The following is a 138,629-nucleotide window of genomic DNA, read 5'->3' as shown; positions in this document are numbered from 1 at the left end:
TTTCAATGTTATAAAGTCCATTTAGAAGGCTGTGGTTTTTCAGAAGACATTAAAAAATGGATACATGGCACAATCCGAGCTCTTTTCATTCTAATTCTGCGTTAAAGTGACATGCTGGACTCTAGCTGTTATTCCATTCCTAGAAACTGATAGCACTAGAAGTCAGCCATGCCAAGGTGCCGACTGGACGGATTTTAACTGTGAATGGTAGAAATGCACAAGCGAGGCCCAGACGGAGACACGCGTGTGCTGCTGTGTCTGCAGATGGGAGTGATTAGAGCTGGGTGGAAACACTGAGGTAATGGTATGCTGCGAAGACAAACTCTTTGACCAGGCTGCACGATGGAAAGTGAGAGGAGGGGAGGGGGGGTGGTGGAGGGAGTCAGCTGCTGTGGTCTGAGCTGTGCTGATGACAAGTGCAGGCCTCTCCGAACCTGGAGCTTGTGGAGCCTCAAGGCTAAAATGGAGAGAAGTTCCTCAACAAGTCATCACCGAAAAAGACTCTATAGTAATGATGATGATGATCACAATGATTGCCAGTTATATTATTGTAATTATTGACTTATTGTGATATATTATAGCCTGGGTAGGGAAAACTGCTCAGTAGCAGAGAGGCAATATATATGTGTATATATGTATAATAACCGTAATTTTGAAGCACACCTTGGACACAAACAGGAAGTCATGATTGTTTCTTCGTTTTCAGGAATTCTGCAGCAGAGTCTGCTAATTGAACCGAGAGCCGGTCTCCCTCAACCTGCTCGTGGCGTCTGCAGTTTCGGCTTTCACCATCGGAGCGGCGCTGTCTGGCCTCGCCGTGTGCTGGATCATGGCCCACAAGCCTGCCAACCGTCGCCATGGCAACTCCTCTCAGTCCCCATCCAGCGGCGCGAAAGGGGTTTGCTGAGTAACGGCGGCGGGATGGGGGGCTCGGTGCTGAGCGTCACCCGGCAGGGAGGCGGGGAGCGCCCCTGCACGCAGAGCGGGGAGACCCTGTTCGTCATGCCCAACGGCTGGGTGAAGTCCGGAGAGCTCGACCCGGGTTTCCTGCCCACCCCCGAGCACACGCCGCAGCAAAAGCGCAGAGGCCTGCGGTTGTCCGACTCCAACCGGAGGTGGGACACCAGCCAGACCTACCTGGGGGGGGGCTCTGTGGGTCTGGGCTCGCCCTGCCGCATGCCGCCCTCCGTCTACCTGACCACCAGACTCTTCCAGCAGGGGGCGGAGGGAGGCACGGCGGCGACAGCCGGGGAAACGACACCCCACGCCAGCACTACGTCTGCCTGAGCAAGCAGGAAAAAGGCGGGAGGGGGACGCCGAAAGCCCCTCTCAGGAAATCTGCCGGAGAGTACGTCTACCCCATGACCCCGCAGGACTCCCCGAGCGTCGGAGGGTGGTGTCCGCGCCCAGCGCGCCCGTGGAGTACAGCGAGCCCATGCCTTTGCGCTGGCCGGCCCCAGAGGGCTACATCCTCAGCAGCCACGGCATGGTCCCCGTCCCGCTGCCCCCGCCCTCCATGCCCGCCCACAGCAGCCAGGCGTACGTGTCCCAGCAGCACACCCCCGGGCTGAGCAGGGCTCTGCTGCGGGGGGCCCTGGAGCGGGGAGAGCTGGGCGAGCTGGTGGATCTCAGCCAGCTCATGACGAAGAAGAACTGCAATGACAGGACTCAGCCCGGCCAGTGACTGCCGAGGACATGAAGGGGACAGAAATCTGTCCACGCTTGGAGCTCTTCGTTTGATTCACACAGATCTCTCCATCCTCTCATTCTGTCTCTTCCTTACGCTCGTCTGGTCTCTTTTCCCCACATCTCTTATTGGATTGTCATTTTACCCCCCGATCCTCTCTGTCAGTCTCTCAGGCAACCCTTCTTTCACCCCATGATGGGCCTTACCTTATGACTGGCTGCTGGGTCTGCCATTCATATCCCAGCTCACACTAATTGGTCAGATGGACTGAGGTTGTTGCTGTGTCTGCATTGCAGAGTTGCCTCTCTCTCTCTCTCTCTCTCTCTCTCTCTCTCTCGCTGTCTCTCTCACTCGCTCCACCCCTGCTCTCTGGCAGCAGGAAGAGGAAAGAATGGGGATAGAGGAGAGAGATAGACAGAAAGAAGACAGTATGGGAGGCAGAGAGGATGAGGATTGAGACAGAGATGGACATGGCACTTAAAGACTGCCTCCACTGTGCAGATGACTGCAGAGCAGTCAAATACCCCTGCAGGAGTGGGATGACTTTTTTTTTCTCTTCTGCTCTCTCTCTCTCTATCTCTTGGATGAAATTAACGAGACTGCCAACCAACTGTTCCGTGCTATATCACTGGCGTTGGCCTGATTGGCCGACGAGGTACTGAAGTAAAATTTTGAACACTGTAAAAACTATGTGAAGCTCTGGGTGAGTCATAACACAGGAACTGAAGACTTCGAAACGGGACGGACGAGATGACGCAAAGTCCTTCTCCCTCTTGCTTTCCCCCTCGTCCCCTCCCCCCCTCCCCCCCGTGCTGCACACATGCGGCGCGAGCATACATGGACTTGTGCAGGTGGGTATTTAGTATTCTGTGTACCCGAGAAGCATGACTTGCGTGCCAAATCCTCTAACCTTCTGATAGGAATATGGGACCATAACTCACATCTTTGGAGAGCAGAGTGCAGGACTGAAATGTCAGCACTATTCCTGCCAACCGCATGCACTCTGTAGTGACAGCACCTCAGCTGTCCATCGCTCTACCCCTTTCCTCCCTTCCACTCTATGTACTCTGTAATGACCATAATTCCACAAGGACATCGGGCGGGATTGCGCCGCAGCGCAGCGCTGAACGGAAATCAGAGCTGGAGAAAGTGAAGGAAGAGAGGAAACGAAAGAAAGAAGAAAGGCGTTTTAGAAATATAGAGTTAACTCACTGCAATATGTGAACACCCCGTCCTTCACGGTCACCTTAGGGTGGACACACACACACACACAGGCACCACACCACACATCACAACACACATTCATTAGTTGTACATTACAGCACTGAGTCCAATTTCACTGGGGAAGGGTTCCCTGTACGCTCACAGTAGGTCAAGGTCCCACAGGCATGATAAAGAGCAAAGTGACAGTTACAGTGGTTATGATTGAAACCGCCGGCTTAACTCAGAACCAATAGGGGTAATAGAAACTTCCCAGCAGGCAGATGAAACGATATATCCAGGCCATCAAATTGTCCAGCAACATGAAGTGGTCAATATTAGGATCAACAACCACATGGTCTCGGTGCACTTCCAGTAGGAGATAGACGTCATAAAAATACAGTCAGAACAATAAAGAAGGAAACACAGAGCAAATATAGAGTTGATGATGCGAGCTGCATCAAAACAATGACGATCTGTAACGGCGGAATGTCTAGCTTTGATTTTCACTCCCAAGCTGTGAGCCAACAAGAGAATGGCCGAGTTCGAGCTGACCCCCGTTCTGAGCACAATATATGGTTTGTATGTACATAGTGAAATTAATTTAGACAAAAACGATAATGTAAGACACGCAGTAAATCCTGAAACACACGCAGACTAATCTAACTTTTATCATGCCGCTGTAATCTCTTTTTGGTCAGTGTTTTCCACGTCATCACTAAGTCTTTTTTTTGTAAACGTGCCAAACTCACCTGATGAATGATCATTGATGCCTGAACACCGAAGCAAAAAAGAAAAAAAGAGAAAAAAAGAAAGAAAGAAAGAAAAAGAAAAACTTTGTTTGGAAGTGCCATGAGGATCATTTCAGTCAGCAGTGCACCTTTCTCCGTGTACTGGGGGATGTTGAAGAACTCACTTATTGCAGTATACTTGTGATATGTTTGCCTTTTGACCTTACAAGCTGAATGTTGAAGTTGTTTTTATTTTGGGATGTTGGCTTGTACTGTTGATTTTTTTCTTGTTGTTGTTGTTGTTGTCTCCAGCTCCCTTTGTTGATCTGGATGCGCTGTTGCTGAATGCTAACCAACACTATTTGAGGAACAGGCCTTTAACTACTTAAACACATATTGCCATATTCTGTAAATATGTAAGAATGAAGATAGGACAGTTTGCCATGCCCTTTATGAGTACGCTGTTTAAACGGATTTACCCATACCATGACATGAACTGTGTTTTTTTTTCCCACAAGAGCTCACATGTAATGATTACAACATTTAAGTAGTTCATAAGCAAACCTTCAAATGGACTGAAGTGAAATGAGGAACACTGGTGTAACGCATTTAGTGTAATATTTGCGCGGATTATGGAGGTTTAGTCCTTGTCCTGTAGTCTAGTGAGTGTCTGTCTGTCATCGCCAACCAACTGCCATACTGGAGGATCTTGAAAATGTTCGTCAGCATCCTGAGAGAACGAATGTACGCATTTCTTTTTCTTTCTTTTTGTTTATTTGTGGCCATTATAATGTGCAGTAATAAGGAAAAGCACAAAAGTCGGTTTTTTCTTTTTATTTGTTTTCAAAGGAGCTGTATTGTATTATTTGTGAATATTGTAAATAATCACCCTGAATGTATTTGTGTATCAGTTTTGGTTTTGGGTACGGGGGAATCATCCGTGTTCTTCTGAGACAGGACTGTGTGTGAAGTGTGAGGCTGTTTTTCGGTGACAATGCTGTGAATAAGATGTATGTACAGTATTTACGTGACTTTGGCTGAAGACAAAAGTTCGGCTGTTTTCCTTCCTGTTATTAGAGTAGTCGCGGGCCTGATCTCAGCCGGAGCTGAGCCTTCTCATTTGACTGATGCCTGCGGAGTTTTTTGCAGTTGCTAAGCTACTGCTGATATAATAACCATCAATCTTTGGAGTACTGCTATTAATGGCATTATATAATTGACTGCTAATGCTGTCGCGTATGGCTCTAAATGCATCTGAATAAATGCATTATCATTACACATGTATGTACACACATCCGCGCAACATTCACGCACGTCGCCCGTCATTACTGCAGTTTGGTTTATTTCTATGAGACACGTTTGTCTTCAGACCATAGGCTGAAGTTTCAAAGCAGGCACGTTCAGAGAGGATGTGGATCATTATCCAGGCATGTTTTCTTTTTCTTTCCACGAGAGGGAGCTGGACACTGGCCTCGACTGTCACTTCGAGGGAATGCAGCAGCACATGCTCCCATAGGGGCTTTCCAGTTAAGTGACATTGTCTGTCTGTTCTGCTAAACGCAGACAAATCGCTGTTTTGCTTCAAAGCTTTAGGGAGCTCTTGTCTTTGCTTCGATATGAGACTGGTGCGTCAAAACAGAAACCAGTTCAGCCGGAAATGAAGCAGAAAAAAACAAACAGTTTCATCGGGTTGCAGCGAGACATGTACAACAAGTATTTATAACTCGAAACACACCCACACATATATACATATCACTGAAGCAGCTGAAGCACTAATATAGCAACTTAGTAACTGTCTGAAGTCAACACGGACGATCACCTACAATGTCTGTCTGTTGTATAAATGTTTTAGCCATTTTGAGGCACTCAAATCAAGCAGAATAACATTAACCTGTTGAACATGGTCAGACACTTAAGAAATGTGGAGATTTCAGATTGTTGAACATTCACGGTTGGCACTGCGAGTCATGTGTGACACTGACTGCTCAACTGTCAACTATAAACTTGTTAAATGAACATAAAGACGCTTCAAATTTATATTTCACATTAAAAACAAGGTTGCTTTACAGAAAAACATTTCAACAGTAAAAAAACAAAAGCAAACTCTGAGTTTGGCTTGAAACATAAAATATCAACCTGTTCACAATGAAATGAATTCATGTTCTTTACAGTTTCTAAAAGTTCAGGTTTGGAGCTGCACTTCACCCAGTTGTGACCTTGAACTGGATCCTGCTCCTCTGACCCGACTTGCATGGATGGAAGATTATGAGTAACCTTTTTAATAACAAGTAATAGCTGATAGAAGTCAAAGCAGCAGTTTGTGGAGGCGATCCATTCAGAGACAACTTAAAAATACATGTTCAGGTATATATGTATATTCCAGTCTTCAGGTGTACTACATTGAAAGTGATTAACAAGAAAGCAACATGGATAGGTGTGTAGCAGATGATGAAAACAATCATGTTGCTGTGACAATGCCACTGGTGCTTTTCAGGTCTTTTCCTTTCTTTTGCAAAATACAGATGATCCGACTGGAACAAAACACAACAACCACAATGGAACGAAGAAACCAAAAACTACAAGAAGCAAAACAAACTTGAAACTAAGTGGACGATCTTACACCTGTCAAAACATGCCCACAGGTTCTTGGGATAATTCTCCTCTCGGAAAACAACACACATGATCAATAGAACAACCCCAGAGGACTAAACACACAACGAAAGCCGCCTCTTTCTTCCTCTTCCATAAGTCTGGCCTTCACTGGGAACCTGACAGCCAGGTAGCGCTGCACACTGAGGCCGTCGTGGTCCCAATGCTGGCATACATGTTTGGCGAAGTGTAGATAAATGAGGAAAAGTACACAGTCTGGTCTTTGGCAGGCAGAAGAAGGAGTCATAGATCCTGAAGGGAAGGAAGATCACCAAGAGGGAGTCGGCTATGGCCAGGTTCAACATGTAGATGTGTGTGTCTGTCCAAGACTTCCGTTTGCCAATGAAGGCCCACAGAGCAGCTGAATTGACGAGAAAACCCAAGAGAAACACAACACTGTAACCCAAACCATGAAGCTTGTTGTCTGCACAATCACTGCTGTTGGTACAGGTATTGTCGGTATTCATTCTGAGCTGTATCTGGACGACGTGTCCCTGTATGAGAATAAGAAATACACAGTGATGTTAGTCATATTTTGAATAGATGAACCTGCTAAAAGAAGCTTCAATACATTTCTAAATTAACAGTTTTCAGGCATGTACAGAATGAAATACTATCTGAGGGCCCTGATGTACATTCATACAGGTCTACATGGTGGAGAATAGGTGTGTCTCCTCGCAGTAACAGTATCAGTTTGAGCCATTATTTATCTGAGTACTCCAGTTTTCTCAGGATGCAGTAAAGACCCGTCAAGGATGAGCCCAATTGGATAAAAAGGTTTAGAACATGGATGGATGGATGTAGCTTTGCATAGAGACGTCCAGTGCTGGCAGCAGCATTCGTTATGAGCTGAGTCAGGTAGTAGCTTTAACGATAAAGAAGCTTCTGTTCAGAAGTCCCAAATGTTGTCTCTCAAATCAAACTAACTGAGACTGAAAAACACAATAAAAGAAATGCATGTTGTGACAACAGAAATTAAGATTCTCATAAGATTCCCCAGAGATGGAGAGGGGACTTGTGAGTATTATTAAAGCAGAAGTTGAAAATATGTAAGAACAATCCAACTTCGCCAGGTCAAGATTTAACCAAACATCACACCTTTACATTATTAAACTACTGCTAAAACTACTTGGAAGATTATTCACTGAAAAGTTTTAGCAAATCACAAATCTGACACTTGGAAAAAAAAAATTAACAGCCTAACGCCATGACTTTTACATGTGTGTTGCTCAGAAAAACACATCACACAAAAGTTTTCTTCTCTGTCTTGAGCTGACTTAGTGAAGACAGTTTGTATGAAATCTTCTTTGCATTTTAGTTCAGTTGAGACTATGGCTGCGACTGACAAAAAAGAGAGTGGACAGACATATCTGAGCAAAACACTGGCGAGTGGAAGACTCCTACTTTAATAATATTTCCATTTGGAAATAAAATTTAGAAAAGAATTTTTAGGGTTTTCACTGTTTGACCTTGTGGCCCAAAGAAAATTGGTCAACAACCCACTTTGGGCCCATAATTTAGATTCGGAAAGCTTTAAGCAATCCTGTTTGATTCATCTCATAGAAATAAAAAAACAAGTGTCTCAGACTTTCTTTCCAGATGACCCCCATGGGAGCGATCAGGGTTACAGCCAGGTGACGTCAGCCAGCAACAAATGAGATCCAAGCAACAATGAAAAACAGAAACGGCAGCAAAACAAGAATTCTCTTTTGCCCAGATGACAGACACAGTCAAGCTGCAGAATCATACAAAAATATGAAAACTCCTGTCGACTTCTAACTAATAAGAAAAGGAACTTACCACGTGGATTCAGTTTTGTTGAATAACCTCACTCGTCTGTTATAACATGAACTTGTTGCTTGTATGTTCTTGTTGGATGTGGTCTTGTAATTTTCCACTTGTGAAGAGTTTCCCCTCTTTTTGGATCACACGTCTCTGTGCGGTTGAATATGCAGCATCGGTCAGGTAGGCCGGGGAAGTGGGTAACTGAAAGCGTCGTCAGGAAGCCACAGCAAGTGTTCGGTCAGAGACGAACATGAGAAAATAAACAGTTAGCATCTACTTTACTCATCATGAGGCCCACAAATTCTTCATCCTGTTGAATAAGAGTTTAAATGATGACAGAAACCTTCTATCAGTCAATCATCAATCAATTTATTTTGTATAGCCCAGTATCACAACAACAGTTGCCTCAGAGGGCTTCAAGATGTTACATTGGTTGGTAAAAATAAAAACAGTTAACAGGCATAATGTTATATGTCAAATTCTATCAAATATCGAAAAACATCTAGTAATTCAATGAAAATGAATAGATATTTAGTTCAAATTTAGATTCATGAAGTTACTGTCCATGCATACCAACAGCCTCACTTTAATTGCACATAATAACTATTTGCTGTGGAGATCTGGTTGAGTTATGGTTTAAAGATCATCTTCACCTATCATCATGATTATCTTTAGCCATCGCTCAGTGGGCTTCAGAGAATGCATATACAGGTGCAACACGCGGCCCGCAGACCACCCGTGGCAATGATACATGAAATGACAAGTGTGAATTTAATATTTAAGAAATAAAGACTTGATTCTGTTAGGGTTTTGTTGCATTGACCTACAGAGCTGCTCTCACATCGGGCCGCTCCAGCAGTCACAGGTAACCCGTCAGCTGTGGGATTCAAACCTGCAAACTCCTGCTCGAACACCACTGTGTTTCATTTGATTAATTTCCAAAATGAACTTTTTTGTTCAAATTACTGTAATGAAACAACAATACTCCACACAACTTAAAATATATCCACCACTTATTTCAGCTTCATCCTTGACTCTCCTTTTTTTTACTTCATGTTAGGAGCTCAAATCATTACAACTTTGTGGACATGTCTGATTGGATATTTCAGCTCATAAGGCCATTAATTATTTTCACTGCATATAAGAGTGAGAATAGTGACAATTATTCTCAAATTTAAGATTTCAAATTGGAAGATTCAAGATTGTAAATGCTAGTATGAATTGTGGTTGGTTTTTATTTATTGAATGATGTTACAGTCTTATTTGCATAATACTAATCTTGAAAAGAGTACAATAGAAAAAAAATGAAATATTGGCCTTGTGTATCATTTAAAAAAAAAAAAAGATGAGAAGACTCAGAGAATTCACTGTTTTACTGCAGGTTGGATGTACCAAGTTTTTTAAAGAAACAACTTACAAGTACAAAGCTCATAATTGCAGCATGGCTGATGTGTTCTAAATGAAGATGAGTTCTTAACAATTTCAAACTGTCCAATGTTTCCAAAATCATATTCCTTATTTGCAATTGTTCCTTCTTTAGATCTCAAGAGACCAAACGCTTTCGCAGAACCACATCCAGAGCGAGCAAGAAGAAGAAGAAAAAAGCACATGAAATCTGTGGAGCAACACTTTAGAAATTAAAACTCGTCCTAAAAAAAAATGATCACAAATTCAGTTTTGACAGACAACATCATGTCCTTTCTGAAAAAAACCCTTTCAACAGAAAGTAATAGCTGATGGAATCAAAGCAGCAGTTTGTGGAGGCGATCCATTCAGAGACAAGTAAAAATACATGTGCAGGTATATATTTACATTCCCACTTTTCAAGTTTATGATTAAAAAAATTAACAAGAAAAGCAACATGGATAGGTGTGTAGCAGATGATGAAAACAATCATGTTTGCTGTTACAATGTTTACAATGTTTCTCTTTTCGTCCGTTTTGTCATCTGCTTTTGCCAGAACACAGATGATCCGACTGGAACAAAACACAACAACCAACAACGGAATGAAGAAACCAAAAACTACAAGAAGCAAAACAAACTTGAGACTCAGTGGTTGATCTTTACACCTGTCAAAGCATGTCCACAGCCTCTCGGGATAGTTTTCCTCTCGGAAAACAACACACATGATCAATAAAACAACCCAGAGGACTAAACACACAACAAAAGCCGCCTCTTTCTTCCTCTTCCATAGTCTGGCCTGCATTGGGAACCTGACAGCCAGGTAGCGCTGCACACTGATTGCCGTCGTGGTCCCAATGCTGGCATACATGTTGGTGAAGTGTAGAAGAATGAGGAAAGTACACAGTCCGGTCTTTGGCAGGCAGAAGAAGGAGTCATAGATCCTGAAGGGAAGGAAGATCACCAAGAGGGAGTCGGCTATGGCCAGGTTCAACATGTAGATGTGTGTGTCTGTCCAAGACTTCCGTTTGCCAATGAAGGCCCACAGAGCAGCTGCATTGACGAGAAAACCCAGGAGAAACACAACGCTGTAACCCAAACCCTGAAGCACGTCTGCACAATCACTGCTGTTGGTGTTGTTGGGACAACAGTTGACGTTATTCATTCTGAACTGTATCTGGAAGACGTGTCCCTGTATGAGAATAAGAAATACATAGTTATTCAAGCCAGACCGATGTAGACACCCTGACACCCACACAGACACACACACACACACACACACACTCACACTCCACGTGCAAAAGACTGCACTATTTAAGTAAACAGAAGTTTGCAGCACTTGCTTAATCGCTGCAAGATATTCAATGAAAAGTATTGGCCACATCCTGTGGTGTAAGAAATCAATGTTCATCTTCAAAACAACAGTTGAACAGTCACTATTATGGGACTCCGATCACACAGGCTCAGCGAGGCCGAGAAAACACATGAGCGCTTTACTTGACTCACACACGACAAATCGAAACCTACACGTATCATTTTATATGATCCTCCAAACTTAACTTGCTTTTCTTAAAGTGGTTTGTTATAATGAGCAAATGCACACATTTTGAATTCTTCCCTTCAGCTTTTATCATTTCAGCGTAGCAAACAAGCCTCTCACTCCCTAGGGGAGATCAGAGCCATGGCCAAGTGACAACAGCCAGTAAAATACTGGTTGCAAACAACACTGAAGAATCGAAAAACTGCAACAAGCTGACAAGTTTCTACCATGAATGCACATTCACAGGGTTCAATTTTGTGTCCTATTGTTGAAATTTGTCAGAACAAAGCATTAGTCTACATACCTCGCGCAGTAGATTCCGCCGGCAGCAGCATCAGAGGGTCTATCTTGTAGATGCATAGTTCACATTTGCACCATTTCCTCTCTTTGTGGGACATCTGGCTGTCGCTAAGCACGTAGTGTCATCTATTTAGGCCTGCCAAAAAAGTACAGCAACCACAAAACCCAGCAGCGTTCCTCTTTCGGTGCACTGTCACATGTCCAAAGCCATTCTACAGAAACATAAATGTCTGTATTTTTCCATTTCTGTCCGATTGCAATTAACAATTGCTGTCTTTTACATTTTGTTGATAGGAACTAATTTCTTTACACCTTCCCAAACAAAATCAAGCAACTCGGCAGGAATAACGAGGGGAAAAAAAACATGCACTGTAATGGTGGTGGGAGCAGAGGGTTCAGAGCTCCATTGATTAAAAAAAAAATCAAAGCGTCTATTTGTTAGTTGCAAACTCCATTACTGTTTAACTCCAGTGTGACTGTAAAGAAAAAAGGGTCGCTGTTCTGTTGTTGTTGGCTTTAAGAGACTACAAAAAACTTGAGGAGCAACTAACACACTGAAACATATTTTCCAAGCTTTTACCTGGAAAATATGTGCCATTGTGTCTGTCTGAAACCACTTCTTCTTTCTTTTTTTTTTTTTCTTGTCAAGCAAAAACAAGAAAGAATGTCTCTGAGAATCTGAAACAGCCTCAGACTGACTGGAGTAAACATGTTTATGAAAAGAAAGCTGTCTGGATTCAGTGAGGAAGATAATAGAGAAAGACTGAGAAATTATCAAAACCTTCTTCTTCACCTTCATGTGGCCCTGGCTGACCTGCTTTGTGAGTTGTTTTGCCAGCAGAATGTTTCTCAATCACACAAAACATGAAGCCTGGACACGAGCCAGCCAAGCCGCCGCTCACAGCAGAGTTTGGATAATAACCGCTGGGCTGATGATGACATTTAATTAAAACGTGGAGCCGCACTGCTCTCCGTAGAATATGTTTGCTTTGTATTTTGTCACAGTAATTGTGTGCTACGGTAAATGTGCGCCGCTTTATCTTCTGAGACTTGATTTACAGCTCTGCAGCAGAGGGCGTGTATTTATCAGTGACTAATCTTCACCGAGTTTTATGACGCACATCCTGAACGGGGATCAAATGTAAATCCCAAGTCATATTTAAGGATTTGTAATATTCAGTGTGTGTTTTACACATTTAATGAGTTTCTATATTTGGACATTTTGACAGAATCAAGAGAGGAGAACATTATCTCTGGACCAAAGTACAGCGAGCACAATCGGCTATCGACCGGAAGTGCTTGTCCACAGTGATCATGATTTCAGTGATGAGGTGTAGGGTCTTTCATACTGATTTTATTTTACCATTAAAAACCAAATGAACAACAGAGAAGGGCTTTAAAAAGAAATGTGAGAGGGAGTATCTGAAAATGTAATCTGGAAAAGCGTTGGCTAAATGGAACTAATGACAAAACATGACGCAAAAACCGATGACCAACAGAAAGGTTTGGAGTACGAGGCCGCCCTTTAACTGCTTCTATCTATTTTAGGCAATGAAAACTTGGTTTCAGGAAAGTTTTACTGTGTGCTTTCAAGAATGGAGTATTTGCCTTTTGGGATTAGAGGATTTTTGAGCTGCAGTGTCGACAGAGGAGCAAAACCACCGTCCGGGAGGAATGACTTCTGGACTGGGTTTAACGTGAAGATTGCTTTCCGTGTGAATGGCGTACGGTTTTGCAGATGAAGTGTATTAATTCAGTCTAACTACTAAATGCCTTGTTGATTTTTGCAGCATATCTCACTTTGTGTTGCCTGTGAAAATCTAGGTTTCTATAAGGGAAATCATGAAACGCAGGAAATATAAGATTAGATCCAGCTCATTAGTGATTACACTATTTATTTTGTAGTTATTGCAGTTTTCTTCAGTTTATTAAAAGCTGCTTCATGCCTCAAAGACATTGTCCTCAGATAACAAAGGCAGAAATTTAATATTGCACAGGATATGAAGGGATTCGGTTTTTCGGATGCAGTCTGTTGTTGTCATTAATTTGTTTTAAATCCCCTAAGGCCGAGCCTGTTTTCACAGAGATATTTCCCAGATCTACCCAGATCTGATATATCTTTGTGGATATGTTTGTCTGCTCGTCTCAGACCATCTCTTTTTCTTGGCCCGTCTGTCTCTCCCTGAACGCCTGGCTTTCTCCACTGCCTCCCTGTGATTCATTTCTGGCTGTCTGGTGCTGTTTGAAAGTGCCCTTTCCACGTCAGTGGAGGCGGGTGGGGGTGGTGGAGGAAGGCGGGGGTTTCCATAACTCTAAACTAGGTCAGTGAGGACACACCCATCTCTCCCCTGGATGCGTCCCTGCTCTCCTCCCTCCTGTCTCCTTCATTCCCCCCCCCCTCGTCCTCTTCTCCCTGCTGTGACGCAATGCAGACTTTCCTGCACACCTTCAAAATGTGAAAATCACGGTGCTCTGCTCCGTCTCACCGATGTGAGCGACACACATTTGCATCAAACAAACATGTTTCGTGAGCTGAAGAACAAACAGCTCGCTCTCGGAGTCAGATGAATCAGCCGGGACCATGCGGGCCTGGAAGTGGACCTGTGCTCAGTGATTCGGGTCCAGCTTTTTGTTGTGATTACAGATTACATAATGCTGGAGTTGCATAATGTTTGTGGGGGTTGTCAATCTGTGATCGGACACTTGCACATTCGGAGGGGCAGTCTAGCATGGCCAGCTTGAAGCCTGTCGTCTGCTTCGGGAACATACATTAACACACACTCACATATGATAAAGGTAGCAGATGTGACAGAGAACAGCCATTGTGATTGTCTGCTGTTTATAGATCCCCATAAAACCACTTAACTTCTTGTGTGTCATGTATCTGGGTTATTGTCGAACTACAGGAGATAAAATCAAATAAACCAGGAAGAGCAGGATAATCATGCAAAAGTGCAAACTCCATGTATTACATAAGTGCATGGTGGTATAGCACCAAGCCAACGCTAGATGTCTCTGTTTCCGCTGCCTGTGCAAGGATGAGTCATGCGGGCGGTTATATATGAATTGAATTACCAAAGCTCACAGATGTCTCATTATCACATGCAGTGTTTATCTCAGAAAACAACAATGTGAGGTGAGATTCTGTTTATTGTATGTGCTGAACTGCTCCAACAGCAAGATGCCAAAAAAAAAAAAAAAAAAAAATCTGTGAGGTTGAGGAATCGGAATAAATTAGAAACCAGACAAATGCTGCACAAATAACACGGTCATTTCAGTGTTTTTAGCTAATTATGTATGTAAACACATATATATGAGAGCAACACTGTCCCCTGATTAGATAATAGAAGGCTGTCAGATGTCCAGGGTGAGACTGAGTGGAAATCTGTGATGATAAAGTGATGAAAGAAAATGGGAGGAAGAAAATGCAATGAGATAAGGGACACATGGGCGTTAAGCAGTGCCCTGAGGAAGGCACTCAGCAGATTTAGGTCATCAGGTCAAAGAGGGAGAAAACAACATGCTGAGACGTGGAACCGGGAATAATCGCCCTCTTAAAAAAAAAAAAAAAAAAAAAACCTGATAGTGGCTTGAGTAAAATATATTGCTTCCTTCTCAGTGCGCTCGCTGGTCTTATTTAATACACAGACAAATCTCACCGTCAGCGCTCATGTGTGTGGTTGGATGTGCGCGTGGTGTGCGTCTTTGCTTATGTGTGCATTCACACTCACTTGGGTGTAAGTGGGTCAGACTCACATGGCAAAGCACGCTGATTCACACCACAGATAAACACAGGCCAGTTGTCATGGAAACATCAATTTACTCAACTGCTGTGATGTCCCCTACAGGGCTTAGATATGTATTTGCATCAGATTTCTGTGTTAGTGTTGACAAAGGGGACAGTCTGCACCGTTTTTTCCACGCTCAGACAAACGTGTAAAGTCCAAAGTTATCAGCTTATCACCTGATTTTACACAGGTTTGCACTTTAATCAATCATAACAAGCGTTGGGTTGGGCAATATATTACATAAATTAGGGGTTTGGCGCTGTGAGTGTGTCAACACCACATCGTCCTCCCTTTATTCAAGCATCTGTGGGTGTGGATGTTAAACCTGCTTTTGTGCTTAACAAAGAAGAGAAATGTGGAAGGGCTGGGGAAGGAAAAAAAAAAGGAGCCACTGGGTGATAGGGTGAGACATATGCAGCTGATTCTGTACAGACAAGTTCAGACGGTTCAGGAACTCGGGTCTTGACGTAACTTCTTGCAAGCGAGTGGCCATGTAACCTTTCATTTGCATATTCAAACATCTATAGAGAGATTTTTCCATGAAATAGGAAACATCTTAGATAATGCGTTGTTCACCTGACACACAGTAAACAGATGAATTATTAGAGGGTTGATTTGACTATTTGTACAAGGACAATAGAGAAGAAGCCATCTTCCTCTTTGTTATTACCTACTTACTATTTCGTTGCCTATTCACAGTCAAAGTAGAGCTTAATGGCTTTGAGAATTTGTGCATGCAATGCCTTGTGAAACCTAGAAAACAAATTTTCAGAGCCTTATATCCACTTTTCTGCGACTGGTGTGAAGTTGCAAAAACTTGGAGTCAGGTTGCAAGAACAACAACGTGTAAGAAATATGCTGGTCAGCTTTCTGTTTTGTAATACTTATTTGCATACAAGCAACATTTAGATTTTCATGCTCATGCAGGTGGTTGTAAACCTTCAAAGTGATTTTTTTTAACAGTCCAATAACTTTTTCATTACAGCTATGCAGGTCAAGGACAGAACAATAATTTATACCTGCGTTGTTCCCATGGTGCTTGTGAGCACAATGCACAGGGAGAGAGATGTGTAACCTAAGACTCATGTCTGAACTTGTCAATATTCTGGAGTTTCATCAAATTTTTAAAGATGCATGATGAGAAATGAAACAGCTGAACAAAAACTGAGAGCGAAAAAGAAGAAATGTGCCCGAGCGTAACACGAGTTCCAGTAATACAATATAATGGCAAATGAGATGCAGAAGAACTGAGACATGCCAGGGATGTAAAAACGGAGTTGAGTCTGGTCGATGTGAGCGGATCGTGACAGGAGAGAGAGAGAGCGGTGCTTACACTCTATCTGACACACTGACCTAGTGACGCAGCAAAGCTCACAGCTCCAGATTACAGCACCGTGGCCAGAGGAGGAGGAGGAGGAGGGGGGGGGTGGTGAGAGTGGATTAATGGTGCCGCTAGGGAGAAGAAAACAGGGAGATTAACGGACGGAGGGAAGTAGGAGTGAGGGATTACAGCTCTGTGGATAGCTGGAGCCTAAAATAATCCCAACAAAATGACTGGTACAGTCAAGCACTTGTGTGTATCTGTGTGTTTCTGCCTTTTTTATGAATGGCAGCAGAAATTAGTGCAAATTAGGAAAAGAAAGGGCGTGAGGCAGTAAACAGATACTTTGAAACAAAATGTAGGTTAAATTACTCCTGGTAACACGGAAATGCATGAGAACAATTTACAGTACGCCATGTGAGCGTCTGGAGTGGAATGTGTGCAGCCGATGCCGCTCAGGCAGAGAGATGGGCTGGGGGGCCCCACTGTAACCATGTGCAGCCAATCAGTTACAGTTGGTCCCTCATTCCTACAAAGGCTCTTTGATGTGAGCCGGGGCCTTTAAATTCAGCCCTGGGGAGTCACAAGGCTGCACCAGCTTTGATCTGAGCCAGGAGGAACCTTATGGTATTCCTAACAGCAAGACTTTCTGCATAAACATTCAGAGATTCGACATTAACAGCAGATTTATGGGTGGACAAGATAAACTGAATTCAGCCTCCAAAATGAATACAGACACACAGAATGTGGATGGGTGTCCACATCTGAGATACACGTGCATCTGCATGTCACCTATGAAGCAAAAAAAACAAAAAAGTCACCTGTGTTGCATTTTATTGATCAGTATTAACCTCCAAAATGGTGTTTTTCAGCCTGTATCAGTTCAGAAAGTTTGTTCTTTTTTGTTTGGGAAAAGGTTAAAGCAGACAAGGACTGCAACATGACTCCACTCTAGGCCTGCTTGTTGTCACACACTCTATGGTGTAAATATTCGTCCACTTAATGCATCCTTTCTCCCATCCTCCACCATCTGCTCCCTCATCCTGTTATGCTGCTGCTGGCATCCTCCCAGAGTCTTCCAGCTTCTTGAGCTCTAAGCTCTCCTTTTTTCCTTCGCTGCCTGAATCTTCTTTCACCTTCAGTGGGGAACAAAATGTCTGCCGTATACGAGGCCATGCCGAAGCCCTCCTTCTCCCACTCCCTCCTTCTCCCTCTCCCCGCTTCCTCTGCTGTCTGACTGAGCTGCACAGCGGTTACGTAAGAGCTAAGGTCAAAGTGTCACTGCCGTTGTCAAGGGAGACATAGAACAGAGGGGCTTTGGAGAAGATGTGCACAGGACGAAGGAGAGGGAAAAGCAGCGGACGCGAGAAAAGAGCGGTGCAGAAACAGCTTCGATTCAAACATATGTGTCTGAAAAAAAAAAAAAAACATGAAGCTCATGAATATATTTTATTTTTGGGCTGAGACAAAGGAGGCATGGATGATGTGTATGAAAAAAAAAAAGATAAGCACTGGAGAAAACAAGGAAGCGGTAACGGAAAGGGTCTGCAGAGGAAAAAACAAAAGAATGTGCACACTAAATCCTTTGGAGTGTGTCTGCGTGAGTGTGTGTCTGCGCGAGTGTTTGTGTGTAAAAGAAACAAAAAAAGAAACTGTGACTGTAGGTGTTCTGGGCTCAGCTGCTCCACTAACCTACTTTGAGTAATCTCTGCCTTCATGCTGTTTCATAACACTGCTGCCAGAACATTGCATCATAAGGCCACCCGCTACGGCAGCGTCGCCCTCCCCGCCTCCACCCTCTCCCTCCACACCCTCACTCCACCTCCCACCTCTTCCCAACACCCACCGAAGTCTTCATCAGCACCCTCAGTCACACATCTCCTTCAGCGCTCATTTACATAAAAATCTGAAGTGCTTTTTATTCATTTCCGAGGATTTATTAAACCTGGAAGGGCGACGTGTCCTTTAGCCAAGAACGAGTGGGAAACGGCCAAGAGGTGTGTCGTAATAGCACACTGCAGAACGAAAGGAGAAAGACAGTTTAGAGATTTAAATACACAGAAATCAAATGCTGCAAGAGTGCTTCCTTGATTGTATCTTGCATGTCCAGTTCAGACATTCAAAACAGGAACTGGGCTCACGTCAAACACACTTTCCAGGGTCACTGGGTGTAAAATCCAACACAACTCATTGGGGAAATTTTTAAAAAATGGTGAGCAATCACTGGGCAAATGTTCAGGAATATTTTCTAGCCTTTTCCACCTAATCCAGATGAACCCGCTTGAGGGACAAAGCTCATTTGAAGGCTTCAGTGCAAATAAATAATTCCCAGGTCTGCAACATTCATTCACCTTTGTTATTATATCTGTGGGTTTTTTTTCTCTCTGTCTCTATTTTCTTTGGGAAAAAATACTCATGTTCCCTAACTACACAAGCATCATTAAAGGCAACATAAACATACAGTAACAGGAATTTTGGAGGAATTCCACAGGCAGGAGACATGATGCTGTAGTAGAAATAGTGTATTCTTTTATTGGTGATTTCTAGTGTGAGGTTCTGAAAGCAACGGAAAGTCCAATAAAAACCATCCACTTTAGTTCGCATAACGCTTTAGTGAAGTAAAGTTAAAGGACAAGTTTGTCAGAGAAAACCTCAAGAAAAGTACTTTGGTATAAGAGTTGAAAATGGACTTATTCATGTTTTTTTTTTCCATGCTGATGAATGCTGTATAGATTATGCAGATTTCATTTCAAGAACACTTAAACCTAGAGGTTAGCACCATGAATGCAAATTGGGTAAATATTTGAAGTACACTGTTCTGATGAAACTTAAAACCTGTTGGTTTTGCTTCAGTTAGATTTTTTTTTTTTTAACCTCAAACCCCATGATTACACACGGAGGAATTGATGCAACATTAATTTATAGGTCACGACTCGTGCAGTTTATGTAAGAAGATGAGAAACAGTCTCACAACACACAAGTGTTTCCAGGTTTAATTACAGCCGCCCTCAGCGGTGATCGGACTTCACCTCTCGGCGCTGTGTGAAGAGAAGACAGCGGCTCGCCATTTAGTCAATCATTTACCGGGCCACCTTAAACTCGCTCGCGCGTGCGCGCCCCCGCGAGCGACGCGAGAGAGCTGTCGGCAGTGAGATCATGTGAGAGTCCATGCTTGGAGAAAGTAGGTTAGCAGGGTAGACTGAGAGGAAAGCAGGCGGAGAGTCACAGAGAGGAAGGGGGGTCCGGACGCCGCTCCTGCATCGTGGGACTATTCTGTCAAAAAAAGTTGAGCCGATCTGTTCGACGCGATTACCATGTCAGCTACGGCGACTTTTTCAACTCTTTTATTTTGCTCGGACTTGATCGAGCGATAAACAAAAAGACTTTCGGGTAGTTTTTTTCTTCTCCTTTCTTCATTTTTTTTTTGGGACACCGATTTGCGAAAGCCGACTACCACCGGGACGAAGTTAATATTTACAGAGCCAGTTTACTTTGGCTCCAGCGCGTCATTCTCTCCCGTCTTGTCACCTCCAGTGACCACATGTAGTCCGGTTTTTTATCGCCCTGCACGAATAAAGGAAAACACCAAAATGAGAGGTAAGTTCGTTTTGTGTTTCGGTGTTTGTGTGCATGTTCAGACGAAGTTGGTTGACGATCACGGCGCGGGTTTGACGCGAGCCGGAGGAGCCACATGTGTGCGCAGTGGGAGTTGAGTGCGCCTGTTTTCCTCTCAGTGCGCACTAATCCCTCACACCGGAGAGCCGCGCACAGCCCGAAGCTCCATGCAAAGCAGTGTAACCCGACATGCAAGCACTAAACGGCAGCATGAGATGTGCTTTTGTGGTGTTAATTAATTAATCACAAAAAGACTGTTTTTTTTATTATTATCGTTCGAGTCTTCTTCTAAAATGGGACCAGACTTTCAATGGGAAATATGCGTAACTGCGCATATTGAGTCCTGATGTTGCTGGATATGTGTGTTTTTTGAAGAATTGTGAGGTATATCTCACCTGGGAATCCGGTAAATTTCGCCAGGGGGAACCATGTTAAGAGTTATGCAACGAGGAGAGGGAGGGGCATGAGTGGGGGTTGTTGTTAACCAAAACTACAATTATGTAATCGAGACGTTATCTGATCGTATCAAGTCTCTTTTTCGATGAAATTGTCTATCTTTTGCAAATTTCTGACATTCTCTTATAATCATAGTGTTTATACCAGTTTCCATGTTATTTTTTGATATACTTAGTGTTCATAGAATGCCATTTTTTTTAATCTTTTTAAAAAATGTATTTTATTCCAAAGGTATTTGTTAATAGTCTATTCGACTAGAAATGCTTTACATGCTGATTTGGAGCAATGTTGGCGTTAACTTGCGCTGTTGTTGTGATCTGATGTGATGGCGGTGCCAGCATGGCCGACTGCGTGAGTGTACAGAGGGAGAGGAGCCCGGCTGTTCCACTGACCTAGTTATGTCACCCAGCATTATACAGCATTCACAGCGGAGGGAGGGGGGACGGCTGTGGGAAGCGTCGTGCCGCCGGACGTGCAGCACCATGTGCGGTTACATATTAGCAGAGGCAGTCAGCCTTCAACGTGTCTGCCTGACGCAGGCTGAACTTGAACTTGACCGATAGGGCAATAACATTTTTCACAATGATAAACTGCCGCTGCGCGCACCCGGTAGAAAAAAAAAAATCCAAAGATAGTCATTCGTTCCTGAGGACAAATTAGACACTCAGATTTAAAACTTTGGATTTGCAAATGTGCAATCACATTAATTTAAAACAACAGCAACAATTTAGATACTTCTTTTATAAACCACATTACATTTTTTTTCAACTGCGTACTTACAAATAATACTCACTAGTCTGATTTTTATGATTTGTATTTTAATGCAGTTCTGAATCAATATTTCAGCCCTTTGCTGTACAGTAGATGACTTTTTTTATCTGTACAGGGGAAAATGATTTTTTTGGTCTAACTGGTGGGGGGAAAGGGAGGGAGAGAGGGGAAAAGGAAGAAGCTAAAGGGCCCCTGGTGGAGGGAGGTTCCCCTTTTAGCAGGATATCCATATGTAAACAAATGTCGGCCCTTTCTTAGCCTTTGCTGCATTGAAAATGTAGGTTAGTCACACAGCCTGTTGCTCCCTGATTGAAAAAGCACATCAGCATTTTTTCTTTCTTCCTAATCTCAGATTGAGCGTGCTTGCACATGTTTGCATTCACAATCATTTCAGTCATTCCAACAGTTTTGGCATGAAGACAGACTTTCTTGAGCTTCTGATACAAAGTCTCATTATCTCACACTTCCTTTGGCCGTGCTGCTGATAGCAGAGTGCACTTCTGCATGCAGGCCCACAGAGAGATCTCATGACTCTTGTCACACTCTACCAACACGTACAGGAGGCCTATGAAATCCTTGGCTCTGTTCTAGTCGCCCCTCTTTGGGCCTCAGCTGGGCCTCCAGTGCTATTTACATCTTTTAAAACGGAGCTCACTGCACCAGCGGCCATACGTACAGTGGGACTGTATATGAGTGCTGAGAACTGCTGAGTCCTATTGTTCTTTCAAGTAATTTTCATGGTTGGAGTTATCAAACAGAAAAAAAAACCAAAAAAAACTTAACAGCTCTAATTTAGAGATGCGAGGTGGTGTTCCGCCTTCATATGAGGCCGGGGTGTGAACACAAATATCATTTGGGTTTCGTATGATGGGGTTATGTTGCATTTTTCAGCTGAGTCCTCATGAAAAACGTCCATGATTTGCTTCTGTCTGGGGTGATTTCACAAAGCAAAGGCCGCCACAGCCAGCCACAATAGGCTGTTGTGATATAGTTTTGAGTTACACTGTAAGCTTATATCTCACACTGTACGGCGTGGCACAGCAAGCACTTCACTGTTGATAATATGTCCGAAACTCAAGCTCAAGGCCCTTTCCTCCTGCTGAATGTGGCATCTCTTTCTCTCTCTCCCTCTCTCTCTCTCTTTTTTTTTAATTAAGTACTGTAAAAGAATCTGGCATCTGTGCAATCCTTTTCAACTTGTTGCTGAAGGGCAATAAGTGTCACCTGCATTAATATCACCTTCATAATAAGAATTGAAGAACAAAGCCTGTTCACTTTGAAACTTTGAAACAGGTTTTAAGAATGTGAGGTATTGTTAAAGCCTGTATCGGCGTACATATTTGCATGTTATGCAATGACACACTGACACACTAACTGTTTGGCACAATAGTCAGGGGACTCCGGTTTGACAATTACTGGCTGTTGTTCTTTAGAAGAGACAGATAAGTCAACGGTTGAAAGCACAAAGTCAGTGATTTTTCTCTGCCTCACCCTACCCCACCCCTACTGAATTAGACTTTGTAGAGATAACAATGTTGCACTGATAAACACTTAGAGGCCCTAACTGTTATTGCCTTAACCGTTAAAGTGTGTGTTCCCAGTTCATTTTATGAAAAGGCTTTGAGTGTGCTGCACATAATTATATAGCCGTCCTATAGAACACAGTCATCTGCTTCACTGAAACATCCGTCTTTGTTGGCCACTTCTCCTCATTTATTGCATTTCTCTCTGCCGCTTTGGTTAATGTGTCATTGGGTGATAAATTTAGTAGTGCACGCAGGCTTTGTGCATTATGTTTGCGAAAAGCAGATTTGGTTTCTCAAGACAAAATGCTCCAGATTAGTGTGTCAGGATGGGATAAAATGATAATTAGGCTTGATCAAGGTTTTAATATCAGTGTGGCAACTGTTTCTTTGTCTGCACAGATAGGTGGCTGAATTTTCATTGGCACATTTGATGCAATTAGCCAGTTTATTGATATATTGATCTGAGCGTCTCAATAGTATACATATGGTATTGTCTAATATACTGTTAAGCACAATGCACTATCAATGTTTTACAGTTGAAATGTTTTTTAATGTAGGTTTTTCAGCAAGAAAAATATTGAATAGTTGTGTTTTGTTCTTGTATATTTCCTATACTTTGTTAATTTGTTGTACTTGCAATTTAATTACAGTTGATTTAGGGTTTCATGAACAAGACAGCCATTGAACAAGGGGCTGTTTGTCAGTGTGGCTGTTTGTGCCTAGACATCTGCCGAGGGTCTGCGGAGAAGGCCGGACAAGACTGAGAAAGTATGTTGTGTGTGGTTGTACAACGGGTGGATGGCTGGGCATCTGTGTAATTCTGGCTCTCAGCACAGGACAGGAATAGCACTGGCTGAAGCAGAAGCTCAGTGTCAAAGATCGGCCAGAAGGGTGGGGGCTGAATAGCTGGCATTCAAGTTCAAAGTTGGCATGCTTTTGGTGCATGGCGGCCAGATACAGTATGGGTCATTACTGACATCCTGAATGTGGTTTTTCTGATAATAAACAGCCCTGAGAAGCTTCAATTAGTTTGCACAGAAATAGACTCATGGGAAATCAGTGTGGCGTGTTAGATGAACTAATACGTTTTTTTTCAAGGCATATTATTGTTCCCCTCCTGTTTAATTTTACTGTTATGTAACGTTGCTGATTTAGTCGTGCAAGCTACAGGCCTTTAGGGAAACTTTGCATCGTCGAAACCCTAAGCATTGTTCCGCTCCACCTTAAAACTGGTCTGCAGAGAGCCGGGCTCGCGCCTGCCTCCCTCCTCCCTCTCCCCCTGCAGTGGGAAAGTGTGTCAGTAGGACAGAATGTCCACATGGGCTGACAGGCTACAGCGGCTGAGTGACGGGTGACTCAGCCAATACCGAGAAGGCGGCGAGCGTCGTCAGCCAGTGGGAGAAGGAGACTCTGAAGAGGGTGGGGTGTCAGTGTTGCTAGAGTGAGCCTGTGCTGAATGAGTGTTGTGAGGAATGCTCACAGACAAGAGTTATATAATCGTGCGAGAAGGGAGGGGTGGAGGGGGAACCTGAGAGAAAGAGAGGAAGGGAGGGAGGAGGGAGGAGGGAGATATTTTTCCATTGCATGTCTGCAGCTGCCATGATCAGTTGGAGTATTTTAGTCAACAGTTTTAGAAGAGAGACAGTCCAGTGTGTCATTAAGACGGAAAAAGAAGTGGAAAGTTGTGGTTTCCAGTACCTAAGAGTGCAACAATCCCTTTTCAATCTCTAAGTGGTTTTCCGTACTGGTACAAATAAGAGAGAAATCAGGGCTGCATAGACAGAAATCCTGTATGCCTAATGGCTACGGGGTGGGTTTGTGACGGAGGGTTGGGGTTTGACTCTCACTCCCTAGAGGTCGCTACTGTGAGTCCTTGAGCAAGGCCCTTAATCCTAGAAAGCTCTCCCTGCACTGCAGGTCGGCTGCCCACCGCTCCTGCACTGCTGCGTGTGTCACAGTGACTCGTATTCTTCAAGTATCTTATGATATAGTTGTTTTTGGGTTTTTTTAGCCTGACCAAGAAAGAAGGAGCCTTTGTGTACGTGTCATGTGACTCCCTATCTGTTTGTGTACTCTGTTCCCTCGTGGGGGCCTCCGTCAGGGTGCACACCACCGCGGTTTCTGGCCAGCTTGCTTCCCCTGTCCTGTGTGCTCTCTGTAAAGTAATCTGGATTTTTGAAAAAATGAAGAGGAGATAGTAAGTTCAGGATACATTCTTGCTTTTTTTAATACCATTTAATGGATGTAATAAAGGAAATTTTATCTTTTCTTATGACGTGTGGTTCTGTGTTGTAGTTTTTTTTGTTTTTATACCTTTTTCATTAAATACAATCCAACAGTCTGTTGAAGTTTACAGGCATTCAGACTGCATGAAAAGGTTATTTCTTGCTAGCGCTACTCTAAAATAAGACTTTGAAGACTTTTTTGAAGCAGAAGGTCTTATGACAGGCTTCCAGGGGAGGTTGATAAGTATGTCTGAACACCGTGACCGAAAACTGATTTCCAAGGCCTCCTGAACAAGACAGCCAGTGCTCAATGTTGAAGACCTTCTCAGCCTAAAAGAAAATGTAAGCCTTGCAGCGGCATTGTGTATCAGCAAGAGGCAGGAGATGACCTTCCAATACAGCAGCGAGTACGTGGCGTTACTGCAGTCGCACTGTGACGAGATAAAAGCATGTGGATGACCTTTTCCGGATCTGCAGAAGATACAAAGGAACTGATTTCATCCGAGGTTGATAGGTGTAGAAAAGCATGATAGCGCGACATAAATGGCCAGAAAAACAGTGTCAGAGAAGAGGGACAAACACTTCACCTGAATAAAGGCTGGTTTGTGTTACAGTGATGGAAAAACTTTCAAGGTTTAATTGTAACAAGCTGAAAGAACTTGGTCTGAAAAGGATTTTTTTTTCGGATTTCGTGGCAAGCAGGAGGTTCCACTTTGCACACTCAAACTCAAATAAACAATAGATAAGTAAGGGGAAATTGAATTTTGTAGTTGTGGAGTATTTTCATACCCTTGGAGAAAAGACTACAAGATTAAGGGCTTCAAAGACTTGAAAAGTACAACAAATTAGACTGGAGGAGAGCAGGGATCACTTGGAGGAGTCAAAATGCAAATCAAGAAAGGTTCAAAACAAAATTGCTGTTTGGACCGCAGATGTCTTACTTGATATTGAGAAACACTTGTGTAAACAAGGATATGGCTAAATAAACAATATCCAGTGCTGTTTCTACTTTGATATTAAAAAGATGATGCATCTTGGGTAATAGCACATAGCATGATTGAAAACTGTCTAATTCAAAGTTTTATGATCAGTTGTCAGTTGTTTCACACCTTTTTTCATCGTTATTTTTTTGGTTCTGCAGCTCAAATCGAGGTCATCCCCTGTAAGATCTGTGGGGACAAGTCCTCAGGAATCCACTATGGAGTCATCACCTGCGAAGGCTGCAAGGTGAGTAGGATGACGGCGCAAAGCAGGTTACCAAAAGTCAACTCAAAGCGTAGTTTGTGAAGCGTCTGAATCATTTACATTGTATGTACGTGTCTGTTTGTGTGTCTAGGGCTTCTTCCGTCGCAGCCAGCAGAACAACGCCATGTACTCCTGTTCCCGTCAGAGGAACTGCCTGATCGACCGCACTAACCGTAACCGCTGCCAGCACTGCCGCCTGCAGAAGTGTCTGGCTTTGGGCATGAGCCGAGATGGTAAACACACACAGAGCAAACTTCCCTGTCCGTGATGCTCATTAGTGAAATTTCAATTTGCTCAAAGCTCAGCCTACGAATGCTGTTAGTTTAAAACCGATGCTGGAAAGATTTAAGAGTTGGACACTTTTTCCAAAAACAAAACCCAGTATACCTGAAAAGGTGATGATCTTCCTTCATACAATCCCTATATAGAGATCAGAAGAAACGTTTTGTTATAGGAAACTTTCTACTATTCATTCAAAGTGAATAAAACTTTGTTTTCTTCTTGTAGCGGTGAAGTTTGGACGCATGTCGAAGAAGCAGCGCGACAGCCTCTATGCTGAGGTTCAAAAGCACCAGAAGTCCCAAGAGTGCGTCGGCGCCGGAGGCGGCGGCTCCACCACGCTGTCTTTACCCAGGGAGGATGGCGTCTGCGGAGGCGGTGCGGAGGATGGAGAAGAGGGACTGAGCACGTCCTACAGCAGCAGGGGCTCCAGCTCCACTCTGAGCGACCTGGATGACATCGCGGCGCTGCCCGACCTGTTCGACCTGCCGCTGACCCCCGAGGAGGCCAGCGAGTACTGCAGCCTGGAGCTGCTCGGAGGCGGAGGAGCCAGCACGGGGAACACCTCCAACTCGTCGTCCTCTTCCTCCTCGTCTGCATCCCTGTCCAATCAGAATTCACCACAGCAGACCATACTGGATGCGGCAGACACCAACGGCATCCAGCTACTGCATTCACACTCTCACACACTGCTGGGACACACACACACACTGCTGGACCATCTGCCTGATGACTGCTCAATAACAGATCTTGGTGAGTAGTGAAAAAGGAGAAAATATCTCCACACTCTACACTCTAAATGTCTGCCTTTAAGCACCTAAATGAATGGGGAAAAAAAAGAACTTTATCTCAGCACTCTCTTATCTTTTGCTATATTTATCCAAGTGTTTGATGTTAATTTCCTGCTGCAAACGTCTTTGTGTAAAGTCAAGACTTATTCCAGCTGTTCCACATTGCCTCAAAGGTTTTGGGAAAACAATAGAATTCACTCCTCACAGCTGGATGCAGCATGGGCGCAATTTAGATGATGGCCGATAAGACTGTTTGTCTTCTGTCCAGAAACACAGACGGACAAGGTGAAATCATGCTGCAGCTACTCCTACAGGAGGAAGTAGACCAATTTAACAAATGATCATGAGGGGATACGCAAGTGTTGACTCAGGACAGATGGCATTATTCATCCTGAGACGTTCACTGTCCCTCTAATTGATGAGCAGAGGGATGCAAAGGAGGTTCAATAATAAATCATAACTCATTCAATACGAAAACATTTCTTTCGGAGCTTTAATTATTATTGCACAGCTGTGTTTTACTGTTGCCATAGTGAAAGTCTCAATTTGAGCGCTGACTGTATTTTTAGCAGCGGTTACCTTGAAGTTGTCAAAAGGGCTGAACAACGTCGGAAAAATGGACAGATTTAAAAAAATGGCAAAAGTGATTCAACATGAACAATAGTTTGAAGGCCAAGGACATGTCATAAACAGCTTAGCAGTAAAACAATTGAAGTGACACGTAGCAGGAACAAGAGGCAAGAGGAAAGCAGGACAGGGATGAGATTATGGCAACGGGGAAGAAGCCTTATGAAAGAGACAAATGACTTTTTAAAAGGAGAGCAAATGACAATGCTATAGTGAGGTGAGGTTGATACGTTTCTATTTTATTTTTTGACTTCTTCTTTATACAATAAACTGCACAAATATATGAATGAGGCTCCGAGGGCTGTTAAAGTCAGTGAGGAGTAAATACTGCGATGGTTTTAAATTAAATACGGGGGGAGTGAAAAAATGGTAACGGCTGGTGAGAAAATAGGCTATTAGCACGTTATCATTTCAGGGGCAACCCTGGTAAAACTACTGGCAGCACGATGCAAAGCTTCCAGTAATTTAAGGTCACAGTTCTGTGATCTGTGGATGTGTAAACAGCACCACTGATTGGGTTTAACTCTGTCGTGCTGACTCTCTTTTCAAAACTAAAACCAGCAAATTGACAGAAATAAGCAGAGTGAGGCGATGCTGATGTTTCTGTGTGTGTGCACTTGTTTTTGTTTCTACAGAACACATCACTCAGAGTATTGTAAAGTCTCACTTGGAGACGTGTCAGTACAGCGCCGAAGAGATGAAGAGATTCACCTGGGTACAATACACACCTGAGGAAACACGGGCTTTCCAGAACAAGGTACACTAAGTGGTTTTTATATGCAAATTCTAATGAATTCTATTGTCAGTAATTTCTAAGTGAAAAAGAAAACAAACATAGAATCATTGATTATGTAGTCATCGGTGTAACAGATCTCTGCGACCTTATCGTGAGCTGCATTCATTATTTCATTGTTACCAGAACCATGGCAACTGTGAGCTGTTTACATAAATCACATATAAGCAAAAGTGCAGTGGGCTGCTCATCACGCAGTTTCATTTAAATATTGCTCTCCTTTAGCTTCTTCTTTTCTTAATATCTTCTACAGTCACATGCTTTACACTTGAATTGTTAAGCTGTGTTAATATTCAAATGCCTTTATAACTCATGATCAGCTTAATGACATTGTTAGGTGTGGCTGTTATATTGCTGTTTTGTGATAGGATCATCAGACTTGATTACTCACACAAAAGAAGGAGGTCATGTCATCCTATGTGAGAAACTGATGCCATTCGGTGCAAGGTGCACGGCTGTGGCATGCGACTTCAGTCGACTGAAACCCGCGTCTCGTTCTGCATCACCTTTTTCAGTCCGCGGAGTGGATGTGGCAGCAGTGCGCGCATCACATCACCAACGCCATCCAGTACGTGGTGGAGTTTGCCAAACGTATCGCAGGCTTTATGGACCTGTGCCAGAACGATCAGATCATACTGCTGAAAGCAGGTCAGTGCACAGTCCAAAATGTTGAAAAATGCCTTCCGAGACTTTCAGTTCTGCCGAAATGCTTTAAGTTGAAAACTTGCTGACATTAGTTCCTTGTCCTTTTGTCTCCAACCTTCTACCTTTGTGTTTGTTTGTTTTTAAAAAAAAAAAAAAAAAATCATCTGTTTTGTATAAATGGCACACACCTGGTTTGAACGATGGGGAGAATAACATGCTTCTTGAAACTAAATTATTCAATTATTTATTATATGCTGAACACATATATATTCATATTTGTGCCATACAATGCATGTATTTGACAATGCCTTTACATTTTGTAAATGGTGTGAACTTAAAATTGTCAAAAATATGTTGTGCACCAATCTGGATCAAATTTATTTACATTTTGTGTATGTTGTGTGCATGTTGGAGTATCTTGGACCTTCCCTGCCCTCCTCCCCACCCTCCTCCTCCTCCTCCTCCTCCTCCTCCTCCTCCTGCTCCTGCTCTTCCTCTTTCTCTATCTCTCGACGTCTCCATGTCTTTTCCTTTGTCTGTCACTACGTTTTTAGGCTGTCTGGAGGTCCTACTTATCCGTATGTGCCGAGCTTTCAACATGAACAACAACACCATCTTCTTCAATGGAAAGTTCGCCTCGGCTCAGTTCTTCAAAGCGCTGGGTGAGAAAAGAGTGAAAATGCAGCCGCGTGTGCCTCGACACATTTAGATGATTGACAGCCTCACACTCTCAAGCATTCCACTTTGAATATGCCATATGTCGGCGAGAAAAATTGAATGCCTCTTTAGTATCATTAATGCATTTTAAATTGCCTAATTAATCAATACATTATTAACTGCAGCATTAAAAAGACATTAATTTTTTTTTAATATATATTTGAAATGACATGTGCTATAAATGAAATGTTGACAATTGCTTCACCGTTGATCTTATCTGTCGGTGGCTGTTCTTTCACAAAAGAAATAGCCGCAAAGAGAAATCACTGAAAGCCTCCAGCTGGATGTTGCTTTACAATTTCTTCCCCTTTTTGTCTCTTTAGTACATCGCTAACGATGAAACAATGCACTCTAATGGAAAACCTAAAGACAGACGCAATTAAACGCAGCAGTAAACAGCACGCTAAGCCCATTTCACGAAATATTCCCCGAGGTGCCTAATTTCAAAAGATGTATTATGTCAGTCAGTGCAGTTGCAGTTTTCTTTTCAATTGTTTAACATGTGGATAATTTGACTGCTGAGGGTCAGACAAACATCAATGATTTAATTTACTATCATAGGTAATGCAATTTTCACGGCAGGGAGAAACAGACTCTCTGCTTTTACATCATCAGTCCTTCCTGGCATCTCTTGCTGAAGTAAATCAATTACGCATTTCTATCAAAGCTTTATTCTCTGCAATGAATTTATCAAATGTTATGTGTTTGTTTAGGTTGCGATGACCTGGTTAGTGCCGTGTGTGACCTGGGAAAAGGACTGTGCCGTCTGCAGCTGTCTGATGAGGAGATAGCCTTGTTTAGTGCTGCCGTCCTTCTATCACCTGGTGATTATTTTACTTCTTTGTCTCTTTTCTCTCCCACAAGGACTACTGAATACCACCTTTAGCATGAATATAAGAAATACTGTGGTGTGCTGCAGACATCACACACTGGTTTTCAGTTTACTCCTGCAGATTATTTCACTGACTTTAGATTTGTCATTGTGTATCAGTCAGTTTCTTTGGTTTATATTTTAGATAATGCATGTGTATCTGCATATATATCTGAATGTGTATCTAAAATTCAGACAGATTCTACACACTGCCTTTTATAACTAGTGGCTTCATTAGCTACAGTTACACAAGTTATTCTGATGTACAATACTTTTAAAGGTGGTTAGGGCAAAACAAACTGGTCAATCTCCATACTGAGACGTCAAAATCTTTCCCTTGCAGACCGACCCTGGCTCACAGAAGGCCAAAAGGTCCAGAAACTTCAGGAGAAGGTCTACCTAGCCCTGCAGCACAGTCTGCATAAGAGTGGCGCTTCTGATGAGAAACTGGACAAGGTAAACGCCAGCGACCGCGACTCTTCACTTCACACAAACGCATATATTACAATTTCACATTTTCACCTTTAATTGCCTTCTGTCCCCACAGATGGTGTCCAAGCTGCCCATTATGAAGTCCATCTGTAACCTCCACATTGACAAACTGGAGTTTTTCCGTCTGGTTCACCCTGAGACCGCGTACAGTTTCCCACCACTGTACCGGGAGGTGTTCGGCAGCGAGCTGTCGCTGCCGGACTCCACCAACAGCTAGACGGACAGAGATGATAGATGGAGAGAGTGTGTTTGGAGGTAGGGAAGCAAAAGGAGAGACTGAGAAGGATAGAGATGTTGGAGCTTAACAACCAGCAGTTATGAGACAATCCAGGACTTTAAAAACTCCGTCTCCCATGATCCCAAAGTAGTCCTCCACTTTCCCAGCAGGCAAAAGCACCTTACACTACAGACCGCACATGCTCATGGTCCTTTGCATATTGTAGCATTAACAACAAGCGTATGGGCCTCCAAATAATATCACAGCTTAGCATGTAACAGCTCAAAGCTCTAACACTTGTTAATTATCTGATCCTCTTTGGATCGCCCAACCAGTTTATGAATGTACCTCATGAAAAGCACCAGTGCACAAGCAAGAACCCAACAACAGTGAATGTACAACCCTGCCACTCGTAAACACCAACAATTCGAATGAAGTAGTGTTGATCAACCGGTCTCACTATTATTACACCCATCAGTCAATATTTCTCTCGGCATTCATGCCTCTCAGTATGATACGCACTTATGTTCATACAGATCCTACTATCCTTGTACTGACCATCACCTCGGGACCAAGATCATGAGTCAGGGTATTTTCTGATATATAAAAATAAAAAAAATAAGGACGCATATGATATGACTCACGGTATAGGCTGAATTCACCAGCCTGGTTAAAAAAAAGGAACATTAAAAAATTTTAAAAACAGTTTCACAGACGTTTAGACAGTGTTCGGTGCTGCCTTTTTTTGTAGGCTCTTGTAATGCAATGAGAAACCTCAGTCCCACACACCCCTTTCCTTGTAAATGCCACTTAGAGACAGGACAAGATGAAATTATCTTTAATTTATATACACATTTATAAACAAATATTTTAAATAAGAATGTAAATAGATGACTATATAAGTATATGGCGAGAGAGTTGGAATGTGTGCGTTCACTTCAGAGCGAAACGGAGAGAAAGGTGGTTGGTGAGACGTAAGAGGAGGGACAACAGATGGATACTTGAGGAAAGCTGGTGTTCGGACTCTTTTTATTTTTGTGGACGATTCTTCCTCTCTTGACAGTACTCTCAGGTTTCCGCGGCAACAACCCCGTCTTGCCCCTACAGCAATGGCATGGCCATGACGCAAGCAACGGGGTGGACACTTGTTGCAGATGTGACACAGCAGGGGAGGCAGCGTACTTCTACAAAGGCAATTAAAAAAATGTAAAGAAAAAAAACGAGAGAGAGGAAAAAAAACATTGCCTTGCATTTAAACTGTCAGATTTCAGTCTGCACTGTTGCTGCTCTCCCCTGCCTAAAGAGACAAGAGGACAAAATGGACACTGAAGAGAAGAGAAAGCAAGGCAAAAGATCGCTTCGAGGACTGTATGATGAGCGGCGGCACTCTGTGTCTCCACACTTGTTTCTAACCAGCAGCCAGTACAGTAGGTGGACTATAGCAGTCTTTCTTTCACTCATATTATTTCAGTTGGTCAAATGCCAGGATGACGATGGTCCATAATATGTATCATAAACCCGCTTTGCTGGTTGGGGCAACTGTATTATTTTGTACATTTGCTGTTCTCTCTCCTTTAGTCCCAAACCCAACACTTGTCCAAAAATCAAGCACTTATACTTTCCTCTTTCTCACTGGACACTAGTCTAAGGCCAGACAGAGCTACCAGCTGCCCCCCTGAGTTGGGCTTTAATGCCAGTAAGACTTCAAGCCAATCTGTTTCGCTGTGCTCATTTCATATCTGTCAGACAAGATCATTCATAACTGTTTACATTTTCCATGTGCATACACAACAGTTTGTGAAGGTTGTTCGAATGATGGAATGATGATGATGATGATAAATGTCTTACTTGGGGTGCTGTGAAGTTCTTGAGCAGAGTCTGAGGACCTGCCGCCTGCTGCTCAGGGAGCTAGCTGTGATCTTCTGTCCCTTTATTACCGGTGTCGTCTTTTAGCCTTGTACTCCTCACACTTTTGCACCTAAGATGAGACCCATAACCATAATCACTGTGGACGTAAGTTCTATTTTTGTGAATGTTACTCACAAAGTGTCAAACCCCTTCCCGTTTGTCCTAATATTGTAACAATAAATTTAAGATACATAGGAGTTAAAAGAAGATCAGTTAGACTTAAAGATGAATTTCATTATCGGGGTTTAATGTTTCTTTTGCTGTGATTTTCATTTACTTCTCAGTCTTTTATCCACTTTTTTCTTTCATGTGTCTCCACTTTTTGTCTTGTAAAGTCAGTGATCTATTTTTTTTTAATTGAAGAAAGATTAGGACAAGTACAAACAGAAATAGTTTGTCTCCCTTCTCTTTCCCTGTATGACAAAATGTACAAGAGGTATATTACTAGTCCAAGAGTAACTGAGTCACACAGCTCGATATATATTGTCCAATGGGATACATTATATGTGGTTTTAAGAATGTAATAAATGGTTTCCTTTTCTTTTGAAATGGTCATTTGAGTCTTATTTGAAGTGGGTCATTTTTGTGATGATTTTCAGTGATTTATCTTTCGACAACCCTTTATCCATCATACAGACTGCGTGGTTGGGGAATCGGCTTTGTATGTTCATGGATTTTCTACTGTTCCTCGTTTCAGGTTAACTGGAGACTCTAAAAACGCCTGCAGTCGTGTGTGTGTGTGTGTGTGTGTGTGTGTGTGTGTGTGTGTGTGTGTGTGTGTGTGTGTGTGTGTACATCACAACTTCCCCTTTGTGTTGTATAAACTGTCTCGTATGATTGCCTAGGAACAGCAACAATAGGATTAATAATTGACTAACAAAAAAAAAACTCCACACTTCTGTTGTGAGTTTCTCCCCCTCTCACCTTTCCAACTATACATTTCCTTTAGTTCTCATGAGGACATGACTTGCTTTTCTTTGTGTCAGTGTGAGTGTGAATGAAGGACAGTGGCACTGTGTGGGTGCATGGAGAAGAGGTAGCACAGGCCTTCTCTGAAGATGAGTTTTAAGTATGCTTGAGGTTCTAGGTCCAGATGAGTGGATGGTGTAAAAAGAGACATGAAAGAGAGATTGTGTGAAAGTAAAAACCACAAGATGGAGGGGAGAGAAAGCTGAGGAAGAGGATGCTGTGAGGAAATTCATGGATGAATGTCAGTGAGGAAGGAGGAGACAGCAGGGATCTAGAGATAATCTGCTTTGGAAACCCTTTATGAGAAAATACTTATGAAAGAAAAAAATAATGATCTTTGAGAATATAATTCATGCAAATAAATAAAAATTAATCACACTTTGTTAATCCATTTGGGGATTTTTTTTTCTACAACTACCATCCCCTCTCTAGATGTGGTGGGCAGCCACATTAGGCTGCTCTGGAGGACAGAGGTCGTGCTTAGGGGTTGTCTGTGGTTACTTGTCCTACTGAGCGATTTAAACTTGGAAGCTTCCAGAGTCAAACCCACTTCTCCAGCCTCCTGACCAAACCAGTGACGGTCACATGTAAGGTGGACTGTCCATGCAGTGGGTCAAGGACTCTTGAACATGTGGGGGAGATGAGGAAATCACTTGAAAGACTTTAACATCTGCAAGCACATCCACCTCAAAACAAAGAATTCTTTCTTTCTTTCTTTTTCTTTCTTTCTTTTTTTTTTAACTATTTAGTCAAAGCCAGCAAACTTCTTTCTCTGGTGAAAATATGAATAAAATAAATATTATTTTGTGCTTATTGGAGAGTAAAATAAATAAAAGTAAAACATAATGGCTAAAAAAATGGATCTATGGAATCACAGTAATATTCTTGAGAACATTTAAAGAAATAGCTAAGGCGCCAGCAAACAGTTGAACTGGAACAACTGGACAGTGTTCAGAATGTAATTCAAGTTTGTTTTTTTTAAAGTTTCCAGCAGAAATGGATTTGAAGAGTGATGACTATCGGAATCCACAGTTTAATGACCCAGGAAAGCTGCAGGGGGAAAAAAAGGGAAGACTTTTGAATTCCTGGCCCGAGTCTGAGTGTGTTTTGACCTACTTTACCAGGGACCCTCCCACTTCAAGTCGCAGCCAGGAAATTGTGGTTGCCTAGCAAGTTTTTCATCCACGGTGCAAAGTTTGGAGACGTGTTGCTTCGGCTGTTGTTTGTGAACTCACTGCAACTGTTTGTACACTTTTTTTCCCCTCCATCGAGGCCCAGTTGGCAGCACTGACCGTGCAAGATGTCCGTCGCGGGATTTAAGAAGCAAATTTATAAAGCCACTCAGGTAAAACCGCGACTTTTCAAACAGCACCCAGTTAGCCACGTTAGCTCGCGAGCTAGCACTGTGGTTAGTTTTATGACATTAGCTTTAGCATAGCCGGTCCAGTTCAGGGCATTGGCGAAACATTTGGCGGCTTAAAGTCATACGGGACTTTTTAAATTATTGTTGAACTTTTTGAACAACTGTTAAATATTTACCTCCGGAAAAGTTGATCGTTAAACCCATAAAGTTGATTTAGCTGATACTAATCTGAGGCTGTGTTTATCTTACTCAGAGAAGTAGCATACTAGCTAAGGACTTTATTCTAAACTGTGTTAATCTTCATTAATTCTGGCTGTATTAATGTTTAGTCACATTTGCCTTTTAGATGAATAAGATCTGCAGTTGATATGTAAAGTGCGGGCATTGTTTAAAAACCCGTGTATTGCTTAGTGTCCTCGTTATACATTCTTTGTGTGGGTGTGTGGCTGCTTCAGGAGGTTTCAGGTGATGTGTTCAATTTCTGTTTTATGCTGATCTGTACCTGCCTGGACTTCTCTTTTTTTATACATAAGTTCCTTGTTCTTTTCCAGACATAACATTGAGTGTCAAAGACAACTATACCGACACCTGATTGATATGGAAGCCTGTGAAAACAGACAAATATTTAAACAACTTCAGGTTTTTTTTTTTCAAAAAAAAAAAAAAAAGAAGCTTTCTGACAAATGTGATAGTGTTATCGGTACAGCCCTGCACTTTACACTTTTGAAAACCGTCATCATGCCAGCTCACTCCCACACACACCTATAGCTCATGTCAATGAAATTACATAGCTGTGTTTAAAGCGTCACTTTTTTTCATCCTCGCACCACAAACATGAGGCTTGACAACTCACTCCCTGCACCCTTCGGTGTGACAGGCCGTTGTTTTAGTGTACGCCAAGAGATGTTCTCAGTGGGTGGGTATATACTTAGAGGAATCTTAGAAATGTCAGTACTCTGCCACCCTGTCACGCAACTCACAACCTGGCAGTAATGACACATCAGCTGTGTGTGCACAAGAGCTTCCACAGTCCAGGTAGATTCCTGACATCATGGCACAGAAGTAAAACAAGAAGTACAAGAAAGATAGCCAGGCGGAGGAGCAAAAGAGCTAGTTGCCCAACAGGATCCATGCCACCAGAAATCACACTCAGCTGAAGTGTTTTAGGGAGCAGTTCAAAGTTTTCAGTTTCATAAATGTAAACTCTGCATAAATTTTCAATCCTACTTTTTAAAAAGGCAGATGTCTTTGAATCATTTAAAAGCCAATGTCACACAACTTTCTGCACTGGGATAGACCACCAGTGGTGAACAGAAACATGTTTAGCCATTATTGAAACGTGTGTGAAACCTAAACATAAAGGTATGTATGGTTTTCACATGGCTGCCAGTAAAAGTAGAAATGTAAATGGAGTCAACACTAAAAATAGCAGTGCCATGTAAAAATTATCTCAATGTTTGATTTTCATTTAAATCACAATTATTAACGGCATGATCATTTGCAAAATGTAATGTATAAATGTTTTTATCATTCATGTATACATTAATTTCCAGAGAGTGAGGGGACTAAATGTGGAAATATAAATCGGGGGGGGGGGGGGGGGGGGGGGGGGGGGGGGGGGGGGGGGGGGGGAATCAACGTTACTGTTCACAAAACTTCAAGTTTGATGTTTTTTCACCTGATATAATTGACAGCAGCAACAAAGCAGCAAGTTATTTAATGACTGAGCCATGTGAGATCAACTGAGGTGTCAGCTGTGGAAAATAATCCACTGATCCAAGCTGAGTGTTAAAATTTAGGATACAACTTCAGTTGGTTGCTCCAGTTCATCTTGATAAATTCTGCTCAAGTCATTCTAATAACGTATTCAAATATGTTGATAGATTGGATTGGTGGGTTATGCTGAAGTTTCTGCATGGAAGCACAACAAAAACATTTTGTTTTGAATCTCATTAGGTCAGTAGGACAAATGGACAAACTTTAGGTTTTTCTAAAGTGAATCGTATATTAGACCTTTAAGTTATGTTGTTGCAATGTATGCTCATGAACTGCCAAAGTAACTCATAACTTTGTTACAGTTATGAGTGCCACAGTTTCATTCGATAAAATGTCCTAACAGGAGGTTGAATGAAAACATGAAGACAAACCTGTGATGCAAAAAAGCTTCCTTTTTTTAAACTCAGTTTTGGCTGCAGCAACAGCAATAAATTAACTATTTAATGGATGTTTGACGACTTTAGTGTTTTATTTTAACTTCCATCCAGCAATGTGTTGATTTCATGTTTGTTTTTGTGTTGTTGTCTTACTGATTGAAAAAGCCATTTATTTGAGATTGTTGTGAGTCAGACATTTTAGAATATCCAGACAAAACCAAATGTATGAAAGTCGGCATTTCCTTTGAAATAAAAAAAAGAGAGACGCGTCACAGCATTCCACCTTGACACATTAATGAGCCCTAGGAATGAATTTGCATATTCATACACCAAATGTTGAATTGCTTTGTGACTGCTTCACTTCTCTGATCCCCCGAGTTCTCTGTGATACACGCCTTGATGTCCCCAGGCTCCGTCATACCTAATTAAAATGAATCTGTTGGTGCCAAGAAGTTTGAGAAACACTGATTTGCAGCAACTGTCTCAGCTTAAAAAGGACGGTATGGACAAGTATGAAAAACATAATCAGAAATGTGAAGGATACTGAAGAGAGCATCGTGATTGTCGTCTGCTTCGCTTCCCCTGGGCCTGAATAGATTTCCATTATTGAAGAGAAAAGAATTTCTTTGTTTATTCAAGTGTCTTACACAATAATCAAGGTGACTGTGTGCCAGCTGTAGCTGAACAGACTTCAATCGATGGAGCAGTCTGGGTTCTAATGATAGAAATTTGCAATTTCATAGTTTTGCATGGAGAGTTAAGACTTTCACTCAACTGTTGCAGTTTTTATTCCAAATTCCTAGTGACAGATATCGAAGAATGTGAGTTGAGTGTCTGTTGAAGAATCTTCGAAAGAGATCGAAGAAGTACAAGCTCATCTGGTAGGAAATGAGACGGGTTATTACTGCCAATGTGCTTTGATTAGTTGTTACTGAAGGGTTCCCTTATTTATTGTTTTTCCACCATGTCGGGGATTGTTTGATTGGATTATGTTATGTTGGCGCTGGAGCCCGTCCCAGCTGACAGTGAGCGAAGGAACGGTACGCCTGAACATGTTAGGAGTTCATCACAGAGCAGACACGCAAACAAACAAACGCACACACCTTCAGGCAATTTAGAATTGCTAACATACCTGAAATGTATGTTTGTGGGTTGTGTGAAGAATCCACAGTGACATACAGACCCCCAAGCCCAACCCAGGCTTGAACCGGAGACCTTGTTGCCCTGAGAGGACAGTGCTAACCACTGCGCTGCCCTGATAAAGGATCACTCACATTTCATCACAAATGAATGCAGAATATTCAAAGAAAGATCATAAGTCTGTTGACTTTGATCGTGTCAGTTTCAATAATTACAAAGTCTTGATAAACAAATATCCAAGATGGAATTAAACCCTCTGCACCAATTGGCACTGGATGTTAGCGACAGATCAAAGCCACTGAGCGCTCCTTGCCAAACAATGAGACCAGGCATGTGTATTACATAAACCAGAAAGATGGATTGATGCATCTGGTCATTTGGTTTTATGCGCCATTCTGCGCTGACAGCTGCACCGAGCTGAACCAAATGAGATGGAGCGCTCACAGTGAGTCTCTGTTTAGCCTGTCAGCCGTCTGAGGGAGAGGAAGGTGAAGTTAGCATCTGTGTTTAGTAAAAACCAACCGTGGATGTGGTTGTAGCGAAGGAAACTGCAGTGTGTGTGTGCAGGCCTGATGGAAAAAGGAAAAAGCTTTTAGTGCAATTCCTGATGGAATCACGGTTCTCAGTACAGAGGAAAGTTTTCAGATGTGAGCAGCTCCTTATACAGGCGTGTTCCCCTGATGGAAACCATGGACATGTCTGAAGACTTTCAGAGTTATGCTCAGAAAAACAAAATGGTGGGAGATGACCATGGGATTGTAACTTTGATAAGATGGCAGTCACTAGATTTTTTTTTCCCCCCAAATGAAATGTTACACTCACAATCATGGTGACTTAATTGTTCTACATTACTTATAATCTGTGTCCACAGATGATGAGTGAGAAGGTTGGGGGTGCCGAGGGAACCAAGCTGGATGAAGACTTCAAGGACCTTGAAAGGGTACTTTTTTTTTTTCTCTCCATTTGAACGTTCGTTTCCTGCGCTTGTGTCCAACTCTGGTCCTCGAGGGCCAACGTTCTGCACGTTCTGTGCGCACACGCACACACACACACACACACACACACACACACACACACACACACACACACACACACACACACACACACACACACACACACACAGTTACCTATGATCTTTGTTGTGTCTCACCAGAAAGCGGATGTAACCAGCAAAGCATATCTGGAAGTCATCAATAAAACGTCCGAGTACCTCCAGCCCAACCCGACCACCAGGGCCAAACTGACCATGCTCAACACCATGTCCAAAATCCGAGGGCAGGTGAACAGTCCGGGCTACCCCCAGCCCGAGGGCCTCCTGGGGGAGTGCATGTGCAAGTACGGTGTAGAAATGGGCAGCGACAGCAACTTTGGTAAGGCTAGCAAAGTCAGCCGGAGGTTGAGGTGGAAGGTGGAAGAGATGTTTAACAGCAGATCATTTATGTTTGTTTTGCAGGTGGGGCTCTCTCAGAAGTAGGAGAGGTGATGAAGCAGGTGTCCGAGGTGAAGGACTCCTTTGATATTGATGTGAAGCAGAATTTTCTTGATCCTCTGCAGGCGGTTGCTGAGAAGGACATCAAAGAAATTCAGGTATAATGGAAGAACTCATTCTCTACAGGTCACAGAAGGCAGAGTATTGACTGATGAGCTCTGTGTGTTCCCGACAGAACCAGACAACACATCAGATGTTGAGAGCGCAACATGGCGTCTTTGTTTCCCACAAAAATTACTCCCAAGATTTTATTTATTCACCCACAATAGTTTTCATATGAATCGGTTCATTTTAAATATGCTTTGGCCCAAGACAGTGGGTTGTTGTCTGCATGGGAACGCACTTCCAGTGAAAACCTTTCACTGTATAGAGGGCATATTCCAGGACTGATTGACATTTTCATTAGCTATTCGCGAATGTCGTCACTGGAGCTGTTAAACATTGCCAGCGCTGCTCTTGGTGCCGAGGAAACCAGTGAAGCTGTATTCCTGTGCCTAGAGGATGAAGCACGATGAGTCATCCCCGTCTAAGTTCTAACACCATGTGACACGAAGGGAAAGGAGGGGAATTTCTCATGAATGATGATAAAATATAATTTAGTTTGTCAATTGTTGACAAAGTGGTGACTGAACAACCCTGTAAACACAACATAGATACAGTAATACTTAAGTGTTATACTCAGTAATACTCACAAGTGTTTCCGCCTTAATTTCCAGACTATATAAAGCACTCTTGCTATTAATCTGCTCTTTTATTACAGATTATTTATAGAAAAAAAGCATATACATTGTTGGTTTATTATCATTTAGTACTAACAGATTTTTTTTGTGTGTTTCTGAGTGGGGAGGTTACGGCACATCATATTTAATCAATAAGTATATCTAATCTATACACACACACATGCATACAATCAAGCCACCGGTGAGTTTCCTTCCATGTCCCTTGTAATGGGAGATTTCTCCATGTTCTCCACACTGTTTGAAGATAACATATAGCATATGACAGGATCCACAGGGTCTGTGCAACCTTATTCTTATTTTCTTGATGTTTTCACAGTTGGGCGACCTCCTGTCCTTCATCATTTCTGAGATCCTCTAAACGTCTTTCCTCACCTGCTGCCAGATGCCACTTGATCCTTCCAGCCTGATTTTCCTCCTACATTACTTTCAACTTCTGTTTTTGTCTGTTTTTTTTTTTTTTCCTATTGGTGCTTGAAAGTTGAATTGTCAGTATTGAAAATCATTCCACCTGGTTTTTATTTACTTTTGCACATTTTTCCAACAAGCTTTGAATTAAATTAACTTTACAATTGAATTCGAAACCTCTGTTTTTCTGCAGCACCACCTGAAGAAGCTGGAGGGCCACCGTTTGGATTACGATTATAAGAAGAAGCGTCAGGGTAAAATTCCAGACGAAGAGATCAGACAGGCCCTGGACAAGTTCCACAAGTCCAAGGAGTCGGCTGAGTGCAGCATGCACAATCTGCTGGAGACGGATGTGAGTTACCTGTAGTCCAAACATGTTTGTTTTTCATAGACGTCCAGCTGGACGTATGATGAAAGAAATGCTTACCAGCAAGTATATCAGGTTTCCATCCTTCTATCAACATACAGTAAAAGTTTCTTTTTTTTTTAAGACGATTTAGACGGATGTAATCAAAGTACTCAGATCAATAATAGATCGTTTTAATATAACTTTTGTTTTCCCTTGAACAACCAACAGTCTGTTGTACAAAATTAATTTGTTTTACTTGAGGAAAAAAAAAATTGAAATATAAAAATGAAAATGAACCAATAATCTCTGAGGTGGCTGTCAGCAATAGTAAACTGTTGTTCTGAGAAAGATCAAACACATTAAAAACTTTTCTTTTTAAACATTTTCCAGCCACTGACTGGCATTAATATTCGTATAATCATGCTTGTTGACAGCACAGTGATCTAAGGCTCTGCTTTAATTCAGAGCTACTGATTTTTTTACTGGATCACTCTGAAAGTCTTTGATTCTTCGTGACGTCCACGTCTCATGAATTTGGCATGCGCATTCTGGACTTTGGTTCTCAGTGTGCAACGCAGTGCGGTCTGATTTGATTACGGTGATTCAATAAAACCTGTTATGGCTACAGGAGACGGATGAATTAGTGTATTGTGTAATGACACGCCAGTGCAATGACCTTTAACGCAGAACAGAGGGCAGCAAATTATTAAACCTTCAATCAAAAACATGAGATCTGTGCTAAGCTATAAAATACAGGAATCCCTTATTTCTATTTTGTATTCTACAAAGTGACTCACTGACAAATATCTCTGAAAATGCACATGTCTTGCTGCTGAAAGCCTCTCGGCCACTAAGGCACATTTCTTGTGGACTAAATATCCCATCAAACAGGCCCTCCTGTTTTTCCGCAGTGACGTGCATTACTGTGAGCTTGTCAAACCCGTTTTGTCCAGTATTTACTGTGTCATGCCACACTGAATTGTTTGTTTTTTGAAAGATGTCATTGTGTGATTCCTTATGCAATGAGAAGAACAAAAGACCATCTCAAAAGAGCAATGCAAATGCTAAATATGTCAAGTGTTATGAAGGCCAAGGCTGTGTTTGTGTTTGATATTTTTTCATAAAAAACTGTTCTTGTGTTGATCTTGTAGGTGGAGCAGGTGACTCAGCTGTCTGCCTTTGTGGAGTCTATGCTGAATTACCACAAACAGGTCTCAGAGATCCTGGAGGGGCTCTCTGCAAACCTGAAAACAAGGTCAGCACCACCATTATTTCTGGAAGTCGTCCAAAGGATGGCTCAGTAGCGACTTTTTGTATTTACTCCTGTGACAAAATGTAAAACAGCAACAAATGCTGAGCATAAACCACGCTTCAAATCAATATCTGTTTTTCAATGGCTAGTTTTGCCTTCATTACTGAAAAATAGACCTTTTTTCTAATACTGATTTGCTGATTTTATTTGATAATCTACTTTTGGGGATTATTAGCTTGCGAGAAATCACCAGAGCTTTTGTTTGACCAGCTTGTGTTTGTTGTGGTGTAATCCCATGTGCAGGGTAATTGAGGCCGAGTCTCGTCCAAAGAATGTATACACTCCCAAGCCCAGACCATCCTTCGACGATGGGCAAGTAGAAAACTCCAATGGGGGATACTCCTCATCAGCGTCAAGCCCCACAGCTTACTCTCCTGGTAAACCTCATTTTGTGACTTCTACATAAGCCCTCATCCCCGGAAAGCATGTCAACAAGTCCGTCACATTTCTGTGTCTAACGTGTCTTTTCCTGTGCGACGTCGAGCAGCCTCAACACATTTTCCAGGTCAGCCCTTCCAAAGAAGCTCCTTCAAGAGCAGGCAGTGTGAGTGGACTGATGAAGATGGCGTGTCCCTCTCATCACTATCACTACTTTTATTCAGTCTGTTTGCCAGCCGTGTGGGGAGGTGTACGCACCGTGGTGAATGTGAAGTATTTCACTAACACTGTGAAGTGGCGTGTGTTGGGTTCACTGTGTCCATTTCGTCAGGACAGAACACGACGGGATGCATGGGAAAAAGTCAACTTGACTCGGGCTGAGCAAGGCTGCAGATGTGTAGAATCAACGTGAAACCAAAACACACGGTCCTCAGCGACTCTAGTGTTCGATTCAAAGTAATGTCAAGGTTTGGTTGATTTGTATGCACCTGACAGCTACTTGGCGAGTGACTGTGACTTCCCCTAGCTCAAGAAATATCACTGCGCATGCAAGTTTATTTTACAGATATTTAAGAATGAGTCTAAAATCTGTAAACTGATGAAAGTGGAAAGCTTGATGTGGTGACATCAGTTTATAGATTTTGATCTTGAGCTTTGGAAAGATTTCTGATCTCTGGAAGAATGACTAACTTCTTATACTCTTGTATTTTCCCCTGTTTCTGTGAGTATGACTTTTGGCTTATTTCAGAGTCCCATCGGAAAACAGAGTGGTGACATCCTGGCTTTAACAGAAACCTTACTAACCTTGCCGAGGGGGAGACGTCGAAACCAAATCACGGACTAACAGAGTTTTCTGCCTCTCTTCCTGCTTGTCTCTCTGCAGCCGAGCCTTGCTGTAAAGCCCTGTATGACTTTGAGCCTGAGAACGACGGAGAGCTGGGCTTCCACGAGGGCGACATCATCACCTTGCTCAGCCAAATCGACGAGAACTGGTTCGAAGGAAGCATCGGCGGAAGATCGGGGTACTTCCCCAACAACTATGTTGAAGTGATGGTGCCTCTGCCACACTGAAAAGGCAAGAGGGGAAACAACGAGGGCTTAAAGGGTGGATTATAGAGGACTGTCGACTCCACAAACAACCCAAAAATATATATTTTATCTTTGTTAAAGCCTAAACATGTCAAGACAGTGACCTCCTTTTGAGTAAGGGCAACCTAATATATTCAAAACACGGTGACAGTTGTGGAATCACAAATAGGACGACAACATTTGGGTGCATTTTAATTACGCTCAGTCTTTGTAGTCATTCTGTATGCACCTATGCACTTTGCACACTACACCTCTATCACCGGGGACGAAGAAAGACCGAGGAAGACTATCATCTCTAACACTTGTCCAGCAGTAACTGGAAACACTAAAAATTGCAACTCCATTTTCTATTTTTATGATCTTATTTTTGTATTCTCAAAAAGGCACGCCGTGCTTAGTGCGGAGTTAAAAATGGTACTACACATATGTACGTATATGCACGCATTCGTCTAGAGCACTACACTCCCATTTTCAGTCTCTGCCTTCGTGTTTTTGTACTGTTGTCACGAACTTGTAGGAATCAACATGGAGGAGTGGCTGCCTTTTGTTTCTGTGTAGGATAATCCTCCACTGCCCTCTGGTGGTATGAGGGAGGGATTTTTTTTTCTTTTTCTCTCCCTTGATTTGAGTCTTGAAGCCGTGATGTCTCTTCTGATAGGTGGCTTATCCAATGCAAACACGTTTCCAAAGAAAATTGACGAACGGCAGACTTATCAGTGGCCACATGGGTCTGTGATTACACCATTATGCTGTTACATTATCACACGTAGACAGTCGCTAAGTTGTCATTGATTCAATTTACCAGCAACTTTTAAACATTCAGATTTATCAGCAATACAAAAGAAAGCCAAAGAAAGGTTGCCCACATCTTAAATGATAAATAACTCCTTCGTTTTTTCTATTTTTTCATAACATATTTTATGTATCTTGACATACAAAGTAATTTAAACATTTGGGACAATTTTATGCAACGGCAATTTATCTCCAGCTCAGATTTTCTTCAGCTAGCCACCAAAGCCAAGGCCACATGTCCTGTAGTTGCTCTGTTTTCTCAGGCTGTATTGATACTGCTGGCAGTGTCGCTCACAATGTTTTGTTGGATTGTTTGTTGATAAATTCCCCCCTCCCTCGCTGCTTGAGTAAGCTTGGCTTGTGTACTCTAACCTATAATTCGGAGCATGGAAATTATCCTGATGTGTCCTTGCTGGGGTTTTGTTATTTTTGTTTTGTTTTGTTTTTTTTCTTTTTTTTTTGGTACCTGCCTCAGTGTTTAGGCTGAAAGTGTGTATCAGTCCTGATAGAAACCGCTTGTTCCCAGCAATTGTATACTTAGATCAACAAATAAAGAGGAAGGTCTGTACACAATAGCTGGTTTCACTTCCAATCAAGCCATTTACAACCAAACTATGAACTGTCAGGGCTTGTGCTCTTCACTAAAATACAAAGTTTCTACTCTTGTCATGATCCCCTTGTTAGACCGCCCCTCACTCTCCTCATTTTTCCCCCATGTCTTTTTAAACCGGGAGTGGAACAGACAGGTCTTTTCAGCTGGGATGGGCACCCAGCAGTGGATTATGCCCTCCCCCCACCAGTCTTTATTCACCACCTGCCCCTTACCCCTGCCCCCCTCTCATTATCTGTCCAATCCTAAACCCGCGGTGCCTCTGGAGCTCGGCCTCCTGGTCCACTCTTGGAATAATATCCTCATTGCTGTCACAGTGCGTACCTCTTAATAGCATGCTTGCGTCTCTCCTCTTTTATTCATGGTACATTCCGGACCAGAGGGGTTTTGGCTGTGCTGACCAATAACTGTGGTTCAGGTGTGGGTTTACATGCTTCATTACTCTAAATCAAAAGCCCCTCACTTTGAGAGAGGAAAAGGATCAGGGGCTCAGCTTGAGCTATTATGCCTCTTGTATATTATCAGTGATGAATAATGTCTCTTGTGGAACAAAGGGCGAAGATCAATTTTTGTGGGTTGCTGCCGTCACAGTTGATGTAGTTGTCTGACAGCTGCAGCTGACATTAAACGCTAAATTTTGTCTGGACTTTGCGATGTTGATAAATGAAGTATTAACAGTCTTAAAGCTTTATTTTATTATGTATCATTTTGTGTAATAATATAACTTTCCTGCATGTGTCTTTATAGCTTCTGTCTATGGCAGTGCCTTTTTTTTTTTTTTTTTTTTTGTAACTGTGATACCATGAGGGGAGGAAGCGTGGGATTATCCTGGATTATCTTTAGAATGTATGGATTACCTCTATATCAATTGTAATCTTGTATATTGTATATGTCTATCACTTTGTATGAAAGGATGCTGTTCATTTGCTGCTTCAAATAAATAATTTTCTCAATAATATCTAAGGGGTGTGTGTCTGTGTGTGGGTTTTTTTTTTTTTTTTTTTTTTTTTTTTTTTTAAATGAGGTATTCAGAAAACACCTCTGGGGGTGGGATCATCTTTTCACTTCTGGTCTACCTGATTCTGCTCTCGCTGTCTCTCAGTAATCTGCCAGATTCTGGACTTCGACCTTCCCCTTCCGTCAGAATCTTAATCTGTCCCGCCAGCCGCTCTGCATGACCCGCAGCAGCGGGCTGCGCCAGCCAGCTGTTGGATTACCGCCACGGCGCTATCTCATCGGGGAAGGCGTGTCAGTCCCAGGGTTCCTCAGCGCCCCCTTTGTCCTCGATCGCTGCCCAGCCAGCGACACTCATGGCGGCTGCACCCGTCAGGCAGCGCTCCGGATCGGCGGGACACCGGGCGCAGCTCCCGCCCTGCTACTACGAGGGATACCTGGAGAAGCGCGGGCCGAAGGAGAAGGTAGGGTCCGGCGCTGGCGTGCCGTCACGGCTCGGTTGCATGCTGTAAAAAAAAAAATAAAATAACGAGACGTGGTGGTCAGTGTGAGCGTGGGTGGGAGTGTGAGGCGCACACCGGCTGATCCACCATTCCCACAGAGCTGTCAACTTCCTCATTGTGTCAGGATGGGCGAGGCGAGCCGCACGCTGCTGCTGCTGGAGGGGGGCTTGTTTTGGTTACTCGGTTTTTATTTATTTATTTTTGGGGGGCTGTCAGGACATGCAACAAGCTCTCAACTCGTCCCAGTGTAAAGCACGGAGGAAATGCCGATGGCTGTCAAAGAGTGCATGTCTGTGGAATCACGTCACATGACGGGATGAAGCCCCTTGTCTTGATAACAGAGCATCAACTGTTTGTCACAGACAGGGAGCATCTCCATCACTCTGTCCAAAGCATGTCCTCACATGACAGCCTTGTCTCTCAAGTGCATTTTCAAAATCTCAACTATCAAAGTTAAACTTAATAATTCAGCTTTATTCTTCATTTTTTTGATTTACTTGATGGTTATAAATATATGAAAAATGATGAGTGAGGGATGCGACACCCTTGCCCCGAGGCGCTCCCATCTCTCATTAGGCTTATTTCAATGCAACACAGACATGTAATGTGAGCATGGCTCAGGTGCAGGGTGCTGCAGTGATCCATGGCCGCAGACTGACAGCAGCTGAGGCTCACTTACCACGGGTCTCTCGGGAAGGGAAATGTATGAGCGATAAAAGGGGAAATAGCCATCAGACAGATGTGAAAAGCAGCATTGTTGTCATCACAGAAGCATGTCCCTTTGTCCACGGTTTGGTTGTGTCTCTCTGCATGTGTCAGGCGTCCAGGCGGCTGTGGACCTGTCTGTGTGGAAACTCGCTGTATTTCTTCAATAATGCAAAGGACACAAATGTAAGTCTGAGGATGGTCACTCTCCTCAATGTGCCTCAGGGGCCTCTGTTAAGTGTGCTGATGCTGAAACCTTTGTGTTTGTTGGGAACAGTACGTGGAGAAGCTGGATCTCTGCGGGTTCGTGTCCCTGAAGGATGACTGCAGTCGGGACAGAAACCTGGAGGCAGCCAGACTCATCCTCCGCATGAAAGATGGAGAGACCAAACTCACAGTATGCCACGACACTCACACACTCAAGTTATTCAAAATGTAATCAGAATAAACACTTATACTACAAATAATGTGCTGCTGTGCTTTCCAGGCGCCTAACCTTGAATCACGGGAGCTGTGGAAAGGTTTCCTCTACTCTGTTATTGATGTAAATGTCTTTCATACCCTGAATATTCTAATAGTCTCTTCTGTGCAGTTTTGAAAAGATGCTCTCCTCCATTCGATCACAGCTGAATGTACCGTCCTGCCTCACATTGCTGCCCGGGCAGCTACAGATGTTAAAAGAAGTGGTGGACAAAGAAAGGTCAAGACGGAGAAGTCGGAATCCAGCTCGAGCCCCTCCTTCACCTCTCTCTGTCCCCTTAGTGGGAGAAATCCCACCGTAAGCTGTCCCCTGTGCTCCACTGTGAAGATGCACTGTAGTAGTATTACTGAGCGTGCATGATCACGGAGTGTGTTTGGCCTGCAGGTGTTTCCGTCCCGTGTCTCGAACCGAGGCCGAAGTCCTGCTGGAGAGACACCCAGACTGTGGAAACATGCTGCTCCGCCCGGGCAGGGACGGATGCTCGCTGGCGGTCACGACCCGACAGGACCTCAACGGGTAAACTCGAGATGAATATCTGTATAATTCAGCTACATAAAAATCTAAGGTCTTTGTTTTTCCCTTGTTGGCTTCAGGTCAGTGTTCAGACATTACAGAGTCACTCAGAGGGATCAAGGTGGTTACGTCATTGACGTGGAAAATCCTGTAAGTGCATCTTTGCAGACGCAGCTTGAACATTTTTTGTAGTTATTTTTTTTTTCTTGTTGTTCATTTTGTCTTCTAATGAAAGTTCAAAAATTTTAATATGAAACCTTGTTTTATGAACGACAGCCGAATTTAGCTGAATCCTCTTTCTCTTCCATTTATTCAGTGTAGTTCATTACCAGTTGAAATTAAAACAATCTTTATGGCCCACTTCATACATTCAATTCGGCACAGATTAAATGAGACCAGAAATTGGTTTAAAAAAAAAGAAAAGAAAAAGTTATTCCATGGCTTGTCGTAAAATTTACATTAGCAATCATGAAGCAGCCGCTGCAACTTGGATCATTCACATTATGATCAATGAACCGGTTACCTTAATTCAGCAGCATTTCCCACTATTGGGCTAATTCATTACAATCCCCATGTTGTATATAGAGAACATTGAGCAAATTCCAAAAGTGGAAAGTCAAATATCCGAGGCATGAAATTTCCTTTGGGTCGTCCGTGTTATTTGCTGTTAGATACACAAAAATACATCTGAAATGATCCCTCAAGTCCCAAATCCAGCTCTGTCTGCATTGCTGTTCTGCTGTACACAGAGAAAACGCTGAGGAAAAAGAGATGTGAAAAATATACATACAAATTTAAATGTGAAGATGCAATAAGTATTCAGACAAATGTTCTTTTTCAGATTCCTTGTGCAACGCTATATGAGGTGATTGACGCACTGGTGGAAAAGACAGCCGGCACCCTGCAGCCCTTCTTACTGGAAGAACCCTATGAAGAAAATATCAGTGAGAAAACACTTTGAATGAAACCTTTTTTGCATTGCTTAATTAACTTCCTCCAAAATCTCACAAGCAACAATCTGAATCTGCTTGTATCATCAGCATATGTTTCTGCGAATGACGAAAACGGAGAAAGGATCCTCCATACTGCTCCGTCCAGCCCGCTGCCAAAAGCCCCCGCTTTACCTCCAAAACAAGGTTTGTTCAAAGTGTTGATTGTGTTGTTCTTCCAATGCAGGGGTTTCTGTGTGATTCCCATTTCTGCCTGTTCATGTGTGAAAGTGTACTTTGGATAGTTACAGATTCTGGAGTTAGTTTCAATGATTTACGAGCGTCTTGCGTAACTGTTTTCGCTATTGTTTTGTGTAAATGTGTGGAAAACGCTGATGGAGTAAAGCACGCTGAGACTACAGGAGTCGTAAAATGCAAGTCCATTAACCAGTCAATAAAAATCTAATGATCCATGCTTTCTGTGGGAGCAGATCGCTGGTCCACCAGCCCTCTGTCCAGGTCTCCTGCTCCAGATCGTCGTATTCTGACCTCGCCGGTGCCGGCCTCGCCCACCAACCCAATGAGACGACTCATTCTCTCCCCTTCTCCTCTCGCACAGAGTGAGTAAATAATTTATTGCCCTCATCTCCAAAAGGCCGTCCATCCACCTGTCTTTTAACCTTAAGTGCCTGGCTGTCCCTTTTCAGCGCTCAATGAAGAACTCAAACTCAAACTGGAAAAGAGACGAGCCAGCCAGGAGTGACTTTGTGCGTTCTCAATCGACCGTGCCAAACCTTTCCTCACTGCAGCTATGTACTTATCCTGTGCCTTGTAGGTGGAAGACAAGGAACAACAAAACCACCAGTGTCTCCGAAGGAACTAAAAACTGGTCTGAGTTCATTCTTTCAGTTTCATGAACGACTTGAAAAGAGCAAACAGACTGATTAGCTCCTTAAGAGCAAGACCGGCCGCTTAACACTGGATTAAAATAATGCAATCCCATTAAATGCTACCTGCCTCAGTCGGGTCGTGGCCGACTTGTGCTTTCTACTTGCATATCCTGTTTACAAGAAGAATGCCACAACAACAACAACAAACAACAACTCTGAATCAGTGCAGCTGATATTGTCACCGTGTGCGAGCACTGGAGAAGGTTACTGATGGACCACCAGCTAAGCCAGTGTTTTGTGAATTTAACAAACCGTGGAATGCCAAAATCAACTCCAGAGTGACAAACTCTGACCTGGGACACTTTGTCTGTTCTGAAAGTTACAAAAAAAATCCACATTAACGTTTCGGCTCACACGTTACGCTCATGCACCTCATTATATAACACAAGGCTGAACTATAAAGAGTGTTGAGCTGACCAGATAGTGAAAACTGTACAATCTCTGCCTGCTGCTCTGACTGCAATTAATGACAAACCAGCAAACCGTTCATGTATTGTTGCTTCAGTGACACCATTGTGGCTCACTTACAGCTCTGCTGTTGATGCATTTCAGTGTTTTCTCATCATCTGCTTCTGTGTATTGTGGTCTTATGTGGTGCTACGACTCACCAGGACTCAGACGTGCCTGGAAGTCCCAGGTGCTTTCATTTCCTCCTCCTCCTCCAGAAAAGTTTACTGTATTTATGTCTGATAATGCCCTCTAGTGGGAGTTCTGTCCACGAAAAGGAGCAGAAACGTTCATCTGCACAATGATCTGGGATAACAGCACAAATACCAAACAATCCTGCCACACTCTCACAGAAGACAGCTGACTTTTGGCTTCAATCGCAGTATTAGGCCCCATCCTACATTTCTGCCTGCAACATGTGATTACAGATCTGATGGTGCTTGAATAAATATGAGGAATATTTCTACTTGTGAAATTCATGCAGACTAGTGTCAAACTGTGAGTTCATTCATAAGTGTCTTCTTACAATGAACAGTTTCTTGTATCTTTGTATATGATGTGTTGTGTCTACTTGATGACTATCAATGAATAGTGTCTGTTAGATTTCGAGGGCATTAAATTGTTTTGCATGGATACGAGTTGTTGTGAATTTATATCTTGTGTATTTTATAATGTTTTCCACAGTCAGTATTAGCAGTGAGATCATTTAAGAGGTTTGCAGTGAATCAATGCAAAGAGAAGTATCATAGACAACTGTGGATATCCAGGTCATTGATTCTCTATTGTTAATTGATTCATCTGGTCACAGAAAGACAAACATGTCAGAAATTTAAATTCTTATTTTATAGCATCCAATATAATCTTTGAGTTTTGCCATTTTTAATCTTTTCCAACACATTCACAGTGATATAAGAAATTTCAAATGTTTTTCACATTACAATTTTAGTGTCAACTCTGTCATGTGAGTGTCCTCATTTGGATACTTCCCCATTTCTCTTGGTTTCTTATTGCAACCACAGAAAACAAACAAAAAAATCTCCATGACATGTTGAGTTTGAATTTGTGTTAGCATTGATAAATTTTGACAAATGAGCTGAAATTCTGCATATTTTGAAGTAACCATTGTCTCAGAGCGGCTCCTTCTGCTCTCATGTAGACACAAGGTCACCTGATGGTAACACTACATTCATTCATTCATCAGTGTCCTCCGTCCAAGTGACAGATAGACACATCATTGTCATATTTAGCAAATTTGGTTGCAAAAAAATGCAAGGTGGGACCGTAAGCTGGATAGTGTATGAAATGTGTCAATAGTGCTTTGTAAACTCTGAGAGAAATCCAATATTTTAGACACTTGTTTAATAAATCATAAAATATTTACCATTTTAATCTCATTATGCAATAAAAAAAAACATTATGGTTAGTTCTTTCATCTCGGCTACTGGCTTTCAGCTTCAAATAAGCCTTTTTAGGTGAACTTTGCTTGTTGTCATACAAGGACTTTCTGCTACAGTTCATGTGAAGTTAACTGGTGACCCTACATGGTCCTTACATGTGAATGTGAATGTACATGACTGTCTGTGTTTGCCCTGTGATTCACTGACAAGGTGTACAAAATATATTTCAGAAGACGAATCATCTTTTCTCAGAAATTAAAAGAAAATGTAATGATTTCACACACACAAAACTACCGATTAGACTGAGAGTCAGTCGGTCTACTTCAGGCATTATGACTGTAAAATCTGTGCCATCCCCATAAAAATATTTTTTTTGATCTGGCATATTTCTACCCTATAGAGTAGACTATGCAGCTCTAACTGTCATTTATTTAAGTCCACAACCTGCAGCCTTAACATTCCCACCCACAACACTGAAAGAAAAAAAAAAAACATTTTGAACTGCATAGCTCCAGATGTACTACAAAAAAAAACCAACAGTTCACTTCAGACAGGCATTTTTCCAAGAAGGCAGTAATCAAACCTATTTTGGATGTATCAGTAATTATTAATTACAGGCCCATATCAAAACCTGCGATTTAGGTTGATCATTGATCAACTTAATGCTTTTAAGGCACAAAACAAATGCTTCAGTGTTTTTCAGTCTGGATTTAAATAAAACCACAGAAACCACTGAAACTGCACTTACTGAAGTGCTGAATGACATATATGTGAGCAGTAACACATCGAGAGTCTCAGTTTTAGTGGTACTGGATCTTTATTCTACATTTGACAGAGCTGAACATAATTCACCGATTGACAGACTTAAAAAGTGGTTGAGTGGTTGAGTGGTCACTGCATTAGTAAACTTACCTTGGGGGTACACCAAACCATTAAGCAAACTGTAAAAAGTTTTGCTATAAAGTGTGTTGTGTTATTTCTTTATCTATTTATTTATTCATTAGGATTTTAGTCATTTTTGGTAGTAAATATTTAATTTTTGTAAAAATATAAAATGTTTTTGACACCTCTGCTTTTGAAACCGTTTGGAGAAATTCTGTTTTTTGTAGCTGGTGTACTACTCTTGAGAGATATATCAGATTGTGGGTAAAAGAACTATTCTTCTCATATATTTTCCTTTATAAAGATGTTGATCTAAACTACAAAAGTTCATAAGCAGGTATCAAATAAAAAGCAGGTGTGAGCATCATAAGGAGAAATTAGATTGTTAAATAAATGTGATTTTTCTTTTTCTTTTTCTCTCCAGCTGCTGTATTTTGAAGCAGCTGTGCCCTCTACCGACGGATCAAAGTGTGAATGAACAATGAAACCTTAATGAGATCCGAGGGCAGGTCTTCGAAAAAAAAAGAAAAAGAGAAAACAACCTGCTCGGCCATTCGGCTCCTTTCTGCCGCGGGGTGCGAGCAGAGTGGAGCGGCTCGGAGGAGGACGGAGGCTCCACAAAACCCAACAGGAAACCAAAATAGAGGCAAGGAAAAAGGGCGCTTTATCTGCAGGCGGTGAGTCCCCGGAGCGCTTTTTGTTGTGAAACCCGAGAGTTCCAGCACGCGCGTCAGGCTTTAACCGCGTCTTTCTCAGCTTTATTCTGTTTGGTGAGGTTTTTTTAAATGCACTGTGTGAGTGTTTGCTGGCAGCTTGTTTGTTAAAGAAGAGGCGGTGGATCTTAAAATCGTGTTTAAACAGGTGTTTGGGATTATTTTTTTTGATTTTGGGCGTGTCAGCGCGCGCAGGTAAGAGGAGTGTTGACGGTTGACTGATCCCAGGACGGGAAGTGCTCACTTTATCTTTTAATCTGACACATTTAGAATAACATGGCCATGCTGTGAAATTTATAGAATTTCTATAGTTTTCTGCTGACTTTAACAATGCATTCAAACAGTGAAATTTCAACCTTTGACCGGGCTAATGGCAATATAATTAAATAAATTATTAACTTTACACATCTTTGCAGAATTCTGGCAAATAGAAGCAGACAGACAAAGCAATGGTAATAAACATTGTAGAAGTACAGTGTTAAAATGCATGCAGTGATTGTAACAAACATTAACAAAGGAAATGAACACAGAAAAAACGATGCAAAGTGTGTAGTGGACTTGCTATCTTTAATTACTCATGCAGACAGCAACATTATTGTGCATATATGGGACATGCATTTAAGAAATCATGCAGGCATTGTAAGATTACTATCTTTAACAACGAAAGCAAGCAACTTTATTTACAAAGTTCTTCCAACTGACCAGAGTGCATGTAGATATAATAAAATTACTAAATGGGCACCTACGGTATTTAGAAAAATTGCAGCATTTAATAATGCATACAGACAATGACAAATAAACAAATTAAAAAAAAAAATAAAAGACACAGACAAAACACTGTATATAGTAAAAGTTACTACCGTTAACAATGCATGCATACATGGCAAAATTACTAAATTTAGCATTGCAGTTATAGTAAAGTTACTAATTTCAGCAATGCCTGGACATATATAACTATATTTGAGATTGTATAAAGACATATTGTTGACTTCAGAAATGCAAGCGGACATTGGTAACTGTCCCAGCTCAAATAGGAATAGCCTCAAGTAAAAGTTGCTTATGTCTACCCTTAAACATCTCAATTCTACCCCCCCCCCCCCCCCACCCCCCCCCACCCCCCACCACACACACACACACACACACACACACACACATCTCCTGTGCAAGACTTGAGGGGCCATAACTCCCTATTCCATTTTGTTTTTCTATATATACTTGTAAATACTATTCAGATTTAAACAAATTCTCCTCTAAATACTCAAATAAATAAGAGGCCTTTGGGGCATATTGTTCAATGCTGCATAAACCTGGCAATTGATAACATACTCATTTTAACACACTTGCTGAAGGGTTTGTTTCTGCTTTGGTGCGTGAATGTGACAGCCATGGTGCAATAAATGTGTGCAGATGTGCCCTGAGTAAAGCCGTCTTTTGCTCCAGGGCAAAATATGTGAAACATCTTACGAGGACTGCATTCTCTGACATGTCGTGGCTCATCAGCAAAACACACGCACGCACCTCTCTTGGGAAAGCAGCAAGAAAAACTGCTTTGCAGCCTGTACTAGTAGAGATAATGCTTGACAAATTCACTTAAAAGTGAGGTTATGCTGTTGCCAGTTTTTATCTCGTGTTTGGTTTGAGTGGAGGTTTTAGGTCTAACTAACACGTTTCCTGTCTGTGTGTGTGAAATTGCTCTTGCAGCAAACTCGGTGCAGGCGCTCTTCTCTCATCTGCACCAGACTTTGGCACTCGGTGTGAATCTCTCATTGTGTTGGTGTTTGGTGCTGCAGGAGAGCTGAAGTTGACATCCCTGCACCCTGCTGAATGCCTTTCATGGCCCTGCATTAACATCACTATGGCACTGACAGAATTACTGCCGCGCTGACTTTAGCTCACTCTGTACTCTTTGGCCAAAAAAATCCTTCGCTTTGTTTTTGGCTCTGTTTTAACACTTTTTAAACATGTATTCTGACATCCAGTGCTTTTCCCTCCATTTTGTGTTTTTTGCCGCACATATTATGAGCTTCCTTTCTCTCAGGTCTCATGTCCGACGAATTGATTGTGATATCCGTACAACCTTGTCTCTTTCAGCCCTCCCCTGCTTTGTCTCTTTGGTCTGTGCCATCCATCTCACCATGGACAGCCTGCTGAGCGGGGCCAGTAAAGGGGCCAGTGCCCTTCAGACAGCACAGACCTCATCACGTCATAGATGCCACTCGCTGTCTTTACCCCTGTATGACTGACTGTTAGGGAAACAATAAAGCCGAAATTCCTCTCAGCCCAAACAAAGGAGCCATGCATCCGCTGCGGTCCCTCACTGTCTTTTGCCTGCTGCCCCTGGCCTTGATGCTAGATGAAGACTCCCCGTTGGACTGTGTCCCTCGGAGATCTGTACCTTATCACAGTGAGTCTTGCTCTCCGTCTTGTGTACCGTTGACTTACATTGTGTCAAAACGAGGGCCTGACCACTGACGGCTGCCGAGTTATTGAGTCAGTGTTCCGTCTCCAGGGGACAACGCTCGTGTGTTTCACGAGGAGGGTGTGTTCAACTACTCCACCATGCTTTTGAGAGAAGACCTGAACGTGTTGCTGCTGGGTGCTCGGGAGGCAGTGTACGCTCTCGACCTCAATGACATCTCCAAAAAACTTGCTGCAGTAAGAACACCCTTTTTTAATTATCTGTATAACTTTAATTATGTGTAACATTTGTCTTGAAAAAATCCTCAGCCCAGAACTACAGGGTTTTTAGGAAGTTAGGTTTCTACACCTCAGTTTTGCAGAAGAGCAGACGTCACTAACTTGAGAAACTTCACTATATGTTCTTCTTGAGAAGTTTACATCAGTGCACGACCACAGATATGGCATGTTTTGTTTATGATTACAACAATGACTGAAAAACATTTCTTAGACATGGATCTCTGAACACTTCCAAAACATCTGATGCTCCAGCTTCTCCATGTACTCTTTTAAATTACTCAGTATTAGTACAAAGTATTAATAGTAATACTAATTATTATTAGTAGACTTCTCTAAGTGCTATGACTGTATGTATTAGCACTTCAACTTTCAGTATTACTGTGTTTTACTGAGATGCTCATGCTGCTAATGTCCACACTGTTAATGAGGAAGTCCTGTCATCATTATGACTTTATTTGGACACAAAGCTCTACTTTGCCTCCTGATAGTAGTAGTACTAGCACATAGTTTGTGGTCTTGAAGTAATGGTTATGAGAAATATACAACAAACTTGTGATGCAAAATCTCAGTTACTTTGTCACATTTTTAGTTGATATTTTAATTATTTAATCTTTATTCATACAGATAACCTTATAGAAACACATGTTCTCATTTTCAAGAGAGACTTGTAAAAAACACAACACAAAGTTAACACAGTTTTACAGAATAGAATAAAAGTACAAGGACATGTATTAAAAATAGATAAACAGTATTTCTTCCAGGCTAACGTTTACAAATGCTTAGAAATGTACTTTACAAATCTTTTCCTCAGCATTTTTCTTTGCTTTATAATCACTTCTGAAATGGCATCATGTACAACGCCAAAAGAAAATTGCATCTATTTAATCCTTTTGCAAAAAAAAAACAACAAAACAAAAAAAACCCACAAATAAATAAAATAAAGTATTTCTTTCTTTCTTTTTTTTTTTAGGTTAAATGGGAAGTGACACAACAACAAGAAGATGAATGTAAAAACAAGGGGAAAGACCCTGAGGTTCGTTTGTTTATTAGCTACTTGCACCGTTTCTTCATTTGGAATTGAGCTGAAAAGTTTTAGATGTGACTTATTTTACGCACTTATAGACCGAGTGTAAGAACTACATCAGAATCCTGCATAAGATGGAGGATGACAGGATTTATGTGTGTGGAACCAATGCTTTTGATCCGGAGTGTGACTACATGGTGAGAAACTTCACTGCCCCCTGGAGAAACCGTACGCATTGTTGAGTAACTTCAGGAGTAACTGATGTTTGTTGATGTAGTCTTACACAGATGGGAAGCTAACTCTGGAGAAAAGGGCCGAGGACGGTAAAGGGAAGTGTCCATTTGATCCTTTTCAGAGATACGCCTCTATTATGGTTGGTGAGTATAGCGATTGTGCAGCCAGCAAGTAACTGTGGATCAAATGTAAAAGCCTCCATGGTTACATGCGAATCGTCTGTCCTGTCAGATAATGACCTGTATTCTGCAACTTCAATGAACTTCCTCGGTTCTGAGCCCATCCTGATGCGCAGCTCTCCTGTCTCCATACGCACCGAGTTCAAAAGCTCCTGGCTTCATGGTCAGTAGTGAATACTTAAAATAGATACCGCTTTTTTCATTCAAGATTCTTTCAAGTTTGTTTCTTCATTTTGTTGGAGTTTTTCACCTTGATTTTATTTTTATTTTTCCCCCCCAGAGCCCAACTTTGTTTCCATGGCTCAGATGCCAGAGGGTGACAAGAGCGAGGAGGGAGATGACGACAAAGTCTATCTGTTCTTCAGTGAAACGGCTGTGGAGTGTGACTGCTACAACAAACTCGTGGTTTCCCGTGTGGCTCGCGTCTGCAAGGTGATGAAGAGTTTACAGTGCCTACTGTACATGCGCTCCTTGTAATTACAATGACTTATAAACAGCACTTCCTCCGCCGCTGTGATTCCACCCTTTCCGCTGCTCGACTGCGCGTCCGGTTTGTCTTTTTTGTCTTGGTGGCATTATGTCATCTGTCTGTGGCCACAGGGGGATCTTGGAGGTCAGAGGACTCTGCAGAAGAAGTGGACATCCTTCCTGAAGGCCAGAATGGACTGCCCAGTGCTGGAGTCCCAGCTGCCCTACATTATCCAAGACACATACCGCTGGTGTGACCCCGAGAAGCACTGGAAGGAGTGTGTTTTCTACGCCGTCTTCACCCCACAGTCGTACGTTTGTTCAGGAAAATTTCTCGCCCTTTCATGTCTTTAGCACAGCAGAAATTGGTCAGATGAAATGTTGTGTGTGCGCGGCAGGGACACGTCGGGCCTGTCTGCTGTGTGTGCGTACCGTGTGTCTGACATCAGCAAAGTGTTTGCGGAGGGGAAGTACAAGACCCCGGTCACCGTAGAAACCTCCTTTGTCAAGTGGGTGATGTATAGCGGAGATGTCCCCGTCCCTCGGCCTGGAGCCGTAAGTCTGCCCGATATTCAGCTTTGTTGCGCATGTGTTTGTGTTTATTCGTTTTTTTTCTTTACCCAGTGGGCCAACAGGAAGCCTGTTCCTTTTGTATTCTTGACTCTGTTGTTCTCTCTTTTCTCTTTCCTTCCCTTCTTTCCCTGCCAGTGTATAGACAACAAGGCTCGGGAGGCAGGCATAACTCAGACTCTGGACCTCCCAGATCGGACCCTTCAATTTATCAAAGATAGGCCCCTCATGGACCAGTCCATCCACCCAATCGGACAGAAGCCTCTACTGGTGCGGAGGGGCGCCACGTTCACACGAATCATAGTGAATGAGGTGCAGGCTGCAGATGGCGAGAAATACCACGTGATGTTCATCGGCACAGGTTTGATTCCTTCAATTGAAATCCTTAAAATCTTTTGAACAAATTTCACCGTTCTAACTTGGCATTATGCTGTATGCTTGTAAAAACTCCATGTTTTATTGTTTGTGTATTAATAGAGGAGGGCACAATGCTCAGAGCAGTCAACTACAATGGGGAGATGTTCATCATCGAGGAAATACAAGTCTTTCACCCCCCTGGGCCCATTAAGATTCTCAAGTTTTCTGATAACATGGTAAATTTAAATTTATTGCAATTAAATTAATGGTTTATTGCATTTTATTGTTGGTTGTTTCACAGTAAAGCACATCAGTGAGTGTCTGCCCTGCATTTGTGTGATCCAACATGTACAGGGTCATCTGTACGCCGGCTCAGACTCTGGAGCTGCACAGATACCACTGGCCACCTGCGAGAAGTCATCAACCTGCATGGACTGTGTCCTCGCCAGAGATCCATACTGCGGCTGGGACACAGCTGTTAAGAAATGCGTTCCTCTTTCTAAATCGCAAAGGTCGGTGGATAATCAAACATCCAGAGCAAACAGCAGTGCTTTCTCTTCTAAATGAACTTACTGTAGTTATTCTGTTTCTTTCTTCAGTGAGCCAATCCAGAGCGTGAAAGAAGGAGATGCTTCTCTTTGTCCACCTGCTGGTAAGCTACTCCCTCAGATTTTTTAATCAATACTTGCTGTTTATTTTAATTGATAAGTGCATCAAAAACTATTGGTAAGGAATTCCTGCTGCTTTGCTCACTCCTTTATACATTACATATTATGTATGTTAATTTTTAGCTAGTAAAAATCCATCTACCTTCTAAACTCCATCAAGTTTAGGGTTGTGAGGTGCAGACAGACTACCACACACACTTGCATGCAATTTCTAAGTCTTCAGTTAACCTCAAATGCATGTTTTGGGACTGAGGGAGGAAAGAAAAAAAATTCTACGCTTTTTTTTTTTTTTTTTTTTTTTTTTAGCAAAAGTGTAAAACCTGCCTTCACCTTTAACCAGTCAGGGTTTTTAGGAATCTGAAAAGGCTCATGCAAACATCTGTTTTGATTTCAGACCCTGTCAAGCCTTCCAGTCTGGTGATCTGGCCTGGTAGTAACCAGAAGCTGAACTGCCCCTCACCTTCCAACCTGGCTAAAACCAGCTGGGAGCGGGAGGGCAGCACCCTGGAGCCCTCCACTCGCCTCCAGTTTCTCCCAGACGGATTGCTCATTTTCAACGCCTCGGTCAAAGACGCTGGTCGGTACCGCTGCACCTCTGTGGAGCGCTCCAAAACGGAAAAGTATACATACACCGTGGTTGAGTACCAAGTGTCAGTAAACCCGGCCCGGTCTGGCAGAGGGGGTCTGCCGCTGCTTCCCCAGGCTCAGACTGATGGTCCCTCAGTCACTGGACTGCAGGTTGCCGTTGCACTTCTTGTAATTACCCTTCTGGCGCTTCTGGCCTGGAACTTTGTCAAAGGCCACCTACCTCTGCCGTGGAACTGTGGGAAAAATGTCAGTGAACCACCACAACGCGGGCACGGCGAGGAAGCTCTGAACTCTGCTTCAAGGCCTCCGCCTGTAGAAGACAAGCTGCTGGTGTCAGAGGTGGACTACACCCCCAGGAACAACAACCACACCAGAGAGGAGGGCGCTTCTCTCCAGTACATCGATGACGAGTCTGAAATTTGAAAAGCACAAGCAGGACTTATTTTTCCACTGCCACAGTTTGAGCCAATGAGAGCAAATTTATAAATATGGAACAGATCTTTGTCAGGTGCTGCTGCCGGGAAGGAATAAAGATTTTGACCGTCAATATCGTCGTCGTCCAAGAAGCCGGTCACGGTCACGTGTATGTTTGAGTTGGAGTTTGTTTTTGTTTGGAGCAATAAATGGACATATCTTTAAACTGCAAGCGATCGCCTCAGACTCACTTCATCCCAGCTGTAAAAATGTTGAGGCGTCAATCCTTCAAATCCGGGAGAAGCACCTCAGGGGCTTCAAGCCTCAACAGCCACTCGACAAATGGCTTTTTTTTTTTTTTTTTTTTTTGTTATTGTTGCTTGACTGGATGCATCGGTTCATGTGTGATTTGTGAGAGGTAAAAACTCCACATTCAAGGTGTTTACAGCAAATTGGAGCTGACTGGACTGCTTGAGACTGAACACCAAAAAAAAGTTTCCTTTTTGTCCAAGTAGGAAATACTTGAATTACTGCCTCGCCTTTCTCTTTATATGCAAATGTTTTTGGATTTCCTACTAATTGCCTTTATAGAGTAGGATATGTTGCGCATGTTTGATGTTCACAAGAAATCTCGTTGAGAGAGCGATCCGAGTCACCATAGCGACACCAGGCATCAACCACCAGCAGCTTGACCCGTTTGGCAAAAATACTCCAGCCTGGGTTGGTAGCTTGACTACGGTAATCGTGAAAAGCCTCCATCTTGGTGACAGCGGAATCTGGTGAGCCAATTGTGGGGACAGGCTTTGGTGGTTGTGGAAACCGTGCACAGTGGACAATATTCATCCTGGTGCCATGGGATTTTATTGCAACAGAAACAATCTGCAAATACAAAATAAACAGGATACTTCTTCAATATTGGCACACGTCTTTTTGTCTGGAGTCTCTCACTGGGTTGGCTACTTTGTCCAGGATCTAATACCAAAACTACTGTAAAAATAAATAATAATAAAACATGACATGCGCAGCTTCTACAATCACCTCCACATTAAATCAGTTAATGAACTCAAAGTATGAACTGTAACACAACTGCTACCTTAGTGGTAGTTTATATGTACTCATATATCCCTTACAAAACACTTAATACAATGTAGACGTGCATGAAAACAGTGGCACTGACACCATGTTCCAGCTACAGCTGACCGATGGGTACGTATACATCCGATGCTAGCAGTAGTTTGCTTCCTTCTTTCATCTCTTTAACACATTGCAAACACAAAACACGGCACTGGCAAAGATAATCGTGACCATGGTTGTTTGTGGGCAGTGGAAAATCTCATGCCTGGTTCCTGTGACAAAGAAAAAGAACCACGGCGCGTACAATGACCACAGGCCTGTGGCCCTGAGTCAGGGCCCCTGACATCCTGTTATGAAGTCACTGGAGAGGCTCATCCTGAGGCATCTCCACATACTCTTTGGATCCTCACTGGATCCCCTGCAGTTTGCGTACCAGTCCCGCATCGGGTTAGGAGATGCCATATTCTTCATGCGGCACAGAGCTTATTCCCAGGTTCCTGGAGCGGTGTGGACTGAACCACCTGCACCTCAATGTCTTAATGTTGAAGGAATTGGTGGTGGACTTCAGGAGACAGGGCTCATACTGTACCGGTCAGCATACGTAGATCTGAGGTGGACTTGTGGATTATTAGAAATACCAGAGAGTCCACATTGACAATAAGCTGGACTGGACTCTCAACACAGATGTGGTCTGGAAGGCTCAGAGCCAGCAGGACTTTGTTAGGCAGCTCAGATCGTTCAGTCGTTCGTCTGCAGAAACGTGCTGCAGAGATTCTAGCACTCGGTGGTCTCCAGCTTCATCTTCGACGCTGTGGTTTGCTGCGGCAGCAGGCTGAAAGCAGCTGATTCAGACTGACATCCTGTCAGAGCACCTTCAGTGGCAGACAGACACCGCAGAACACCACAGGAGGGCCTTCTTATCTGCAGCCATCAGACTGCACAACTCCTCCCACGTCTGCAGAGGGGATACATAATACTGTTCAGTACTTTATACTCTTTGTTCTTTAATTCTATTGATTATTTCTTATTTTGTGGCACTCTGGCAAAGCAATTTGAGTTAGGAACTATATCCATCAACATGTACCTACAGCTGAAACTCTTCCTGGAAAAAAAAAACAAAACAAATTACAAACTTTTTCTGGGTCCACCTGATTCCAAAAAATTCATCTCAAAGTTTGTGAAGGTGTTCTGTGAAACAGTAAATTTTGCCACTCTCCATTTGAAAAGGACCTGGGAGGAGGATCTTGGGATACATAAAACTGATGACACTTGGTAGTAAAGCCTCTGCAGACTCCGATCATGTTCCATTAATACTAGGCAACAGTTAATTTATTTTAAACTGACACACAGACTCCATTATTGTAAATTAAAACCTAACAGGATTTTTAACCTCTGTTTCACTTTTATGTGATTGTTGTAAATCTGCTGAGGGCACGCTGGCCCGCCTTTTACGGACAAGGCCACAGTTGTATAGTCTTTGGTGTGAGGTATTTAACTGGTTTTCTGGAATGTATGGCTGTCATCACCTACCTGATCCAGAGATAGTATCACTTGGCCATTCATCATCTTCATAAAATCTAAATTTCTCAGTGCAAAGTACCGTAATGTATGGTGTGATTATTGCTAAGAGAGAAACATTAAACCTGTGGAAGCTGGACACTGTACCTCAGTTCAAGACCTGGCTCACTTTGCTGTTTTTTTATATTGAAAACCTGAAAATGTGATCCTTGTCTAATTTCAGCATATATTTTGTTTTCTTTTCATAAAGATTGGATTTATCAAAAACATAGAAATTACCTGCATCCATCTGTAATCTTTATATCTGCACATCAGAGTGAAGTTTTGAGGCCTATAAGATCACTCATGAAATGTCCACTGTTCACTTTTCACTCAAATAAAACTTGTTTTGATGAGCAGCACAAACCATCATGCAAAGAGTCTAAAGGGAGGAAAAAAAAACTTTATTATTTTTTTTTTTTTTGAGACTACATCACATTTACAGTTTTGGACAAAACATGGATCATGTATATCTTAAACTGCTTTCATATGCCAGCAGCTACAAAGAACAATGACTCCTCCAACTTTTTAACAAATCGTTTCAATTAAAAAAGCAAAAAAATAACCGACACGTCTTCATCTCCTGTAGCGGTATCTCTTAAAGTGGAACCACAGCTGGAAGATCCCGTTGGCAAACTGGCAGCGGAAGCCGTGTCGGTGTGAGTACTCCCACTCCCTGTTCACGATCTTAAAGGCGATGTCCTCGTAAGGCGGGCCGGCGTGAAATCTCAAAATCCCAAAGTCCTTGTTGTCGGGACTGGGCTCCAGGAAGTACTGTGGCGTGGAGCGCTTGTCGATGAGGTCCGGGTAGAAGATGTTGAACTTGTAGCCCTGGACGATTTTGGGCGGCGGGTTGTCGAAGTCGTAGTGCGTCTGGTTGTACTTGTTCCACTCGAAGCCGGTGTGCACCCTGTTGAAGAAGCGGGGCTTTCTGGGACGGTATTTGTCTGCCCAAAGGTACATTTTCCCGGTGACGGGGATCTCCACGCTGAACTGAGCCTCGTCGTTTCCCATGCCTTCTTTCGCACGACGTACGAAGGCGTCCTCTGCGCTTTCGCTGGCGTCACCTGACGGATAAAATGAAAAAAAGAAAGAAAGAAGCAAATTAACAATTTTGACATGTACATTGATGATCCTGAAATATTAAGATCAGGAAACAAAAAAAAAAAAGGTTTACTGCAAGGTCTCATACCGGTGACTTGAAGCTGTCTGCGTGCCAACTGCAGTCTGTGTATGTCTTCCTCTGGGCTGATGGTGTGTGTGTCCAGCGGCAGCTCGGAAGTGGTGAGCAGCGTGGGACTGTACCGGCCCGAGTCGTACTCCGCCTGGCTCTGCTGGATCAGGTCCTCCTCCGTCAGCACGGCCTCCACCGCCTCATCCTTCTCCTCCTCGTCCTTCTCACTCTTCTCTTCTCCGTCTTCATCCTGGCCTCCCGCCGTGGCTCTGCTTGGTCCCGCCTCCTCTTCTCCCGGCTCTGCTCCTCTGTTCCTACTTCTTGGTTCTTCTGCTTGACTTCCAGTTGCCTCTCTAATACAAAAAAAAAAAAAAAAAAACATGAAGAAATTTTAAGTTTCTCTGATCTCTGATTTTAATGAGCAGTGCAGCACGCCTGGTTCCAGCGGAAACTTACTGGTCGTCATCACTCCGACCCTCCTCTTTGATGATGGGGAATAAGGGCTCGCTTTCTACGCCCTGTTCTTGTTTGAGCTTGAAGAGTTTCTGCCGCAGAACGTCCTGGTGCCGCTCTCTCAGCCTGGCTCTGGCCATGTAGACTCTGACTTGCTGCAGCAAGCTCTCCCAGTAACCGATGTCCAGATTGGACCCTCCAGCCCGAATCTTTGACTCGATGTTCATGTGCAGCGCCTGCAGCTGGCTGTACGTCTTTCCTTTGAACACCGACTGAACATCTGTGCTCACAGCTGTGTTGATGCCCTCACGGCGATCGCCTGGGGATTTAATAGATCGAAAAAACAAAATGTTTTCAGTTTAGCACAAAAAAGGAGACAGTTACAGTTGAAGACAAAGAGAAGGTAGGCCTGATAACTACTGGATGTGTAATGTGAAAAAAGGTGATACCTGGTCCTTTCCCAGAAGCCTCCAGTTTTCTCAGTTTGCTGATCTCATCCTCAGTGATGGTTGTCATGTCTCTCCAGAAGTCCACGTTCTTGCCTTGCTCTAACTCCATATAAACCTACCAAAGCAACACGGAGCTCATTTTAAGAGTAGCAACAATTAACTTTTGACATGTTTAGAGTCAGCCTTCATGGGTTTTTCTCGTTGTTTATAAGACTATAATGACAAGTATCTTCATTTGGACAGGGCATAATTTACAAAGAACACTTTCAGGGGCATTTTGCTGTGAAAATCACTTAATTCACAGTCATTTTCCGATTAAAACAATTCTTCTATAGTGCGTAAATCAATCCTCAGCTCTCAAAACACATTAGTGGGACCAAAAACCTTGATGTCCTCCAGCAAGTCGTCCATGTCAGTGACTGTTAGCCCATTCAGGAATGTGTAAGGTTCATGCATCTCCACAGCGAGATCATCATCTTCTGCACTGATGTACTTGGCCAGAAGGTCAATGGGCTTGGCACGACCATCACGGATTCTGATCTTAGATCTAGAACAAAGTAAGGAAAGGTCAGATAAAGATGACATGGTGGTGACAGTTTAGGAAGTCCTAGATGAAAGTAATATGAAGTAAACTAACCTCAGTTTGGCCTGATGCAGATGGAAGTTGTCTTCTTGTTCAGCCCAGGTTTTGAAGTGTTCGGCCTCTTTCTCTCTCTGCAGCATTTCCAGCTCCGTCTCTCGCATGGCCTTCTCTCGCTCCCTTTCCAGACGAAGTTGTTTCACCTATATCAACACGAGTATTTTGGTTCAATGAGTCTTGTTCACTATCTCAGTCGCTGGCTGTGGATTGAGTCTCAGCAGTGTACTGCATAAGCACTAATGTTTACTATTCTTCAGTATATACCTTTTGCAGCTCCCTGCGGTTTTCCTCCTGGATGCGTTTGTTCCTCTCTTTAAGTTCTTTTTCTCCAAGATGACCGATGCCTTTCCTGTCCAAGGCCTGAAAAAAAATGTACAAAGCAAATACACATAGATATGTAACTGTTATCTTTAACAAACATCCTCAAAAATAATTTCAAAACTACTAGCACAGCGCTCACCTTCTGCCATTTAAATGTACCCAGTAAGTTGTTGTCACCAAACGGATTATCTGCATTTGTGTATCCCATGTACTCCTCACTCCATCCCATCTTTTCTCTTCGCTTTTTCTCCTTTGCTTCTTTCTTTGATAATCTTCTGGCTCTCTTCTCTTCAGGTGTTTCCAAAGCTTTCATCATCTCCTTCTGTTTCTTCATCTCCTCCTTCTTTTTGTTGTTGCCATCCTCTCCATCAGATCCTGAACTATTAGATGATTCAGTTGAACTTGAGCGCCTCCTTCGATCCCTGTCAGACCTTTCATGGCTTCTGTTGCTCCTTCCTCGCTCACGATCTTCACTCCTCTTCCTTCGCTCTTGGCTTTTGTCTCTGTCTCCTTGCCTTTTCCAATCTCTACTGTCGCTCCTCCATCGCTCCCTCTCCCTGTCCCGCTCTCTTCTCTGTCGATCTCTGACTGGACTCCCTCGGTCAGCACTTCTCCTTCTTTTCCTTTCTCTGTCGCTGCTCCCATCACGAGAGTCAGGGCTGGATTGGGACGTTGGTGGTCTTTTTTCCCGAGATGTTTCTCTGCGACGATCAATTTCTTTTCTCCCTTTTTTCATTTTGGAATGATCTGCATCAGAACTGAGAGAACAACAACGGTTTCTTTATTATTATTATTATTATTATTAATATCGTTATTATTGTTATTATTACATAAAGATTTTACAGGAACAGATTAATTTACTTGGTTATCCACTTGTGCCCCCCAAAAAACTGTAAAATATATACACGAGTGGCCGATGTACCAACGGTTGGTTCTCAGGTCGGGTGTCTTCTTACCTTCCCCTGTAAGGATCGAATCTGGGACTAACTTCAGCATGAGTGTAAACCACTTACCTTGACGATCTACCCCTGGACTTGCTTGGAGGAGGCTTTGGTGCCCGCCTACGGTCGCCCTCGGAGCCGCTGTCAGAGCCGGAGCGGTCCCCGCGTTGAGGCCGCCGGCGTGCTGGAGAGCCATCAGCCGAGTCTCTGCTGCTGGACCGCCCCCGGACTCTGGTAGCTCTGTCCGCAGATCGCCCCCGACCTCTCCTTTCCTCTGGGGATCGAGACCGGACCACTTTGGACCTATGCCGGCGGTCCCGGTCCCGGCTTTCGGACCTGGATCCGGACCGACGTCGAGATTTCGAACCCATCACTAAAGTTACCGGGGTCCGAACGGCAGTCTGTCGCGTAAATAAGAAGTAATAAAGTTTAGTCTGGTTACAAAGTTAACGCTACTACTGAACGTTTAAAGAATTTTAAGCTTCCTTAAATTTTCATTGGAAACTATTTTCAAAACTGTCACAAAAGAAGAACTTTAGATTGACAAGTATTCAAAATATTTATACAGGCGGGTATAGAAGCCACCTCAAAAGGTACTGTCAATGAAATGGCGCACAATACTGACGTCATATATGTAGATTAGAAAAAGTAAAGTCGAAATTATAATCGCTTTTTTATCTGAATTCATCACAGATTATTAGATATGAGCATAAATTAAAGCGATGGGATGCTGTCGGTATTTTGTTAAAAATTTTCGGAGAAAATAGGTCAGATCGGCTTTTCGAAACACAAACAAGATCCGTGCCTTCCTGACGTCACGCGGAGGCAAATGTAGTTTTCTGTGGTCCCTCTCAGAACAAATATTTCAGAAAAAGAAGGTCAAGACATGGCCAATTTGCTTTAATTCGGTATTTCATTTTGAAAATCCATAGCCAGGCGTATATTTAAGCACCAAACCATGAAATCCCATGTACATTAAAGAGAAAACACAATGTTTACAGATGAGGGTTGGACCACAAGTCCCATGACCTACTGCGCACCATTGCCTATTTTCAAGGGAGAGGGGACTCCTTTCAGCAACATTTGTCTTTACACAGTCCTCTGTTCGGACGGAATAAACTGCCTTTCTGGCAGCTATCGCGGAAGTGTTTGTTTCGTGTAATTTCAGACAAACGGTTGCGTTTTCTCGTCTTATCTGGCGCTCGTATGCTGTGAGAAAGTCTCCGTTCGTCCGTGGGTTGGCTTCAGCTGGGCGCTAAGGTAGAGCTGGTTAGCTAGCCTGTATTAGCCAGCAGCTACCACTAGATTTACGGCTTATACCCGAGGCTTTCCTTCCAGGTAGATCCACTAAAGCTGGAGGCGCCGCGCAGCCACGATGCTTTGGTCACTTCATCAGTTTTCTGAGTGTTGACATTGGTAAGAAAAAAAAAAATAATCTGCTTCGGGAACAAATCACCGAAACCTTTGTTAGGCTCGTGTCGCAGCCTGACGGGTTTGGCCTGTTTCATTGTCTCTGAACATTGGAAACACAGAAGTTGTTTTCGGTGCAGGTTTGTGGGACCGGTCAGGCTAACTTAGCAGCATTCGTGTAAACAAAACCGTCAGCTGTCGACTCCGGATAATCTCGAAACAGCAGTATGGCGCAGCACGACCCCTCTCATGTAGCCAGCTCACAGAAGGCACTCATGTTGGAGATGAAGAGCCTTCAGGAGGAGCCCGTCGAGGGGTTTAAAATAACACTGGTGGACGAGGCTGATCTCTACAACTGGGAAGTGGCCATTTTCGGGCCACCAAACACCCATTACGAAGGGGGCTACTTTAAGGTAAATACACTTTAAAACTTCGAAGAAGGAATTCTTTAACATTCTTACAGCACTGGTAGTACGAGATTCAAAGTGTCTGGCTTAAACTGCTATAAATCTATGAATGTTATATTATGGGTAGTGATTACATCTTTCGTTTTGGGGCTTAGATTGATCAAGGTGATCTCAGTGATTTCATTTTTTTCTTTCTTTTGTAAGCCTCCTTGTTTGCCATGTGACATCTTGGAAAGCCAGTGACAACAGATGTTTGGTTCAGTTACTGAAGTTTCTGTTCTGTAGCATGTTGCATACATTCATGTCTATTTTTTATGTTCTAGGCTCGGATCAAGTTTCCTATAGACTATCCATACTCTCCACCTGCTTTCCGCTTCCTCACAAAGATGTGGCACCCCAACATTTATGAGGTCCAGTATATCATCCTCACTCACACTTTGATATTTTATGCTCTGTGCTGTCTGAACAACTGGTTTCTTCTTGTCTTCAGAATGGAGATGTGTGCATTTCCATATTGCACCCTCCAGTGGACGACCCGCAAAGCGGAGAGCTGCCTTCAGAGAGATGGAATCCCACCCAGAACGTCCGGTGAGCGCTCCCTCATCGTCTCTCCTCTCTGGCTGCCTCTCTCTTTTGTTCTCTCCTACCCACTTTAATAATTCACCTTGCTCTGGCTCTTATCACATGACATCCGTCCTCAGTGGCACCTCTCACAAGTCTCCAGAGGATGAACACTGAATTCTTATGTGGTGGACATGGGTAAAAATCCAATTTAAGTGCCTTGAGGATTTTTTTCCACCACATCTGAAATTGTTTTTCATCATGGAAAATAAAGTTAAGCTCGAACCCACTGAAGAGATTCAAATAAAATCTGATATTTCCAACCTCTGTTGGACATTAGAATAACTGTAGTTTATGACAGAACAAAATTATAATGGCTTTGTAGATAAAATTTCACAATTTTGAGCCAGACATGTGCCCAAATGAATGAAACTACAGTATAGCTCACTGTAAATTATTTAATGTTTTCATGCTGTTTATGAATACTAGTAGGGTTATAGATCGGATGATAGGAAGAATTAATATGCTGACGCTGCTCTAGTTTCAACTTTTCTAAAGGTTACTCAGAGTTTAACTTGGCAGTTTGTGTTAGGAAGTTATTTTTTAACCTTCAAAAGACGCCCCCCCCCCCCAAAAAAAAAAAAAAAAAGCAGCACACTTGACTGCTGCAGTTTGAGAAGTCGTCGGTGCAGCAGTGTTTCTGACACAACTTGCTCTGTTTTTTGTCTGCTTTGCTCATTGGCGACTGGAGCTCGGAATCAAGCAGAGGCTTAGATAAGCCAGAATCCAGCACAAAGCAACAAATACCAGGCAAACTGGGGCACTGTGTTGGATGATCCAGCCTCGCTGAACAAATTGGTGGAACAATGTGTTTCTTTTTTTGTTTTGTTTTTTTCCATGTTTTTGTAACCTCCTTCAACCTGCATTAAGCACCTTTCCTTCAATTTTGGGAAATACTTTCATTTAACTTTATATCATTAATAACCAGAAAATATGGTATTGTGTGAATGAATGTTGAATTAAGAATTCCAATAAGAAATCATATGTGCATGTTGAATGTGTAAGACAAAAAGACAAGAGGGTTTAAAGTAGATCAAATAATTCACATTCTGTTCTAATCTAGATTATCCATGTGTTTTTGTCCTGTCTGTTGACAGTGTAGCAGGTCTCACGCTCTTGTAAATCACCTTTGTGCTTCGCTCCAGAACCATTTTGCTGAGTGTCATCTCGCTCCTGAACGAACCCAACACCTTCTCTCCCGCCAACGTGGACGCTTCAGTCATGTACCGGAAATGGAGAGACAGCAAAGGCAAGGACCGGGAGTACGTGGAAATCATCAGGTAAACATGCACGAATCATGAGCAGGGAAAAAAAATTTTACATTTTTCATTACAAGAGTTGATGGAGCATAAAGTTATTTTTCATTTTTTTTAATCATCGGGCAACTGACTACATTTCGTAAAATCCTTCACTGACAATGCAATGGTGATGATGGTATACTAAAAGTACATGCATTATTGTAAGTAATTAATATCAACGGGCATTTTTATTTGTTGATGATTCATGTTATTGCGGGGCAGTATGACTTGGTCTTTAAACTGTGACAGCAGATTGAAACCGTCCGTCTATTTATCTTCTCCACGTTTTTATCTAACTTGGGGTCGTAGGGTGCTGGAGCCAGTCCCAGCTCACTGTCAGCACTGACGTACACAGTGGCCAGTGTATCACAGGGAGACAATCGCCGACTTAAAAACATTTTGTATCTATACATGATTAAAAATGTGATGCTTTGGTTGCTTTACACCTTTTTCAATGGATTTCAATGAGTGCCCTTTTAAAAGTGAAGTTTTCCTCCACACTGTGTTGTTCTCTCTCAGAAAACAAGTGCTGGCCACCAAAGCGGAAGCTGAGCGTGACGGTGTGAAAGTCCCCACCACGCTAGCAGAGTACTGCGTTCGCACACGTGCCCCGGCCCCCGATGAAGGCTCCGACCTCTTCTATGACTATTACTATGATGACGACGACGTGGAGGGCGGGGACGGCGACTGCTGCTACGATGAGGACGACTCTGGAAACGAGGAGTCGTGACATGCTTTTCTTTTTTCCTTTTTTTTTTTTTTTTTTTTCTCGACAAGAACACCCAATCTAGTTGACGTACGCTACTCCTTTTTTTTCTCTCCCTGGGTCGCCAAACATTCTAGGTGTTACAACCAAGAAAGATTTGAAGCTTCCCTCCTCTTAACCAATAACAGAGCTTCTTTTCTTAAGCTTGTGACTCTGTTTCAGAGGTTGACATTGATGCCTCGTTGCAGAAGGATCAGACCTGGTAAGATTTGCACCAGCACAAAAGTCACCAGTTTCTTTAATTTTGCAGTTCTCAACTTCACCTGAAACCTTACTTTAAGAGAATAACCTTGTATCCCTCTGACTTGTTTAGTCCCCTGTGTGTGATGAGGTAATTGTGGGGGTGAACACCACTGTCACCAACAGCAACATTTGCACTGGTGCAAACTCTTCCAATCATTTATCAGCTTCTCTCTTGCATATCTTTGGTTCCCTATTTGTAACCAGTGGGTGTTGCTCACCGGTAGTGTTAAAAGAAGACGGAGGACTTACTGCAGCCTGTTTGCGTTGAGCTGCAGACTGCAAAAAAAAACCATCCGATATTTCCGAGTTTCACAGTCTGTCTCGCTTTGATTGGACCGGACATGAATTGTCACGTGAAAGTGTTTTCAAAGTACTTGTGCATGCCTGAACATCTTTGCAAGCTTTTTCGTCTCTTTGATTGGTGGACTGTTTACTTAAATCATGATCTGTTTTCAGCTCTGTGATAAGAAAAGACTTGTGACGCTGGAGGACTCTCTCCACCTGGAGGACTGGCTGGCTCCCTCAGTGGGCCGCGTCCTCACGTGAACAATTTTGCTAACAAGAAATTGATCTTTGCTGTGTTTCTTCTGGTTACTGTTGGATGTGTTTCTCTGTCATTTTGAGTGTGGGGTTGTGTTATTTGAAGTAGCTCAGATTATGAGATGTGTAGGATGAAATGTTTTTTTTTTTTTTTTTTTTTTTTTTCACGGGAAAGGGGGCAGAACTAATTATTGATCCGAAATGTATTCCTCCTCAGGGCCTCTGTGAGAGGCCTGATGGATCCAAAGACCTTGACACAGCGTGTAAAAGAAAGCCCAAACTGTGTGTCTGTTGTACTCTTGTCTTTGTTTGCTCTTTATATGCTTCATTATTTTAGTCACTTCCTTGGTTTGAACATTATGCCTGCACTGTTTGCTTGAGAACGATTTATACGATGAGATATTAGGTTGGATTGGAAAATAACTTGTAGGTTGTGTCTGTCTAAAGGTGTTGTCACTGTACCAGGATTATCAAACCTTGCAGTCCCTGAAAGTGAATTGGAAAAGGCCACTGTGTGTGTGTGTTTTTCTTTTTTTTTTCTTCTTCTTCTTTTTTAGGGGGGGTTATTTACACTCTTGGTTAGTTCAGAGTGGATGGGCTTTGAATTATATTTTGGGAGTATGTGTCATCTGTGTGTATTTTTTTTTTCCATCAGCAATATTGATTGTTTGATTTACTTCAATTGGGACATCATACTGAATTTTCTCAGGATAATAAATTACATTGACTAAACACAAAACAAGAATTTATTTTCCTCTTTAGGTCGTCTTCAATGTTGATTTATGGCTTCAAGAAAAATTATAGCCAGTATACACATGTAGCTGTATGGGGGAGCACCGTATTGTTTTATTCACCTGTGGCTTTTTATTTTTGGCTATTTAAAATAAAGAATTTTGAGAAAAAAAATATGGCAGTCTCAAAATGGTGGTAATAAATTATGCAACAGTTTATAATTGTTTTATTTGATTTACAACAGGGCTATCTCATGGTACTTGGAGATAAAACAGGCCAGGACAGAGGGCAACAAACTGTTCAGATGACGAGCTAATTCCCCTCACAGACTTGATGTGAGTTCCACACCGTCAGCAGTCCTACAGGAAAGGAGTGCAGATGAAGAGAGGCTCTCTCAGACCACAGGATACAAATGGGAATTTATCAACTGTGATAAAAGAGAAGCTCAGTACCTATGATGAGTGACCTGTACCAGTCTACTCTAAGCGTTATCAAATAGGAAGGTTTAGGTTTACCCTCCTGACCTCCAGATGATTTCAAACTGAAAGCTCTGCCCTCCATTTATACTTCCAGAAACTCCAGGGACATATATTTCACATGGATAGTGACAAATGTTTTGCTGATATATCTTTTAAGATGTGATTGAGATTTTTTTAAATAACTTTATATTTTCTTCTCTAAATTTGTTTTATATTTTGCGAGGAAACACCAGTATGGTAAAAATAGGATCTGCCCTACTAGTTCACGTTCCACATCTTGACACATTGAATTTAATAGAGAAATAGGGTGCAGGCTTTAAATGATCAAATGTTGAGTTACTTGTACAAACTATATCTTCTACATTGCAAGCAATCTCATGTCTTGAATGGATGTATCTCACTCTACAGTCTCTAAGGGCATCTCAGGTATTCATCCAGCACACAAGGACATAATGAAGGGATGTCATCCCAGAAATCAAGCATATATCCTTGAAAAAAACAAAGATACATGAACAAAAACCAAAATATGACACAAACTGATAGAATGGTTTCACAAAGGCTTAAAAAGAACCCCAAAAAAGCAGGTTAAGAAAACCTATACTAATTTAGAACTTTGCTGGAAAAAAAAAATCTACATAATGACAAAATAGAAATTTTACATTCCTCTTTGTAATTGAAATGGCAAATCATGTCTTTTTAAAAAAAAAAATAAGGAAAAGCAGCAGCACTTGATCTGCTTTTTAAAGCAGCTCGTGCTGCATTCACTTGATCCAGTAATTATCGGGAAAAAAATTAGGAAAATCAACCAGAAGTCTCCCAGGAATCACAGTTCCGAAATAGTTTTTAATTTGTTTGTTTTTTGTTTTTGTTTTTTTTACTAAAATAGCAGAGTCTTCCAAAATGGGGCACGCACCATGAACTTGTTTCGTAAGTCTGCGGACATGAGTTGAGAAGCAACATAGAATTTGCACAAGTTCCTGAACGCAGCACGTCGTCGCTATGTGATGACGTCACACAAACAATGCTGTCTGGAGGCGCCTGAGGAAATTAGACAATACACGTCTATAGTTTTAAACAAAAAACACACAGATACAGTTTGAGTATAGTCATGTCTGTAAATTATGCTGCTGGCCTCTCTCCGTACGCCGACAAAGGCGTTTGTGGGCTTCCTGAGGTGAGTTCCATCTTCCCGTAAGCTTTAGGAAAAGCTAGCTTCATTTTAGCCGCGGAGCTTTGACTGATTGATGCTTCTTCTCCAACTATTTACACCTTTTTCCAACAAAATCCATTCTGTTTGAGGGAGAGGTTTTTTTTTCTCCCTAGAAATCTGTCAGCTTTACATTCGCCACAGAATATACTTGAAAGGGGAAAGAGAAAGTTAGGCAGTGGTTTCTTGCTGACTGCCCTGCATCTTTAAGATCTGGGCATCATAAGGTCCGCGGGACATATGTGGCCCTTTAGCTCTACTTGACTGACTCTCAGGATGTCACTAGGTCCCGGATCATATTTTATATCCATCCTCGAGCTAATCTTAGTTTATTATGGGCGAGGGCAGAATGCACTCTGGACAGGTTCCCAGTATTCCATCACAGGATAAAAACAAATGGACAACCCCACTCATTCATAAATGTGGGCAACTTAGGCTCACTAGTTACTCTGTTAATCACCACAGGTTAACCTGTGTACACTATTGATACACACACTGTATACATGACTTTATTTCAGTTTATGAGGGCATGACCATAATATGGCCAAGGTATTAACTTACGTAACCGAATTATCTCTGAAAAATATAGCTAATTTGATCAGACTGGCCTAAGAGTCCATGACTTCATCCACAAAGATGATTTCAATGCAAAAAATGTATTTCAGTTAGCACACAATATCATTGCATTTCATTTAACATTTGTAAATTCTTGGTGTTACTGGACAAACTTGACCAGTTGTTAGAAATGAATAAGGGAGTCAATAGTTAGTATTAAGTGCATCTTCCATTGTCAGACACAGTAGAGTCTCTCTTATCCTGTTTTGGCAGTTGGCACAAACAGTTGTGCAGTAATTTTCATAGTATTATTTTTCCCTCTTACATACAGTATATAATTTATTTTTGATGCCTTGCTCATAGGTCACTGCGTACCAGCAGCAGGGCAGACCGATACACCATAAGTGAGGCTCTCGATTACATATTTTTGATGACTAGGATAGATTAGAGGGGCAGGATCCCTTGCTGGAAGCGAGAGATGCGATATGTTTGTTGCATGTTTTCTGCAGATATGGGAAAAAAAACATAATTTAAGAGTGAATTAACACATTCCACTTTGTCTAAAAGCCTAAATTACTTTTCATTTCTTTTCATCAAGCAAAAAACACATCTGATGGACTGATGAGTGATATAACATTATTGTTTTTTATTCTGTCAGTTATACTTGAATTTATTTAGACATTGATCTTGTATTATTATGAATTTGTGAAGTTTAGTATCTCCAGGATAATATTATTTGCATGCAAATAAAATATGTGTCACTTTTGACTTGGAACACAACAGATTCTCTTTTTTAATGAATTAATTCTTTTAATGCAGGTAGTCCTATTGAGACACAAGATACAAAATGAGAGAATTGTCCATAGATACATTGTTCGTGACTGAGAACAGTCCGTTATTTGAATGCCGTTGTTTGTTTTGTTGGTAGACGTTTGATAGTCCTGAGGAGCTGAAGGTGAAGGTGGAGGCTCTTGCTCAATTAATCAGAGAGTCGCAATACTTGGTCGTCCACTCAGGAGCCGGAATCAGCACCTCTGCAGGCATCCCAGACTTCAGGTGAGCCACTAGCAAAAACACTCTGTTATTGTTGTTCATTTTCTGACATTTTATTTGATTAAATAAATACCTCTGTCTAGATAAACGGCGCATTTCAGTGACTTTTTGTGAAGCTGATTTAATATGTGAACAGGATGTAAAATTGTCATTGAGCAGAACAAGTTTCCCACAGTAGTACTAGTAGTTGGCCAGAGGAGGGTGCTGTTTGCTTTTTACATCGTCCAGCTCTGTGAGTGAAGCCATCCATCCATCCATGCTCAGTACTTCTTCATGTTTAGGGCCTTTGGGTTCTAACTACACGCAAGGACATTGTGAGCCCTAGAGAGCTCGCCAGTCAATCACAGAGCAGAAGAAGACGTGTTCACCTAAGAGTTATACATACCATTAACATTATATACTATTCATTATATTCTGTGTGGAGAAACGCTGTAAAGATTTTCCCTCCAGGATTAATGAAGTATTTTTTTTTTTATTCTCTATTCTGTACTGAAATAATGAACAGTCAATGTAGTTTTCTTCTGTTGTAATAAAAGAACTGAATGTGTTAGTTTGCTGAAAACTGCTTACTGCTCATATTGATTTAGTCATTAAAAAATATTCTTTCTGTTTGTTCGGGTGAGACTGGCAGACGTCCTTTCTACTCAGGCAGCAGAGTATTTATGTGCATTTAAAAAGTTTTGCTTTTAAGGAAGTATGCATGTTCTGGCACAGTTGGCAGACAGTTTGTGGTTCTGAGCTTTTTAGACCAGTTTTGCGCTATTTTCTGAAGAGGCTCACATATTCAGAAGTTTTTCAAATGATCATTTTGAATAAAAAATTGCACTTGCACTGCCTATGTGTTGAAGTCAAAAACTGTATATGAGACAAAATGAAACAGAATTAACCAAGGAAATAAAACAGTGCAAGTTTTCTAATGGTATGTTTTCAGAAAGGTTTTATAAATCAACATGGTTAAATTTTTCTTTGATTTTCAGTTTGTCAAATTCGACAATATTTTGCAAAGAAAATTACATGAAGAATCTGTCAGTTTTATCTCAGTTTTTGTAAAAATGGTGTGTAACCCTCCCCCCCTCCTCCTCCTCCTCCTCCAAGAGAGCCACAGGGACTGATTAGATATCTGTTGTTGTTTGAGACTTTGTAGATGTGTTTTATGTCTCTGTCTGTTGAAACTATTATTTCCATGAGCATTTATATCATTCGTAAGGTGATGATATGAAAAAAGTTGTTTGTTTGTGAGAAGCACGAAACACGAGTGAGCGTATGAGTTTGACTTTAATGAGTACAGAAATGAGTCTCTGCTTTTCTCAAATGTCACTTAGGTGACAGGTTTCCAAGAGCAGCAGTGACCTCCGGCAGCAGAAGCCCTAAAGTGGCTCTCTGCGAAAAGGACTACGTGGTTACAGACCTGTTGACTGGCCGAAGCACTTACAGTCTGTCCTGGAGCTTGAGAACTCCACCATGGAGCAATCGAGGAGGGTGTCCTGACCCAGCGCATCATATTTGCTTTGTTCTCACGTGGACGACCAGCTGCATCTTCACTGTGTACCCAGGGGAGAGATGGCAACAGCAGGGACTATTTGAACAGCACAAGCTGGTGCAGGTCGGCTCTGAGAAATAATCTCCCTGGAAACCAGGGATTGTCGCGTTTGTGTTTGTTACTTTTGACAGAAGACAAATGGTAATTGTTGTTGCAGAGCATGTACGTCTTTGCACGGCACTGGTATTCCTATAAATGAAGGCCTTTGGGATCATGGATCAGCCTGAGCATAACATTAATGTAAATTTCTCTTCCCTCATTCATAGAGAAAACCAGGGCCAGAGCTACTGAACTTCACATTTATGTTTTTTTTTTTTTTTTTTAACAAAAAATGGCTCAAAGGTGTTCATTCTAAAATAAAGAAAACTCCTTGTTCCTACTACCCCTAAAAAAACAACAAGACATAACCACTGATTGACTTCTCTAACTTGAAACTATAAAAGGAATAAATAGGATTCAAAGGAAAACTTCTTCTGTCTTCCTGTAGAGGAACGTGAACTGCTCATTAATCGATACCTAACACCGAAGTGGACTCTTCTGGCTCTGGAGGGCCACAGTCCTGCTCGTTGTCCATGTTTTCCTCCTCTGACTCGTGTGGATTTTCTAATTGTGCCACCGTTACGCTCTGAAGAACGCTGGACAGCAAACGACTCGTTATAATCCATGAAATTGAAACCAGAACATGAAATCATGCAGAGCCGTGACCCTTGAAGACCACGAGCGCCAACCTCTGCACTAACATCACTGTAATAAGGAAAATGGACGCCGTTACGTGCACTTGAGATTGTTGAAACAGAACCAGCTTATTTCAAAGATGTCTGAGGAAACCCAAGCTGTCATTTCTACAGAGCATGTGAGGAGTACGCTGAAACAAACAAACACAAAAAAAAAAAAAAAAGCGGATCAGACCTAGCGGTGGTCTCACCTCGCAGTTTACAGGATTACATAACTGTTTTATAGCGCGCGCTCGACACCCCAGGGCACCGTTGCCGCTGTGGCGAAGTGCAGAAAGTGAGGGGTTGAGGCTGTTTTGGCAGCACGAGGAGGACCGGGTGTCTCGCCGGTGATTTTAATCCTGTGGTTGATCTACTCTGGAGAAAAATGCATTTTTATTTGGTGCCGCTGTCAGTCAGACTCGGCTGACCTTGTGAGGTTTTATCATTAAATCCAAGGTTCTTAAATAAACCCACAGATTAGATTCCTGAATGCAATTTAAATTCACACGCAGACACACAGGATCCTGATGGGAAAATTTGAGCCTTCCAGGTCCATATTAATATTGATGGTACCAAAACATGTGTTTAATGTATATTTGTGTCTTTCATGTCAGCCAGCATCTTTCCACCAGCGATAAGCACGTAATGCGATGTACACACACACACCTTAATCCCTCACCGCTAATGTGTCTTTGAACTGCTCTGTGCTGAGCGGGCAATAAATCATCATGCCAGTGAAAATGCCAGATTGAAAGTGAGAGATGAGTCCATTGGGACCCCTTTTGAGAATTCACAGGATATTTTCTCTCCTCTGATGCATGAAGATTAGTTGTGTCTACTTACATTAACTAGCCCACTGTAGGCGTCTCAGCATTGACGTCAGCGGCGCTTTCATTCATCGGTTCGGCCTGCTGAAAAGCCGTTTCATGTAGCGCCCACACACATAGCTCCAGTTTTGAAGAACTTTGTTTCATGCATTATGGTTGCACATTTTAAACTGAATGTAGCTGAAATATTTCCCTTTATTTTGGCTTTAGGTTTGTTTGTTTGTTGAGATGGTTTTTCTTAATGCCTGCAAAGATTTCATAGTTTGCTTCATAGATATTTTGTTCATTTGAAAAGTGGAGAATGTGCAGAACATCATTGTTATAAGACAACCTCTCTTAAAAACTAATGATGATAAAAACAAATTGAGTCTCAGATATGTCCCGCTTAGATTTCATCTCCAGTGTCCTCAGCCTGTTTGTCACACAGCTCTCCTCTCAGCTGAATAGAGGCTGCAAATATAAGACGGACCTGCTTTTTCAGACCTATTCCCATTAAAAACAACAAAAATGGTTTCACTTGGACAAAAACAACATTACTGATTGTTCATATTTTGATTAGAATTTATTGACATCTCTGTCCGTGGTGCTCTAATTTCACAGGTCTTTGAGAAACTTTATTTTTGTAATAATCAGCCACCGCTTCCTGCTGCACCGCAACCCGTCCCATCCTGCTCCTGCCCTCTCCTTCTGTTCACGGCTGTGTCCTCTCCCAGGGGTCCGAAGGGTGTGTGGACCTTAGAAGAAAAGGGCGAGTCGCCTCACTTTGATACCACGTTTGAAGAGGCCCGTCCCAGCCTGACTCACCTGGCACTCCTGGGACTACAGAGAGCCGGGTACCTCAAGTATCTCATCAGCCAGAACGTCGACGGCATTCATGTTCGCTCAGGCTTCCCAAGGTAACCCCGTCCTTCCCGTATTGCATTTTCTAACTCAAATAATAATAAAGCATTGTGAAATGGTTTCCATAAAAAAAAAAAATTGATGTACGACGCTTTAAAAAAAAAAAAAAAGCAGTGGAAATTGTTTAATGCAGTGTTGAGCCGCCACATGCTGTGAATGAATTTAATGTAATTTATGAATCAATACCTTTTCAGTTTTGCCTGAGGTAGAAACATCGGTCAAAAGAAATATTCACTCATCTGTTATTGCCATGATGGCATTATGGGGCATTGTCAGTCCAAAAATATCCTCAGATGACTCTTAAGGCCATAATTCATCAATCACCTGACTTTTACACTTATCAGCCCATTCGGTGAGCCCTCATGCCGAGTGATTGGGCACATTATAATTCTGCAGAAGAACTCTTCCAGCAGCACAGAAACGGCTCTTCTTTCAGAACAAGGTTGTCAGGATTTGCAGTGAATCTTCCCTCGATGCTGAATTAAAGCAGGCTACAAAATGCATCTGTCCATTTGTTCGAACGAAGTGAAGATAAATAACTGAATTTGTTTCACAGTAGGGCACGTTTTCTTGCCACAGCAGTGAAAAGATACAAAGCAAGAATGATAAATATTAGTGTATATGTAATGAAATAGGCAGTCTACCTCAAACCAAAGCACAGTAATTAGACTGTGATTATTTATATATTCTTCATTGAATTGTTCAATATATTAACTATTGATCCGAAACAACCTGGATATTCCACTGTGTGTGTGTGTGTGTATCATCTCAGTTGGTGTGAATACACCTTATTTGCACTCATCTAGAGAACTTGAAATTACCAAACTTCCTTATTTATTTGAGTTTAACTTCTGACAGGCCTGTATGTGCTGTGTAATTGCAGTCATTTCACAATTTGCATTGAATGTTTGTCATATACAAAAATCACATTTCCTATACACAAAGTTGTGTTTTTATAGCTTTTTTTAAAAGATATTACAAACTTGTATCATCTTAAGTTGAAGCACAGTGAATGATAAGGAGTGTGAGCAAAGTTTTAGCTTTTTTCATGCTGTTATGGATCAAACAATGCGTTTATTATTTTCAACTCATTCACACCACCACATTCAGCGTCGTCCACTGTCTGAAACAAACGTATTGTTTCACACTTCATTAATTAAACAGTGTTCAAATGTGGCGGTTATTAGATTATTAGGTTCCAAGCTGTTGTTTGTGTTAACGGCTCTGGACAATCACTGTTCACAGAAGCTGACATAGTTCTCGGCGTAGTTGGAAGTATTTGGTGTGTTTTGCGTAAATCAGCTGCTCTGGACTCAAAGGCTCAGAGTCGACTTTTCGATTCATTATGCGTCTCCTGCTTTTATGCATTTTGGGAGGCTTAGTTTCCCTGGAAGCCATTTTTCTCAATTCTTTCTTTAAAATGAGGCCAGAGAGAAGCGCAGAGCTTCCCATCAATTCAGGAGACAAAGTGGTGAAATAAACTGGCCTGCACTAATCTGCAGAGTTTTCCTGACTTTCACTGTAACTTTGGAGACGCTGATTTAAGTGTGATGTTGCTTCCTCTCCTTCTTGTATCAGGGATCTGTTGTCGGAGCTTCACGGAAACATGTTTGTGGAGGAATGTGAGAAATGCGGCAGGTAAAATGCAAATTCTCTTAATTCTGTTTTTAAACGCTGCTGTCTTCCTTAAAGCCTTGTGTTGTGGACACTTGTTTCGATACCGCAAAAAATGTAAGAAGTGGAGTTGGCTTGTGTTTCATAAATTGCGTCGACAAGAAGATTAATTGCAGATCACTTCACATTAGAATGCACCATGTGTCACTTTTACAGAGACTGGTGTCAGCCGTAAGCTGTGTAATCCAGTGGGAGCTCTGTAATTGAAAATGCTTCATCACCGAGGAAAGCCAGACTGGAGATTTAAAGGACTGGACGGTAGTTCTTGAGCGCCGGTGCGGAGATGCTGCGGCAGCAGAAAAGCATGGCGGCTCCCACTGTTCTGCATGACGCACCCCCGGGACACTTCAATTTTGCAGCTGTCTTTCAAAAGAACACTTATTACATGTGTCAAAAGATTGCAGCGTTAAGGCCTACTGCCTTCACTTTTTTTTGACATGCAAATTACTTTTGAGGAGAGAAAAATAAAAAAAAATAACAGGAGAACTGAAGCGCGAATGAAATCACAGTAATCTGTGACAGCCCAACGAAGGTTTTGTTATGTTGAATCTATGTTATCAAGGATATCATCACCAGATGTGGGCCCATTCAGTATGTGATCACATTATTGAATAAACTGTGCGATTTGTTATTTTCTAGACAGTATGTCCGAGAAAAGGTGATTGGAGTGATGGGGCTGAAGCCCACCGGACGCTACTGCGACGTGGTGCGATCGAGAGGACTCCGAGCCTGCAGGTAGCGCGACGCTGCATTTCACGGTTCACTCAGTCAGAAAAACTCTTTTGAGAAGACTTTGTCATGATCAAGTCTGAAATAAGTAAAATAAAATGGTACAAATGAAGAATTTCACCTGTGGGGTTGATAAAGTATTTCTATTCTAAGAATAGCAGCTAGAAGAACATGTGAATCAAATTAGATGCAAACATGATAAATGGCAAATTCATAAAGACATGAAGCTCCCCTGAAAGTGAACCTAACAGTATTTACACCGTCTGTCCTTGGGATCCCTATGATTTCAAAATCCGAAGCACATTTTTATCATCCTTCATTTCTAAGCGTGTTTCTGCGTTCTTAACTCCGAAAGGGGGAAGCTGATCAGCACCATACTGGACTGGGAGGACGCGCTTCCCGACAGAGACCTGAACAAAGCCGACAGCGCCAGCAGGTGAGACAGACCGACTGGCTCCACTTTCTGCTGCACAGCTTTCTTTTCAGAAACTCTGTAGGTGTGTTTTTTGTTTCATCCGCCTTATGTAATCTAGTAACAGATACCTTTTTTTTTTCTTTTTTTTTTTTCCTGACAATGTCGTTTCATCTCGTCCTCAAAAGCACCGGCGGTTTTCATATCTCTCCTCTGAAGTGAAAAACATAGAATGATGGCCCGCATCAGTTTGCTGGAGCTGTCCTGCCTGTGTGTTGGGCTGCCATTTTGCCGATGAGTCCTTATTTTTGGCCGAACATCACAGTTTGTGTTGCCGTGTGGTTTTTTCCTTTGGAGGTTCATCATTTTCATTCAGTCCATTCACAACAAAAAAAAAAACTTCAACAACGTGCTCAAATGAATTGGGTGTATTTATGTCCCCTGAACGCAGTGCGAGTGATCTATTTACCAGGTGTCTTAAGTTTCTGTTTAAATCAAAATGATGAGATGAGTCCTAATGATTGAGCTCTGAATTATCTGTTCTAGGCTCACAAATAATAAACTCTGTCCTAATTTGGACTTGAGCCCAACACACTTACTTTCATTACTTTTCCTTTGTTAGCCTGTTTTATTAATTCATTTTTTATTTTGAGAACCTCCTGCAACACCTGCTACTTTGAGTTGTGTCTTGTTCAAGCATGTGTTTAATTCTCCAGAGTGTGAGTGACTGATTCCCTGCACAGCCTGATTTATTGCCCCTTTAATTTGTAATCTCACAGAAAGGTTAATAAGTAGGCTGTGTGTTAAATGGCAGAGGTCTGAGACTAATTTGAAGCTAAAAGTTCCACTTTGCAGAAATCAGAGGTTGGAGGAAGAATCATACCGACTTTTCTTTTTTGTTTGTTTAATGGGTTATTGGCACGGCTTAATGATTGCTTAAAGGAATATTTCAACTCATGAGATATTTGAAACTATTTGATTTCTGGTATGTAAAAGGCAGACTGGGCCTCCAAACCCAACATGGACTCAAAGGAAGTCTCAATATGAGGGGAGAGGACTTCTCTGTGTCCGTGTTTGTGTTTCTACGGTGATTTCTGCTTCATTGTAATAAACAGTGTGCCGAACGCCCCGTTTCTCAGCTGCGTGTGTCGTTTGTTTTACCAGAAAGGCAGATCTGGCGTTGACTCTGGGCACATCCATGCAGATCAAACCCAGCGGTGACCTTCCACTCCTCACCAAGCGCAACGGAGGCAAAATTGTCATCGTCAACCTGCAGCCCACCAAACACGTGAGTCTCTCTCACACACACACACACACACACACACACACACACACAGAACAAGAGAGGAGCAGAGCAGACGCCTTCTGCCAGGGTGGGTAACTTTCGATGCTCCTGTGGGACAGTCAGTGATAATTTAAAGTGTTGCACATGGCTCGTGGACCATTCATTTCTGTATTGCAGGACAAGCATGCACACCTCCGCATCAACGGCTACGTGGACGAGGTGATGAGGCAGCTGATGGAGCTGCTCGGGTTGGACATCCCGAAGTGGGAAGGACCAACCGTCTGCGAGAGCTCCACGGGCACATCTGAGCCCGCCGCCGACAACAAGCCACCGCCTGGCATTACTCAGAAGAAAAACATCAAAAAGCAACAGGAGACAAAAAGAAAAGCGGCGCAGGTGGCAGAGGATGGCATTAAGGAGGAGCCGCTTTCTGCGAAAAAGGAGAAAACAGACTCAGACGAAGACAAACAACCTTAGCTCCTAATTGTTGAAAACAATTTGGAAAACATAAACCTGTCCAGAAACAAAGCCATGTGGTTTCACGGAGGAGCGGGGATTTTTCTCATGCAACCCCGTCTGGACAGAAGACATCTTCCTGTACTGTACTAGTTTAATTACTCTGAGATTTATGACTCTCCCTTTCCAGCAGGTGGGCCCTCCTGGCCCCGAAGGCCCGCTGACCTGCACGCACTCGCCGTCTCCCCGCCGCACCACGGCTGAATTTAATGAATGTCTGCCGCTACGCAGAAAGCCCTGATAGCCAGTTACTCATTAAAGTGAGGTCTGATTAAGCCGAGACGTGCCGACGCCGTCCGCGCCTGTGACTTGAAGCTGAAATGAATGAAAGCCTCCCGTCTTCTCGTCAAATTGGAGTCCTGTGAAAACGCAGGCCGTGGCGACGTTCCCCAGGCCGTTGAACCGGAGAGGACTGCTTATTATTCAGTTTTCAGCTTTGGGGAGATTCAGGTGAGATCTGGGACGTGTCCTCAGAGATGAAGTTGTTAATGAGGTGTGTGGGGTGAAGTCAGGAAGCTTTATTTGAGCCACACTTCATCCTTTGAGACAGTAACTTTAAAGCTTACGTTTTTTCCCCCCCTGCTAATCATTCATGAGAAGAAACACCAAGCAGGTGTCTTCAGATGTCGTCGAGCTCCACATAGCAAATGGACATTTTATTCTGGACCATGAGAACTTTAATAATACTGGTTTTATCTCAGGAAAAAGCGTCATATTCACATAGAGAAGTCTTTTCACTGTGTGTGTGTTTTTTTTTTTTTTTTTTTACATAATGCTCAGTGTATACGTATGTTTTGACAATAAATACAACAATTTTGTGATAGAGATCCACAGTCTCTGCCATCAGTTATTTTAACTTTGTTGAAATGTCATTGCGTCTCACTGGCATGCTGGCCGCGGAACCGGCGTCAGCGAGAGGAGAAATGAGAGCGCTGCTGTTTGTCTGTGTGAGGTGAACCACAGGTGTTCCTATAAAGTGGATGATTACCGCAGTAGACGTGTTGCCCTGTGCCTGACGTTAAACAGGTCTCAGTCCATTAGGGGACTTTGTCTTTCCAGACGTATAAGCAGCAGATGTTGCGGCCAGAAAACACAGCAGCTTGGGCTCGGGCAGCCTGGATGTGAACGCGTCATTACCCAGTCCCCATTACTGCTCCGAGCTTCTCTATCCACACGTCGCTGTTCTCCAAGGACGGGCTAAACGTTCGCACTTTGACCTTGAAGTCTGCTTTGTTCCTGATCTGACATTCTTTGATTTGTAGCGCGCAATAGGGGAAAAAACAGATGAATTTCTTAGATTTAACAGTTTCGTGTAGGAAATTATCTTGACATGTGATTTGATATGCATCCAGGTTAAAACTAAATATGTATTGATGGGCAGGAAGAACCATTTTATGCAGTGATAGCTTCAATACTGTATTTCTAGTGCAAGATTATCAAATCTAAAACGTTCTTCAGGAATCTGTTTTTGTTTTCACATCTAAATGATGACATTTAGACCAGACCAGACCTCAGCCTGGAAACCACTGCTGCTTCCTTACAACTGTCTCATTCGTCTGTCTCACAACTGCTCCGGTGTACAGCCCATGATTATCTTGGGAATTTTGGAACGCACATAGACGCTCTCACATTAGTTGATTTTCCTGTTACTGAAATACAAATTTCCTGCAGCCATTTCCACAGCTAAGTCTTTTTTTTTTTTATCTGTCCACCTGTAGCATCGTGCTGCTTGAAGTTACCTTTTCTTATTTTTGGTATTTTGCGTTTCTCTGTTGTGTAATCCTGAGCATCTTCACCTCACCATGTGCTTTCAGCCTCTCTAAATGACCGTTAAAGGGGAGTTTGTTTAATTTATGAACTGGGGATTAGCGATCGCAGATAATCTTGAGACGCCTCCCGGCGTTCTGCAAGTCAACCATTACCTCTGATGGTTTTTGTAATGAGGTGTCGTTCAAATCAGCACACGCTTTCAACGAACAGCAAAGTTAGAAATGCTTTTTTTTTTTTTTTTTTTAAAGTAGAACGACATTTAGTTTAAACTGATTTGACTTCAGAGTTTCTATCTTTAAACTCCAAAGTGCCTCATCTTGAGTTATTAAAGTCTCGCCTCCTTAGTGTGAGAGTTCTGTCAATCTATCATGGATTTGTTCAATAATGACATTCAATCTTTTGAGCTGTCGGTTTATGAACAGTTTATGCACAAAGTGTTATCTAGTCAGAGATTCAGATTGCACCCCATTTTGCAAACAATTTTTGTAGAACACTGAAGGTTTGAAATGAGCGTAGTTTTTTTTTTTTTTTTTTCCATTCAACTTTGCATATTGTATAAAAATGTTCTCACTGTTTGGCACGAAGGTTTGCAGGAGCAGCTGTAAGCCTGAGGCGCTGGTTTCTCAGGTCGTCTGTCTAGTCGGGCCGTTTTTCTCTCAAAGAATTCAACTTAGCCACAGACATTTCCTTTTTTTTTTTGTGATACAGCTGTTAGGGTTTGTAAAGAGAAAGTTTAGATATTATTGTCATGTCTCAAAATACTTTTCACGAATGTCTTTAGACGTGTCTCACTCCAAGATGAATGATTAGACACCGGCGGGAAAGGTCAAGCTAACTGCAGCTTCACTGTGTATAATACAAACTGTCAGGAGAAAGTAAGTGTTTACTACAGAAAGGCTGAACAGACCTGCAATCACACATCTTTGCTTTTATGGCAAATCGATAAATCTGCAGAGTGTCTTTATGAGTGTCTTTTTATTCTGAGAGCGTCTTTCATGTTTTATAAAGCAGATGTTCTCGCTCTTTGTGTTTAGTGATGTTTTGCTTTGAGAATACTGATGGAGACATGCAGAGGAGAGATTTGCATGAGTGGGATGATTCACGAAAGCAAACGGGAGTTAAGCTGAGCGTCAGGAAAGATCAGTGGTGGAAGGGTCGAAACGGGCTGAAGGGTCAGACCACGAGAAAGCACTGAGGCCAGCCGTGGCTCTGACCAGAAGACAGAAAGCTGAACTAATGATGGGAGAGATAAAGAAGCTGAGATTTTCGCGGGGGTGGAGGACAGTGAGATAGAGCACACTGGAGAAACGTGATCTGCTGCAATAACACCGAACACACTGAAAGAGGAAGAATGCAAGACTGAAATCACCAATAACAATCATTTATGAATAATTTCTTACATCATTCAGCCCATAAACACCATCCCTGATAACACAAAACAATTCCAAGTCGTTGTTGTGAATGTTCAGTTGGAGGTAGAAATATCTTAGAGAGAAAGGAAGCAATCGTTAAACAGCCGAATGCAACAAGATGCTGTGATGACACCTGACTAACGCAAAATTGCTTTAAAATCGAATCAAAAGAGAGATGTCTTTGTGTTGCTTAAAGCAATAGAAGTTATGTCTACTGAGAAGTTGAAGACTTCATCTCAAGAAGATTTTAAAATGCATAAAAAATGCATTAAAAAAAAAGAATTTCCAGATTAGTCCTCGAATGTGTTGTTATTGTGTCACGATGTAGCTGAACTTCTTTGGACTAAAGAGAAAAACCTTGATGTTATGCTGTGATTTTACTGCAGCGGCTGCATTGAGATCAAATCCTGTTTTCCTCTTGACTCGAGTTTGACGGGACTGATTTGTTCCTGTGAGGGTCACATTAAACCGTATTTTCACAGCAGCTTTGTTTGTGTGCTGCTGCATGTGTGAAACAAGCATCTGCATGAATCCAGTAAGCGCCATGACACCGATTTCTCTAAAAACCCACACCTAACTTTTTCGAGATGACTTCCTTGTGCTCCACGGACTGAGATTAGATGCACGTCACGCTCCATGTTCGTTCTGATGTTTCCTCTTAAAACTGGGAGCTCTGAATTGTGTAACCCTCATACTGTCTGAGGGGCCAGATAAATGACTTTAGAGCTGAACTTCATGTAGAGTGTCCATCAGTGTTATTTAATCGTTTTGCTCTCTTCAATAGAGAACACAAATCAGACGGAAAGAACGCTGTGAGCAACCGAACACTCTGAGGAGCATTCAGAGAACGGACAATGAGCGAGTCCATTAGAGAGGACTGTCTTTATCCGTCGTGTCTTGGCGTTCGCAGGTTCGACCTGAGAAGATGGAAACTCTGCGGTGCGCCGGACAGACTTTTGTGTATCGCTCCTCGTCTTTGTACAAACCCAAGGACAACTGTCAGGGAATCAGCCTGAGAGCCGTGTGGGCTGTGAAGGCCTCTCTGGAAGGACAACAATCGCAACGTGACTTCATACGTCCGAGTCCTGAGGCAGAACAGCCACGAGCAGCCAGTCAGTGGCGGCAGGAGCGCAAGTCTGCATCAAAGGTTTCGTGACCTAATGAAGCCAGAATCAAGCTCCCGGTTGTAATTCAAAGTGCCACGTCTGGAAGAAAGCAAGCGCAGCTTATTAATCATTTAACATTAGCCCCGCTGTGAAGTTTCTTGCTGCCTGAAAGAGTTTCGCTGGTAGCTGCAGGCAAGATTTTGAGGAAAGTCTGCTCAATGAGCGGAGCAAGCGGGGTCAAAGCGCACTGCCGCTTGCCATCTGAGGGCTGCAGACGGGGAGTTACTGCTCCCGCATGGATGTCACAGCAAAGTCAACATGCAAATCAAGATAGCAGACTGTTTGCCGATGCTCTCCATTCAGCACGAGTGCCAAGCAACAAATCTGCGAGGAGGAGGAATGCTGAAGCTCTAATTGATGTCAAAGGTTCACAATTGCGAATGTGGTGGGGACGAAAGGAAGAAAGAGACAGAAAACCTTTTTCTTTAAACAACACTCCTGTTATTTCCAGACATTTGACTTTCTCAAGTTCTATTTACACACAAACAGCAGAGATGAAAAACTGCTTTCCTTTCAGATGAGGTAAAAAAAAAAAAATGCAGGAAGGCTCTGAGAATTAGTTGTTGCTCTTGTTGAAATAAACCAATTCGGCAAGGTGCAGCAGCGCTCTGACCTGTAAGCTCACAAGACCTGGCATTGAATCTCGCCCGAGGGCTTTTTGTGTCGGGTTTACATGTTCTCCTTAAAAAGAAAACAAGCAAACAAGCAGAATATGCATGTTAGCCTTTTGTGGCTGTCTTGTCTTACTGTGGCTTTTCCACTCCAGGATCTACTGTGCCTCTCGTTCCATTTTCTGAATAGTACAAAGGATTCACAGGTGTAACTGGAAAATAGTTACAGCCCTCCAGAAGATATTAAGTAATTTCACTATGAAAAAAATTGTTTTTACTTGTAGTTAAAGCATAAATGGGAGGGAAAATATGTTCAAAGAGACTCCAAATTGAGCTTTTATAACTAGAAGTGGACAATCATTCCTTATGCTGACAGAAAGTCCCAGTGGGACACTTAATCCCAAATTGACTTTTTCCTCTTTCCTCTTACCAGGATCAATGATCGAAAATGGTTTCAGCGACACTTCTCACTTCTTTCAGGCTCGAAAGAGAAACCTAATGCCCTCCGTTAATCGTCCATTCTCTCTCAACAAAATACGAATATACTACAATCTGAACGTGTATTAATCAGAACGTGAGTCATCTGTCATCTGGGAATAGTAAGAACATAATGTTACGTCTATTAGTCGGCATTTGAGTAGAAAGTGTTTGGTTCTGACATGTTTTGTAACATTCTGGCGGGATCTTTGAGTATTAGTAAAATTCCCTTTTAAGAAAAAAAAAAAGTCTTGATAAAGAGGGCCAGTTGACCTTCCAACCAAAGCAGCAATTAACTGAGTTCATGATAAAGGCTTTGATGTACTTTTAGCTTTTTTTTATTTTTGACCACTACAACTGTTTTTTTTTTTCCAACTTAGAATAAAAAGACTGATCAAAACTATACCACAGGTTTAAACTATTTAAGAGAAGTAATTAAGAGACACTGGAGCATTGTTTTGCACAGCGATGTAAATTTTCCAAGGATGTGGATGAAGATTAGAAACATGACGTGTTTGAACATAACTGCAACAAAAAAAAAAAAAAAATGTGTTGAGCACAGCTTCCTGTAGTATAGCTGAATGGACGGGGCCTTCATGAGCACCTGGTTTCAGACGGTTTCTGTGTCTAGTTTCTGCACAAACTATTCTGCCTGCTGCTTTTGCTCATCACATTCATTCAATGTCCTTGTCTCCTCCTTGACTACTACTCAAAGGAAAAAAACCTCCCTGTGGCATTGTTTGGTGCGGCGAATCCTTGGTTCGGGAACGATGAGGAGCGGCACCAGATGTTTCAAGCAACAACGATTACATTTCTGAATCTATTCACCTGCAATCCTCCCAGTCCTCTGAGTCACCTGTTGAATTCGTACCGCTCGGCCTGTGCATATGTCTTTGTACAAATGTGAAAGAAAAAGTAATTGCACACCAGCGTGGGCTGACAAGAATCTGGCCTTATCAGCGTGAAAGGTTTGCATTTAAATATGCTCCACATGATGTAAGATGCTGATTTCAGAAAAGGATGCGTATGCAGTCATAAGAGTCAAAAAACCTCTTCCTAATCTTATTTATAACAGTCCGTAACTGTCTTGAAAGTGAAGAAACCAGTTGCTGCAGTCTGGGAGACGACCGTTAAGGGCCACTCATGAGGAAAATGACTGCTCATATAAGGTCGATCTTTCATCCTTTGTCCATCATGCACTTTGCGAAAAAAAAAAAAAGTCAAAATGTCGAGAATAAAGTCAAACATTCGAGACTATAATTGCCAGAACATGTGACTCCTTCAACAAAATGCATTGATCTCACTTTGATGAACTGGTGATTTTGTACTTCAGAGATTCCTTCTCTTTTAGCTAAAAAAACAGTGTAGTTATCAGTATTAGGACTTCAGAGAGCCTGTGCAGCTCTCCATCACGCTCCTTACTGACTTTCTACAGAGGAGAGTTACAGATTCACCAGAGGGATTTTTTCTATTTTATTTTCTCTCTTTTATATCGATTCTGTTTTTGACATTTTGACTTTTTTCTCCAAGTGCATGATGACAAAAAAAATAAAAAATAAAAATCCACATCGTTTTTCTTATGAGTGGCTCTAATACTTTTCTGTAAATTGCTGTCGGATGGAGGATTCAAACTGCCTATCAGTCCCCTAGATTTTTTTTTTTTTTTTTGTTTAAGATGCTCCAAGTGTTTTTTTAATGGTGGAATGCGTGCACTGCAGACTGATCATCTCAGTACCTGTTACAACATATGTCATATATCTGCACTAATACCATGCATTGCATTGGTTTTTTTTTGAGAAACCATACTGGGTCATCAAAGGTACTATTATTGTACACAAGTGTCGTGATTTTCCTTTTCCCTGGTTGTTCACGTGTGGTGGCAGCCGTTGTGCGTCAGCTCCCATAATATGCACCTGTACATGCATTTTATTGATTTAACCCATACTGAAAGAATATTGCATTGATAGTTTGCTTTTTCGTTGTCTGATATTAGTTTGGGTGTTCAAATGTGAATATTCTAATCATGACACATTTAAAAAACAAATAGTTTGTTGGTTTTCGGTTTATGAATGCTGCTTGCGTCCACTTTATGATCAGAATAAATTAGAAAGACAACACACGGACAGGATGCACCCTGGAGAGTGGAGAAAACAAGAGAATCAGGTCAGCAAGACACATAGTTAATGAGTTTATTAGGAGGCCTTGGTACACTGATACCCCGCTGCATTTATGATTTCTCTTCAATGTCAGTTTTTCTTGGCTATAGCAGCAGCTTTGTATGCAGACACATTATTATATTCTTTGTGTCAGTCTGACACATTAAACTGACACGTTGCAAATAGCACTTTTACTGTGCTTTGACCCATTTCCATGTCTTTATATTTGTAGCGCATGCTCATTATGTATGAGCATCTCTCTCTGGAAATATACATCTTTAGCCTGTAATTGTCGTGAAGCAGTAACGCGTGCAGGCTGTACATGGACACGTATGACCGGCACTCACGCATGAATCTCCTCAAGTGATTTTTCATCAGGAGGACTCTGTGAAATTGCTCCCTGTACTCAAAGAGGACTGCAAGGCTTGTTTCTGTCAGACAGACGTGTCTGGGTTTTGTTTTGTTGGTTTTTTTTTTTTTTTGTTTTGTTTTTTTTCTTCCTGGAACAGAATCCAAAACAGGATAAGCCATCTGTTGTGTGAGAGGCTGTTCTTCCCATTGTTTTTCACTTGACAAGAAAACAGTCCAATTATAGAAGGAGTTCGGGAATTATCCCATTACAGCTGTGAAAACTGTATGTTTTGGGCTTTTTTTTTTTTCACCAAAGTGCCACAGTTACCTGAAGAAGGGCACTGGCCTAGTTTTTCAAACAATTTTTGCTCTGGAATCTCGCTTTTTTTTTTCTTTTTTTTTTTTCTTTCCTATTCGTAACTGGAAGATGCAGGTTCCCTTGGTAACCAGCCAGCTTAATACCAACATCAGAGCCAACAGAGAAACCTGTTGGGTGAATCTGTCACTCTGATTGGAGGTATAATTACTGCCGGAGTGGCACACAATAGAGCAAACTGCATTAGTGATATTTGAACCGCGTGGGCAGCTGAAGATGCTTATCCATGTTCAAGATTTAAAGGTTGCAAAAGGGCAAAAACGTGGACCCGCCTTTGTTGGGCTGACCGCCTCGCGTTCATGACGCTGACTGCAGGGGAGATTAACTTTCTCCATGTGTCGCTAAACTCTTTTGTGCTCTCATTTTATTGAATGTCACAGTCAACACGTTGGGCTCACAAGACAGCTCACAAGTGGTACAGCAAAAACACACACCGAGAAAACAGCGGCAAGTTTCCATGTCTGTCTGATTTCTAGATATCCTCGATTTTACTGCTTGTGATAAATCGTGTATCGTCTTTGTGTTTACTCTCTTTTTAAATCCTGTATTTAAGGACTTTGTTGTGTATTTATGTGTGTGGTTGGAAGGAAAAGCAAACTCACTGTGAAATGTATACCTTACTTATTTTAGAGATTTATCCTATTAGAGACTGTGTTGAAAGGAAAACACATTCAGACTGACTCACAGTATTTACAGGTTAGTGATCCTAACCTATGAATGAATAATAATGTCAGTTAGCAAAAAATGGGCACATAAAATAGAACTGAATGGTTAAGAAAGTGTGTTTGAAATGGAGAATGTCAAAGCTTGGAAAATAGACATTTTTTTTGTTTGGAGAAACTCACTTTCATGCTCATACGTTTCCACATCTCAGGTATTTTAGCTTAGAGCACGGACTGGCCACAGGAAAAAAACATGTAACGACTTGTTATTACGCTATTTTTCATTTGTTACTTTAATATGCATCACTCTAAAAGAAAAAGAAAAAGGACTATTTTCCAAGCAGTCAGAATTGTCGCGTTTCTCAGCAGGATCGGTCACATGTTGATGTCTTTGTGCATCGTGACCATGCCGTGTGGCGCTTCCTCCACTCGCCTCCCCCTCAGAACCACCGTCAGGATATTCTGGAGGGCGCGAGAAATTCTCAGCAGGACTTCCTTCAGTCCGGCTCTGTACTCCCTGCGGATGAGGCAGTAGAGGACGGGGTTCAGACAGCTGTTGGCGTGAGCCAGACACACGGTCAGGGGGAAGGCGTAGGCCTGGGCGTTGTAGAAGGCCTTGCTGAAGGGCACCAAGTCAAATTTGATGAGCACACCCCACAGCGTGAGAGCCTGGTTGGGCAGCCAGCAGATGAAGAAGGACAGGACCACGATGGTGACCGAGCGGGTCACTTTGGAGCGGCGGCGGTGGCGTCCTCGTTCGCACTCTGACCTCTCCGTGACGCTCTCGCTGACCGCGCTGCCGACGACGCGCCGGCTCAGGATGAACCTCAGCAGGAGCAGGTAGCACACCGAGATGACGATCAAGGGAACTACGAATCCCAGAAGGACCTTCTGTGTTTGATAGAGTCCCAGCAGGACCTGTGGATCCCAGTGACCTGAGTCAGAGTCGGAGAATCGAACCAGACACAGCTCGTCATCTGCAGATACCTGCAAACGCAGCAAAGAGATCAGGCTGTGCGAATAAAAACAGAAGGCTCTTTCATAAAAGAAGCAGGTTTGCTGGATGAGTCTCAATTCAACAAACCTGGACTGTTGTGGAATAGAAAGCGTGAGGCAGCGTCGCCACCAGAGACACCACCCAGATGGTTAAGCTGGCCCACTTCGCTCGAGCCGTGGCCATCCTCGGGCTTCCCATCTTCAGGGACGTGATCAGGGAGTGGTAGCGGGTCACGCTCATGGCCGTGAGGAAGAAGACGCTTGCATACATGTTCATGGTGGTGACCGAGCTGACGATCTTGCACATAACCCGGCCGAAAGGCCAGCGGAAGTCCAGCACCGTGTCCACGGCCCAGAAAGGCAGGGTGAGCACGAACTGGAGGTCTGTCAGAGCCAGGCTCATCACAAAGCAGTCAATGGAGGAATGGTGATGACGCCTGCGGCGGGAGTGAAGGAGGAAGAGAGCCAGGAGGTTCCCCACCAGCCCCAGGACACACACCACCAGATACACCATGGCGATGAGAACCCGGACCTGCCAACAGCATCAACAGCATTCCTTTCATTCTTGTTTTTTAAGCAGACAAAATAATGATGAAGAGATCAATTTATAATTATCATTAAAAAAAAACAACAACTTTCACTGGATATTTATTGTTAATACTTAATGCAGGGTGCTGTCAAATGTATTATTCCTCTCCAGGAGGATCTGCATTAAAAGTTAAACCCACCGCCAGGTTCGCGCTGTCCCCATGCAGATCCAGAGAGGACTCTTTGGACAGGATGTGAAGCCAGCAGTTCAGTGACAAGTTAAAAGCGGGCAGGTGGGAGGCTGCTTCTTTTGGGCTGACAAGTTCGGAGATGTCGTTGTCTTCTCCTCCGCACACGTTGAGAGCGGCCACAGGTCCGGAGGAGCTGCTGTTGCTCTGCATGACCGCGCACACGAGCAGCCGCGTTCAGTCTGTCAAGCAAGTTTCCAGGTTCTCCTTTTCCCGCAGGACTAACTTCCAGAGACTGGATGCAAGAAATTGGTTTGAAAAATCTTCATCCTTCCTGCCTTGTGAATATTGTTAAAAGTCCCAGCGGCAGCTCACAGGTGCGTAAAGCGCGTCTTTCTGCGCATTTTGATAGTTTTTCCAAGAGAAGATTTTGGAGGATTCTGAATTTAAAAAAAAGATTAATCCGGATCATTTTTCACTTCAGCCAGAAGTCTGTCATGATGCAGCTGCCTCTTTCTCACTGAAGCTGACTGACAGCGTCCCGAGACTGGAGGCTTTTATATTGACCGAGGCGCTCCCTCGCCGCTGGATGGCGCACGCTGGGCGCACTAATGGACGCGTCAGTTCATCCACTGTGCGTGAACAGGTGCATAAAGTGCCGTCTATTTACTCTGATGGAAAGCAAGCAGTGAAGTCTCTTTTTCTTTTTTTTTTTTAAGGCGATTTCCTTCAAAGCTCCAAACATAATTGTGCGTAACCAACGCAGAAAACAATCTGTACATGTGGTGATGATGAATTGTGTGTTTTCATATATTTTATTTATTTATTTATTTATTTATTTATTTTTGTCCCTGGTGGGTCATTGGATTGTGCGTTTAGCTGCTTTACATGCTCCACTTTTTATGCTGTTTCCCCTTTTATGGAGAAAGTCAATCGCCCCCTTTTGATGTACAAATACAGCCTTCAATGTGAACTATAAGTAAATTATAGAGCATGATGCAATCAGGAAGGCCCCCTCTCCTACGAGGGCTGAATTTTCATCTGAAATGATGCACATCAGACGAATGGCGGATTAGATGTCAGGCAACTTTCATTCTTTGAGAAGGTGCCAAAGAAGATGTGCGCGTGCGTGCGTGCGTGCGTGCGTCTCATTTGCATTTCTTGTGGGTCACTGTTGGTGTTCACTCAGTACGTTGCTGTGAATTCCTGCATGTGAAAACAATAAAAAAGACCAGGTTAGAGGAAACTGAAGCAAGCGGCCTGAGTTTGATCAGTTCATTGATTTATCAGCCTCACAAACTGAACTGAATTTGGTAAAATGTTATTCTTATAGCCTACCTGTTTCTACACCTGACCCAATTTGCATCAGACACAGATTCAGACACAGATTCTAATTAAAGCACACGTTTTGCAGAGCACGTCAACCAAGGTTTCCATTAAAATAGACTTTCCTATGTTCATTTGAGTCACAAGTAAATGTCCAAGCTGTGACTGCAGGATTATCACTGCTCTACTCAAATATTCATGAAACCCCAAGCTAGCCTTGTAAAATTATCTGCATTAATGATCATTGCCAGCAGTGGCCTCTTTCCAACCTCAAGCAGCACCTCTGCTCAACTGTGATGGGATTAATATTGGATTTCTACCTTCCCCTACAACTCAATCGCATAGCTGCAATATCAATTATTCATTTCGGCTCAAAGCAGCGGGATGTAGTATTTTTGGATCATGTTAGCTGAAATCAATCTATTCTTTAAAAAGTTTCACCCATGAATACTTTGCTGTAGGACGGGCATGGTAGAAGTAGTGCTATCTTCCAAGTCAAAAACCCATATTGACCCAACTAAGCATAAATAAGTAAACACATAAACACAAATCAAACAGCCAAACTCTCAGAATCACATTTATTGATTATGTGTGGTCAACATGGTAAGTGGTAAGTGGTATAATGATGTTTATTTCCTCCGCTGCAGCTTTGGGGTCAATGTAACACACTGAAATGAAATGGCTTTGGATTTTTACAGATTTTACCACACAGTCAGTGGCAACTTCAATTGGTTTAGGATGTTACTTAAAGATAAAGCGGGTCAACAGTTCATTTTCAAGGAGGCATGTTTGTCAAATTGATTCAAATAACTGTCATCATCCATCCACCCATCCATCCATCCATCCATGTAAAACTCACTCAACATGCACATCCCACACAGAAAGGCCTCATTCTGACAACAAAACACAATTTTCTTGCAGATTATTCATTCAGCAACAGTCAAACTGTCAATATGACCCAAAAAGATGAACCGCACAGTGACTCTGAGGGAAATTTCAGCTTTGGAGAGGATGTGAAGCCAGCAGTTCAGTGCCAGGTTAAAAGCAGGCAGGTGGGAGGGGGGCTGTTTCTTTCGAGGCGACATTTTGGGAAATGTCATTCTCTTCTTGTCCACACACACACACACACACACACACACACACACACAGAGCGGCCGCAGGTCTGCAGCAGCTGCTGTTTCTCTGCACGGTCAAGCACATGAGCAACTATGTTTTTGAACTCCAGCACCAAAATCTTGTTGCAGACTGTGAAAATATTCATTCATTCTCAAATCCGCTTATCCTTTTCAGGGTCGTGAGTTGCTGGAGCCAATCCCAGCTTCTTATGAGCAGGGGCAGGATTCACCCTGGACCCTGTCTGTCGCACATCAAACCCATCGGGACGAAAAAGCACAGTTTACTCAATTCTTTATGTTTATTTACAAATATTTTTCCTTCACCAATACACATGATTTATGAATCAACACCTGAAAGAAGGATAAGAACTTCCAAGTGTTTCCATTTATCTTCAGTTCACTATTACTGACAAAACTCAACTTTGTATCTATCCAAATCTAATCGTATCAATCAAGTTTCTTACATGTCTTGCACCACTTCATATTACAGACATCTTGTAATATATGTATATAAACTTACACTTGAGACATTGAACCTTGTATATCAAGACAGTTTTAACAGTTTTTTCTTAAACTCATGTTTGAAAAGTCACACTTTCGGTCTGCTTTGTCAGCATTGCACTGAACTGTTCAAAAATTGAGGAACTCCTCCTTGTTTCAGGCCATGTAGGATACAAAACTGAAAATACATTCGAGCTGTTTTATGGGGGACTCATGTATAAATAATCCACCAACAGTATAATCAGCACACAATCCAGCAGGTCTGAGAAACTCTCCTTTCTCGAATACAAACGTACATCCTCAGTGGAAAACTGCCTCATCAACTCCTGCTCCAAACAGAACATTTCCGTCAGGAACGTCTTTCAACTAAATGTTTGCATGCTGGAGCACCGCCGCAATACTTCTCTCAGCCTCTGTAGTGGGAGACAGAAACCAAAAAGCAATTAATCTGCTCATTTGGATGCTGCACCTGCTACATGTCTTGTTGGAATCAATGATCGTCCCGGAGCCTGTGATCCCGGCGGTGAGTGGAGGAGAGGCCTGCAGCGGGGAGATTCGTCCAGGGCCAGAGCTTCACTGTCAGGCTGCGCAGGGCTTCAAAGCCCCCGGAGATGGAGAGCGGAGGCAGAGGAGGAGGGACGTCTCGCACTTCATCCACTGCCTGCAGCGAGCGGGATGACACTGAGAGGGAGAGAAATGGTGGAGAGGAGTGAGTGTGTGTGCCTGTGTGTGTGTGTGTGTGTGTGTGTGTGCGTGTGTGTGTGTGTGTGTGTGTGTGCGTTTGTGAGGAACATGGGAGATGATCGCGTGAACACTCCGCTGACCTTTAGCCTTGGCGTATTCTGCCTGATTGAGTTGGCTGTTAGGGTCTGGCTGCAGGTTTGAGGAAATGAGCAGAGAGAACGAGAGGAGCAGGACCTGCACATAAATGCAAACGACGGGACAAAAGCAGGCAGATCAGAAGCAAGATCAGAAGAAAATGATGGAAACCATAGAGACAAGAAGAGAGCAGCTATTACATATAAGCCAGAAAGAAAAATTGAACACAGACGATGGATAAAATCAAACATATGACTCAAACATATAGTCACAGGAGGGATGCAGACAGGTTTTTAATGATGTACCTGGGCAATATGCAGTTCATTATTGATCAGCTATATGTTTTATCAATGATTTAGCTGGTAAGAATAAGCTGTCTGTCAAAAAAAAAAAAAAGAACCTCTCAAGGCTACAAATGAACTTTATGCTTTCCAGTACGTCTCACCAGGATGCATGTTCCTCTGTGTGCTGACTTGCTGGAGCTATTAGGGAGGAGAGCCTGAAGCTGGCTGAGCCGCTCCAGCAGAGCGCTGCAACACAAACACAAACAACAAGAAGATGAAAGAGATTTCTCTCAAAAAGGGCCACATGCGAAATGCAGGCATCATTTGGTTTTCAGCATGAGCGATCTGTGACGACTGAGCAGAAAAGGAACGGCAGCAGGTTCAGGGGTAATGTGCCGGTGTCCGTCTTTCCGCGGCATTGGAATTCACTTTCTCACAGATCCTCGCCAGGAGGCAAAATCACATAATGAAGTGGCAAAAATCACGTGAGAGCAGAGTCAGAAAGCACAATGCGAAGTTTAACAATCCATATGGTTTTGTATCCAGGCAGTTTTACACTTGAATTCCATGGTACTGGGGAATAATCAAGAAAGACTTTTTTTCTTTTACCTTTTGAAATGGACAGGCATAAATATTTGTGAATACTTTTCTCAAGGCTTTTTTTTTTTTTCATGCAATTCATGGTCACATTTCAAACACATTAAATGCGTATTTTAAAAGCAATTAAGCTGGTTGGAATGTGTGATAGTTTTTCATATCGTTAAACAGAGGCAGGAGTCACCAGAGCTGCATATTTCCTCAAAACACTTTTCACTCACATTTACATTTCAATCGCACCCTGAATTCCATATATAGGGCAAGCTTCAAGTTTCTGAATGACACAATTTGAAGCATTATTCATGAGGTTCAATAAACACATACATTTAGACACTTCCAGCATTAAAAAAAAATACGGCTTGGACTAAAACCCTCTAAAAATAAACTATCTACTTTAGATAAGATTGTCGCAAAAAAAAAAATATTTATATGACGCAACATAGCAGCTTTGAGTGCTTCAAAAAAGAATGTCAAAAAAAAGCAAAAAGAATAAATAAACACAGGATGAGATTTGTATGAGAGGATAAGAATCTATACACCTGTAAGAGCTCCTCAACAAACCTCCGATCCCGGGAAAAAAATCATGTGTATTCTTTGTTGACAATTGTTGGGATCCGTGGAGGTCAGGGCGATAATTATACCTGCTGCTAGACTGGTTTTATGCAACAGTATAATTTATCTTCATGGTATTTATGCTCTATAGTCCTAGGAATGGTGTAAATACATGATGGATGGATGGATGGATGGATGGATGGATGGATTGAAAGGAACGTAGGGATGTGTGCACACAGAGAGCTAGAACTCCAGGTAACATACTATTAAAGGCAATACTTCATGAGTTCTCGGGATTTAATGTTGCTATTAGCACCCAATCAATAAGCTAATCCACAGAAGAGCTGCTGTTTTAATTGTTAGAAAATCAGTACGCTTACGCTCACTGGAATGCAATTATTCCTGCGCAGTCATTCCACTTGAGTCTCTATAGTGACTGTAATTATTATCTACACTGTTGTGTGTGCATTTTTTTGTTCTCAATTGTTGTGGCAACAATAGTGCCTTTGTCTGTTTTAACACACACGTGTACAATAAATCATGGCCTATATAATATTTGAACATGGCTTTATTGATTAAACAGAGGCTGCATTTAAAAAACAAATAAATACGATATTTCTGAACATGAATTCCTCACTGAGTCTCAGTTTCTGCTCTCACTGGCTCACTTGAAGACTCACTTGTTGGTCTCTTCCAGCTGATGGATCTTTCTCTGCAGCTCAAGGTTGTGAGCGCTGCATGCAGACATTCTGCAGAGAGAGAGAGAGAATTCTGATGGATGACAGTCCAAGATGACAATCTTGTGATGCTGAAAAGCCTCTCCCAAGTTTTCCCACCTATATCCTTCTGTTGGCTATACCACTCGGGGTCTCCATTCACCACCCCCACCTGCAGTCTTTTGTGCTGCTAATCTGTACATTCTCTATTTTCGCCACCGTGAGTCATCCTCTATCATGACTGATAATCAAACCGCGTTGATACGCTCCGCTGGAAGCTTGATTAATTAAAGAAAGATGCTGAGTCTGCCTGGTAGGAGTGTTCATTTCATCCACAAGCAACAAATTTCCTGCTCTGATGAGATGTTGACAGCACGCCTTTACATTTTACAAAGCGCTGAAAACTAAGAACGAGCAGGCTTCAGAGACTGTTAAAAGATTTTTTGACGCAGTCAATTTCTCATCAATCTTTAACAAAAGGTCAAAATGTTCTGGAGATAAATTATTAAAATGAAAGTATATTGATCTGCAGCTTTACAACCACATTTTCTTTGTCTATGCTACTTGATGTGCCAGCATTGCACCTCTCATATGGTAACCCCTCTGTTCTCAGAAGGTTTAAGATATTTCAGCCATGGATGAAGAATCTAAAAACAATCTGACACATAGCCAAGTGAGACTGAGGAAACAAAAGAAACCGGGGACATAGATGAACTGCCCTATCTGAGGGCTAAACTGCACGCTCTCCCACGCTGCATTGTTTGCAGAAATGTGGTGGCAGAGCCATGCTGTGGGAAGAAAGCAGGATTAACTAATCAAATAAGTAAGGCAGCCAATCATGTGGTGTACTGCACATCCTGGAGAGAGGGATGGAGGAGGAAAAAGAAATGAACTGCTTCTTAGCAAAAAACCCTCCTGCTTCTCTGCTGTCAGAGACAATATCCTCTTAAATCCTTTCCAAAAGGTTTTTGCTGCTCAGCTTTGCTGCTGGTTATGACAATAATATGTGTTTTCAAACGTAATGACCCAGATGAGGCACAAAAAGCTGAAGTGTCAGGTAAAAACCTTTCACTTCATCTAATACACGACAACACTCATAATTGAGAAATTAGGTCATTTAGTTCATTTTGGGAAAATGTGCACCACTTATATTTTTCAAGTTTAATCAGTGGATCATTTTCTCCTCTCAAAATAATGTATATGTATAAGAAATTGAATCAAGATTGACTTAAAGACTGTGAGGAAAAAAGAATGGTAAATAATTGAGAGAACAACGTTTCCGGAGAGCTGGAGTGAAGTGGAGAGAGCAGTTATTTTCAGAGGAGTTATTTTCATTCACACACAGCAGATTATTTTTCAGTCACAATGATTCAGGTTCAGTTTTCCTGACATCTTCAGACAGAGTAATTATCCAGCATGGAAAACAACAGAGCCTATGGCACTGAGAGGATTTCTCAAGAGTTTCATCAGTGATGGAAAACACTGTTAAGTATAAGTCATGTCTGAGTACAAATTGATTTTTTTCCATGAGTTTTCATCTGGTTGTGTTGTATTCCACACAAATTTCCTCCAGATATGACTCCCATAACTGTTTTCCAGCCTTGCGTTTCCAGAATTGACATTACCGTGGCATTAAGGTGTTATTTTCATAGCACTCTGTCAACAAGTCTTTCCAGTACAGTTTGGAGTTGTTGGGGTTTTGTGCCTTGAAACGACGGCGTGATAATTATCAACGTCGAAGTAAAACTGAACTGAGTTGATGTTATTCCATTTTCACTCTCAGTTTCTCCCCGTCTAGCAGCACAGTGTTCCATCGGCCTGATGAAAGTGTCGATGGCTCATTATTACACAGCCTCAGTTACCCAAAAACATGTTTCTAGTTATGATGAGTACACAGCAACACAAAGTATGAATCATCTTCATCTTTCCGCTGCACCTTTGTGTGCTTCTACAACGGATCACGTGATTCGCATGTTTAATTTATTTCAGTTTTTTACAGAATCTCCCGCTCTGGTGCAACCTGAGCAGTTTGGGGGTTCTGGGCATTGCCGAGGGGGCCGTCAAGACGTCAAGACCCATTGAGACCAGTGGCGTCCTGCATGTTTCAGGAATGTTTTGGCTGATTAATGAGGGTCTTGGAATAGAAAAATGAAGATGATGATGATTATGGAAGGACATTTAAGTATCCAGGTCAGTGACCCTTCAGGGGTGAAACATTAATGATGCGTATACCGTATGATAATTACCATTCAAAACAATCTAAGGTCATTTTTTGTACACTCTTTTCATGTCATAGACAATAATGAGTATGTCCTTGAAGTTGTTTCTTCTCCTTTGCCTTCAAAATGTGGAGGTTTTTTTTTTTTTTTTTTTGCACTGAATCCCCTCGATATCAATTAATTTCATTTCAGCTCTCTCAGGATTGTTCCCTTTTGAAAAAAGTTTCTGTGAGTCACAGATTTTCCTTTGTGTCGTCTGGCATGACAGCTGCTGCTTCTCCTCTCGTTGTCTTTTTACTCCAAACAGACCGTGTCCTAAATTAGTTCTATGAAGCTTTTTCTCAATGAGAAATGATTTCAGCTGACAGAAATGCTTTAATAAACCATGTGTCACAAGTGCTTAATTAACAAACTGAACCACTGATAAATGTCCCCTTCTCATCTAAGCAGCACTTTGTTAATGTCAGTTGAGTGCACGAATGCACCAAGCTCATCACAATTAGTTTCAAAGTGAAGAGGAGGCATGGCGAGGTAACGACGGCAGGATGCTGAGTGCAGCAGGTTCCTACCTTCCTTCTAGACAATCAACATACTCCCTCTTCTTCTTTCGACTCTCTTGAGCCGACCGCTTGTTGCGTATTTTCCGGCGGATCTTCTTCAAAACCCTCTCTTCAAACTGATCAAACAGGTGAAACATAAGAGAGGGAAGAAACAAGAAAGGATGGAGAGAGGGAAAAAAAGGAGATGAAAAGTAGTTTGTGAGAAGAGGGTTACGGCAAAACTGTTAGAACTGTAACTGGGGGTATTGATTTTGATTTATAGGTGTGTGGACGGTGAATGTGGGTGCTGAGAGACGCCTGCGCCACATGTGTGTATCTCGCTCGTGCACCTTGGACAGGGGGAATTTGCTGGGCAGGTTTACTCCTTCTTTTGCCAGAAGCTTCTTCTCATCCTCATTAAGAACAAGCTCCTGCAGGGCATGCTGGGGGATTCGCTGTGTCCGTGAAACAGATGGAGAGAATATTTCAGTTCCTAAAAATCAATGTGCCAAAAGTGCCCTGTTTTTTTCCCAGAGCTGTGCAGACCACTTCGAGTAGGTCTCGGGTCTGAAATTATCAAGAGACACAGCGGAGCATAGTTTGATTTAAGGTTTCATTTACTCATGATACCCAAACCGATGTTTTTTTTTTTTTTTTTCGAACTAGAAAGCGAGACAAAACTTCTATGATACTTCACAGAAATATCCAGCTGTTCTTACTTTCTGTCCCAGGTTGGATAACAGCAGGTCTTTCACTGTGAGCGCAGGTTGTACCAGACGGTTATGATTTGCAGTGAGGTGGTATGCGATTTCAGATTTCTCAATAAGGCCACCAGACGCCCAATCTGTAGATTTTGAAGTAGAAAAAAAACAAAAAACAAATGTAAATCAACAGGGCTTGACAAGTCCAAAAGATTCTTTAGATTTTTTTTAGATTTACAGCCATCACAGAATGCCACTGGGGAGGCGTTTGATCAGTGTCACATTAATACTGCCGAAGGACGACATCCTCAATCGTGCGGCCAGAGTCAACAAGGAATCCTGCAGCAGATGGTGTGGTCCCCACAGAGACCCGATCTCAGCATCATCAGTTCAGTCTGGGGATACATGAAGAGACTGAAGCAACTGAGGCCAGCTAAATCCAAATACGATCTGTGATAAATCCCCCAAGATGCTGGAAACAATCTATCTGCCAACTGGCCCGAAAAACAGTATGCAGGTGTGCACGTGAAAATAAGTGCTATCACAAAAGGCACTTGCCTTTCACACTCAGGTAGAGATTTGATTTGGCCATTTGAGAGGGGCTTCCCATCACGTCTTGTGCCTGAAACATCACATGTGACATTTTTCTGTTTAATATCGCTGCATGTTTCAGCTCCGGTGTACAAAATCAATTTTAAACCTATTTTTAGGCCACGGGGGTCACAAATCAAAAGGACCATTATTCAAAAAAGACGCTTTCCCGTTTTATCATGAATGAATGAGAAATCACACTACCTCTTATCCTGACAATTGTTCAGAAATGGAAAAAAAAAAATTCTGTGAAAGGATGATTGCCAGGTCAATAGGCCTTATTATCACACAAAAAGAGAACAAAATTTTAGAATCCACAATCTCGGGTCATGTTTGTTTCCTGGCTTTCCCGTGCCCCGGTTCACTGTCATTCACTGACATTTGTGCTCACTATCACAACGATTTGCTGTTCTATAGCTGCAGACTCCACAGATGGATCCTGCATGTTCAAAGCGACATCCGTTCTTCACTGTGTCCTGGCTGCAGATCTTCAATGGTAAATTAACATTACTGATATTTGACACTTTTTTCACTACATCTCAGAGAATTTTTACATTCATAATCAGTGATATACAATATCACAGATTTTCTTTATGATCTGAAGCGGTTATTACCAATAGGGATTTAAAACCAAAACTGTGAATCAAACCTTATGTGTTAAAAGTTCACCGACACACTGGTGCTTCAAAATCACATGACCTTTTCGTAGAAAGTGTAACAAAAGGAACAAGGAAAAAGAGAAGAAAGCTGTGTGAACACTGATCACTGCCTCCAGACGCCATGAACGTGGCAGACTGTGATGAACCTTTGTGTGTTATGTCGGACAGGAGCTGCATCCGAAAGTGGCCGATGAATAATTTTATTTGTGACATTTGCCGTGCTCAATTTGAACGTAGGTTTCTGAACAACCGTTGCTGTTTTCACGGCGGAAAAATCTCGAAAGCATGACTAGATTTGCAATGAGTCATTGTCAGCCCGGGTAATCACAGCCCCACACAGCCACACTGCCCTCTGTACTGCTGTGTGCAGCGACGGTGCAGCAGGGTTGGCTGATCTATTTGGAAAGCTCTAGTATACATTTGTATGACATGCAGAAGAAGAATACTAAAATCTGTCTAATCTAGGAAGATTTACATCACAGGTTATCTGTGTTTTAGGAGATACTGTCTCAAAAACAGTCTTTTAACATGAAAGTTGAATAATGTGTTGGAAATATCAATAGATGGTGATTGATGGCTGCCATGCAAGCTGCTTGACCCTCACTGAGAGCAATTTAGGATTCAGTGTCATGCCAAAGGAGAGTCTTATTCAAATCTAACCTTACCGAGATCAATGCATACATCAGCCATGCTTTGATTTCCTGGTGTTCGGTTCTCCAGGGATTTGGGCTGAAGAGGAGCCGGTATGTCGATGGCTGGGAAAGCTGTGCAGGCGGTGCTGTGTGGGCTGCCTAGTGTGTCTATCAGAGGCTCCTCATTGATGCCACTGTCAGTCGTGCCTGGTGACCACAGGGGGGATGCTGGCACAGAAGAGGAGTCGCTTCCATGCAGCAGGTTGCCCAAGAAGTCATCAGCAGCGTGTCTCTCTGGGCTGGGGGTCTGAGGCAGAAGAGGGTATGCGCATGTCAACACATGACACCATCCAAGCTGGAGTGACAGATTAAATCAGGTAATCGTATTCTGACGCACGAGCAAATACAAGGACATAAGCACAGCGCTCTTTTAATGTTTAATGCTCATTTGTCAGTGACTCGCTGCTGCCGGCCAGAGCTGATGCAACAGGCACAGCGTAGAATGAAAAAAAAAAAAAAAAAAGGAACTCATATACAGATGAGATTAATCTTAATCATGTATGAGAATCTCAGAATATAGTTCACACTGAGCAGCATACCAATTTGATTCAGAGTGAGATTCACTGGGTTTCTGGTCTGTTGTTTTCCCCTGAGGTTCTCGGTTCGGGAGCAAATTGTTCAGCTTGATCATCATACGTACGTCATTCATTGGGATAGTCCACAGTTGGTTGCTGTAGCAACTGGTAGATTCATCTGCGTTTTTGAGCAAGAGGTCAACGATGTCCATGTCACAGTGCACCTGAAATGAAAGCTGGTTTTTATAACAGCAGATCTCCTCAATAGCTGGGAGAGGTTACACCACCAACGGCGTGCTCCACTGAAGAATATGAACAATGACTACAGAATCTTTTTAACTCTGTCTCAGTCTCACATACAATTGAATCTAAAATAAATCACGTCCACTTTGAAGCAAGTTGTTTTTCCTTTTGATATTCTCATTGTGGATTTTTTCAACAGAAAGAGCAACTTACCTTGTCTGCAGTCAGTGTCATTCTGACATTAAAGCAGCTGATGAAATTTCAAGGAAACTCTCCAACAGAGACGGAAAAAAAAAAAAAAAGAAAGTCCCACCGCAACTAGATGACTATGTTCCAGGGAAAAACACCAGAGTGCATCTGAAGGGACAAAGTTGAAATGCTGTAACACTCAGCAGCGTTCCCTTAACCTATCTGATCACTGGCCAATCCCAGGTTATGCTGACATCTGAGAGAGCCAATTACCACCAGAGCAAATCTCACTGTTCAGTTAATTCCTTGTTTGTCACACTTAACCTAGGCTGAACTTTTCCTACCATCATGACAAACTGACATTTATTACCTGATGACTTATTTTTTATTGTATTGCTGTGAAAGGCAGGATGTACAGAAACATGTTTTGTTTGTGCGTTTGTGTTTGGAAAAGAACCTTTGTTTTGGATGTTTTGTTTGTATTTCTGTTGCCTGAAATAAACCTTCAAGCAAAAGTTTGGAGCGTGTCTGAAGAGACGTATGGATTTTCATTTATGAAAACAATCTTGATACAGTTGTTAGACTGAAACCCTGTTTGGAAGTGTACCACAGCTTCAGCTTCTGCGGTGGACAGTTTTCTGGAATATGTTTTTTCCTGAAAGTATCATTTGCCTGTCGCTGATGATAACATGTTTAGAAAACACTTCTGGGGAAGAATCTACCTGATTGCAAATTTGCACCAAAATGATTCTGTGTTTGGATCAAATGCGATGACTGTCACCAAACAGTCGGAAGCAGTTCCAAATGAGCTTGGCACCGAGAATGTTTCTTTTTATTGGACAATCATTCAAAACAAACTCCTCACTGCTTCCTTTTTGCTGGTGAGTTCTTTGGAAATGGAAATTTGTTCTTTGAGAAGAATATAAAAACTCAAAATTAAACTAAATGTTGGTCAACCCACATATGACTCTCAAATCAGACAAATTTTATTTTGAACATACTTGAAATAATCGTCTAATGTTGAGAAAATGGGTCAGAGTGTACAGTGAGGTGACTTTTTCACTTCGTCAATCAGCTACCTAAAATGATGTCTACTCTTCTTTAGCAAAATGATATAACGCCTCCCGGTTTGTTATCTTTACTGCCATAATCAGGAGCATCTGTTTCTGAGTGTACACATCATAAAGGGAGGAAAAAAAAAATTACATAATGTGTTCTTCGAGCAGTAACAGAATAGAAACTTGCACGCTCGCAAAGGCGTATCTCATTTTTATCGCAGTGTGGACGCGATTCTCTCAGTGGCAGAGCCATTGAATTCCTCTCTGGTAGAAAACCCAACAGTCCGTCTTCTGGTTTCCTGAATGAGTGTCATCAGCTCCATCCTCTCATTACTCTCTCAACTTCAAAGCATTGTTCCTCTTGTGAAGAGGCAGACTGGGCCTCTGGTAGCTCCAATAGTTGAAAGTCTTTTTTTCCCTTCAGATGATTTTTCTCTCGACGTTTTTAACTTCAGCAGACAGCATGAATATCAACAATGTGAAATTTTCTCTTTTGATTTTTTTTTTGTCAAGTTTCTTTCCTTTGTTGCATTGTCAACTTGACGAAGCTGGTCATCTGAGGTCAGGGGGGTCAGATACAAACTCATAAGCTGAGAAAAAACTAACTCTTTTTCACCTGTTTTTAAATATTCAATACGCTGAAGAACTTCTGAAGGGTTCAGTTTTCATAATGGTATAATTTTGCTGCTCTTGTGAACTTTTCAGATCAGTTCTGCATAATGAAGCAATTGAAATGTTCAATAAAACCACTATATTGTCAATGGGAGTTTTGATGTATTGCAATGTATTTTTCATGAAGCCAATGACGATTCCAGGATGCATTTTAATGGACTCATTACTGTTTTATTAGAGGCATTACATAAAAATGTGCATCTTGATGTGATTTCATCTTTAGTACTTGTCATTGACCAGTCATTGCATTAGAATATTTGTATCTATTCTTTGATAGAGAATCCAGTGTTGTCAGTACTAATGTGCCGAACTGCATGTCAGCGCGGCTCTGCTATCTTTATTGTTGTTCTGATTAGAGATTAGAGTTTCAAAGTGCGTGCAGATATGATCAAACCAGGGCATTTCAAGTAGATTCCTTAGAATTGGCTGCAGCTCAGTACATGTTATGGCTGTGTTATAGGATATCATATCACACTGAATCCATATTGCTGTGTCCATTTGGACGCAGAGGCTCGAGAGGAATTACATTCACTCCTGTGTATCAGCTGGAATTTAAAAAAAAAAAAAATCCATTTGACATTTAAGACAGTGGTTCTCTAGAGAGTACGAAAATGTACCTTGATATGGTCAAGCTCTTCAGGGATTTTTCTGAAATATTTTCACACCCGGTACTCATGGCTGCTAGTCAATTACAATAAAAGCCTCTCACTGTCCAGACGGTCTCATTTCTTGTCAAGAAGATGGGGGAATTGAGAATGTACATGCTGAAAATACTGGTTTTCATGGAAGCAGAAAGAATCTGATGGGTGAGGAATGACTGCAGGTCTGATCCCAGATCGACCTCCTATAGATTCAGGTGCGACCATCAAAACATGCTTTAAAGTAGCTTTATCCATTATGAAATGCCTGTTGAATGTCTCTTATCTTCAGCTGAGCAACAACTCGAATGTGGACAAGATGAGGTTGTGGGAAACTCCCCATGAGTCACAAAAAGCAGAGAATCGAAAGCAATTTCTTGCTTGTTGCAGCGAGGCTTCTTGTTTGTAGACACAAACCCAATGATATTCTGGAACCAAATATTTTTTGACCCCTCATTTTTATTTGCTTTATCTTCTTCTTACTTTCACTTGGCATGACTATGTTTTAAAGGTTCATTATGCAAGATTTTATTGATGCCATTGTTTTGCCTTGGGTGGAAGGAGATACCTGCTGTCTCATATGCCCCTGTTTGGCAGAGATTCCAGATGCCAATCAGTGACTATTAATCATGTGGGTTTAGCAGCCCAGCCCAGCCATTAGAACTACCACAGTACAGATCAGTCAGATATCTGTCTGAGCTCTTCATTTCAGCATCAGCACTGAAGACAAGAAGGACAAACAGCAGAGCCATTAACTTCAGTCTTCCAGAGCTGCTAGGTGATCCCTGTATTCTTGTATCGAAGACACTAAAGATGTTAAAATGACCCACTAAATCATCTTTTGGAAAAAAAAACTGGCATTCCAAGACTGAACAAGCTGTTTAGTCCACGGGTTCACCTGCACAAGCACATGCCACGCAGTATCATGGCCTTTTGTTTAGGATGAATAATCCACTGAAAAATATCATATTGTGTGCCTTTGAAGTATTTTCACGTTTGCCAGAGGCAATTCCATCTATTTCCACACGTAGGGACAACAAGTTAAAGATGGGAAACAACGAAGCATAGACACTTATACACTTACACACTTAGACACTTATATACTGGCTATATGAAGACTTTTCTCAGTTATCTATACTTTCATAGAAATAGGTTTCACCTTCACACATATGTATTTTTGTGATACTTTTTTGTTTTTAATTTAATTTGCTAATTCTGCACAAAAATTATTTTCTTTATACTCCTTGCATTCTCAAAAGTGGCGTGTTATCATATTTCTAAGATTTGGATTTGAAATGGTCAGAAAATGTCGATTTGTTTAAGTTAACGTCATAATCTGTGACAACTGGAAGCTTTCCATTTTAAAGTTGCTCTGGATCTGTATTTCTGTTACACTTACAGTTTGATTATAATGTCTATTTCATTATGTTTAGCTTGATCTTATTGTGTTTATTGTACTATTTGGACTTTTTTATGCGTTTCAGTACGGTTCAGGTCATGCACTCTGTTTTTGTTTGGGCAAAAACATCATAGTTGAGTACCAAAAGTAATTTGATTTGGCACGACAGTGACTTTCCATTGAAACCCCAAAGTGAAATGATTGAAATCTCACTTATTTCAGATTTCATGCATGTCACCATAAAAAAATATGGTCAGTAAGTATGACGTCAGGAAGTAAAATGGATCCATCCAGTTTTTTGTATCCACTTTACAACATTTAGGGTTGCAGTAAATCTCGCCTGCCTCATAATGGGGGGAAAGGCAGGGCAAACCATCAACAAGCTGCAAGAACAGAGCAAAGAGCAAACTGGAGTAACGACATGTAAACCCGCATTGGTACAGGGAAAACATGCAAACTCACATTAAGTTACATCTGGATTACGCTTGCTGTGAGGTAGGTAGCAACATCAAAATAAATAAATAGTATGTGATTCTTGTAAATGGGTGGACATCCCCCCCAACCCTTTTACTAAATTGTCTCCATTATATTGAATGTGACAGACAATGTACACATTCTCCATTTTTTCTATAAAGATCATTAGTTTGTAGAGGTAGAGAATGTCAAAATTAAATAAATGTCTGATGATTTCCCCATTTAAGATTCATTTTATCTTTTGTATTTCCATCAACAAATGAAAAATTTTAGAAACTTGTAACAACTGATTATTTTTTTTTCATCATGCACAATATGTGAGTGTTTTTTTTTTTAGAAAACATCACTGATTATTGATCACTGGACTCACAGAAAGTATATAGGCTCCATCCAGTATACCTTATGTTTCATCTTGAAAAAAAAAAAAAAACTCACGAGGGCCCATTATTTGCCTATTTGGTACATTCATGAAGAATGTATTTTTTTCTAGGATGTTTTTACTCATTTTCTTTCTTAGAAATTGGTCCATTGACTTTACATTGCAGTTAATGTACAAAAGCAGTTTCACATGTATACTTTCACAAAGAGTAAAAATACCACAATTGCTCATCTCATTCAGTTTTCCCAGTTAATAAATGTGTCATTTCTCAAAAGCCCCATAGCATATTTTGTCCTGCTGCGCCCTCAGCTGGTGGCGCCTTGACTTCTTGACTTCACGGAGCAGTGAACAGACAGTGAATGAAGAGGAGACCACATTTTAGTGATGTAACGTGAGGCCATTTTGTAGTGATATCAACTTTCCCTGATCTAATAACGATTTGAAAAATTCTAGTTCATTAATGACTCAGCTCTTGTAATGAATATTTGGTAGAACTGTCCTTGAATTTCGTCAATAACAATGGTTTCAGTAATTTTACAAACAAGTAAAACCACATTCAAAATCGGAGATTCGGAGATAAAGTGCTAAATTTAAAAAAAATAATAATAATAATTAAAAAAAAAAAAACACGTGATGTGAAATCGAGGAAATCCACGCAGGTGCGCCACACGCGCGCGGCAGTGACGTGGGCGTGCTCCTTTGCGGCAGCGCCCCCTGCTGTCGACGCCCCGGACGCGCAGCTCTTCCCGCGGCAGCCGCAGCAGGAGCAGCAGCAGCAGGAGCGTCTCTGCCGTCACCGCCTGGACTGCCGGTCCTCACAGCAATAAACCGTCGCACTGAAGAGCCCGACGACCTGCGGCCAAGATGGTGAGTCGGCAGCTTCTCCTTTACGTCTCCTTATCTGGTGTAAACACTTCAGTGGGGCCGTCAAACGCAGCAACCGACCAGTGACACATTTCGGCGCAACAAGCTGCGCGGTGGCGCAGTGTGCGGCGCGTGAAACCAGGTGGCGATGCCCTGATGGGGTGATATGGAGGCATTACGGGCGCCGTGCGTGTGGCCCGTGGTGAGATACGCAGCTGCGGCTGACCGGAGCTGAGCCCTCTTTTTTCCGCACGGCCCGCTGTGACGCTCCCCGCAAAGCCTTTAGTGAGAGGCTGCTGTGGCATGACTGCAGGGATATCATGTGAATAAACTGTGAGGGGGACAGCACACGCTCCTCGCACCTCCGGCACAAACCCAGTGGGGTTTTATCTGCTTAGTTGTCGAAATGAAATGCGTTTGAAGATACTGCGTCATTCTATATGGGCCGGTTCAGTTAGATGTATTTGTGGGCCTGTGACATCCACCGACATACCTGCACCGCATGTTACTTCCGCACTGAATGACCAAGACTGAAATAATATTCCTAAAAAGCACTTCAGTTGGATGAGTCCATTTTTGCTTTACCTTTTTTGATGTATTTGGAATTAATACCATGTATAATTTACAATTTGTAATTTCCAGTTTTACATGTATCCCTTCCTTACATGAAGGTAATTTGTTTACTGAAGCCAGGACAGGCCTAGAGGCTTGGAAGACTGTAGAAGTTACCTGTGAGAGATCCCTCAAAATTATTTTTTTCCCACTCTGAAAGGCTCTTTTCATATATTACAGTGAATTAAAAACTGTGAATTAGTCAGGATTCTCTTAACAAATCTACCTCATCCAGCATGTTTTCACTCAATATTTGTATTGATGTTGTTTAAATATAAAATTTGTGGTGTAAATTAACTCTGTATGATTTTTTGGGACTGTTGCATGATGTAGTTCAACCCATTCAGTCACCACGTGTGAGCAGTGACTCAGTAATGTTTCGATGGTAAAGTCTTTCTGCAGTGCTCACTCTCCTTCTTCCAAGATTCAAGTTTCAAACATGTCTTTCTTTTTATAACTCTACTTGGAACTGATGTGAAAATCTAGTAGTGGACATAAATAGAAGCATATAATGAATTAAGCTAACGTCTGTTGGTGGAAAATGCTCTAATGTAACCCTGTTTCGCAACTCCTGTCCCCACCCAAACCTGTTCTACAGGTGAACTTCACTGTGGATCAGATCCGTGCCATCATGGACAAAAAGTCCAACATCAGGAACATGTCTGTGATCGCCCACGTGGATCATGGGAAGTCCACGCTGACGGACTCGCTGGTGTCCAAGGCGGGGATCATTGCTGGTTCCCGAGCTGGAGATACCCGCTTCACAGACACACGCAAAGATGAGCAGGAGCGCTGCATCACCATTAAATCAACGTATGTCGCTCAACAGCTCCAAGTCTGTTGTATCACAATTTTAAAAACTCTTGATTTCTCCAGGCATGCCCAAGAGGCTTATATATTTTTCCACTTTTGAAAAAGTGGAACAATTGTAATTATTTAGTTAAAAACTTTGAGAGGATTTGGTGTCACAGTATGGTAACCGAGCTTTTAGGTAGTCTTAACTAAAGTCTGCTACGTGTTTTCAAGTTGGGACAAGTTCTGGCTTTTTATCATGGTATTTGTTCATTGTGCAGGTAGCTACTATTATTCTTATGTAATCCTAAAGATTTCCAAGCTGGCGGCTTGTAAAACGTGAGCAAATCACGTGTCATCTTCATGACACGTGGCACGACCGAAGGCACCAAAAACATGTTCGTTCAAATCATCAAATGACTGTTAAATGTTGCGCCAGAGTCCGGGAGCAAGTTGCAACATAACATAAAGGTGACTCCCTTCCTCTTCCACCCTCATGAAAACCAGTTCCACAAGTCTGAACAGCCAACGTGTCAGTATTTATTTTAACTGAGGAGGAAGCCGAAAACCTCAGGATGAGCTGAGCCTGAATAACAAACAAAACCATTTATTCATTCCCCTGTTCACTCCTAACAAAACCAAAAGGATAACCAAAAGACAAAGACTTATCTAGTCTTTCTAAAACATGAACAGGAACAAATATTTACTGAAAGAAAGAGGGTTGCTACCAAAAAAAAGGAGTGGACTGTTTTAACACACTAGCTTTCATAGAGTAAGAGATTACAGTGAAGGCCCCGCCTGTGCGCCCGGCCTTGGATTGGTCTCCGCCTTTTAGGCCGCCACATCAGCTCCAGTCCAATCCTGGGCGGCGCCTTGGCAACACCTGCTTCACTGAAGCAGGCAATGAGCAGCGCCCTCCACAGGCAGGGAGGGGAAAACACATGAAGGACACAAAGATGCACAGAAAAAAACATTTATGATGACCTAGAGTCCTTCAGGGGTGTCAAACTGCATTCCCGGAGGGCCGCAGCTCTGCACGTTGTCCACGTCTCTCTGCTTCAACACACCTGAATATCATGAAGGTTCGTCACCAAGTTTAGCAGAAAGCCCGATAACGAGCCTCGTAGCAGGGAGACATGGAAAACATGCAGGGCTCCAGAATCTGAGTTTGACACCTGTGACATAGATGGTCAAAGTCAGGCCTTTCCGTGGCGGCCAAAGGGAGAAAATGTTGACTCAGAATTTTCCTCTTTTCATAAGGCAGTGGCTCATTGAAGTCCAGTACCGAGATGAGTTAGCTCAGCAGTGTGTTCAGCTTTATTAGTCATTCATCGCTTTGCGTTTCTTTTCTAATTAAAGTGGTGGATCAGCAGATTTTTATACCCCGCCTCTATTTCCCAGGGCCATCTCCATGTATTACGAGCTGGGGGACAACGACTTGGCGTTCATCAAGCAGAGCAAAGACGGAAAGGGCTTCCTCATAAACCTGATCGACTCTCCAGGTCACGTTGATTTCTCCTCTGAGGTGACCGCTGCCCTCAGGGTGACTGATGGAGCCCTGGTGGTGGTGGACTGCGTCTCCGGTAACTATGATCGACACTCGCCTTCTACCGGTCGTCAGGCTTTTAAAAGTTGGCTCAGCCATTTGTCTGTGTCTCAGGTGTGTGTGTGCAGACTGAGACTGTGCTACGGCAGGCCATTGCCGAGCGCATCAAACCCGTCCTGATGATGAATAAGATGGACCGGGCCCTGCTGGAGCTGCAGCTGGAGCCCGATGAGCTTTACCAGACTTTTCAGCGTATCGTTGAGAATGTCAACGTCATTATCGGCACGTACGGAGAGGACGAGACAGGACCGATGGGAAACATCATGGTAAAGCTTAAAAAGATGTGCACCGAAACAGTCGCATGAGTCAACATAGCTTTCCCTTCAACGAATGCTGTCTTTGTACCCCCACAGATCGACCCCGTCATTGGTACCGTTGGCTTCGGCTCCGGCCTCCACGGCTGGGCTTTCACCTTGAAGCAGTTCGCTGAGATGTATGTGGCCAAGTTCACCGCGAAAGGAGATGCTCAGCTGGGACCAGCAGAGAGGTGTAAGAAAGTGGAGGACATGATGAAGAAGCTTTGGGGAGAAAGGTGAGCACGAGTGTGTTTACACTGACGTCAAAGAACAAGTTTCACACGAGGATAAAGCGCAGCCACTCGCTCCATTGTGAAGTTAGATAGCAGTTAGCTTGGGTCAGCTCCAGTCACCCCTTTATCCTTAAGTTTGTTAAAGTAGCATAGAAGATAAATGGATGTTGCCTCAGTGAGGATAAGTGCAACCTAATCCTCTGCTGTGAAATGAACTGTGCTCAATAGTGCTACAAGTGGAAACAGACTGCACTGCTCAGGTACTCCCTGCACTGCAGAGTGGTACAGAGTAGTTACAGAACTGGACGTCGGCAATACAAACCCGGTCCCTCCTGACACATATTAACAAGTGGCTGCTCAGAAATGAGTCCTAAAACAAAGATGTTATGTTTCTTTTTTTTTTTTTTTTTGAACCCTTAAAGTGAATGCTCACTCTAAGTCTGTACATTTGTAGCTGTCCGCCACGCGTGTTACCACCCAGAGTGTTATCTAACCATGTTTAAACCCCTCAAACTCAAAGCAGTAGATACGTTAGAACACTTTCACCTGTTTCATGTATTAAACTTTGTACGCGAGCATAGTTTCTTAGTGTGTTGACTATATTTTCACGTTGAATGCATCAAACGGGTGAATTTACTGCAAAATTGCTTTGTTAGAAATATCTCTCTTTAATATAACAACTTCATAGTGTATCAGGTATCTGCTATTAACACACAAATATAAGTCTGAAATATGGAAGATACAAAGAAGTTGCCAAGGATGGACACTTGTTTGACAAAGTAGTTGTAAATGTCACTAAATTAAACTACAGAGACGTCATCATACTTTTACACACTTTATGTCGACACTCAAACTACTGAAAAATATTGTAACTGTTTCTGGAATAGCCTCTGAAACATATTTCTTATATTTCAAGTTCACGTTAACGATTCAGTTTTTTGGAAAACTCGCATGTCCTCTATGAAATGTTGATTCAGTTGAAGAAATGTGACTGGAGCTTGTTTTTAGACATTATCTTCCTGAACAAATAAAATTTCATGTTCACTGATCATGAGCCAACACACCAAGAATCCCATTGGCAAGAACCTGCTTCATGCTAAAGTTTGGTTTCAACTAAAGAAATAGTCTCTCTAGCAGTCTGTTGACAGGCATATACTGTATGAAATTACATATTTAATTAAATCAATATTCAAGCACTACATTGATTTGAAATCATTTGCACTTTTCTTGCAGATTCACTGATCCATTTACTGGAAAAATTGTTAAAACGGCTACTGGCCCCAATGGTCAGAAGTTTCCTCGAACATTTAGTCAGCTTATTTTGGATCCCATTTTCAAGGTCAGTATAAAATGGTCAATTGAAGATCAGAATAAAGAAGCACATAGAGAAATGGCAGCAGTATGTACTGGTAGCTGTATAATGAAAAATAAAATACATAGCATCTTAATGCCTCTAATGATTCATTTAAATACAAAGTAATTTCATTTTGAAAAGCAAAGAGCACAAAAAGGTACCTCCTTGCACTAACTCCTTTTTTGTCTCCTTTCTAAATGCTCCATCAGGTGTTTGACGCCATCATGAATTTCAGAAAAGAGGAGACGGCCAAACTGATTGAAAAGCTGGATGTCAAACTGGACTCGGAGGACAAGGAGAAGGAGGGAAAGCCGCTGCTGAAGGCTGTGATGCGTCGCTGGCTGCCTGCTGGAGATGCCCTGCTGCAGATGATCACCATCCACCTGCCCTCCCCTGTCACCGCGCAGAAATACCGCTGTGAGCTGCTCTACGAAGGGCCGGGAGACGACGAAGCCGCCATGGGTCAGTCAGAGATCTTCATTCTCAGTCAGAGACCTAATTCAGAGAGAACTGGTTCGATTGTTGCCGTTTTTTTGGCTTCGCTCGCTCCTCAGGCATTAAGAACTGTGATTCCAAGGCGCCGTTGATGATGTACATCTCCAAGATGGTCCCAACCAGCGACAAGGGCCGCTTCTACGCCTTCGGCCGTGTGTTTTCTGGCTGTGTGTCCACAGGCCTGAAGGTTCGCATCATGGGCCCAAACTTCACCCCTGGCAAAAAGGAGGACCTCTTTGTCAAACCCATCCAGAGGTGCGGATGATCACAGTTCTGCAGATGTTTCAGTTGTCAGCATGGAATGTTTTTTTGCTTCAGTGTCCCAACGTTTTATCCTCATGTTCACCCAGAACCATTCTGATGATGGGCCGCTATGTGGAGCCCATTGAAGACGTCCCATGCGGTAACATAGTGGGCCTTGTTGGAGTTGACCAGTACTTGGTGAAGACGGGGACCATTACCACCTACGAACAAGTAGGGTTACTCCTTACACAGAAAGTCTTTTGTTACCTGAACCCCATCACAAAATTGATACTTCAATTCTCCGTTGTCATCCAGTCTTGAAGACGTTTTATTTATTTATTTATTTTTTCCTGCAGGCCCACAACATGAGGGTGATGAAGTTCAGCGTGAGCCCCGTGGTCAGAGTGGCCGTAGAGGCCAAGAACCCCGCCGACCTTCCCAAGCTGGTGGAGGGCCTGAAGCGCCTGGCCAAGTCGGACCCCATGGTGCAGTGCATCATCGAGGAATCCGGGGAGCACATCATCGCCGGAGCAGGCGAGCTGCACCTGGAGATCTGCCTGAAGGACCTGGAGGAGGATCACGCTTGCATTCCCCTGAAGGTGAGACAGTCAGAAACAGCGAAGCCATGGCTGAAAACGGTAAAAGATTGAGAAACAAAAATGTATTAAAATGTTTCAAAGAGTGTTTCAAAGCCGAAACTGCATTATATGTACTAGTTTGATCGCTATTTGTTTCAAAACATATCCTGTGTCCATCTGGGGGGTGTCACTTCATCAAAAGGACCTTGAAAAATATATATTCTGAATTTATGAAGAGGAACCAGCTTTTTCTACTGTGTATACTGACTGACGCTCACAGACTGATGGAAAAGAACCCAACAATCTCGTGTGAGGAAAATTGAGAGGGGAAAAAAAGACTCCGTTGAAGAAACTTCTGCATGGAAAAGTGAGGCAGCAGCCTTCTGCTGTGCTGCTTAGGTTTGGGAATAGTAAGGGAAAAGGAAAGGACACAAACGAAATGACATTAGACATACAATTCACACACCTGAAGTGACCAGGAGCCTCACATCACTGTTCCACTGCCAGAGATCCAGTTATTTTAAACAATCATACAATTATTTATAACTTTTTTCAAGTTAACGTCCAATATTGGCCTTTTAATTGAAATTTCATTGTGAAATGATTTAAAAATGCATATATTTTTTTAGAAATGGGTGAATCTGAACTCCCGCCTCTGTATGTATGTAAATATTCGGAAGAGACTGGACACAAAAGAGGAGAGAGAGGTTGTTCACCAAATTGAGAAGAAGAAAAGCATCTTGCCTGTTAAAATTCTCAATGTCAGAGCTTTGAGTGAGTTTGCTTAGGAAGATAAATGATGACTGGAATTCACTTTATGATGCATACTAATTAAACAATGTTTTTATTTTCCAGCATTCCAAGTTCAGGAGACAGAAAACAGTATATTTGATCCTCATCTTGTTTTTCTTCTTCTGGATCTGGTAGAAATCGGATCCAGTGGTGTCTTACAGAGAGACAGTGTCAGAGGCGTCGGACCGGACGTGTCTGTCCAAGTCTCCCAACAAACACAACCGTCTCTTCATGACGTGTCGTCCCTTCCCCGACGGCCTGGCTGAAGACATCGAGAAGGGGGATGTCACATCCCAGCAGGATTTGAAAGTTCGCGCACGTTACCTCGCCGAGAAGTACGAGTGGGACGTGACAGAAGCCAGGAAGATCTGGTGCTTCGGCCCAGACGGAACCGGGCCCAACCTGCTGGTCGACACCACCAAAGGGGTTCAGTACCTCAATGAGATCAAGGACAGCGTGGTGGCTGGCTTCCAGTGGGCAGCCAAAGAGGTCTGTGTCTCATAATTCTACGTTTTGAAACAAAGGTCTTTGTGATTTTGCCCTTTTGTGTCACTATTTCCACGCTCTCGTCTCGGTCCTCATCCCTCAGGGCGTGCTGTGCGAGGAGAACATGCGCGCCATTCGCTTTGAAATTAATGACGTGACCCTGCACGCTGACGCCATTCACCGCGGTGGAGGACAGATCATCCCCACCGCCCGCAGGGTCCTGTACGCCTGCCAGCTCACTGCCTCCCCTCGCCTCATGGAGCCCGTCTATCTGGTGGAGATACAGGTCAGCGTACGGAGAAACACTCTCAGTGCTGAGTGAATGAATGAACCCGGCGGCTGTCTTAGTACCGATGTAACCTTTAATGGAGCAAAAGCATCAGTGCATGATTGCCGTCTTTGACCCATGCAGTGCCCGGAGCAGGTGGTTGGAGGGATCTACGGCGTGTTGAACAAGAAACGAGGTCACGTGTTTGAGGAATTCAACGTGGTGGGCACCCCCATGTTTATGGTGAAAGCTTACCTGCCCGTCAATGAATCCTTCGGTGAGTTGTTTTAGTTTCACCCCTTCTGTTTGTCAGTATAAATTTGACGTCAAGTTTCGTTATTTTCTCTATATGTTTTAGAGTTCAGTTTAAATATTTTATATTTTTTCTATTTATCAGTCCCTCACCTGCAGATTGTAAAGCACATAAAACATGATTCGCAGTCAACAATGCTCCCACTGGAACTAAACAAGAATCTTTTTAAGAAAGTGTTGTTGACATGTTAAAATGTCCTTACTTGAAACAAAGCATTTTACCTGTATTTATTTCCTTCAGGGTTCACAGCTGATCTGCGCAGCAACACCGGAGGCCAGGCCTTCCCTCAGTGTGTATTTGACCACTGGCAGATTCTCCCAGGTGACCCCAGCGACCCAACAAGTAAACCCGCCCAAATTGTTGCAGAAATTAGGAAACGCAAAGGTCTAAAAGAGGGCATCCCCGACCTCGACAACTACTTGGATAAACTGTAAACACTCACTCCGAATTATTAAATACCAAATCAGTCTCTGCACCCTTCCCCATGGGCACTTTAAAATCTTTGCACAGGCTTAAATGATACATTACACGTTATTTTTGACTTTCAGTCCAGAGCAGAAACAAAAGCTAAAGCTTTGCTGTAGCCGTCTGAAGGCAACAACGCTTTTTTTCCCCTATTTCTCTGCAACAGTACACCAAGTGCCTAGGGCAAGAGTTTTGGGGAACAATTGGATCAAAGCAGCTGTGTTATCAATTTGTTTTGTTTTTCTGTTCCTTCACATTTTTCTGCCTCCCACTCATCTGTCAGGATGGCCTGTTCAGTACACTGTGATACTGCTGCAATAACGCATAAATGTGAATGGTTCATGGCAAAATAACCATTAGGGCAGTCGTACACACTGGAACCGAGTCCGACCTTTGTTCAGTGAATGGAAATGAAATAAAATGTTGAACTCATAACAAAAGTGTGACTCCTGAACTTCTTGGTCTTTGATGAATGCAGTTTCAGAGATCCACTTATTTGAGGAGACGGGGGTTAGAGGTCACGTCTTAATGACTGGTGTAAATTACAGGCAGTCTGTAGTGAGTGATGCTTTTGTCTGACAGGTCTCAAATTCACTAAGCAAAGAATAACCCCAGTTTCAAATTGTGACTCGACTTGCAGGAGGGTTTTATCTTTTTACACAACAAATAATTAAAAATATACAGTACAATGAATGTTTTCACTCTTTAATTGATACTTAACTCAAGTTACATATATAATGTTAATAAATGCCACTTTAATATACAACCCTTTCACTTCTGCACCAAGATGGAAAGCTCTTCTGCACACACTTTTTAAAACAAAGCAAGAAAGAAACCTCTCTGAAGAGTTAGTGTGCATCCATAGAACCAAAAAAAAAAAAAAAAAAAAATTATGCAAGGCCAAGAAGTGCAAGGTATCTTGGGTATAGGCAACTACCAAGCAAGGACACAAGATATTACAGATTGTATTGTATGTAGAAACCCGAAAATTGCTTACCATAATCATATTAACATTAATATGAAGCTTGGCTGAAATTCACCAAGATTTCATAAAGCCTATGAGGTCTGTCAGTCTATGGAAATTACAGCTAACGTGGAACTGATAGAAAACTCTTTCACTGTACTAAACGGTGAGGATGATCTGGTCTTGGCAAATCTGTTTAACTGTACATTCATACAGTTGCGACTCTCCTTTACATTAATGCGGCGGAGTACAAGAAGGGGAATTGCACAGCTTCAAAAGAATTCAGTGTCAAGCCTTATGCCTTCAAACCCCAGCAATGACAATGATCCTGTGGATTAGATCTGAGGTGCCGCTTCCCCCCCTTTCTCTCCCCCCACTCTCTCCTTTGTGGAGTCACTTTACAGTCATTTCTGTCTCAGGCTGGCATCAGTACAACACAAAGGGATCAGTGAGGCCCGCTGAGAAAGAGCGAGACAGCATCTCAAAGCGAAAAAGCTACGCCCAATGTAAAGGCCTACGCTGCCTCTCAGCGGCCTGGCTTACCATGCGGGCGACAGTAGTGCACTATATGGAGGGAACAGTATGACGTCTGAAAAGTTTAATCCCCAGTACAGCTGGTGAGGTGTGGCCCTGCGCTGGAGTCAGGTTGTCACATTTGATGGAAGATCGCTGCGGTGTCTGAGGCGACTATGTGTAGAAGATGACCTCGGGGATCTGTCCGTCCTCTACAGACGTGCCGTTGTTGTTTCCCGCTGCGTAGCAGAAGGTGAAACACGTCTTTGTGCCAGTGGATGATGACTCATGCGTTACCTTTCGCATTCCCTTTGTCCCGTAATGAGAGTCCGGACCCTGTGAAAGGAGCAGCGAGGGGTGAGACGAGAACGCAGCGGACAGCAGGAAGCAGGCGAAAATTGGCCAATTTAATGACGGAATTCTTTGCTGCCCACTTCAACAGACAGAAAGCAAACTGTCAAACATCCCCTCATCCGCTGTTCATTTTTCCCTTTTATACAACATATTTTAGAGCGCTTGATTCTCAGTTAACTATGCAAATATAAACATTTTGTATGTCTCTGTATTGAAACGGATCCTTTTTTCTAATTTGGAATGAAAAACTATTGTAAACCTGATAGAAATGACGTTGAAAGTCAGCTCACAGGCAATTTCACCTACAAAAGAAACTTGTGTGATTGTGGCTCAGTTGTCCACACAGTGAGCTTCTCCATCAGTGTTCAGGATTAATACACATACTCTAAATATATATTTAAGGTTCTTCTGCTACCCCTAAAATAAAAATAATAATACTGCAGCACAGAAAAATCAAGTACAAGAGTAAAGGAGTAAAGACATCTTCACTTGAACCGATACACTGGTCATTAGTCACCATCCAGACCTTAAGTGTAGCACAGGCAGTGTAGTTGACGTTGGGGAGGATTTCCACTGGTTCCTTGAACATGACTCTGAAGGTGTTTGCTGAGCCGTCGCAGCTGAAGCCCGTATCGTTCTGTCCCAGCACAGTGTTACTGTCCGTGTGAATAATCTGCAACGCGCACAAAATCAAACAAGACGTTAAAAAAACCACTGACTACTGTTTGGGGGTGAGATACACTCTCAGAGCGAGTTCGGCTCGGGAGCGCACCTGTATGTTGACCTGGTAGTCTGTGGGTCCGTGTATTGAGCCATAAAGTCCAAATCCAACCACAAATATCCTTCTGTTTACAGAGAACCTGGGAAACATTGAAGAAGCAGAAATAAATTACAATCTGAGAAGGAATGACTTTGTGTACACTGTAGTAAAAGTTAAGACACGTCTCTTCAATAAAGACATAAACCGTGCATTATTAATATGATGCTTAAGGACACATACACCCAATCTTCACTCCTCTCTCTTTAGGATCAAACTGCATTAAAAAGTGAGACTGCGGTTTCCACATGCTTTGCTCATGACTAACCGGATGCGGTCACTTGTCCCGCTGTAACCCCAGCGGCTCTCCACCAGACCGAAACGCGTGATGCTGCACTCCTTCCCGCGGAGGCAGCAGCGAGGCCGGTCGATGAAATCCACGCGAGGCTTTGGGTTTACGGTGAAGTGAAGGAAGAGGCTCACCACCTCTCTGTCGGTCAGAATACTGGACTGAGCTGGACCTAGAAGAGACGGCGACATGACCCAGAGATGCACGTTTAGAGTTTGAACGGTATTTAAAAGAAGGAGTGACGACGTTACTGAGTTCTCCTTCACCTGCAGCAAACTCTTCGATGGTCATAAGCGGGAAGCGGATGAGTGTCAGAGCCTTTCCCAGGACTTTCCGTTTGTTCTCCGGTGTGGGCTGCAGCTGCTGCCTGTGAGCCTCAGCCTCAGCCCAGCGTACTGCAGCTCCAAACAAACGCACCTCCCGAACTCCCAGAGTATCCCTCTCCAACACCGCAACCAAAGTATCTAGAGATGGAGGAAAAAAAAAGAAAGAAATAATCAATTTGCGTTTTAATATAAAACAACGTGCAGCCATAGTGAATTAAATTACAGATGCAGATTACCCAAATCTATGTCCGTGAAGCCTTCTGCAGCGAGTGCATCTCCAGTATTCTTGTCAATGTTTTCTAAACAGAGGCTGGCGAGCTGTGGTTCATCGAATAATCGTGCCTGAGCAAACAAACACCATGTCAAGAACATGAATAGAATTTGGTTACGGCACAATTCTGCAAAAAACAAATGCATCACGGTCTCACTTCATCTGAACACACAGATCCTGTTAGTCTTTGATGTTTCAATTCTTTTAACAATTCTCCCACAAACAAGCAATATATTAAAGCTCTCCTCTTTAAGTATATGAAATGCTTGGTTTGTAATGGCATCGACCATGTGTTTGTTTGTTTTTTTACATACATGTTTCTGAAGATATACAAGTACCAATAAAAAAATGGATCACTACACTGTAGTGTTATGACATTCCACATGTCTGAATGAATGCTTATAAAACATATAAATCTTTTGACTTGAATCAAACAAAGTATTTATTAAAACTTATGCTTAGGCTTCTTGAAATGTGTGCTGGTCTTCACCAGACAAGGGTTAAGATGAGGTCACCTTTAGTAACAGTAAGTGATTTTAAATTATAGTACTGTATAGTATCATAGTAAATATTTTTGTGTTCACGCCAAGTATATTTCCTGCTGCACATTATTCAGCATAAGTACAAGAAGGATTAGTTTTCTAACAGTAACCAAGATTTTCTTTTTTTTTTTTTAAAGGGGCATTTTCTGTTTTAGGGGAGTTTAACGACAGAGGGGCCTATGGTTACCTAACTTATAAATTGCTTAATAGAACACACACCAAGGGAGCAATGTGAAATATTACAGGAGTAAATATTTAGTGAGTGAAATATTTAGAGAGTGGGCTATCACACACACACAGCAAAAATACCATTATGATATGATATCAACAAGTCCAACACACAGATACCAAATCACTGAACTGTGTTTCAATGCTCTGTGCATGTATTCTAAATAAATTCTAAATAACAGAACTGATTTTTTAAATAAATGTGATTAATTTTAAATGATCAAAACTTCTTTAATTACCTCGTTGATGAAATGTGATCAATTTAGAGTGCCTTTATTTGAACTCCCCTAACATCAAGACATTGCCATTATTTACTTAAACATTTGTAATAATCACAAATCACATTGTTATTGTAACAGTCAACAATACTGTATGTGGTCATGATATCATGCAGCCCAAATACACCTGTCCTGGGGCACTCAGATCATTCAGACTGAGTGGGGAAAACAGCACATTTTTCCAAACAAGAGCATTTCAGACCTATTTCTTTTAATACATTTCCATAACCTATGCATTGTTTGGTTTTCTAATAAACCCTGAAGACTTAGGGATAATCTGTTAAGAAAGAGGTCTTAATCACCACAACATGGAGCAACACAGCCTGGAGCAACCAACCTGTGTGAGCAGCATGAAAGCATTGTCTGCTCTGAGGTTTTTCTTGAGAAACTCCACACAGTGAGCCTCCAGGGCCGGGACTGCATACTTCTTAGCTGTGTAAAGGGTTGTCATCACCGTCTCGGGTCCAATCTGGACCTCATCAGAGTAGAGAAATCTGCAAAAGGTGAGCAGGAAACACAAAATCATAAATTTGCTCTGTTACTTATTGCGTGATTCTCGGTTCTCTAACCAAACACACTCCGAAGACATGATCACTGAAGTGTTGACAGACTCCTTACTTGAGCAGGGCCAGGAAAGCTGCAGGTTCCACGTCGGGCAGCTCGATCTCCGTGGAGGTGGTGGCCATGCCCCCATTGAACATGGCATCAAACACCGCGCTGCCCACAGCCAGAACAAACCTGTCGGTGTAAACAGTGGAAACGGATCAGGGCTCTCCGCCTCCTCTCGGTGCGCTCGGGTCTGCAGAGCCGGGGATTAATCCTCTTACCTGTGCGCCGGTATCCTCTGGACCCCCATCCCCTTGCCGACCAAGAAATGCACGTCACTGAGCACCTCGTTATTGAACAGGAAGGCGAACCTCTCCTTGACGGTGCTCTTGGTCGCCTGCCAGTTGTACACCGGCTCCCGGTACACCAGCACGGACGCGGCGGCCGGGGTGGCGGTCGGCGCGGCCGCCTGGGAGGCGTTGGACGCTGCGGTAGTTGCCATGTTGGACGCCGGGGTGGCCATGGCCCCGGCTGCCGCAGCAGCTGCCGCAGCGGGCTGCTGCAGGGAGTTCTGCGCAGTCGGCGGAGCTCCGTTCGAAACGCCGTTGGCCTCCCCGCCGCCAGGCCCCAGCTGCGGGTTGGGACGCCTCGCCGCTCCCTGCGCTCCCCCGGCCGCACCGACCGCTCCGCCGTTGGATGCTGGCATGGAGAACACGCTATTGCTGGGCTGGCTGTTTCCCAAAGGACCCGGGCCAGCGAAGCTGAGGCAAGGAGGCCTGCCGCTGTTGTCTCCAGCAGCCATCTTGAACCTGGCGTAGGCGTAAACAACACAGTTCTTCGCCGCGTGGTTTTTCAGCAGTAGCAACGCTCACGTCCGCCTCCTGTTTCCATCTAGCGGTCGCCACTAGTACTGCAACCTGCTCTACAGACGCACAAAGTGCAGTAAACCGAAGTCACTTCATTACTCCAAACGTGAAAATTCGTTTCACCGTTCCTATTTGAAGGATCCAGTGGGTAGCCACATTAAGGGCGCCTTGGTGCCGGTCAAGGGTCTTGCTCAGAGACCCACAGCAGTGATTTGTTTGCTGTGGAATTCAATCCCAAGTCCAACTGGTTTCCAACCATTTTCCCCCCTAGACTCTCCTCTACTTGTGTCTGCATCTGCACTTTGTGTGACACACACACACACACACACACACACACACACACACACACACACACACACACACACACACACACACACACACACACACACACACACACACACACACACACACACACACACACACACACACACACACACACACACACACCAAATAGTTCAGAGTCACTTGCCACTCAAGGAGAAGCGTTTGTTCAATTTTTATACTATGAGGCAAAATAGATTCATATTGTACAAGTGAGTCATTCAAACAGATGTGCACACATCTTACTATAAACAGTTTACCGCTCATTTACAGTGAAACACAAACATAATTTGTACATTTCACTTTTGAGTTGAAAAAAATATATTTCAATTACAAAAGTGTGGTTTTTAACCTCACACAATAGAATGTTCAACAATTCATAATTAATTAATCTGAATTACAGAAGTATGTATTTTTTGCATTATCATTACATCTGTCTAATAAGGGTGGTGGTGTTATTTCTGTATGTTCAGTTGTCGGATCTCGTCCACTCTGTTGTGGTGCAGCTGGAAGGCTGGAGTCACCCAGCGGCCGCATGAACACTGATCCCCACACCAGCTGAATGAGCCCAGTTTAGAGTTACACTTTGGACACAGCAGCTACAGAAACACACATACACAGCAGACAGGGAGAGGTACCACACAAGTGTTTTAGTAAAAGAGAATAATCACAAAAAGTTTCACATAATTGTGGGTGAAATTACTCAAAAGAGTGTTGAGAGAATGAAACCCACTTCATGCTCAGTAACAGCCTGACAATGATGCTTTAAAACTTTGTGTGTTTGTTTTTTTGGCATTGAAAGCATTAAAAGTGTAATAGGTATTAGACTGGCGGTGAGTTGGAAGACATTAAAACAAACTGAACGAAGAGGTAAGGGGTTTGTAGATGACGGCTTTTGGAGTTGGTGGTATCAGATTAATATCAAGACTAATGGGAATTCATTGGTACTGTATTCATATTCCTGGTATTGTGACAGTTCTTACTGCCGGCACGATAAAGAAACAAGTTCCTTTGAGCCAATTCATAGATTTCTGCCATTTTAGCATGCCACATCATTCATTTTGTTTCTGATCTGCAGTTTGTGTGTGTGTGTGTGTGTGTGTGTGTGTGTGTGTGTTACCTGTCCATCCATCACTCCAAGTAAGGCTTCTTTCATCCACTGCACAGGCTCAATGAAATACGACGTGCACTGTATTTCTCCTAAATGAAAACACATTTCCCACCGTTATCCAGGAGATGCTACACATTCAGAATACTTCATCACTACAAGCGCCTCCCTTTACAGAAGGGAGTGAAAGCATGAGAGTCATGAATGACGATCACAATGTGTCAAGTATTCAGGCAAAGTGAGGATACTCCAACAAAAAAAACAAGAGATTCAATGACAGCAGGCAACATTTGACAGACCAAATAAATGGAAAAAAATGATGATTAAAAAAATGAGCAGAGTAATCAAACACAAAAATCTAGATTTTGAAAATACCTGAACACTAAAATAAAACATCAGTTTTTTTTTCCTTTAAACTTATGATGGAAAAAGTTACAAATAGGTGTCAAATAGTTTTCCATAAAACAATGAAAACATGTTCTACCAAATTGAAATATGTTCATATTGTGGTTTTTTTTCACTAAAGACAATCTTGCTCTGTTTGCCCTGACTGGGGTTTATCCAGGATGTTACCCTGTAATGCCCCATCGTTAACTCCGGGGTCAGCTCAAACACCCTGAAGTGTACAGAAGATGTAAGAATGCTTCATTTCCACAAATGCCGTCTCCAGGATTTTAATATTGTTAAAGTCAACTGCTCCTCAACAACCAGCCAAAGCAGGTGACTGATTTTAAACATGACATGCAGTGTGATTGACGGAGAAGTACGAGTGTCTTCTCACCACTGAGGTTACTGCTCTTCTTATGGCTGAACGCCGAGGCTCCTTCTCCCACCGGGTGACTGAGAAGACTTGAGTCACGAAACAGAGTTCGTCTGCAAAGAGAGGAGGATTAAGGTACAAGTTACCTTTGATTCTACAGAGTCCTGTGATCTTACAAACTATCATATATATTATATATGATAGCTCCATTCTATTTATCATTATTTTACACTGCTGGTGATGATCATAAAATGAGTTGCACCACTTTCAAACATGCAGGATATGCTGAGTACATTAGACTGCAGCCAAGAGAATTGAATTCTTCATAATAAGACATAAGTAAAAACTTATTATGTATGTATGTATTGTATTTAGAAACAGTCTACACTTGGTAACTCAGCCACTTTTTACCTGCATTTTCGGCATCGATATGACACTTCAGAGGAGCCAGAAGTGGCAGGATCAACAGCAAACACCTCCCTGGGAACCAGCTGCAGCTCTGCTCTCACACACAAACACAAACAGAGAAAACACCATTAGGAAAATTGCTTATGCTACCTGATACCAGTAGCCCTCTGCTGACATCTGGACTCTAAAATCTGAGTAATTCATCATCCAGAGAGCATTTCTGGGAAAAATAAATGTTTTTCTCTACTTTCTGTTGATGCAGTCGATTACCACGGCCACAAGGGGCAACACCAAAAGAAATTAGAAAAACCTGAATAAATCTCAAATTTCCGAGTGTGTGTGCGATGTGAGTGTGTGTGTTTACCAGGATACTTTTCTGTGATCTTGGTCAGTCTGTACTGTTTGTACAGAGAACTTGTGATGTCCACTTGACACTGCATGGCTTCAAACAGACACAGCTGCTCCTCAAACCCACTGTTGACCCTGAAACATACCACCCAGGTCAGTCTACTGTTCAGTTGTGCAAGTTATAAAATGGATATAGAGGAATGAAATGAAAACTCAACTACATGTCTTTCAGAAAACCTAATTCAACTTTTCGATTTTTCTTTTGTTTCAGAAAAATAACTACTAATTTTAAACAAAGTGTTTTTAACCCTTGTGGTTTACAGTCGCTGCCAGTGGCGTGGGAGAATTTTGCATGTCAGCTGTCACCATTTGTGTGTGAAGAAAGGAGTGAACGTGATTATGTGAAACCCGTTGAGAATGCTGAGTGCTCACACTTACTGCACATCCTGCTTAATGCTTCTCAGTCTGTTGTAAGCGTCTGTGAAGCTCAGCTGGTATTTCTGCATCAAGTAGGCAGTCACAATGGTGGCACTGCGGCTCCGACCAGCCTGGCTGACAAACAAACACACAAACACAAAAACATACAGAGGTATGCTTCCTGTTCCTCATATTTTATTGTGGAAACACCACAGAGATCACTGAGCCATTCAAATACTCACAAAGTGGCTGATAATGACATTTTAAAAAGACAATTATGAAAACATAATTCAGCTGCTTCTGACCCTTACCAGTGAACTAAAGCAGCTCGGCCTCCATCCACAGCCTGCTGAACAAACAGGATGCAGTCATCCATGTAGCTGAGGAGGTCTGACGTCACTTCGTCTGTTACATTGATCCATTTTCTGATGAACTGTCCGTCAGCAGGGAGCCGCTGGCTGGGGTCTTCAGAGTCCACAGACAAGATGTGGCTGATTGCTGCATCAGACAGGGCCTGTGTGTCATTGAGGTCAGCTGCAGTGCCAATGTACAAACCAGGGTCCACCAGGAGCATGACTGCGGACAAATAAAAGCTCCTTCAGACTACAGCAGCCCACTTGCTAAATACTCATTTTCACAAATCCCTACAATTCATAGTCACAAACCATCTTCAAATGCTTGTCTTTGGACATTAGGATGAATTGAAACACAGGAAGAACATGCAAACTCCATACAGGTGGATCCCCAAGCCTTATTTCATTGCAGGGCTACAGTGCTGTCCATGACTCACCACAAATATGGACAAGAGGAAAATTAAATATATTCAAGTAAATTCCAGTGTTTCATATTGTTCCAAGAGCATGTTATTCCTGAAAAGTCTTGAAGAAAAATACATTGGTGTCGTTTCTGTATTTTAAATGTGTTGTAATGTGTTAAAAGTTTTGATGCGTTTTTAAAATATTTCAAGTAATTACAGTAATTGCAAAACTTCTTAAGAAAGACTTAAAAAGTGGTTGTTTGCAGGTTTAGCTGGACAGAGAGAGAATGTTACACTGACCCGCCTCTTCGTCTGAAATCAGCCTGCTGGTTGTTTGGGGGTATTTCCTGCTGTTGCTGTCACTCTGGCCGTTTGTATCTCGTGGTTTAGGGCACAAACAAACAAATGATCAGCTTTAAAACGCGCTAAAGACTGAAAGTTGAGCGCTCACACACGGTCGTGTTTGGTTCGTCTTTGAAACCATCCGGTCGGAAAACTATGCAGCTTGATTTCAAGTTCCGGGTCTTGTAGTTGGTTGCAACGCAGATATTAAGAATAATAAAATGTAAGCCCTTAAATTGGCCACGAAACCTTCGTAATATTTTTTTTCAATCCATCGAGTAATCCACCTACATTTGTTTAATTGAAGTATTTCACTGAAATTAGTTTTTTTTTAACCAAATCGCAGGAGGTGCACTTGTTCCCTGTTAGGCAGAGCCCATGTTCTGAAGTTAATAACTGCATTTAAAATAGATACACAATTAAAAAATTTTGGTTACATTATTATTATTATTATTATTATTATTATTATTATTATTATTATTATTATTATTATTATTATACATTCAAACATGACACGTTTAACATAAAACACGGAGAAGCTTCTTCTTTCATCATTTCTATGAAAACTGAATGTCTGAGCTTATTATATGTCTTCTGAGTTTTCAAAGAATAAAGGATTCCTGGAAAATAAACTATCACCATAAAACAGACTTAATGAGTAGGAACAAGTGAGAAGAGGGAGAGGAAGATACCAGCTGGATGAAGTAATGTGAGCAGACACAAGTCTGTAACCCACAGTCCCATCACGGAGTCATTACCACTGACTATAAAACTGGGGGAAAAAGTAAATGAATGTGAATCTGCTAGCTTCATGTTGACTTCAGTGGCAGCTCCAGAGCAAAAACATTTCTAAAGAAAACTGTCTGGTAATTAAATGAGATGGCTGAACGAATCTCAATTCATCTTCTGGGTATTTTCAGTTACCAGACACTCTTTAAATACATGTTGCATGATGCCTTGTCTGGCCTCTTGTTTCTCCACACCTACTGAGTATGTGTGGGGCTCTGAACTGCCCGCCAGCAGGCATCCCACAGTCTGAACATGGTCACAGTGTGGGGTGCTAATAAAGTTTTACTAGCTGCTTTAATCTGCGACTGTCTGACCAATCCAAATACCCCATTGTTACTCTACCCCTGCCTGAGGGCTCATTAGAAGCGCAATTCATCACACATAATTGACTGTTAGAAATGGAGCGCATGCAAAAAAAGCAAAGGACTGAGTGAAGAGCAGCAGGTGAGTGGAAACAGAGTGGGCACGTAGATGGGTTTGTTTGGTCTGTGGCAGAAACTCACTCCCTGTGGTCTGTCCACCATTCTGAGCCTGACAGTCAAACAGACAAACTTTCAGCAGAACTTCAGCCAATTTCTAAATCCACCACCACATCAAACCAAGCCTTTCACTCTTCATCTGTTATTGGCAGTGCTTTTGAACTACTTTCATCTGGATCCTCAGAGAGTGGAAGGAAGAGATAACATATTGGAAACAATCAGAATCTATACTTCTGTGGTTGCAGCAAGATAACGTTCCTCACAGTGCGCTATCTCTTGTAAGATAAGGCAAGTTTTCCATCCTTGCAGAGTGCATGTCATAGTCCTTTCAGCATGAAGGTTTGAACTGGTATATCAGCTAAGATGAAGCTTTGTAATCATAGATCCTAACAGACCAGAGAAGCTTTTTGACCGGCTGATATATTTGACTCAGCCAATAGAACCATCTGAGCTTGTATCATTCTAACGAATTACTGATTGTCATAACTATATACAGTTATTGTTATTGTTCCAACTTTGGGTTTCTTTTTGCTGTCAAAAACATATCTGTTATGTAAAGAAGGAAGAAGAGGCAGGACAGAGGTCAGCAGACCTGTCAAAATCAGAGTGTTAAGGTCTTTTTCAGTACACGACCCAGTACATCTTCTGTAAAAAAAAAAAAAAAAAAAAAAAGTTTTTTATTTGTTATTCTTATCGGACATTGTGCCCATGACTGTTGTACCATTTATGAATTCGCTGATGGTGTCTGGGAAGTGTGAGCACATAACTCAGCCCACAGGTCTGAGGTGTACCATTCCTGACAGCAAGGAGACCATTACTGTTACCTACAGGAGGGAATCGACCTCCAAGCGTTCAGGTTTAAAGTTAAGCTAAAGTCACAGTTAAAAGTTAAACATTCTTCATTAATCCCCAGAAGGGAAATTCAAGTGTCCAGCAGCACACAGCAACACACACATCAGCATACATCACAGACACAGCAACAGACAACACAATACTACAGAATAACAGACCATCGTTAAAATGTACATTTGGAAGATCTGTTGATTAACCTTATCGTGGTCGTTACAAATTACCTCCTGAAGCACTCAGCCCTGTAGTGCTCCAAAAGGAGGCGTGCACTGTTGAAAAAACCAGAACATGGAAGAATAAAAATATTCAATGCAGATCTGAAATCCATAACTACATCCTCAGATAGATGTTCAATATCTCCTAAAATGTAATGTATAATGACGGTAAATGATACAGTCATTTTCTGTAATCCTCGGTTTCCTCATATTTTTTCTCAAATAGAGTTCAATAGATTAGATATATCCACACATGCATCCATTCCTCCATTTTCTGTACCGATATATCCAAACTACGGTAATATCTAAGGGGACTGGGATAGATCCAGACCCAGGACAGGTCACCAGTCTATAACACAAAAGCCACAGACAACCAATCACACCCTGTCCACACTTACGGGAAATGTTTAGTCACCAACTGACCTCACAGTGAGAGAAAAGTGTAAACCACTATTTCGACACAAAGGCCGCATCCAATTGACCCCTTTCATTCATTTCAATTTTTTTTGTCCTATTTCCATCACTTTTACTCATGAAAGTCACATGCAGTTGGTTTTTATGGCTCACAGACTGAGCTGAACAATTGAAACTCAACCACAAAATGGCAAAACCGACATGACATCAGTGTTGGCTCAAGATCTTCATTCCTTAAACTGGTTCGAAGGGAAGTTATAACAAAAGGCCAACAGGTGGGAGTGACTTTGAATTGAACCATAGACCTCACAAGGGATAGAACCACTGCTTTTTTTATTTGATTTAAGTTATTCATCTTTGTATCTTTGAAGTTTTTCATGATGTATATTTTTGCTATCTCTTATTGGTGAGGTGCATCATGGTACTTGCTGTACTCCTGAGCAGACAGACTGCTCTATATGGTGTCGCTACACAAATACAGTTAAAGTAACTTCTAATGAATTACTTTCCACTTAAAGTCTTGAAAAAGCTTGATTGTGTGTAGGAGTGAGTTTACTGACAGTGTAGGAAGCTTAAGTACGTCTTGGCTGTTTTTAATTAGTCTGTGGGTGTAGTGTCTGTGTGTGTGTGTGTGCGCGTGTGTGTGTGTGATCCTAATTAAAAATGTCCAGTCTCACAACCTTTGCCTCGTATATAAGACCAGCAGACTGACACTCTGAGAGAAGCGGAGTGGCGACACACAGAGGAGGTAACCGATTCCCTCACTTTATTTCACTCATTGTGATAATATCTGTCTCTCAAACCGCCTGTCTGTCTGACTTTTGCAGTTCAGTTTCTGGATTACTTTGTCTTGGATTAAGATGATGATGAAAACGTTCGTGGGATTCGTCTTTCTCGGCCTTGTGGCTTCTGTGGTTGCTGCTGGACCAGGTACATATTTTGAAATCTGTCAGTTATTATTTAGATGCCATGATTATCAAATGTGATGATGTTAATTCATACATATCTATTATTTTTTGAAATGCATAACAATTGTATTTCATCTATTTCACCCTCCTGGCGACGTGATTACACATAAAATCCCCCACTATAACTTAAGCTTCCTGTCTTTTGCAACATATACATATATGTTAAAAGTAGAACCTTGAAATATAAAAAACTGCATGCAGGATAGCAGAGAGTAGATCACAGTGAAATAAATCCTCTCTGCAGGCAGCTGCTCTGGCCGCTGTGGGGAGATTTTCACCAGGGGAAAACAGTGCAAGTGTGATTTCAGCTGTCTGCAACATAATGAGTGCTGCCAAGACTTCGAGGCCGTCTGCACCACCGGTAAGACATCATATTAAAATAACAAACAGCACACTTAATGGTCACTGTAACACTTTTCACTTCCAGAAATACTATTTTCTTTTTAACTTGTAGAAAAGTCTGTGTCTCTGCAGCTCTGGTTTTTATTTAGTGTGACAATTCAAAAGTATTTGTTCTTGTTTCTTCGCATAAACTGGAATGTGGGAGCGAATCATGTGATAAAAGTAATGTAAATAGAGAAAGTGACAGGAAGTGGAAGTAATTAATACATGACTTTAATGATATTAAACTAAATATGAGGGAAATACTGAATTGGGCATATACTTTTGTTTTAATCCATATAGTATGTGCTAACTGAGAGTGTTGGACTAACAAATTCCAAAACTCTGGAGACTTTTTATGCTATTATATTAGATATTATACATTTTTTATGTTTTTTTTTTTCATACATTTTTGACGTCCATTCCTCTGCTGCTTTTATTTGTAGAAGACATGTCTTCATGTTTGGGTCATATTTTCAAGAGATTTTAAAGAAAAGATATAGTTAAAATAGACACTAACTCCACACTCACTTAAAATGATAATTACTAC

General features: G+C 42.3%; 13 protein-coding genes and 2 pseudogenes across 18 annotated transcripts; 8 read left to right on the top strand and 7 right to left on the bottom strand.

Annotated features, from left to right (window-relative positions):
• The window catches only part of LOC115405198 (semaphorin-6B-like), a 9,585-nt pseudogene extending 7,832 nt beyond the window's left edge, over positions 1-1,753 (top strand).
• Positions 1,754-4,983: 3,230 nt separating this feature from the next.
• Positions 4,984-8,179, bottom strand: LOC115405476 (G-protein coupled receptor 35-like; annotated as a pseudogene).
• Positions 8,180-9,360: 1,181 nt separating this feature from the next.
• Positions 9,361-11,401, bottom strand: LOC115405201 (G-protein coupled receptor 35-like). The gene is made up of 2 exons (XM_030114705.1): positions 11,298-11,401; positions 9,361-10,645 (listed from the first exon to the last, which is right to left on the bottom strand). The coding sequence occupies exon 2, from the start codon at positions 10,616-10,618 to the stop codon at positions 9,743-9,745; it is 876 nt and encodes a 291-aa protein (XP_029970565.1). The 5' UTR covers positions 10,619-10,645; positions 11,298-11,401; the 3' UTR covers positions 9,361-9,742.
• An 8,153-nt stretch (positions 11,402-19,554) lies between these two features.
• Positions 19,555-32,878, top strand: LOC115405200 (nuclear receptor ROR-beta-like). Its single transcript, XM_030114704.1, has 10 exons — positions 19,555-19,999; positions 26,137-26,222; positions 26,332-26,473; positions 26,748-27,272; positions 28,573-28,694; positions 29,246-29,378; positions 29,930-30,037; positions 30,806-30,916; positions 31,307-31,419; positions 31,511-32,878. The coding sequence occupies exons 1-10, from the start codon at positions 19,993-19,995 to the stop codon at positions 31,670-31,672; spliced, it is 1,509 nt and encodes a 502-aa protein (XP_029970564.1). The 5' UTR covers positions 19,555-19,992; the 3' UTR covers positions 31,673-32,878.
• Positions 32,879-35,681: 2,803 nt separating this feature from the next.
• On the top strand, positions 35,682-47,327 carry LOC115405648 (endophilin-A2-like). 2 transcript variants are annotated; one of them, XM_030115283.1, is made up of 9 exons: positions 35,682-35,894; positions 40,077-40,145; positions 40,359-40,575; positions 40,659-40,792; positions 42,033-42,191; positions 43,340-43,443; positions 43,744-43,877; positions 43,988-44,044; positions 44,762-47,327. In XM_030115283.1, exons 1-9 carry the CDS (start codon positions 35,850-35,852, stop codon positions 44,947-44,949), a joined length of 1,107 nt encoding a protein of 368 aa, XP_029971143.1. In that variant the 5' UTR covers positions 35,682-35,849; the 3' UTR covers positions 44,950-47,327. The 2 variants fall into 2 exon arrangements, with proteins under 2 accessions (XP_029971143.1, XP_029971144.1); XM_030115284.1 differs by lacking the exon at positions 43,988-44,044.
• Positions 47,328-47,452: 125 nt separating this feature from the next.
• On the top strand, positions 47,453-51,886 carry stap2a (signal transducing adaptor family member 2a). Its single transcript, XM_030115882.1, has 11 exons — positions 47,453-47,787; positions 48,646-48,717; positions 48,809-48,928; positions 49,019-49,075; positions 49,158-49,309; positions 49,397-49,528; positions 49,606-49,675; positions 50,367-50,469; positions 50,566-50,661; positions 50,946-51,074; positions 51,162-51,886. Exons 1-11 carry the CDS (start codon positions 47,680-47,682, stop codon positions 51,215-51,217), a joined length of 1,095 nt encoding a protein of 364 aa, XP_029971742.1. The 5' UTR covers positions 47,453-47,679; the 3' UTR covers positions 51,218-51,886.
• A 2,765-nt stretch (positions 51,887-54,651) lies between these two features.
• On the top strand, positions 54,652-62,960 carry sema4e (semaphorin 4e). The gene is made up of 15 exons (XM_030115701.1): positions 54,652-54,807; positions 56,935-57,247; positions 57,353-57,498; positions 58,511-58,573; positions 58,663-58,761; positions 58,842-58,941; positions 59,030-59,140; positions 59,258-59,409; positions 59,578-59,756; positions 59,844-60,000; positions 60,154-60,376; positions 60,493-60,608; positions 60,727-60,884; positions 60,972-61,024; positions 61,435-62,960. The coding sequence occupies exons 2-15, from the start codon at positions 57,139-57,141 to the stop codon at positions 62,049-62,051; spliced, it is 2,283 nt and encodes a 760-aa protein (XP_029971561.1). The 5' UTR covers positions 54,652-54,807; positions 56,935-57,138; the 3' UTR covers positions 62,052-62,960.
• Positions 62,961-65,056: 2,096 nt separating this feature from the next.
• cactin lies at positions 65,057-69,059 on the bottom strand. 2 transcript variants are annotated; one of them, XM_030115635.1, is made up of 9 exons: positions 68,724-69,059; positions 67,850-68,468; positions 67,654-67,749; positions 67,387-67,532; positions 67,134-67,296; positions 66,750-66,864; positions 66,304-66,619; positions 65,866-66,200; positions 65,057-65,740 (listed from the first exon to the last, which is right to left on the bottom strand). In XM_030115635.1, the coding sequence occupies exons 1-9, from the start codon at positions 69,020-69,022 to the stop codon at positions 65,250-65,252; spliced, it is 2,580 nt and encodes an 859-aa protein (XP_029971495.1). In that variant the 5' UTR covers positions 69,023-69,059; the 3' UTR covers positions 65,057-65,249. The 2 variants fall into 2 exon arrangements, with proteins under 2 accessions (XP_029971495.1, XP_029971496.1); XM_030115636.1 differs by having other exon boundaries at positions 67,850-68,324; positions 68,724-69,058.
• A 632-nt stretch (positions 69,060-69,691) lies between these two features.
• On the top strand, positions 69,692-73,128 carry LOC115405281 (ubiquitin-conjugating enzyme E2 R1-like). 2 transcript variants are annotated; one of them, XM_030114809.1, is made up of 6 exons: positions 69,692-70,067; positions 70,202-70,474; positions 70,792-70,878; positions 70,959-71,056; positions 72,235-72,369; positions 72,907-73,128. In XM_030114809.1, exons 2-6 carry the CDS (start codon positions 70,289-70,291, stop codon positions 73,115-73,117), a joined length of 717 nt encoding a protein of 238 aa, XP_029970669.1. In that variant the 5' UTR covers positions 69,692-70,067; positions 70,202-70,288; the 3' UTR covers positions 73,118-73,128. The 2 variants fall into 2 exon arrangements, with proteins under 2 accessions (XP_029970669.1, XP_029970668.1); XM_030114808.1 differs by having other exon boundaries at positions 69,692-70,474.
• A 3,048-nt stretch (positions 73,129-76,176) lies between these two features.
• sirt6 (sirtuin 6) lies at positions 76,177-87,386 on the top strand. 2 transcript variants are annotated; one of them, XM_030115705.1, is made up of 8 exons: positions 76,177-76,321; positions 77,838-77,965; positions 81,759-81,941; positions 83,524-83,583; positions 84,259-84,354; positions 84,704-84,784; positions 85,925-86,048; positions 86,223-87,386. In XM_030115705.1, exons 1-8 carry the CDS (start codon positions 76,256-76,258, stop codon positions 86,520-86,522), a joined length of 1,038 nt encoding a protein of 345 aa, XP_029971565.1. In that variant the 5' UTR covers positions 76,177-76,255; the 3' UTR covers positions 86,523-87,386. The 2 variants fall into 2 exon arrangements, with proteins under 2 accessions (XP_029971565.1, XP_029971566.1); XM_030115706.1 differs by having other exon boundaries at positions 85,965-86,048; positions 86,223-86,409.
• An 8,521-nt stretch (positions 87,387-95,907) lies between these two features.
• Positions 95,908-97,494, bottom strand: LOC115405930 (relaxin-3 receptor 1-like). Its single transcript, XM_030115704.1, has 3 exons — positions 97,267-97,494; positions 96,627-97,070; positions 95,908-96,529 (listed from the first exon to the last, which is right to left on the bottom strand). The coding sequence occupies exons 1-3, from the start codon at positions 97,465-97,467 to the stop codon at positions 95,918-95,920; spliced, it is 1,257 nt and encodes a 418-aa protein (XP_029971564.1). The 5' UTR covers positions 97,468-97,494; the 3' UTR covers positions 95,908-95,917.
• Positions 97,495-100,546: 3,052 nt separating this feature from the next.
• On the bottom strand, positions 100,547-109,557 carry LOC115405719 (cyclic AMP-responsive element-binding protein 3-like protein 3-A). The gene is made up of 10 exons (XM_030115400.1): positions 109,537-109,557; positions 109,199-109,304; positions 108,539-108,817; positions 106,642-106,766; positions 106,273-106,377; positions 105,953-106,059; positions 103,129-103,197; positions 101,461-101,545; positions 101,021-101,114; positions 100,547-100,877 (listed from the first exon to the last, which is right to left on the bottom strand). Exons 1-10 carry the CDS (start codon positions 109,555-109,557, stop codon positions 100,687-100,689), a joined length of 1,182 nt encoding a protein of 393 aa, XP_029971260.1. The 3' UTR covers positions 100,547-100,686.
• Positions 109,558-114,855: 5,298 nt separating this feature from the next.
• On the top strand, positions 114,856-123,969 carry LOC115404934 (elongation factor 2-like). The gene is made up of 14 exons (XM_030114290.1): positions 114,856-114,999; positions 116,207-116,421; positions 117,802-117,983; positions 118,061-118,272; positions 118,360-118,538; positions 119,769-119,874; positions 120,099-120,351; positions 120,444-120,639; positions 120,735-120,858; positions 120,984-121,226; positions 122,133-122,486; positions 122,587-122,769; positions 122,896-123,028; positions 123,305-123,969. The coding sequence occupies exons 1-14, from the start codon at positions 114,997-114,999 to the stop codon at positions 123,496-123,498; spliced, it is 2,577 nt and encodes an 858-aa protein (XP_029970150.1). The 5' UTR covers positions 114,856-114,996; the 3' UTR covers positions 123,499-123,969.
• A 251-nt stretch (positions 123,970-124,220) lies between these two features.
• On the bottom strand, positions 124,221-129,459 carry LOC115404935 (BTB/POZ domain-containing protein 2-like). Its single transcript, XM_030114291.1, has 9 exons — positions 128,939-129,459; positions 128,730-128,849; positions 128,449-128,605; positions 127,029-127,134; positions 126,733-126,930; positions 126,446-126,638; positions 126,133-126,220; positions 125,887-126,033; positions 124,221-125,342 (listed from the first exon to the last, which is right to left on the bottom strand). The coding sequence occupies exons 1-9, from the start codon at positions 129,457-129,459 to the stop codon at positions 125,181-125,183; spliced, it is 1,692 nt and encodes a 563-aa protein (XP_029970151.1). The 3' UTR covers positions 124,221-125,180.
• A 554-nt stretch (positions 129,460-130,013) lies between these two features.
• dusp12 (dual specificity phosphatase 12) lies at positions 130,014-134,104 on the bottom strand. 2 transcript variants are annotated; one of them, XM_030115226.1, is made up of 8 exons: positions 133,943-134,104; positions 133,197-133,461; positions 132,907-133,020; positions 132,485-132,603; positions 132,124-132,211; positions 131,734-131,825; positions 130,965-131,044; positions 130,014-130,443 (listed from the first exon to the last, which is right to left on the bottom strand). In XM_030115226.1, exons 2-8 carry the CDS (start codon positions 133,457-133,459, stop codon positions 130,300-130,302), a joined length of 900 nt encoding a protein of 299 aa, XP_029971086.1. In that variant the 5' UTR covers positions 133,460-133,461; positions 133,943-134,104; the 3' UTR covers positions 130,014-130,299. The 2 variants fall into 2 exon arrangements, with proteins under 2 accessions (XP_029971086.1, XP_029971088.1); XM_030115228.1 differs by having other exon boundaries at positions 133,197-133,383.
• Between the last annotated feature and the right edge of the window lie 4,525 nt (positions 134,105-138,629).

The sequence above is a fragment of the Salarias fasciatus genome, chromosome 18 (assembly GCF_902148845.1).
Source record: "Salarias fasciatus chromosome 18, fSalaFa1.1, whole genome shotgun sequence".
NCBI classification, from domain to species: domain Eukaryota; kingdom Metazoa; phylum Chordata; class Actinopteri; order Blenniiformes; family Blenniidae; genus Salarias; species Salarias fasciatus.
Note: the sequence above shows the minus strand (reverse complement) of the source record. Positions and strands in the feature narration are given on the sequence as shown.

Coding starts and splice junctions, on each gene's coding strand:
- LOC115405201 (XM_030114705.1), bottom strand. CDS start 10,618: ATGAATAACGTCAACTGTTGTCCCAACAACACCAACAGCAGTGATTGT.
- LOC115405200 (XM_030114704.1), top strand. Junction 26,223..26,331: donor TCACCTGCGAAGGCTGCAAG/GTGAGTAGGATG, acceptor TTGTGTGTCTAG/GGCTTCTTCCGTCGCAGCCA. Junction 30,038..30,805: donor TCAGTTCTTCAAAGCGCTGG/GTGAGAAAAGAG, acceptor GTGTTTGTTTAG/GTTGCGATGACCTGGTTAGT.
- LOC115405648 (XM_030115283.1), top strand. CDS start 35,850: ATGTCCGTCGCGGGATTTAAGAAGCAAATTTATAAAGCCACTCAG. Junction 35,895..40,076: donor AAATTTATAAAGCCACTCAG/GTAAAACCGCGA, acceptor CTGTGTCCACAG/ATGATGAGTGAGAAGGTTGG. Junction 40,793..42,032: donor AGGACATCAAAGAAATTCAG/GTATAATGGAAG, acceptor GTTTTTCTGCAG/CACCACCTGAAGAAGCTGGA.
- stap2a (XM_030115882.1), top strand. CDS start 47,680: ATGGCGGCTGCACCCGTCAGGCAGCGCTCCGGATCGGCGGGACACCGG. Junction 49,676..50,366: donor TCATTGACGTGGAAAATCCT/GTAAGTGCATCT, acceptor GTTCTTTTTCAG/ATTCCTTGTGCAACGCTATA. Junction 51,075..51,161: donor CCCTTCTCCTCTCGCACAGA/GTGAGTAAATAA, acceptor GTCCCTTTTCAG/CGCTCAATGAAGAACTCAAA.
- sema4e (XM_030115701.1), top strand. CDS start 57,139: ATGCATCCGCTGCGGTCCCTCACTGTCTTTTGCCTGCTGCCCCTGGCC. Junction 57,499..58,510: donor TCTCCAAAAAACTTGCTGCA/GTAAGAACACCC, acceptor TTTTTTTTTTAG/GTTAAATGGGAAGTGACACA. Junction 61,025..61,434: donor TTCTCTTTGTCCACCTGCTG/GTAAGCTACTCC, acceptor TTTTGATTTCAG/ACCCTGTCAAGCCTTCCAGT.
- cactin (XM_030115635.1), bottom strand. CDS start 69,022: ATGGGTTCGAAATCTCGACGTCGGTCCGGATCCAGGTCCGAAAGCCGG. Junction 67,297..67,386: donor CTGCATCAGGCCAAACTGAG/GTTAGTTTACTT, acceptor ACTTTGTTCTAG/ATCTAAGATCAGAATCCGTG. Junction 66,865..67,133: donor ACTTGCTGGAGGACATCAAG/GTTTTTGGTCCC, acceptor TTGCTTTGGTAG/GTTTATATGGAGTTAGAGCA.
- LOC115405281 (XM_030114809.1), top strand. CDS start 70,289: ATGGCGCAGCACGACCCCTCTCATGTAGCCAGCTCACAGAAGGCACTC. Junction 70,475..70,791: donor ACGAAGGGGGCTACTTTAAG/GTAAATACACTT, acceptor TTTATGTTCTAG/GCTCGGATCAAGTTTCCTAT. Junction 70,879..70,958: donor GGCACCCCAACATTTATGAG/GTCCAGTATATC, acceptor TCTTGTCTTCAG/AATGGAGATGTGTGCATTTC.
- sirt6 (XM_030115705.1), top strand. CDS start 76,256: ATGTCTGTAAATTATGCTGCTGGCCTCTCTCCGTACGCCGACAAAGGC. Junction 81,942..83,523: donor GTTCGCTCAGGCTTCCCAAG/GTAACCCCGTCC, acceptor TTCTTGTATCAG/GGATCTGTTGTCGGAGCTTC. Junction 84,785..85,924: donor AAAGCCGACAGCGCCAGCAG/GTGAGACAGACC, acceptor TTGTTTTACCAG/AAAGGCAGATCTGGCGTTGA.
- LOC115405930 (XM_030115704.1), bottom strand. CDS start 97,467: ATGCAGAGCAACAGCAGCTCCTCCGGACCTGTGGCCGCTCTCAACGTG. Junction 97,071..97,266: donor GGGACAGCGCGAACCTGGCG/GTGGGTTTAACT, acceptor TGCTGTTGGCAG/GTCCGGGTTCTCATCGCCAT. Junction 96,530..96,626: donor TCTATTCCACAACAGTCCAG/GTTTGTTGAATT, acceptor CTGCGTTTGCAG/GTATCTGCAGATGACGAGCT.
- LOC115405719 (XM_030115400.1), bottom strand. CDS start 109,557: ATGACACTGACTGCAGACAAG. Junction 101,115..101,460: donor ACAGAGGAACATGCATCCTG/GTGAGACGTACT, acceptor ATTTATGTGCAG/GTCCTGCTCCTCTCGTTCTC. Junction 100,878..101,020: donor AGAATACGCCAAGGCTAAAG/GTCAGCGGAGTG, acceptor TCTCCCTCTCAG/TGTCATCCCGCTCGCTGCAG.
- LOC115404934 (XM_030114290.1), top strand. Junction 120,859..120,983: donor CCATTACCACCTACGAACAA/GTAGGGTTACTC, acceptor TTTTTCCTGCAG/GCCCACAACATGAGGGTGAT. Junction 122,487..122,586: donor TCCAGTGGGCAGCCAAAGAG/GTCTGTGTCTCA, acceptor CTCATCCCTCAG/GGCGTGCTGTGCGAGGAGAA.
- LOC115404935 (XM_030114291.1), bottom strand. CDS start 129,459: ATGGCTGCTGGAGACAACAGCGGCAGGCCTCCTTGCCTCAGCTTCGCT. Junction 126,034..126,132: donor ACTACCAGGTCAACATACAG/GTGCGCTCCCGA, acceptor TGCGCGTTGCAG/ATTATTCACACGGACAGTAA. Junction 125,343..125,886: donor CTGCCTGTGCTACACTTAAG/GTCTGGATGGTG, acceptor CTCCTTTCACAG/GGTCCGGACTCTCATTACGG.
- dusp12 (XM_030115226.1), bottom strand. CDS start 133,459: ATGCTCCTGGTGGACCCTGGTTTGTACATTGGCACTGCAGCTGACCTC. Junction 133,021..133,196: donor CGAGCTGCTTTAGTTCACTG/GTAAGGGTCAGA, acceptor TTTGTTTGTCAG/CCAGGCTGGTCGGAGCCGCA. Junction 130,444..130,964: donor TTGGAGTGATGGATGGACAG/GTAACACACACA, acceptor GTGTTTCTGTAG/CTGCTGTGTCCAAAGTGTAA.